Genomic DNA, 141,233 nt, shown 5'->3' with positions numbered 1-141,233 from the left:
GACCCCTTTACCCACCCCCCTTCCCTAAAACAGTATATATTCTGCCGCGGTGAGAATAAAGTTGGAGGCTTGATCAGGACTGACTTGTCTTGCCTCCATTCTTTCGTGTCCCTTGTTTGTCTCGTTCTCCTAGGGTGTCTCTTGGTTCCCCCGTTGTTGTCCCGCGGGTCGGGGCATGATCCTTTATAGCAATGTGAGGGGTGTGAGGAATAGTGTATAACACTTTCTTTATAAACTTGGTGCCCAGGTTGGTGAAGGTGAGGGTGAACCAGTGGAATCACCACTAAGATTTAAAAAAAGAACATTTCCAACTCCAAGCAGGCTCCTTCCGCCCCTCCCAGCCCACACTCGCCCTCCCCACTAAGAAATAAGCAATGTCTCCGCCTCCGTCATCACAGGGGAGTGTTGCTCGTGTGCCGTTTGGGGTCACATTGCACCTCTGAGATCCACCCCTTTCTTGTGTGTGGTAATGACCCACCCTTTCTCATGGCTGTGTGTCCCACTGTGCAGTGTACCGCAGCTCAGTCGTCTATCCCCCCCCTTTGGCACTGTTCGTTATTTTCTAAACTGTGATATGATTAACATGGGACATGATGTTAGTTTGAAGTGTACAGCATGATTGCATATTTGTGCATATTGTGAAATGATCACCACGGTAAGTGTAGTTTACACCCATTACCTCATATAGTCACAGTTTTGTGTGTTGCTGTTTTTTCTTGTGATGGAAACTTCAAGGTCCGCTCTCTTAGCAACTTCCAAATGTACAATACATCTGATTAGCGATAGTCACCGTGCTGTACATCACATCCCATGGCGTTTATTGTGCAACTAGAAGTTTGTACTTTCTGATCCCTTCACCCATTTCGCTCACCCTCCACCCCACGCATCTGGCAACCGCCAATCTGTTCTCTGTGTCTGTGGTTTGGCTGTTTTGGGTTGTTTTAAGATTCCGACTATAGTGAGAGCATACCGTATTGGTCTTTATCTGTTCTTCTCTTGGTACACAACGGGGTTAGAAGTATTGTGCACTCTATCCAGGAGACCGAGGACAGGATGAAGGCTCACAGTAACACTGTACAATCAGATGGACAGACAGCCTGACACCAGGACCTGGGAGGTCTGGCGACATGAATCAAGCCTCTGTGTCCCCTGACCCAGACCTCGGCACTAACTCCACGTGTGCTGGGGAGGGAGGCCAGCACCATGGCAGCCTCACAGGAGGCGCCAGGCCGGGAGGCCGGGCTAAGGCACACCCTGAGTCTGCCACCCATGTCCACCTGGGAATCAAAGCTGGACAGCAGGAGTGGACACACGGAGCCCTCACTCTGTCTGTCTGCGCTGACCGAGCCGTTCCCAGAGAGTCAGGAAAGAGCGGGAGCAAAACTCAGCAGTGTGGGCCCATAAAACACCACAGAACAAAGGAGGGCAGGGCGTTTGGGGGACTCAGAGCAGAAGACGGAACCTCTGAAAACGATCGACCACAGAATCCAGAATTACAAGTGTGTGCCTGAAGACACGGTGAGATTTCTGTTCCGGGCAATGCAGCAGACTGGACTTCATTTGTAAAAATACCTCGATATAAATTCTCCTGATATGATGTGCCGGATAAAATACACCGCACATGCTGTTAAGCATATGCTGAGCCTGCAGGAGCGTCCGGGAAATCCCCAACGGCTGAAAACCAGGGCTGGAAGCCAGAGGGGTAAGCTGATCCGTGCGCTGTGACTGCCCAGGCTGTTGCCCGTATCGGAAACCCAAAGGCTGGGGATTTTACAGCCACAAGGGGCGGAGAAGAATGGGCTTTGCAAAGTGGACAATTGGAACCAAGACTCTTGCGAAAGTCGAAACTACAGAGCTACCACCTCCTGACAAGTATGGACTAGAAAATCTTTGCCCTGGCAAAGGGAGGTGACAAGGACACTTGAGTGTCTTGGCCTCTCTCTGGGTGGGGGTGGGGGGGGGGAAATTCACAGACTTTCTAACAACCCAAGCCCCGTGAGAGATTGGAGTCTGCATATGCCATTGGGGTGACTCAGGAAGCAATAAGCAGGCAAGTGGCTTTCAAGTGGTCCTGGTGCAGAGCACCTGGCAGAAGCCAGTGCAACCCCCTCTGAGGGACTGTGCCGTCATCCCCGGCCCCCAGCATTCCCACTGAACATGGGCTCACAAGCCAAAACTTAATATGCAAAGCAAAAGCCAGGTGAAACAGTATTCAGTATTTCAGATGCTGGGATTATTTAATACAAAATACAAAATGCTTATCTTTCGGTTTTAAGGAAATAAGATTGAATTAAAAACAGGAACAAGGAAACATGATACTATTAAGAAAAGAAAGAAGACCAGACTGGCTTGAAAATATCTAATTAGAAATTCTAAAATGGAAAATCTCATTACTGAAATTAAAATTCAATAGATACTTAAAGCAAAAGATTAAACAAAGCTGATGGGAAATTGGAAAACTAGAGATAGCTCGGAAAAAATTACCTAGAGGTAAAAGATGGAAAAGACTGGTTAAGATCCACAAGGAACCCCTGGCCTAGTAGCTCAGTTGGTTAGAGCATCGTCCCCATCTGCCAAGATTGTGGGTTCAAGCCCCCATCAGGGCACATATAAGAATCAACCAATGAATACATAAATAAGTGGAACAACAAATCTTAAATCTTTCTCTCCCTCTCTCCTTCTCTCTCTCTCTCTCTCTCTCCAGTTTTAACAAAAGAAAAGGTCCACAAGAGAGCTTGGCATTGTGCTCAATAAATATTTGCTGAATAAATAGAAGACAGAGAGAATAAAAGAAAAGCTTATATGTGTGTAATTGGATTCCAAAAGAAAATAGAGAGATTGAACAGAATTGTTTAAAGAGGAAACACCTGAGAAATTACCAGAATAGACAAAAGGTATAAACGTGAAATACATAGAATCACGAGCATTATAAATGAAAAGAACCCCAGGCTCAGGCACGTCTCCTTGACATTTGCAGAACCTGAAAGATAAAGATCCAAGCAGAACTCACAGGATAGAACCATAACACAACTTTATTTTTGTCTCCAATTTGTCATGAAGCCTGTTCAAGTGGGGGTACTCCTGCCCCACCCCTGCCCCAGAGCTTGGGCAGACCCCTCCACCTCAGCAGGCACTCAAAGGTCAGAGTACCAAGGTCACTTGGATTGCAAGCATAGGCTCAATTCACGGCTTAAAATAGTGGACACCCGTCCACTGTGTCCCCCAACTTTGAGGAAAGCATAATGAGCGCTCCAAGGGGCTCTTAAAGCCCCACCTACGCGGCTTCAGTGGGGAGGTGGCAACCTCACACCCCCACGCTCTCCAAGCCAGGGCACCTTCCCCAACCTGCCTTTCCCCCAAGGGGACACTTGGCAATGTCTCCAGACACCTTGGGTGCTCACGAGGGGGGCGGAGGGGGGGGGGGGGCGGGGAGGCGTGGTACTGGCATCTGTGGGTAGAGACCAGGATGCAGCTTCGTGGCCTGCAGTCCACAGGACAGACCCCAGAACAATGACTCATCCAGCCTGAAGGCCAGCCGGGCCGAGGTTGAGAGATGCTGCTCCGAAGCAGCCCTCCTCTGATTCTTTCTCATCTGCGCCCCCTCTTATGCTCCTGATGGGGTGAGCCACCTGAGGGGGCCTTCGATGGCGGACAGGGCCTGCCTTCATCCTCAAGAGGCAGTGCTATGCAGCCGCTGAGGCCCAGGTTCCACCCTGACTCACTAGCCCACCTGTGGCCCCGGGCACGGCCTCGGTTTCCTCACCTGTAAAATGGAGCGCGATCCCCACTCCTCCTCCTCCGGGGATGGCGCAGGCAGGCCCCTCCTAGGGAAGACTAAGTAGACCTTGGAGCAGCCGTGTCGGGCGTGGGACTGAGTCCCCGGGACTGCAGTGAGGAGTGGGGTGTCCTCAGCACAGCTCTGCCCGATGCACATTGGCCCTTGGAGGGCGCCCCCTTGGGACGGTCGGAAAGGCACCTGATCAGGCTTGAGAATGAGACATCTTGGTTTGAACGCCAGCTCAGCCACTTACCTGGTTTATGACGTTCGCCAGACCCGTACCCTTCCCTGAGGCCCTGCTTCCCGCCTCCACTATGGTCAGGACCATGAAATGCATTGCACGGGGTCGTGGCCATCAAATGCCGCATTCCCTCCCCACGGCGCAGGCTCTAGCTCTGGAGGGCCGGCCGTCTCAGACCCGGGACCTCTCCTGTCCATTTCCCTTCTTTGCTCCGCCTGCCCTGGGAAGCCTCGGTTGGACCATCTAGGCCAGCGGTTCTCAACCTGTGGGTCGCGACCCCTTTGGGGGTCAAAAGACCCTTTCACAGGGGTCGCTTAAGACCATTGGAAAACACATATATAATTACATATTGTTTTTGTGATGAATCACTATGCTTTAATTATGTTCAATTTGTACCAATGAAAATACATCCTGCATATCAGATATTTACATTACGATTCATAACAGTAGCAAATTACAGTTATGAAGTAGCCACAAAAATAATGTTATGGTTGGGGGTCACCACAACATGAGGAACTGTATTAAAGGGTCGCGGCATTGGGAAGGTGGAGAACCACTGATCTAGGTCCACTGAGAGGCCTTGGCCTTCTCCTGAGGGAACTGGGGGTGAAGTGGAGGGTGGGACAGGCATGGGGACTCCATGGGGACTCATCAGCCAAGCCTCGCTTGTGGTGCTTTCAACCTACCACCAGGTGTCGCCCTCAGCCCTCCCACCGCTGTGTACCAAGCCGCCATCCATGGATGCGGCGCGGAGAGAGGCCCACAGCGCAGATGGCGAGTTCACAGGCCAGAGCCAGGCGGGGACCCAGGCATCCGAGCTGGTGGCCCTAGAGCTCACTGTCCCTGTGGCCTCCCAGGCTTGGTTCCCGCCTGTACATGCGTATGCACTGGGACAGAGGCCAAATAGGGGGCGGGTTTTCATTCCATCCCCAGGACCCCATGCAAACCAGGATTTGGCCCAGTATCCCTCCTCCCATCACGGTGGCCTCCCCTCCCTGCAGGACCTGGGGTCCTGGTGTGCCCCTCCTGACTCCAGGCTCTGCTCCCCTCCCTGGGCTGCCTCCTGGGCCTGGAACTCTGTCATAAACCCTATCTTTACTTCCCCCTGGGCAACCCCAACTCGGGGCACTCACCTGGCCCCTCTTCTACTCCCCAGAAGTGACCGAAAATGTCAAAAGGCAGAAGTTTGGGGTCTGGTGTAAATTCAGAAGGCAAATAACCTCCTGTAGGGGGTAAATAACCAAAAGACTTAATTCTAGCCTGGCTGGGGCGGCTCAGTTGGGTGAGTGTCATTCTGTGCATCGAAAGGCTTCTGGTTTGATTCCTAGTCAGGGCACATACTTGAGTTGCAGGTTCCATCCTCAGTGGGGGCATACAGGGAAGGCGACTGATTGATGTTTCTCTCTCTCTCTCTCATGTCCTTGGGTGAGGATTAAAAAAAATGAAAGACTTAGTTCTAGAATCTTCTCTGGAACCTTGGGCAAAGCTTTCTGCTCTTTCCCTCAAACATACCAATGAGGGAAGAACCTGCTATCTCACCAGCTGCCCCAATGTCCATCTAGAAGCCCCTTACAGCCCCTTACAGCCTCCCTTTCCCAGCTGCAGAGGCTGTCTTTCCCTCGGACCCACGCGGACCCCTTGGGATCTGGTTTCCCAGAAGCCTGGAGCCTGAAATTTATCAGTATCTTCATTTCCCCCTCAATAGGTGCACCCCTGGACTTCATTATATCCTTCACCACCACCCTCCTGCCTAGACCTCCCCAGCCCCCTTCTCTTGCCTCAGCCCTTGGATCCTGGCTCAAACCCCACATTCTCAGAGAAGCCTTTCCAAGTAAACACACACACACACACACACACACACACACACACACACACACATTTCCCTCCCCAGCACTCTTCCATCCCCTCATGGCGTGCATCACAGTCTGAAGAGACATTCTCTCTCCGAGACAGGCACTGTGTTTGGCTCACCTGTACCCCTAGCTTTTAGCTCAATTAACAGTTGTCAGATGGATCTATTCCCACACACACACACACACACACACACACACACACACACCTAAATCTTCTATCTTGTCCTCTTCTTTGCCATCTTCCCTAAGCTCCAAACATTCTCATATTGGCCACCATTCTAAAATCAATCAATCAATCAATCAATCAATAAATAAATAAATAAATAAATAAATACCTGACTGGCATGAGTCAGTGGTTGAGCGTTGACCTATGAACCAGGAGGTTACGGTTCAATTCCCAGTTAGGGCAAATGACTGGATTGCAGGCTCAATCCCAGTGTGGGGCATGCACGAGGCAGCCAATCAATGATTCTCTCTCATCATTGGTGTTTCTATCTCTCTTTCCCTCTCCCTTCCTCTCTGAAATCAATAAAAAAAAATTTTTTTAAATTTCCTTCTCCTATAGCCTTTTACAAGTCACTTAATTGTCCTCTTTTTTTTTTGTAATCTGTGTTTATTTGACCATCTGTATCTGTAATCTTCAAGTTTCTTGCTATTGTTTCCTTTAAAATAGGTTTTCTCTTAATTATCTTTAAAGTTTACTTCTTGTTTGGAAGATAAACATAATTGTCTTCATTCTTAATGTCAGTTTTTCATACACGGTCCTGTCCTCTTGAAAATCCCTCTTCATCTCGTGGGTGGTCGTCCAAAACTTCTTAAACTCTTACATCTTTAACTTTCCTTTGTTTAATCTTTAAATCTCAGCCTTTAGGCTTTGATCTTCTAACTTAAATTACATTCATTTTGTCACTTTATTTTATCAATATTTTAAGCCTCTTAACTTTGATCTCTTGTTAAGGGTAATTTTTAAGCCCAACTTCCTGGTTTTTCATTTTCATTTTGTATTTGCTAACTTTAACTTTGCATTACAGTTTACTTCTCCTCATCTTTATATTTTAAAGTTGTCATCTCATTGGTCCTAGTCTTTCATTTCTTTCATGTTAACATTTTTTCATTATTTAAAAAGAAAGTTCTTGATTTTAAGTCTTTTGCTGGCATTTGATTTTTCTCAGTTTAAAAATCCTTATTTTTCTCAGTCATTACTTCTTCTTAATCGTCTAGGTATTCAGTCCTTACACATGCAGCCCATGTTCCATATCATCAACCCTGTTTCAGAGACGAGCAAATGAGACCCAAGGAGGGTAAGTGTCACCTAAAGTCTCACGCTACCAGGCTTCCTCCAAACCCTGCGTGTTTTAGAGTCTGTGGTCTCTGACACCCATGGCCATGGGAGTCAAGGCAGACTATGCCAGGGGGGAACCAGGAACCTCCAGTAAGATACCCTGTCCCAGCACTTTCCTGCCAGGACCAACACTGGTCACCAAGACCCCCTGGAATGTCCATCTGTTACTCTTGTTTGGCTCTTTCCCCATCCCCACCCCTACTCCCACCCCCACCCCCACCCCCACCCCACCCCCACCCCCAGCTATAGACAGTTGGGAGCTGCCAGGATCCCACGTGTCTACAGAATATAACAGGCAATGGTATCTATGCTGTTGGAAGTCCAGGTACTTTTCCTCCAAGGCGATGCCCAGCAGAAGGTGTGAGGGGACTTCTGGGGGCCTGGCACATTCTATTTCCTGACCTGGGTGCCAGTTGCTCAGAACTGTTCAGTTTGTGAAATCCACACTGATGGTTTGTGTACATTTCTGTATGTAATACCTCAAAACAAGTTTTTTAACAAACCCAAGGAGGCATTCTCCTGCAGGCAGAGAGCGCTCTCCCGAGGCCTGGCCCCTATTGGGCCGGCCCGCTAGTCATGGCCATCAGAGGGCTCAGACCCACCATCCCAGCTCACGGCCGGGAAATGCTCAGATTGCACAGACTGTTAGGGGATGGCCCACTGAGCTCCAGGCCTGATTTAGAGCCAATACATCATGGAGGGCTTGCCAGGAAGTCTCATGCTCACACCCATGCACCGATGAAGCCTTCTTACGTGTTCCTCTTTGTCCCCCTTTTATTTTTTAACAGCTTTCGTGAGATATAACTCACACACCATACAATTCAAAGGTTTTTCGTGTAGTCCCAGAGTTGTGCAAACATCACAATTTTAGGCTATTTTCATCACCCCAGAAAGAAACCTTGTGCCCCTTAGCCACCACCCCCCCCCCCAATCCTTCCACCAATCCCAGGAGCAGCTCTTTATCTGGTAATGACATGTTTTTATCTTTTAAATAAAAACTCATCATGTTCCCCTCTGTGCATCAGTTGCCAAAAGTTTCAATGGAAAATGTGTGGCTCACCTCCGACAAATATACCAGCACTCACCTCTGACTTCATCTTATCTTCCTGCCCTTATTCTCCCTCTTTTCCTAACTTGTGTGTGTGTGTGTGCGCGCGCGCGCGCGTGTGTGTGCGTTTGTGTGTGTGTGCGTGTGTGTGTGCGTGTGTGTTTCTGTGTGCGTGTGTGTGTGCGTGTGTGTGTGTGTGTGCATGTGCGTGTGTGTGCGTGTGTGTGTGTGCGTGTGTGTGTGTGTGTTTTGTTTTGTTTTATCTTTGTATATATAATTTGAAAAACCCACAGCAGGATTTGATTGAGGTGGTATTGAATTTATAAATTGATTCAGGGAAGAATTATCTTCCCATCCGTGAGCATGGTAAGTCTTTCTATTTATCTAAACGTTTTAAAAAGTTGCATCCCTAAGTTAATTTTACAATGTTATCTATAAAGGTCTTGAACAAATTTTACTAAATTTATTCCAAAATACCTTCTATTTTGTTTTTGGACTATTCAATAAATGATGCTAAGACAATTAGCTGTACATATGGGGAAAGAATAAAATTAGATTCCCACCTCCCACATAAGCAAAAATCAACTCCAGAGGAGTTAAAGAGCTATGTGTAAAAAGTAAAGTTGTGAAACTTTTTAAAAAATATGTTTTTATTGATTTTTAGAGAGAGAGGAAAGGGGAGAGGAACACCAACATCGTTCAGCTGTCTCCTGCATGCCCTCTGCTGGGGGCTAAGCCTGCAAGCCAGGCACGTGCCCTGACTGGAAATCGAGCCAGCGACCTCTTGGTGCGTGGGTGAACACTCAGCCGCTGAGTGACACCGGCTGGGCAAAGCTGTGAAACTTTTAAAGAAAATGTAAAATAGGGAAGCGTATTAGGTTAGAAAACTCAAAGCAGTAGTGGCTTACGTAAGCCCTCTCTTACTTATGATCATTTCTATCTCAGGTGTAATCATTCTAGAGGTAGGCAACAACATCAACAAAACCAGAAAAACTATTATGACTGATTCACAGTGATATCAAGAAATAGGCTTCTAGCCCGACCAGTGGGGCTCAGTGTTTGAGCGTCAACCTATGAACCAGAAGGACACAGTTTGATTCCCCATCAGGGCACGTGCCCAGGTTATAGGCTCGATCCCCAGGAGGGCATGCAGGAGGCAGCCAATCAATATCTCTCTCTCTCTCTCATCAATATTTCTGTCTCTCTATCTCGCTCCTTTCTTTTCTCTCTAAAATAATAATAATAATAATAATAAAAAGAAATAGGCTTCTAACTTTCTGCCCTGCCATTACTCAGCATATTGCTTTCATACAGAAGTCACCTCCAAGCACAAGATGACTGCTGGAGCTCCAACCATCACATTTACCTTCCGGATGGCAGAGTGAGGAAGGTGAGGGAGGGAATGACACTTTTATTCACATCCCATTGGTCAGATGTCTGTCTAATGGCGCACCCAGCTGGAAGGGAGACTGGGAAATGTAGTCTTATAGCTCAGTGCAATATGTTCAGATAAAACCTGGAATTTTGTTATTAAGGAAGATGAGTAGAATGGATATTGGACACCACCAACAGAATTGACCATAGAAAGTTTTTCTGAAACAAGATATAAAGAGGCACAAATGTTAAAGGCAAATATTGACAATGTGACTAAATTAAAATCTAAAACTCCTAATTGTTGTAAATGCTTCCCTCCACGTCCCGCATGGTTCAGGGTTCGGGATTTGGAAGAAGAGCCGCACACAAATGAAAGAGAAAAGACACGAGATAATTTGGGAATATTGGGGGACCTAAATATAATATTCAAATTCTATTAATAAATAAGTAAATATTGAAAACCAAATGAAAGATAAATCTGAGTTTGGGAAAAGATTTGCAGCACATATAACTCACAAAGGATGGGGATCTATCACATATAAAGAACACTTACAAATCAATAAGAAAAGGATAAAAACCCAGCACATGAAACTTCCCCTCATACACCCAACAGAGACCAGAGAGGATGGCTTTGGTGTGGGCAGGGGTGCCAGACAAACCAGCAACGTTAACACTGAGCCTCTGTGTGCACAACGGGAGGCTGACGTGGTGACCTTAAACACTCTGCAAGGGGGCGATGTTGCTTCCTAATGCACAGAATGACACCTTGTGACATGAGTGTTAAATACATGTGGTTAGAAGTGGCTCTAAATCCTCTCTGGAACGAGGCGCAGTCCAGAGCACTGAATAAATGAGGGGGTGAAGATGCCACCATTTCCCACAGACCCTTACATCTGGGGCATCTCAACCTTATAGCAGCAGGCACCAGCCTGCCCCGCCCTCTCGGGCTGCTTCTCCCACCTTGTCTGCAACGCCTCTTCCCTTCCTGACCCAAGTCAACCCCAGAGAAAGAGGGGATCCTGGCTGACTTCACTTGGACTCCCCAAAGGTGTGGGTGCAAGTGATTGGGAAGAGACACTAGGGTGCGCGTGAGGGGTGGGCCAGGGAGGCAAGTCAGCGAAGAATGCGTCAGCGAGAGGGAGAGGGGGACCTTGGGGGCTCTGTCTCGTTAGGGACCCTCTGGAAGCTGGGATGCCTCAGGATTGTCCCCCCAACATGGGGGCAGCTGGGGGGTTAAGTCACCAGCTCCCACTCCTTAATGGTTGAGGGTCCCGCACGGCATTTAGGCCCTCACCTGGCGACAGACATCTCTCTCGGGCAGAGGCACAGAGTCAGGCAGGGGACTTCAGGTTGGGAACAGCCTCGGCCACGTGGGTAAAGTGCCACCGAGCCACGCCGGCCTGGCTACAGCCATCTTTCAAGCATTCGCTCAAAGGCACCTCCCCAGTGCCTGCAGGCCAAGCTGGCTGCTCTGGCTCTGTTCTTCCAGAGACTTCTCCTATGGCACCTGCTCTTGGTATCAATGTGTCTATGGGTCTGGCCACCCTGAGCTACTTGCTCCCTGAGTTCCCAGGCCACATCTGGACTCCACCCCCCCCACCCCCCCACCCCTGTCCTTGCCCCACTCAGAGCTGCCTCTTCCGATCTGCACAGGGAAGGTTTGGGGTATATGTAGGGGAATGACCAAGGCTCACCTTCTTGTGCCCTGCCATGCACCCCTCCCTCCAGAGGTAGTAGAACAGGCCTGGCAACTCGGCCCCCACCCCAGCCTGTCCTCAAGGGCAACGGGGAGAGGAGAGGGGAGTGGGGCGGAGACTGGTTATTAATTAAAAAGCAAGTCATGTGCAGGTCCCGCTTCGTTCCAGTAAAAGCGTCCAGGGGATTAATTACCAGATCTGGCGATAGACGCAGGGTAGGTTTACTCAGGCTGCGTACAGATCCGGGCGGTCAGAATGTCAATGAGTACCGGCCTCTACGGCTCAGTCTGGGCTGAGGAGGGCTGGCCGGTGAGGGGCACCTTTCGCGGATGACCGGTAATACATACAACATCACTGCCCACGTCACCTCCTACCGAGCAGTTCCCGGGCCACCAGGCAGGGGCCACGTGAGCACCGACACAGCCTCTGTCATCTCCCCATAGCCTCTTGAGATCGGTCCTATTTTTATCCCCACTTTGCAGCTGGGGACATTGGGACGCAGAGAGGTTTTGTAGCTTTACAGGGTCACCCAGCTGGCAAATGACAGTACCAGGACACCAGCCTGTGCTCTCAATCACAAGGACACAAGGACCTAGACATGCTGGCTGACGTCGTCAACGCAGTCCTTCATGACACAGGGGAGGAAGCTGAGGCAGGAGAGGGCGTCACCTGCCACAGTCATCCTGCACATTGGTGGACAGAAGCCGTGTCCCCTCCCCTGCAGCCCAGTGTGTGTGTCAGGGTCTCCACCAGGCAGGGACAGGGGGAAGGGGACTCAGAGGGGCCAGAGTTTGGGGGCTGAAGCCACCTCTCCCTTCCTGCCTTTTCCCTTCCTCCCTCTACCATCGGCCCAAGCTCTCAGCAGCCCAGCTGGGCTGAGCCAGCCCAGTGCTTCTGTGTCAGCCCCGGAAGGCGGTCGCAGCCCAGCACCAGTCCCCGCGGAGTTAAAATAGGCCTGACCCAAATACAAACACAGTGCAGCGCTGGAAATGCGGCGGCGCCAGCGAAACTCCCACTGGGAAGGGCACCAATGCACCGGGGGATGAACACCCCACCTGGAAGGGGGCGAGGCTGCCCCAGGCCCAGGGACTGAATCTGCGTGACCGCACACACTGACAGTTCCCTAAAGTGTCCCCACGTGTGGCAAAGAGGTGGCTGCGAGAGGACAGCTGCTCCCCGGCCTGGCTGATGGTCAGGGAGCCCATGGCACCCCCTCTGTCTGAGCCTCAGAGAGCGGAGGTACCCACCCAGGGGCGCACAGATCGGGAGCAGCAGGGGAGGGGAGGCAGGTTTCTGGCTTCTGGGTGGGAGGAGGTTGGGGAGGGGAGGCAGGAGAGCAGATGGGCTCTGGAAGCAGAAGCCTGGGCCCATGAGCCAGGGAGGCCAGGCTGGGGTAATGACTTTGACCGGCCTCAGGTGGGGGCCCCTGGCAGGCCTGCGCTGGGCCCCTAGGGCTCTGGCAGAAAAATGCAGTCCTGTGGCTGGGTGTGTAATCGGGCGGATGAGCAAATTTGCTCCCTTTGGCAGGGCTGGCTTCTCGGGCCACACAGGGCCGCGTGCTCCGAAGGCCTCCACGCTTGGTTAAGGCTCTGCTGTTGCCGTCTTGGAAAATCTTAATCATTTCATCTCCTAATGTGTGTTCTGTGAGTGAAGGCCAGAGGACAGTGAGCAGGAATGGGAACGGAGGGGCGACTCAGGACATGCGTGTCCCTGTTCCATGCGTCATGTTCGCATCCAGTGTTGGTGATGCCCAGGGCACGGAACTCCAGTGGACCCCTGATGTCACATCAAGGTTCCCCCGAGAGCCTGGAGAAGGCCCGCTTTCTGTTCAAACCAGACCTTCTCCGCATGCAGAAAGGCAATGGCTTTCTAGGAAACACGAAGGACTGAGAAACCCTATCATATCCTTACTTGTTCCTTCTCCATAGTAGCCAAAAGGATAACAGAGACGGGAAAGGAAAGACGGGGCAACTCACAGTTTCTTTTTCCTTTCAGTCTGTACACATCCTAAGCCAAAGGGAGAGGGAGTTGGGGAAACGTGTGACAAAAAGTGAAGTCGTCCCGGCCGGTGTGGCTCAGTGGGTTGGGCATCATCCCACGCGCTGAAAGGGGGCAGGTTTGGTCAATGATTCTCTCTCATCATTGATGTCTCTGTCCCCCTCTCCCTTCCTCTCTGAAATCCATATGTATATTTCCCCTGTGCAGGTCGGAAGAGGCAGCTCTGAATGGCAAAGAATGAGATGTCAAGATGTGAATAAACCGTCTCATTTTCCTTTACTTAGAATGACACCAAATACCAAATCAAAACAACAAAATCACCATGATACGTCGGAAGAAAGGAGAATGTTTTATGTGTTAGTACTTTTAAGGACACACGTTTCCTGCTTGTTGAACAACGTGCCCACGTTCTCATCCTGCAGCTATATAGCTGGCCCCCGCCCTGGGTCTGAACCATTCAGGGGCCAGGCAGGAGGAGAGGTGTGCCGTAAGTTTTCATCCAGTTCTCTGCAAAGCAGACCGAGCAGGGCAGGGTACTGTGGGCCTGCAAGGACCCAGACAGGCGGCTGCCCAGCCCGAGATTGGGGACTCCTTCCTGGAGGCAGTGACAGGAGAGCTGGGTCTGGAGAGGCGAACAGAATGTTGGGGGTAGACAGGGGACTTTTGAGGACGCCTGGTGGTCATTGGTCCAGGAGCCCCGGGGTTTTCTGAGCGCCTGGTTGGCCCCGGCACCTGTGTCCAGCTGAGCAGCAGCTCCAGAAGGCCTTCAGCACCGGCCCCAGAGGACCCATCACGAGGCACGGATGGAGGTCATGCCCACGCTCAGCTCACTGGTGCGGGGCGGGCCCCGGGGTGGGACCTGTGGTTATGGAGATTCGGAGGAGATTCAGCGGGTGGGCCCCAGCTTCCTCCATCTGCAGGCTGCTCCCCTGTGGCCTGCGGAACTAGGGCTCACTGCTGTCTTCTCAAGGGCTGGAGCTGATGAGTGAGCTGAATACACTCTTCCACATTCCCTACCTACGTTCCCTTCCCCTCCCCTCCCTTATCTGAGCAGCCCGGCTGTGAAGGAGCAGGCCCCACCCCCCCATCCTGGCCAACCCACACCCCCTCTAGAACTTCACGTGGGCAGTTCTCAGTTTGCCCTCTTGCTGCTGAATTCAAGGCCACTTTCTGTGACCTTGATCCAGAGCACTGACCTCCTTTTTAAAATCAATGTTGAACCTTACCTGCTTTGGCTCAATGGATGGAGCATTGGCCTACAGACTGAAGGGTCCTGGGTTCGATTCTGGTCAAGGGCACATGCTCAGGTTGCGGGCTCGATCTCCAGTGGGGGATGTGCAGGAGGCAGCCGATCAATGATTCTCTCTCATCATTGATGTTTCTGTCTCTCTCTCTCCCTCGCCCTTCCTGTCTGAAATCAATAAAAATTTAAAAATAAGATCAGTGTTGATATGGGTGTAACTAAATCAACATTTCCATCTTTTTAAAAAATATATATTTTATTGATTTTTTTTACAGAGAGGAAGGGAGAGGGATAGAGAGTCAGAAACATCAATGAGAGAGAAACATTGATCAGCTGCCTCCTGCACACTCCCCACTGGGCATGTGCCCGCAACCAAGGCACATGCCCTTGACAGGAATCGAACCCAGGACCCTTGAGTCCGCAGGCCGACGCTCTATCCACTGAGCCAAACCGGTTAAGGCAACATTTCCATCTTTGATGCACCGTCTGGGAAAGGCCCCCCGGAGTTCCGGGCGGTCCGGGGCTGAGGGCCTCCTGCATAAAGAGCTCCATGGGAGGCGATGGTGAGGCGCCGCGGCAGCTCAGGGAGCGGGGGCTCCGGGCATCTTCCCGGTGATGGAGACAGCAGCGTGGTGCCTCTATTCTTAATTTTTTTAGGCCACAAAAGCACCAGTTAAGTGTGTATCCGCCTGATCTGGCAAGGAGCCAAGGCACCCTCTGTGCCTAGCCAGCTCCTAGTTCCTGGAGGGCCCCAGGCTGTACCAACTGCAGGGAACCAACAGGTCCCAAGAGTCACGGTCACCTGGGATGTTGGGGGCTGCGCTGTGCCCAGTCCGGGACAGGAGAAGTGGGCAGAGAGGGGCGCCTGGCTTCAGGTCCTTCTCTAGGCTCGGCCCAGCTTGCCAAGCTCATGGGTCTCGGCCCCACCATTCAGGGGCCCCGGGTGAGGGGACAGCTAGGCCATCCGTGAGCTTTCCGAGGGCGAGGAGTCGGCCCACCACCTCCATGTGCGCCGGCATTCTCTGCTCATTTATTTTCAGAGCAGGCGAGTGGATTTGAAACGCTCCTTCTGAATGTCTGCCCCGGGGAGAATGTGAGGCTTATGAATAATGCAGCACATCGGGCTGGGCCTTGCTGGCTCGTCCGTCCGGAGGCTCCAAGTCACCACAAACGGGCCCTGGGCAAATCCCACCCTGCCACTTGCTGCTCTGCGTAATTGGGCAGGCCCCTCTGAGCCTTAGCGCCCCCAGATATTCCACAGGGGCCCTGAGCTTCCCCTCGCCACCCACCGGCCATGTGGAGCGCGGGTCCTGTCCTCGGTGCCACTGTGGCCCGCCCCTTGGGCATCGCAGTCCTTGCTCACGGCCTCACCGACTCTGAGCCCACCAACCTTTTCCTTCTTTCTTTTTTTTAAAATATATTTTTATTGGTTTCAGGGAAGAAGGGAGAGGGAGAGAGAGAGAAATATCAATGATGAGAGAGAATCATTGATTGACTGCCTCCTGTACGCCCGGGCCCCACACTGGAGATCAGGATCGAGCCCGCAACCCTGACCGGGAATTGAACCATGACCTCCTGGTCCATAGGTCACTACTCAACCACTGAGCCACGCTGACCAGGCCCCCACCAGCCTTTTCTAAACACGGACTTCATAGCAGCGGAGACTGATGGCAATTCCAGGCTGCTGGGAGCACAGTGAGTGAGGGCCCAGTTCCACTGACATCAAGGGGGCCTCAGTTTAGAGTGGGCCGTTGGGTGGCAGCAGTGGGCACCTCTCCCCCTGTCCTTGGGTTATCTGGGCAGGCTCTCTAAAAGGGGCTATTTTTATGTCTGAGGCAGGTTGCAACCTTTGCTGCTACCCTTGGCCTCCAGCCTCACTTCTCTCAGTGCTCGGCAAACTCATTAGTCAACAGAGCCAAATATCAACAGTACAACGATTGAAATTTCTTTTGAGAGCCAAATTTTTTAAACTTAAACTATATAGGTAGGTACATTGCTATTAACTTAATTAGGGTACTCCTAAGGCTTAGGAAGAGCCACACTCAAGGGGCCAAAGAGCCGCATGTGACTCGCGAGCCACAGTTTTCCGACCACGGTCCTAGACCTGTGGTTCTCAACCTTGGCTGCACATTAGAATCACCTGGGAATCTTTTCAAAATCCTGATTTCTGGGCCTCATCCTCCGGAAATTCTGTTTCTTTGTTACTCATGTTGTAGCCCCACCCCATAACAACGAAACAGAATTTCCGGAGGATGAGGCCCAGGAATCAGGATTTTAAAAAGATTCCCAGGTGATTCTAACGTGCAGTCAAGGTTGAGAACCACTGTCCTAGACAGAAAGCAGGTCTCTGGATGCCAGAAATGCCCCTCTCCCGGGACCTGTGCCTACAGCAGTGGCGCTATCCACTTCCTTAGCTCTCTGCCAAGCCCCCTCACACCACCTCCTAGGGGACTGAGCCACCAAACCTAACTCAGATTGGAGGGATCATCCTCTCTGAACCGCCTCCCCGCCCAGGTGAAAGTCACACCACAGCTCTGGAGTGCCTTCTGGTGGCGGGGCAGCAGATGACGTGCCGCCACACCCCACAGCCTTCTAACTGGCTACTGCCAAGCCAGCAGGAATGATTTAAGTTAGACACAGGGAGGATTGCTGGCGTTAAATAGATGAGCAAAGGATGGAGCAGAGGGGTGGGGGAGCCTGGCTGGGAGCGGGGGAGGGACTTACATGGTCCCTTGTGGCACTGCCATCCCCCATGCCATCTCTCAAGCTCTGGGAGGCAGTGACCTCATGCTACTCTCTATCATAATATTTACCAACAGCACTGCAATTGAGCCAGGCAGCTCAGCAATTATAATCATGTTATCATTATTGCTGATCATTCTGATCATAAGCATAAATTATAAACAGGAGTGGGCACAGCGGGTAGGAGCAGAGAGGCAGGAACACCTCTGGGAGGGTATAGGGGGCTGAGACTGGCCCTCTTCCCCTTCGCCCACTTCCACCCCCTCCTGTTTCTGGCCAAGGCCAAGTGTCCCCTCCAGAGCCTGGCCCAGGGACCCTGGGGGCTCCAGGTGGCCTTCTCCTGCCAGGGTTCCGGAAGGTCCTGGCCACCTCAGACAGAGCCCCACTACGCCTCCCAGACACTACTAAGGCACAATTATTCCAGAGAGTCGTTCCAAATTGATCTTTCAGTTACTCTGCAGCTGCAACCATGGAGACGGCTCCAGCTCAATTACATGCCTCTCGTGCTCTTGAAAGATTCCAGAGGACGGAATCGGAGGAGGCAGAGAGCGGAGACAACGGACACAGAGGTTCGAGGAGAAAAAGACACAGAGAGCAATGGACACAGAGACCCCCAGCGACAGAGACAGAGAGAAATGACAAACCTGGGAGAGCTGAAGGCTCAGAGAGAGAGAGAGATGACAGCAAACATCACAGGAAAGACGGAGCTGACTTAGAGAGACAAAGGCAGAGACAATTGAGAGACAGTTAAGATCAAACACGGAGAGAACACGGGAGGAGAGACAGAGGCCACGGCAGACACAAGACATAGGATCGGACCCACACACACATTCTGCTGGAGAGAGCTACGTAAAAGGACAGCAGCAAACAGATGGAGAGAAGCAGAGAGACAATCGGGTCCAACAAGTCACCTGAGGGCAGGCACCTGGATCCCGTTTTCCTTCATTCAGTCACTCAGCAAATGTTTGTAGAGCCCTACTGTGCGCCAGGCTGGACACCAAGATGCACGAGGACCACCCCCCCACCTCTGTCCTCACATGAGCTTGGTGTTTAATGGGTGAGTCAGACAGGGAGTGTTCACACAATGTAAAATTTTGACCAGACCAAGTGCTGAGAGCTCCTAAGGGTCCCTGAGAGACTTGGTGGGGTGGGTGGCCCTGTCCGTGCAGCCAGGAAGGCTGAGATCTGGAAGGCTGAGAGCTGGAGCTGACTTGGCGGAGCAGGCAGGGCCCTGGGTTTAGAAAGACACTGTGCAAAGACACCATGCAAAGGCCTGCTTTCACTCACCGATGCAAAAGCAAGAACTTGGGCCAGCGTTGCAGGGTGCGGGGTATGGGAGGCAGGTGGGGGAGAAAGAGAGACCAGCGTGATAAGTCTTCTCCTGGGGTGAGGTGGGTGCAGTAGGGCCCTGCATTCCTGGAAAATCCTGGGGTGGAGAGAACTTTCTAGCCTGTGCTGGGGCCCTGAACTGGTGGGTCTTTGGCATGGAGGCTGGAGTCCAGCTGGTTCACCATTCCTCATGGGCCTCAGCAACTCCCATGCCCTCCTCAGGCTGAGCTGAGTGCCCCCTCTGGCTCCAGCACCAAGGGCCCCTTCTGCTGGCCCAGAGCCCCCAGGTGCAGGGATGGGTGATGCTGGGTGCAGAGGGCGCTTTGGTGTGGAATCGGGGCCCTACCATCTCAGGGCCAGTCGGGCAGCCTGTGACAGAGGAGCCAGCATCCAGTGCCCCATGGCACAAGGGGTAAGCCGAGGGCCGGACTGCATGGCTGTGTGTTAGACCACACATGCCAGAGCTTGAATGGCTCTCCAAGAGCGCGAAGGCCAATACTCTCCAAACTTGAAGAGAGCTGGGGACGCTGTTCTAAGACATGCAAAGTCCGAGCCTCCCCCCTACCCCTTGTGTCTGAGCCAACACATCTCTTGGAAGGGACTGGACCTGTGCTCTTAACAAGCACACGAAATGAGACTAGTGAGGCCCGGGTCCCTCCAAGTCAGAGCTGAGATGCAAGATGCTCCCACATGGCGCCCAGTTCTGGCTCGTCCACCTGCCACATCTGTCCCTGCTGCCCGAGACCACTCACCAGGGCTGGAGCTGAACTCACTGTAGGCCTCGGGCTGCGAGAGAAACCCGCTCTGCAGATGAGAAAACTGAGGCTCAGAGGAGAAACCACCCCAAACGACGTTGCTAAGTTTCAGCATCTAGCAGGGAGAAGGTGCCTGGCTGCTCTGAGTCCCCCCTACCTGACCCTCCACAGAGGCACACACCAAAGCAGAAGTCCCCCCGGAACTTTCTGGCAGGCCTTGGTTTTTCCAACAGTGTCTGGGCAAGTGGCTTCGAAGCGCATCCCCTTGTTTTTCCTCTTCTGGCCCTGAAGTTGCTCTAAGTCGTCACGAATTTATAACCAAATTTGCTTAGCAGAGCAGCTGCTAGAAAACCAAGCCTGCTGGTTCCTGCCAGGCTTGGGGGTTGGTCCCAGGTGAGAGGCTGGAGGTGCTGGGGCCTGGGAAGCAGGGAGCCCTCGTGGGGGTGATGTGAGGGGCAATGCCTTGCTCCCCACTTGTCCCAGCTCCTCCCAGCCAGGGCCTGTGAAGGCCTCACAGGCAGCCTCAGTGAGTCCCACTGCTGGGTGGGATGTTGGCCCTGTGACGCTGACTAACCTGAGGCACCAACCCGAGCCTATTCGTCCATAGAATGGGCATAATGTAGATGTGTAGCACCATGCCTGGCTTAGAGTAAGCATTCAATAAATGTCAGTTATCATTATTTTTTTTAATATATTTTATTGATTTTTTTACAGAGAGAAAGGGAGAGAGATAGAGAGTTAGAAACATCGATGAGAGAGAAACATCAATCAGCTGCCTCCTACACATCTCCTCCTGGGGATGTGCCCGCAACCCAGGTACATGCCCTTGACTGGAATCGAACCTGGGACCTTTCAGTCCGCAGGCCGACGCTCTATCCACTGAGCCAAACCGGTTTCAGCAGTTATCATTATTATTAGTATTTTTAATGTCTGCTCTGAGGAGTTCTCAGAGGAACTAGCAGATGAAGGGGTTTGAGAGGGCAGCTCCGGGACCCACTCCTGCACCCACCCCAGCAGCACCACAATGATCTCTTGAAAGGACCGAGTTTCTACGTGAGAACCTATTGGAAAATTACCTGCGGCATAAAAAAGGTTGGAAATTGATCCCCCCGACCCGCATTGTCCAATACATAGCTGCTGGTCACACATTAAAGCCTGTCTCATCCAAAGTGAGATGTTGTGAGTGTAAAATCGACACTGGATTCCAAAGACTCAGTCCAAGGAAAGAAATGTAAAATACCTCCATTTAAAAAAGATTACATGTTGAAATGAGCATATAATTTATATAGTGGGTTAAATAAAATATATTATTAGAATTCATTTCACCTGCTTCTTTTTACCTTTTTAACATGGCTACGAGGAAATTTCACATTTCCTCTGTGGCAGGCGTTTGTGGCTTGCGTCCTATTTCTTTTGGCCAGCGCTGGTCTAGACTGCTCACCAGGGCCAGCCCCAGGGCTGCGAGGCTGGACTGCAGTTCTGAGGCTGGACTGCAGTTCCGTGCCCGAATGGAAGACCTCCCTTTGTCCGAGTTGTCCCCGCCCCAGCGTGTCAGAGCGCCCGAAATCCCAACACTAGGGCGTTATTTTTAGGATTCCAGAAAGAATCCACTGGAGCACTCTAAGAGGTTACTCTGCTTATCAAAACCCCAGTGAGGGAAATGATTTCTGTCCTCAGAAGCCTTGGAAACAAAGATTCGAAAAACGAAAAACCAACGAAGCTCAGGCAGGAGATGAAAGGTGACAACAGGAGGCCTGTGGCGGGAGGGGGTCGGAGATGGGGGTCACAGACTCTGTGGCCCCCACATCACTTGAGTGCCCTGGCTCAGCGCGTTTAACATCTAGGCTACTGAGCCTATGGCCACCTGGTCTGCCCTTGTTTCGTGGATCCTGCACGCTGCCTTGAAAGCATATTTCCAAACATCGAATTTTATTTTCCCTTTGGTTTCCAAGATGGAATAGGAGATACGCTGCTCTAAAAATAGTTGTTGATCCCAGAAGCCATTTGTCTCATTTTTAAAGGATAAATAGCAATTACCAGATAAAAATCATATTCCTGAAAACGTAAGGAAAGCCATAGTGATAATAAAAAGGAATGGCAGGTGGGGGTGGGGAGTCCACCCCGGGCTTGGTACTGCAGTCTGTTTACCCAAAAGATGAGGGTGTTGGGCTCCTTGTTCTCACCTTTGGTCCCTTGTGGTCACATACAGGGCAACTCAGTCCAAGGCTCCCTCTGGGTTTGCCCCCGTGTTCAGAGAAGGTATACCTTGCTGGGATGGCTGGGTACAAGGAGCAAGGAACAAGGAGCCAGAACTGGTCTAGGGTTGTGGGAAAGGCAAGTATGCATGGAGGAGGTCAGGCACCCAGGACTGGGCCCAAACCCCAGGGGAGCAGGGGTTTGAGTCCATAGGGGCAGTTCTCCCTGGTGGCCAGTCTGCTGGCCAGAGAACCTGGCCCAGGAGGAAGAGACCAGCTCCTGCTTTAGGCATTCCTGGGCTGATGGGGAAACAGGACACCCAGGTACACATTCACTTCTGCAAATGATCCGGCGTCCTACATTCCCCTCTGAGAAATGGGGACTGTCAGGCCCACCCGGTTAAGGGAAAGAGGGCATGGAAAAGGCTTTGCCGAGGGAGCAGTCCTGTGGCTTCAAGGCTGTTGAGAGGAGCCTCCGTTTCCACACCTGCATAGTTGGGGTGACCTGACCAGGCCTGGGGGAGGATGTGGCAGGGCCTGTGCAAATGTGCACCATAAGGCTGGCAAGGTACGTTCCTGAAGGTGGGGAGTAGCCACTGGCAAGGACTTCTCATTCAAACTCTCCTCGCAACTGAGGGAGCCGCTGCTGCTCTTTGTAGGGAAGGAGCTGAACTTAACAAAAATGTCCACGTCCATGATCTTGTCCTTAACATTTCTATCTCCCCAGGAAGAGCCGTTCAAGCAAAGACTGTGACTATGATTGTGTCCCTAGATGAAGCCAACACATTTTTTTAAAAGTGAAAATTACCCTTTATCAAGGGTAATTGCTAAACATTTTCCCTGTGTTGTATGTCATGTAATTCTCATAGCAATCTTATGAAGGACTGTCTTAGCTCCATTTTACAGATGAGGAAGCTGAGGTCCAGAGAAGCCTAGGACACACAGCCAGTGAACATGAAGCCAGTCTTCATACCCGGTCACAGGTGGCTGAATGGGGCTTAGACATGCCAGGCCAGGGCCTCCTGCTGTACCACACTGGCCCTAGTCTCTGCCTGGACAAGGTTAGGGTCAGGCTGGCTGTTCCCAGCGCTAAGAGAAACCAGAGCCAGAAGGGTGGCATTCACCCACAACAGCCCACTTGTCTTACTGCTGCTCTGGATTCTGCCTGCAGAGGGCAGTACTGAGCACACACCAGGTCTCAGATCCTCCAGGTCCCTGAGCCTAAGGCTTCTGGATCTCTCCCCCAGGACTTAGGGTCCAGGAAGCCTTTTTCCCAGAAACCAGCAGCCTAGCCAGCCAGTCCTTCCTGGGATCAACTTCTCCTAGCCCTTACTCCCAGAATCTCAGGTGTGGGTATAGATGTGATGCAGGTTAACCGGCAGAATGAGGAGCCAGTCCCAGCAGTGCCACCCACACACTATATGTCCCTAAGCACGTCACTTCACTTCGATGTAAAATGAGGCCAATAGGACACCTCTTGCAGGCTTAGTGTAAGGAACAGAGATCTTATATGCAATATGCCCAGCCCCTGGTAGACGCTTAACAAGCATGGCCGTTATCACTTTATCCGCTCTGGGGCCACACTATGGCGACTGAGAGGCTTCAGGAAGGGGGATATGGAGATTGAGAAAAGTGACCTGCCTTGCCCAAGGTCACACAGTGGTAAGAGGAAAAGCCAGGATTTGAACCTGACAATCAGGCTCCTGACCTTGGCTCTTCCCCTCAGCCAGGTTGCCATGCCAGGGACAGCACAGGGCAAGTGGGGATGTGGGTCTGAGAGGGACTACACCACAGGGGTACCTCCAAGTGTCCCCAGGCCTTCTGGTGATGCGGGAGAGGAGGCGGTACCCCAAAAGGGCAGGGGACAGCATGGGATGGAGGGAGTGTCTGTGGCCTCGTTCCCAATCCCCACTTCTCGGCCAACACCCTCTGTGAGCAAGGCATCCAGTGGGCACTTGGCTCTGCCCTGGCCTGGGCATTGGCGACATGGCCTGCCTGGGAGGAGCTCTCAGGCTGGTGGGTTTGTAGGCTTGCCAGCGAGAGCTCTGCCAGCCCAAGTTAGCCTTTACCAAGTGCTCACTGTGTCCAGCGGGGCCCCGGGGGCTGGGCGTAGACCCCTTGGGCTTCGGTAGGCCCTAGTAGGTTCTCAGTCTACATGTGGCTCTCTCCATCCAGGCCAGGAGCTCCCACCCACGTGGTTTGTGTCCCCCCTGCAGTGCCCAGCATGGCAAGGACCTAACACAGGGCATTCCTTGTGCTGCGTGAACATGCATGGCTTTGGCGAGGATGGAGGTGTGCTCCCTGATTCGGCAGGACACCGGGTATGGGCGGGGGGGGGGGGGGGGGGGGGGGGAAGGGTGGCTAAAACCTGGTCAGAGGATCAGGAGGAGGGCTGCCCAGACAAGATGAGACCTGGTGCGTCCAACTGGATCTGCTGCCACCTTGGGCATGTCACGGCCTTCCTCCACATCCCAGGGGACAAAGGCTGAAAGAGGCACCTGGGCCAAACCACCAGCCGATAACCGGGGCCAGGCGCAGGTGGCCAGCTGCGCCGAATCCAGTCTCCCCAGACGAGGTGCAGGGCCTTGGGTCTCTCCAGGCCCTGGCCTCTCCTCCTGAGCTCTCCCCGCGCCCGCTGAGTGACCTTGACCCTCCGGGTCCCTGCGCCCCTGCTTTCTAATCTGCCCTAGCCAGCGCTAGGGCGATGGAGGGACCTCGCCGGGCAGCCAGGGGGCGCCGAGGCCGCGGGCGCCCCTCCCGCAGGCCCCCCTGGCGGCGAGCGCTGGGGCGGCACGCGCGTGGGGCACGGAGCGCCGGGCGGGGTAGCGGCGCTCCCCCCGCGGTGCCCAGGCCGGGGCGCGGGGCGGGCCGGGCGGGCTAATCCCGTATGTAAATGACAGCCAATGGAGGGTGGTGTTGCGCGGGGCTGGGATTAGGGCCGGGGCGAATGACTGGCAATCTTACTGGGATTACAGAACAAAGAGCCTCCCCGCGCTCCCGCTCTCGGCTCCGCTCCCCGCGCCGCGCCCCGCCCTCCGCCGCAGCCCGCGCCGGGGGTGGGGGCCGCCGAGCGCCAGCCCCCCGGCCGGCCGAGAGCCCCCGCCGCGGCCCCCTCCCCGGCCCGCGCCCCGCGCCCGCCCCCGCCGCGCGCGCCGCCCCCCATTCTCCCGGATTAATTAAGGAGGCAGCGGCAGGAGGCTGCGTCCTGGCCGCGGGCCGGGGCCGGGGCGCCGCTGGCAGGAGCGCTTGGGGATCCTCCAAGGTAGGAGAAACTTTTGCGGGGGGCGGGCGCCCCGGCCCTTCTCCCCTCTCCTCCCACCCCGGTGGCCCCCGCCCCTCCCCCTCCAGGTGTTACCGAATCTGGGTCCGGCTTTTAGGTGCATTGGGAGGCACGTGACTGGGATTATAATTCGGGCCGGGGGAGGGGAGGGATGGCCTCCCCCACCTGCCGGGCGGGGTTGGGAGCCCGGAGCTGTCACCCCTGGCCCTCCCGGAGGTCGGGGGCTCCCCTGGCGGGCAGCGGGCGCCCGCAGGCTGCTGCAGTTGGCGAATGAGGTCAGTTGTGCTGCCCGCGGAGGCAGGCGCCTGTGTGGGAGCTGAGGGGGCTGGGAAGGCCGCGGGCCCCTTCCCCCCACCTCTGCCTTGCTTGGGCTGGGCCATCCCCTGGCCGGTGCCCCCCACTCGCAGACAGAGTCCAACACAGCGAATACAGTGGCTCCTGTTGGAGTCTCGGGGAGGGGCCTGGCCTGAGGGTGGCAGCTGAACCCCTGGTTGGGGGACACGCAGTGGGAGGGGGGGTTCAAAGGGTTCAGAGGAGCAGTTGAGATGCCCCATCTGTGGGCAGTTGCTGAGTTCCTGCAGATGGGCCGGGAGGCCAGGCCGAGGAGGGGCCACAGGGTGCTGACCCCCACCCAATCCGGAGTCTCTGGGAATGATGGACTTGATGTCTCTCCTGGGCTCTCCAGGCTCGCCTGGGGCCAGGGAAAGGGACGATGCCCTGGCTTGGGCCCAGGGCAAAGGGGGACCACGGAGCTGAGAGCTCTGCCCTCCTGACAGTGCTGGAGAGGGCTCAAGCTCTGGACATCTGGCCCTGTGTCCCACCTCCCAGGACCAGACATGGGGTGGGATGGACACAGGAGCCTACCTTATAGGGGGTAGGGAGCATACCTTATAGGGGGTTTCCCTGCCTGGATGTGGGAGAAGCGCTGGCCTAGGATGGAATGTGGTAAGGATGATGTGGGGTTTGGGCTGCCCAGGGATTGGCCTGGGCCTGGCGGCAAGGAGCGAGGTGGGCCCGGATAGCTTCTGGAGGAGTGGGCATTTGCAGGGGCCTCTTATTGCTCACTACAGAAGGGAGTGGTGGCCAGAAGTTGCTCTCACTGACCATCATCTTCCTCCGTGTATTTGGTGACCCCATGGCTAGGACTGGCTGCTCCTTGGCCATGGCCGTGGGCCTCAGGGCTTGGGAGGTGCCTCAGAGTAGCCCGTTTGTTTCAGCAGCGTCATTCCCACTGGGAAAGGGCACTGGCATTGATTATCTATTCGGAGCAGGAGGCGGTGGCTAGGAGGCTGCTGGCTGCTGGCTGCTGGCTGAGAGGGGCTGGGCACAGGGCAGCAAGGAGGGGGTCAGCCAGGTGGCCATCATGAGCCACCCACTGCAGGGTCCAGCAGGGTGCAAGGTGGATTCTGACCTCTTCTGAACAGGGACTGGGGACCAAGGCACAGACCCTGCACCAAGGCAGTAGGATGCCAGAACCCCCAACCTGTTTGGGGGATGTGGGAGGCTTAAGACCACACCCGGTTCTGGAGCCTGCTCTGAGGATGACCTAGAAAGTCTCAGCTCTGATTCAAGGGTCCCAGAGGGCCCCAGTGGAGGAAATGAGGAAGAGTTGGAACTCTACAGCCATCCATTCAATGTGGGAGACCTTGGGGCTGAAGGTTGCAAAACTGGGTCTTAAAGACAGCGTTGTAGACGTGCACTTAACCTACTTAAGTTGACTGTTCTTTAGATGCTGGAGGAGAGGACATTTATTGCAATGTGCTAATCACACATACTTTTTATGTGTTCATTTAAGGCAGTCTCCCAGAGCTGGGCTAGCCCCTGGCACGGTGGCAGTTAGTGCTTGGTGCTTGGATATAGTTGGGAAGGCAGACTTGAATATAGGGGTCTTGGAGGCAGCTGTTCTGACCACTCGCCTGTCTCTAGCATCCAGCGTGGCCACAGTTTGGTAGAGGACCGGTTGTCAGAGACTCCAGGTGAGAATCTCAGGGTGACAGTTTGGGGCATTCAAGTCCTAAGTGTGACCTTGGAACCACAGAACACATCTCCCGTTCCATCTTCATTCTCAGTTCTGGCTCATCTCCTCTGTCCACCCTCAGCCTCTTTGGCCCATTCATTGGAACCTGCAGTTTTCCTGAATGGCCTTTGCACATGCTGTTCCTCTTACCTGGAAGGTTCTTCCCCTGGGGGGGATAGGAGGATTTCTTTATGGCTCTGCCTGACTAGGTTTGGGGGAGGGCAGGAGTTGTAGAAGATATATTTTTCCTCTCCTTGGTCAGGACATAGCTAGCTGTCACGTCCCTAGGGCTGGCCAAAGTGCTACCTACTTCTCTGTTCCCATGACATCCTGTCCTTTGTCCCACATGGCTGTCTCCTCAGTTGCCCTAGGAACAGGGCAGGGACTGAGGCTTGCTTTTGATTCCTTGGTGTCCCAGGGTTTTGTTGGGGTCCAACCCCAGCAGGTCCAGGGATTCCCAAAGGTGTGGAAGGAGTCGGCGAAGAAGGAATGACACGGAGACTGCGTTCAGTTGATCAGCATAGCCAGGTTCTTTTTTTATTGTTACATCTGTATTTATACCATTTGATTCTATAAGCATGCCTCTGTAATCACATCATGGTATGTTTTGGGTTACCTTCTACAGTTCCTTGTTTCATTTCCATAGTTTCTTATCTGACCTTTACCAAAAATCCTGTCTCTATCTAGTTCTGTTGATTTTAATTTTGTCTAGGTTAATCTCTGTGTTCCATTATAAGGGCTATTCCAAGGTCGCTGCTCTACTGATAAGCTACAAGGAAGTGACTGAAGGAAATTATCCTACCCAGTAAAGGTTATGTCCTCCCAGCCTCGCTGCTTGCCTTCCCTGGGACTGCCCTGTGTTGGTGGATCTCCAGGGGTATAGGCTTTGGTGCTTTCCCTGGTGGGCAGACCCCTGGGGATGTGGGCCCAACAAGTCCCAAATTTATTGCCAACAATCTTAGTCCAAGTTCTTCATAAGTCTCTTCCTTAGTCCTGTTAATCCCTAACTCCAGGGAAAAATCCTCACCTGGGGAAAACAACCTTTCTCGGGGAGGTGGTCCTGTTTAAAACACGTAGCGCTAAGAGGGGGAGCAAACATATGCCATATACGCCAGGTCCCTTGAAACATAAGCTGTGCAGATGTTTCTTCCCTGCAGCGACTGTGTCAAGCAGCAAGGGTGGACCGGCTTCCAGCAGGGTTGGTACCCAAGTACCTGTTGAATGGCTACTTGAGTGAGTGAATGCATGAATGAAGGCCTACTCCAGAGCCTTGGCCCACATTGCTAAGCAACTCTCTCCTACATTTTTATCTCGGGGACAGGTCTCCCACAGTGGTAGGAATCCCAGGTTCTTTCCCTGAACTTCCTGCTCCCCGTCCTCCCAGGGGCTCCCTCTTTCCCCATTACCCTGGTCTGTGTCTCCCCCTGAACCTGTGTCTGGGGCTTCGTTCCCCAAGTGTCTTCCATCCTGCTTCTCTCAGTCCTCCCACTCAGCCATTCGTGGGCATCTCTCTGATGCTCGGCAGCCTGGGACACGGGCTCTTTGAGACAAGCTAGGAGTGTGGGTCACTAGCACCATGGGGCCTGCAGAGGCCTCGGAGGATGGGGTCCCAGGAACAAGACCTGCAGGGTTAATCCACAAGCACTGGGAAGAGAGCAGGACCCAGGGCCAAGGGCTCAGGATGGGAGATGGGGGGTGGGGGACTTGGGACCCAGGAGCCGTGGACCTTGGGGAGGTTGGAAGGGAACTCCCAGCAGGAATTCATAAGTTGGGGGGGAGTGGTGGGAAGGGTTGGTCTGCGTGGGGGAAGGAGGTGGTGAACCTAGTCAGAAGACAGTGAGATGTCACCCCGTTGGTGGTGTGGAGACTTCTGAGGGTCTCAAGGGGAGCCAGTCCCTTCGCTGGCTGGGCACCAAGGTTCCTCTTTTGCAGGGATGTCTGGCTGGGACGCTCTGTGATCCTAATGCTCACCGGGCCAGTCCTTGGTCATTTCAAACTTGGTGCTGTGGGTTACAGTGATGACAGCAAAGAGGCTCAGAGCCCGGGGGGAGGGTGGTGCCAGGGGCTGAGCACTTGTGCTGTGAGTTAGATTTCCTGAATGAGCTAGTGAGGCTGTATTTTGTCCGTACCAGGCTTGGGGCGACTGGTGGGGGTGTCTCGGGCAAAGAGCAGAACTCCCCTTTCAGACACCCTTCCTCTTGGGTCAGAGCTTGGCCTGGCTGACCCAGAGTTATTTGTGTGCCCACCTGTCTCCCTCCTTCAGGACCACCTGCTTTGGGTTGCCAGATTTAGCTAATAAAAATAGGGGTGCCGCCTGGCCGGTGTAGCTCAGTTGGCTGGGGTGTCATCCTGAATACTGAAAGGTTGCGGGTTCGATCCCTAGTCGGGGTGCGTGCAGGAGGCAACGGATCGATATTTCTTTCTCACATAGATGTTTCTTTCTCTCCCTCTCTCTAAAATCAATAAGCATGTCCTACAGAGAGGATTAAAAAAAAATTGGGATGCCCAATTAAATTTGCATTTCAGATAAGCAATGAATAATACCGTATTGGGAACATAACTTACACTAAAAACTCATTGTTTATCCAAAGTTCAGACTGAACTAGGGTCTTGTGTTATCTGGCAACCCTACAGCTTCAGCCTTTGGGCACCGAGGCTGTTGGGGGCCAGGGAGGAGCTCAGGGTGTGGCTAAGGCCTGGAGTTGGGGCCAAGACTTTGGGGATGGTCTGGAGTAGGTTTGAATTGAGCAGCTTTGATTCTAATTTCCTAGGTCAGGCATTCTCGGGCCTGTGGCCCAGATCTCCTGTTAGGCCTAAAGGTGTGGGTGCTCAGGGTCCCCAGCCTGGGCAGCCCTGGTTTTGTCTTCTGCGCCATTGTGGTCCATACGGCGCATAAAGAGATGTTGGGAGGAGAGAAGTTGCCAGGATCACCCTATCAGACACCAAGTTGGGATTTACAGACAAGATTTGCAGAGCGAGGCCTGAGTACTGGGAGGTGGTTTCTCCGATGCCCACCTTCAAGGTTTGGAGATCCTGACTCTGGAGCCCCTGGTAGGGGAAGGTTTGAGGAGCTGCCCCTTTGGATGCTGGGAATTGCTGCTCACCGCCCCTTCCCCCTTCCCCTGCCATGCTGCCATCGAGGCAGGACCCCCATCCCTCAGCACCTGTGCTACGCTGAGAACCCTAGAATGTGTTGGGGAGCGTGGTCAGGAAGTGAGGCAGGGCGGGGTGTCGCGGCCATGTCCCCCCCTCTCTAGTACAGGCGTATGCTCATATGTAACATGGAAATGATTCTCCCCCCCCCCCCCCCCGTTCTGCCTGAGCCCCACAGTGGTGCTGTCTTTGGTGAACTTGGTGTCCCATGGTGTGGACTTCACAGCCGCTGGTGGGTATGTGGGTCACCCCTGTGCAGATCTGGAGTAGAAACAAGCTAGGAAGTCAGAGGTGAGTGATCCCAGCTTGAGGGCTGGAGTCCTGGGCCTCTTACAGGCGCACAGCCAGGCTGTGGTTGAGGGGTGGGGGGACGGTGAGCTGTGAGCTAGAGCAGCTGGGCCCTTGTCCTTCCTGGGCCCATCGCTGGAGGAGACCCTTCGGGCTGCTGCTCTTCTGGAGGCTGGGACAGGGCCAGGCCTGTTTGCTGGCTGAGGTCTAGTGGAGACTCAAGGTACATTTTTGGCTACTTTCAGAACCACCATAAAGGGTTGGGAGGTCTTTGTCCATCTATCCACTTGCCTGTTAATGCACCAGCCAGTGAGAAACTTGCACAGGCGCCAGATCTTCGGGGTGCCAGGTTCTGGCATCCCGCTGCAGACCAGCAGGTAGGAGGGGCTCACCTACAAAATATATATGTTGTTGAGGGACAATGGACAGCCAGTGAAATGCCCACATCTTAAGTAGTCCATCCAAGGAGTTTGACCAGTGCACACACTCACATAGTCCAGCCCCTGTCAAGACCTAGAACATTCCTGCTCCCCAAACCTTCAGGCCCATTTGTAGCCAACCCTCTCTGTTGTTCCCAGTCCCCGACAACCACTGGTCTGTGTTCTGTCTGTACAGCATCTTCCAGGGTGTCACATAGTCATATACCAGTCAATGCGATCACACAGTCCGCAGCCTGTCTGGCTTTGTTCACTGGGCATATTGCATCTCTCCCTTTATATCAGGAGCTGCTTCCTTTTGGTTGCTGAGTAGTATTCCATTGTGTGGGTCCCCCACGCAGTGTGGGTGCAGCACACCTGGCTTGCCAAAGCCCTGTTCTGCTCAGGACCACCCAGAGGAAGGGTGCCTTTTTCTCACTTTCACAAAGTTGCTGCCTGCACCCCATCCCCACCCGCTCTGAGAGCTGACCCGAGCCAGGAGAGCTGCATGCCTCGGTCCGCAGAGCTGGAATTTCATCCTCCGGTTCTGGTGACTCACACATACAGCGAGCCCCGGATGAAATTACACCTGCCTGCGCTGCCCTCGGGGCTGGGTCCTCCGCCAGGCAGGTGGGCTCCTGAGACAGTCGATGCTCTGGGGCGGGCCTGTGGGAGGGGAGCCGTCTGAGCCCCGGGGTGTCTCACCCACCTCTGCACCCCACTCCTCGAGGAGGCTGGGGGTCCCTAGCCATGTGTCTCTGGTCTCTACTCCTGTAGCTTGTTAGCTTGGGGTAGAAATTCTGTGTTTTCCTGAAACCAGGGAAGGGCTTCTGGGGGTCGGGAAGAACAGTTGTGAGCATGATGTAGGGTCAAACAGCAGGGCTGCGTGACCTCGGGGGAGCGACTTCCCGTCTCTGTGCTTCGGTTTGGTCATCTGTAAATGGGAGGACCAGAGCATCTGGTGTGCAGGAGCAGCGTGCGGCTCAGCGGGGGTAACTCAAGCTGGTGGAATTCCTAGAGCCCTGGAGGGCCCGGGGGACCGCCAAGGGGGAGAGGAGGCGGGGCATGTGTGCCTCCGGCTCCCTGTGCCCCCCTTTGAGGCAGAGGAGGGCCAGTTTTATCCGAGCTATCTGTTAGGACTCTAAATAAAATGTTACTGACAAAAATGTTTGGTGGGCCCTCGCTCCTCAAAGTTTGAGCAGCACTGAGATTTCAGTTGGTCACAGAAGCTTCTAGGCCAGTGGATTCCCGCTCTGCCGCCTGCCCGCTGCGTGTGACTTGTATGGCTGCCCAATCGGCTGAGCCTCAGTTTGACCATCTAGAAAACGGAGGCCACAGTACCCTGTGGGGCTCCTGGGTGGGTGGACGCCCTGAACAGCAGTGCCTGCGCGAAGGAAGGGCCCAAGAGAGGTTGTTGGTCTTCTAGGGCCCGTGGCTTCCTAAGAAAAGGAAGCTCCCTGGTGATAACCAGGCCTGCGTGGGTGTCTTAAGAGATTTCGGGTGTTTTAACTCTTTGTGTGTGTGTGTGTGTGTGTGTGTGTGTGTGTGTGTGTGTGTGTGTGAGAGTGAGTGTGAGTCAGTGGCTTTTCCTGATGGGCTGGGCTGCTCCCAGCACCTCCCCCCTGCTCCCCATCCCCCACCCGTGTCCTCGAAGACCGGCACCTCAGTCCGGTCCGTGGCTGTGCTCGGTGGGGAGTCTAGGAAGATTGTGGCAGGCGAGCCCTATGCAGAAGGGCCCTCGGGTGCTCCTGGGTGGTGCCCTGAGCAGGCAGGACCCCTGCTCCAACACCCACCAGCTCCAGGGTGGTCCTGGCGGGCTCCAAGGGGGTCTTGTGACTGGGCCAGTCTGGTGTCTTATGTTTATCCGGGAGCTGGTTTTTCAGGTGTGGCCGCTTTCAGCAGAGAGGCCCAGGCTGGGAGAGATAGGGCGTTTGGGAAGGAGGTGGTTGCCCTGTTCCCTGGCTCAGGGCAGGTGGGCTAACCACATCCTCCCTCTGATCCTGGGCCATCCCCGCCCAGGGCCAGCTGCTCCCCGAGACACCGCTCTCAGCACGTGGTAGATAGAGAGATGCTCTTGGTTGCCCTGGGTAGGAAGCCAGTGCCCTTCCTTGGGGGTTCCTTTGGCTGCCTCAGGGCTTCCCCTCTTCGCAGTAGGGTGACATGGAACCACCAGAACCCCTTTGAAGCCAGACAGACAAGGGTTCAAGTCTCAGTTCTACCAGCGACCTGCTGTATGGCCTCAGGCAAGTGACTTCACCCTTTTGAGCTTCATTTGGACAAATGAGGATGGTTATTCCAACGTAGCAGGGTTCCTGGGAGGATCAGCACATTCAGTTGGGGGGATGCGGGGGAAGCCGGTCGACATTTCAGTTAAGAGGATGTCAACGTAAGGAACCGCCAAACCTGTAAAGAATTTTTATAAGCATTTATTTGAGCCAAACTGGTAACATATGCCAGGGAGCAAGATCTCAAATGCTCTGGAGAATAACAGTTTGCAGTTTCTTTTATGCATTTGATATTAAGGAGGGAACATACGGAAGATTACAGGAGGGTGGGAGAAAGAAAGTCAGATGGGGATTGGATTCCAGGATAGTTAATGAGATTATGTGTTTGCTTGAGGGTGGTCCCCTTTAGAAGGCGGGCAGAAAGGGGGCATTTCAGAGATGTGTTAACCTAGATGCACAGAAACAATGGCCAGGGCTTGCTTAAGGCAGAGATAAGCCTTTTACTAAAGAAGTTAAGTGCCATCAGCCACCATGACCTGCCCAGTGAGGAATGTATGGTCAGATCACCTGTGAGGTTACTTTCCATGGGACCCCTTTTTCGTCCACGAGTGTTTTCCTCAACTTGTCACATGATGACCCCAGAGGGGAACTGGACACTGTCATTTCCCATGCTCTCCTAGCGCCTGCCCCTGTGGGGAGCACCATCTGCCCAGAGAGCATGGTAGGCTGTGCCTCCGTTTCTGCTTCTGCAAGCTGGGGCAGCCCCAAGGGTAGAACTGGTTAGCGCCCTTGGCCTGTCCACCCCTCAGCCCCCTGGAGTGTAATCAATCAGGCATCATTATGAGAGGCTGGGGCTATCCAGAGGTGTGGACCCTGCGCCTGGTTTTTGGAGAGCCTGCCCTCCGTGTAGGTGAGACAAACCCACTCTCAGGGCAGCCTGCAGGAGGTGACTTTTTGCTTGGCCCTGGAAGACGGTGGGATTTGGACCCAGGAGTAGGCAGGGGTGGGCATTCTGGGGGTTGGGGGGATGGCCATGTAGCAGGGTGAGCTTTCCACTCTGGAGGTGGCAAGGCGTCCCCCAGGCACCAGCTTGGGGTGTTGTGTCGGGTCCAGGTGAGGACCTTCGTCTGGTTGCCACTCTCCCAGGCTGGGCGTGACCAGGCCCTGCCTGTTTCTGTGCCAGCCGTGATGAGTTTCCCTTGGTTTCTAGAACATGCTGTGCTCTCCAAAGTACTGTTGTTTCTCCCTACAACACGTTTAAATGCTCCCTGTTCTTTTCACTAATTCCCATGTGCAGGTCTCATCTTGGATGTCACTTCTTCCCAGAAGTCTTCCCTGATGCCCCTTCTAATTCTGTGTTGGGGCCCCTCTTCTGTGGCCCTACAACCCCCTGAACGTCTCTGACGTAGCCCTCATCGCATACTTATCTGTCACCTTCCAGTGGGTCGGGGCTGCGCTTGTCCCTCCACATTGCCGGCCCCTAGCACCCAGCCTGGCACAAAAGGCGTCTGGTACAAACTTTATGGCATGAATTAGAAGTGAGCCAAGTGTTGGGGATTTGGGTGGGGCTTTGGGGGGAGTGAGGGGCTTCTCCATCCTTCTATACCAGCTCCTGCTGACTCGCCCCGGTCGTCCCCAGGGGCTGCCTCTGCTGGCCTGGCTGTGGCTCATGCATCCAGAGATGGGGGTGGGGGTGATGGTGGGGGAGTGTCATGTTTACTGAGCTGGGTGCAGCCCAGTTTTGGGGGGTTTCCGCTCTGAGGGGCAGCTGGTGTGCCTGGAAAGAACACAAGTGTGGAGCCTCAAAATAGTCCTGTGAGCTATTTGGACACACATGTGTGTGTGTACTCATGTATGTGTGGCATTTTGGAGGCCACCAGCCATGTCCATGCTGGATAACTTGACGTTTCACTGAGTCCTGACCACCAGCCTGGGACGAGTATTGCCTGGTATACAGAGCCCCCTCTAGTTTCCTTGGGTGGCAGAGGGGCCGAGCCCCTCGGTCAGGAGTGTGTGTGGCTCCCGGTAATAGAAAATCTGACTGCAGAAGCTTAAACAAAGAGGTTTATTTATTCCTCAAGAAAAAGCTCGTGGGTAGGTGGTCGGAGGCTGGATGGGGCGCAGTGGTGCCTTCAGGGGTTCTTTTCCTCCCTGGCATGTTGGCGTCTGTTTTGTTTTTAGTTTATTTTAAAATTAATTTCTTTAAAGTATTCTTCGTTGTGTCTTTATATATTCACAAAGTTGTGCAATATTCACCACTACGTAATATCAGGGCATTCTCATCACCCCAAGAAGAGCTCCAGACTCATGGGGCCACCCCCAGCCCCTCGCCTCTTCCCCCAGCAACCACTGATGTACTTTCTGTCCCTACAGACCTGCCTGTGCTGGATATTTCATATAAATGGAATCATAACGTGGTCATTGTGTCTGGCTTCTTTCACTTAACTTAATGTTTTTGAAGTTCATCCATGGGGTAGCATATGTCAGAATTTCATTCTTTTTTATGGCAGAAGGATTTTCTGCTTAATGGAAATGGCACATTTTTTTTATCCACTTCTCAGTTGATAAACATTTGGGTTGTTTCTACCTTTTGGCCATTGTGCATAATGCTTCTGTAAATACGTGTGTAAAAGGTCTTGTGTGAACTGTGTTGTCAGTTCTCTTGGAGTAAAATGGATGGGTCATGATGACAATTTAACATTTTGAGGAAATGCTAGATTACTTTATAAAATGGCTGCACCATTTTACATTCCCACCAGCAGTGCAATGAGGATTCCCGTTTTTCCATATCTTTGACAACGCTGGGTATTATCCGTCTTTTTGATTAGAGCAGTCCTAATAGGTGTGAAGTGCTATCACATGGTTTTGATTTAGCATTTTGGATTTCGTCTTCATGCTTGTGCCTCATGCTTCTGAGATGGCTACCTCCCCTCCAGCCCTCACGCCCATGATTCCGATGGAGAGCAGGAGTTAGGGCGGCATTCTCCTCCTCTCACAGGTTTGCCTTTATGCACGCCCTCCTCAGGGACTTCTCCAATCTGGCACAGGTTCGGCCCAGCTCTCTTAACTGCTAGGGAGCCGGAAGGACATAGAGACATCAGCTTCTTGGCCTCCTGGGAGAGGAACGGGGTCAGGGATGCTTGTGGGCGAGCAGATCTCTAGTCTTGGCCCCTTGTAGCCTAGAGCAGTGGGACTGCTTTCATTTCTCCAGGAGCAAGAAGAGGGATGAGGAACCCCTCCCTGCCAATGGGCATCTGGCTCTGCTGCAGCTCAGACTGACCATTGCCCATCAGACGCCCCTGCCCAGGGGCCCCGGGGCCACACCTTGTGGAGGGCAGTGTCAGTCCCTTCCCCAGCCACCCTGGCTTCCCTCCCCACCCAGAGACCTTTCTGCTCAGGCCGGGAAGGCTGTGGCCCTGCCTCAGGGCCTTTGCTCCTTCCTGCTTCCCAACCCAGAATGAGCTGGGACTTCTCACCTTTAACGCTGGCCTGGCCCGTGGCTCTCCTACACTGCGGGTGAAGTGTGAAGTGGTATGGCCATTTTGGGAGAGGAGTTTGGAAATTATTTAATTTATTTATTTCATTGACATATAATCACACCACAACATTCACCATTTTAACGTATTCACTGGTTTTAGTGTATTCACAAGGTTGTACAATCATCACCACTGTCTAATTCCAGAAAGTTCTTTTATCACCGCAGAAGAAACCCCATACCCATTAACAGGCATCCCCATTCTCCCCCCACGCCCAGCCCCCTGGCAACCACTAATGGTGTCTCTATGTTGGCATCTTTTTATAAGGTAAAATGTGCCCTGGCTGGTTGGCTCAGGGATGGAGCGTCGGCCTGCAGACTTTAGGGTCCCTGGTTCAATTCCGGTCAAGGGCACATGCCTGTGGTTGCAGGCTCCATCCCTAGTCGGGGGCGGGCAGGAGGCAGCCAATCAGTGATTCTCTCTCATTGATGTTTCTGTCTCTCTCCCTCTCCCTTGCTTTCTGAAATCAGTAATATATATATCAAAATATATTTAACATATATGTATGTTAAATGTGCACTTACCATATCACCCAGTTATTCCCTTTCTAGATATTTACCCAAGAGAAATGAAAACTTATATTCCAATCAAAACCTGAATAGAAGTCTCTATAGTGGCTTTATTCATAATTTTCCAAACTGGAAACAGTCTAAATGTGCCTGGATAAACACACCCTGGTACGTCCACGCCCTGGGATGCTAGTCGGCAGTGACAGTGAGCGAACTCGATACAAACAGCACGGGGGAATCACAGAAGCATTAAACTGAGTGGAAGGCACAGACCCGAAGGCTGCATCCTGTACGGTTGCATTTATGTGACATTTTGGAAAATGTGGAACTGTAGGAGCAGAGCAGATCAGGGCTTGCTTAGGGGTAGGGGTGGGTTGGTTGACTAGGGTCACAGTGGCGTTTGGGGTGCTGATGGGTCGCATCCTTCTCCTTTCACAGTTTTGCCTTCTCTGTAAAACTGAGAGAACTGTACACCAGTAAGTGAATTGCGTGGATGAGCAGGACACCTGGTTTGGGGACCAGCCTTCCCAAATTAACCCCATGTAGGGCTAACTGTTCCACTTGTTCTAGTTCAGTGGTTCTTAACCGTGGCTGCACATTAGAATCAGCTGGGAATCTTTTTAAAATCCGGATTTTTGGACCTCATGATTTTAAAAAGCTTCCCAGCTGATTCTAACGTGCGGCCAAGGTGGAGAACCGCTGTTCTCGTTGGTGCCACCTTCCCTTTTAAACGTAACCGTTGAGTTTGGGTCTGTCTTTGGCGATGGCTGACGTGGCCTGTGCCTAGGGCTGGGGCCTCCCGCCACCTTCCTCGGACCCCCTCTCCCTCCCCTGTGCCTGAGCCTCCTGGGGGGGGTGGCGTGCCATGTGATTTGAGGCCATGAACTATTCGATCTGGAAGGAGCCTCAGAATGGGCTGACCTCTTCCTTCTCAAATGGGGAAACTGAGGCCCGGGGCTGGGAAGACACCTGACTAAGGTTCCGGAGTTAAAAGAATCGAGATCCAAAAGCCACACCGCCTGATTCTTGATCCACGTCTCCTTGCCCTCCTGCAGGTGCCACTGAGCCTCCCCTGCCTGCCCCCTCAGGAGACAGAGCATCGTGACAGTCAGCTGGTAGATGGGAAAAGCAGGGAAGTGAGCGTGGCGGGGCCTCCAAAACCCCGAATGAGCTGAGCGTTCACAGTGGGACGGGGTGCTCAGATGCTGCCTGGAGGCAGGAGGGGGCAGGTGCTGAGTCTGGAATGGCCGATGGCCCCCTGGGGAGAGAAGGGGCACGGATGTCGGCCCTGGGGAACCCATGCTGTAACCTTGGGTATCCCTACCACCTCATTACTGTCCGGCTACATCCCAGCAGGCACAGTCCTCAGGGTCTGCCAGGGACTGATGCCCTCACTGTAGGAAGTACCTAAGACCAGGATGGGGCCGATGGGTATCTTGGGTGGTGACCCCCAGGAGGGGTGAACCCAGGCTCGGTGATGCAGGCCCCAGGTTTATTCTGGTGTTGGTGTTGAGTCACTGCCCGTGTGGGCTGCATCCACAGTCCTGCTGCTGCCAAGAGCTCTTGAGACTTCAGTGAGAATGGGTGTGGGAGGGGGCAGGCCTGGTGTTGGAGCTGGCTTGTGTCCAAGTGCCCACTGCTGCCCACCACCTCGGGGAGCCGGTTTGGAGCTACGGCAGCCCCGTGCGGAGGGTTCTCACTCTGTAAGCTGGTCCTCAGAGCCCATGGCGGGGGGGAGGGGGGGACATGAGGATGCCAGGGGCAGGGCCTGCGACCCCTCCCCACTTCCCTGTACCTCTGAGGGACGGAACTCTGGAAGAGCAGTGTCTTTCTTTCCCCAGGCTTCAAAGGGGGGTCCTTTGGGGCATGAAAACTTGTTCCAGTTTCTTGGCTCCATGTCCGCTGATGCACATGAGGAGGACAGACGGCAGCCTGGACCTGGGGTCTGCTCGGAGGGCTAGCAGCTCCTGGAATTCCCCCTGCTGTCTCCATAACCCACCCCAACATCCCTGAGGGCCCATGATCTTGGCAGCATAGCCCCACTTTTGGCTCAGAATGACAGCTCCATACCTTTAGGGTCCCTTCTGGCTGTCAGGGCCCACGATGCCTCTAGGAAGCCCACCTTGGACCGCACTGTGCCCCCGGAGAGGAAGCCTGGCCCCTGTGTGACGCCCCTCACCCTCTGGCAAGGGGAACACCCTCACAGAACTTCTAGCCCAGGTTCTGGTGTACAGAGTGGGAAACAGGCCCAGAGAGGGACGTTGCCCAGACGGTGGAGTGGTACCTGGAGTTAGAAGCCAGGTCTCCTGACCCCTCGCTCACAGCAGGGCACAGCTGTCCCTGGGGCCCCCGCTCCCCACCCCTACCTGCCCAGAGATGGGCACTGGGTTGCGTAGAAGCCCGCAGGAGGAGAGGGAGCAGGCCAGCTCAGGAGTGTGGAGGGCCCGGTTGCCAGGATTAGATCACCCACGAGGGACGAGCCCTGCTCTGCCCAGCCTCTTCCTGACAAGAAAGGGCCTGATGCTACCTCATCTACATTGCTCATTCTTCTGAGGCCTGTTTCCGCCTGGCAAGGGGGCTCTCTGGGGACACGATCACCCCAGGGCCTGGCACCACCCCAGCGCTGGCTGCTTCCTACCATCTCCTGACACCCAGCCCCCAAGCACTGCAGATGCTTAAGAATCAGCACATATTTACACTGTGCTGGTGAGCTGCTGAGGATCACCCAGAACTGGGGGGCGGAGGGGGTGCCAGGGTCCCCTGCGCCCAGCTGAATGCCAGGCCTGCATTTCCCACCCAGGTCCCCCGCGTGTGGGCGAACAGCAGGGTCATTGTGCTGCCAGTCAGGACGCTGGAGTTGAGGAGACGCAGTGAGCTCACTGGGGAGGACGGAAGCTCAGCAGGTGATGTCAGCGCCAAGCAGTCATCGCTGCCGTTGCTTTAAAGGGCGCTCATGACCTCCAGGCCCCGTGCCAGACGCTTCACGCGTGAGCCCCAGGGCTCTTCACAGCCCAGCAGCAGAGTTGGTGACACCATTTTGCCCATGAGGAAACTGAGGCACGGAGAGTTCATGTGCCTCCGTGGGAGCCACCAGCTGCTGACAGCCAGGTGGGGACACGACCCAGCTTTGGTTGACCCCGACACCCAGGTGCTTCCCCCTCCTCAGGCTGGCCAGATGTGGGTGTGGTGGACTTGGAAGTGCCAGGGAGGGCCTTGATGCCAAGGACGTCATGGTTGGCTACGCGTTTTGCACCTCCCCCGCTTCAGACCTCCAGTTCCCTTTAGCTATTCGCTCATCCGCCCAGCAAGTGTGTGTGGACTGCTTGACCTGGTGCTGGGCACAGCCGTGCAAATCCCTGCCCCCAGGTGCGCACATCTCTATGGAGGCTGGTGGACCACTGCCTCCCTCACCTGCCCAGGGTGGCCTCTGGCTCCAGCCTCTGCCGTCCCACACACACCTCACCGGTGGAATGAGCTATCCGTGGGGACCCTTCGTTGTCCTGGCAGAGGGCCTGGGCGCAGGGGCTCTTGGCTCAGCTCTTGGGCCTGTCCTGAATCCAGAGGCCTTGGGTCCCATCTGGGAGCCGGCCTCCCGCTGAGAGGCTGTCTCCCCATCCACCCCATTGGTTCGTGTTTCCTCCTCATAAAGAATGAAGCCTTTGTGAGCCCTCTATACCCCACTTCCTTCTCTACCTCCTTTCTCCCCAGATCCCATAGCCTCCACCCCCTCCCACTCCTCAGCCTCTGCACAGCTCCCCTGCTCACTCGTCTGTCTCCCCAGCCTTGGGTTCCTCTAGGTTCCTTGACCTCTGGACTCCCATCTCCAGGACTCATACTTCTCCCCTCCCCTGACTCTTCAACTCTCCCTAGTCCTCAGCTGCCCAGAGTCGTCCCCGACCACACACACACCTCCAGCCTCTGACACCCACAGGTTACAGATGGCCCTAGGGATCTGACAGCCTCCTCCCTTCTGTTCCCTGCTGAACTGGGGACACCATCATCCACTCCATCATTGGAGCCAGAAACCCCTCCTTAGGACTCCCCTCTCCACTCCATCATAACGCTCTGCTCTTCTCCAGTCCGCTCCCAGCATCGCCTCAGACCTGACCATCGCCGGCCCAGACTATTGCAGAAGCTTGATAAGGACCAGTTCCCCGCTCCCGTAGTTTGTCATATCCTGCCAGAACCCCTTAAAGTGACCCTGTCTTGCCCCCGCTCCAACCCTTTTGGTCGTTCTTGTCCCCTAAAGGATAATCTTCCGAGGTCCCTGGCGTAGCCCTGGTGACAGCCCGTCTCTTTGCCCACCACTTCCTGCCCTGCCCTGAACATTTGAGCCATGCCTAGCCAGACCCGGTGACCCACCCCATTCACCAACCTGCCTGAGCCCACGGGGCAGCCAGTCATTTGGTACTCCTTCAAACGGACGCATTTGCTCAGCATTTACTTCTAGGGAGGTGGGCCCTGCAGGGGGCGGGGCAGTCATCCCATTATAGATGAGCAATGTTTGGGCACAGTTCCCTGGCCCTGCTCCTCCCCTGCAAACTTCTCCCCCATGACATCACAGTCCACTCAGCCTGGGTGTCACCTCCTCCACGGAGCCTCCCCTGACCTTCCCACCTGTCCTCCTGTGCTTTTTGCGTGTCACTTATTTTTTTTATGTCTTTGACAGACGTATAATTTACTTACAGTAAAATCCATTAGCCTGGAGTGTCCAGCATGATGATTTTTTTAACCTGTGTATACACCCATGTAACCACCACTCCAACATGTGTCACCCTGTGCTTTAACCTTTTTTTCCTCGTAACCTAATTGCCCTATCTCCCCCCAGCCTGGGACTCTGTCAAGGGCAGGAGCACCTGCTGTCTGTCCCCGTGCTGTGTAGGATGACGTGTGATGGTGTTGCGGTGTGTGTCTGTGTGGCCATGTCTCCACATGTGTGACCGTGAGGTGGGAGGGAGGGCGGCTGGGCTGTGCTGTGGGAACGTGTGTGTTTTGAGCCTGGCCAGGAGCCCCGTCTTCAGTGGGGAGAGGAGGTGGTCCCGTTCCCCAGCCCAGGGCCTCGGCTGGGAGCATCACCCTCCCGGAGAGGCCCCTGCTGGCTGGCCGCCTGGAGATTCGTCTCCAAGGCCACGCCGCCAGTTGCCATAGGCACGCAGGCCCGAGTCAGGATTGCAATTCCTCATCCTGGTCACGCAGGCGGCGGCTGCCCCTGCCCGTCCACCAGGAGCCAGAGTGGGGCTTTAAATAAAGGGCTGGAAACCTGACCCCGGAGAGCTGTCTGCCCACCAGAGCCAGGACACTCCATACTGCCAGTAGCACCCCGCCCATCTCCTTTGGGGGGGGGGGGGGCAGAGATATGGCAGAACTTGAATTAGAGGGTTCCCTTCATTGTCTCAGCGCTCAGAGCATAGGCATGGCCCTGGCCTGGTCCAGGGGAGCCCGATCTGAGAGGAGACAGCCCACCTTCCTGAACCCCTTCTCCACCGGAGGGGGATAAAACCCTGCCTTCAGGGATCCTGAGCTAAGTAAAAGGAGGGGGCTTCCCACTGCCCGGCCCCAGACCTGCCCGGCCCCCAGCTCCGCCCAGGAGAGGGCAGGAGGCCGCCCTCCTTTTCCCCAGGAAGCAGCAGCAGCATGTGCCTCCCTGGGTCTGCCCGGTGCCCAGCCTGGGGCCGATTTCCTGCCCGGGGCTGGGGGTGGGGGTGGGGGGCAGCTATGCGGGTTAGTTGGTTATTTTTAAATTTTTTCCTCAGAATGAGGTTTCTGTTATTTCTTTCCAAATTGCAAAAGTGAAGTCTCCTTATCTCAGATAACTTACACAATATGGAAAGGAAAGGAAAGAAAAGGCCCTGGTGATCTAGCCCGCTGAGACGAGCAGCCTGGAGTTGGCATCCCAGGCTCTCCCGTGTGTACCTGAGGTCGGTCTGCACAGCGCTGGTTTCAGCACCCCCCCCCCCGCCCCCAGGGTACTTGGAGTGTCTGCTGTTCCTTTTGTGTGTGTGTGCAGTTGTATTTACACGTGTGTGACCCGCTTTGATGAAATGCCTTCACAAGTTCATGTTTGTTTCGGAGGATTTTCTCAGGATAAATTGAAAGAAGTGCTGGGTCACAGGGACTCAGTTAAAACTCTAGAGACGTGTCAAAGCAACTTGCCTGTTTGTTGCCTAACTGGGGAATCCCGATCCCTGCTGTCTTCTTAACACTTTATTGAGGGGAAAATGCTGTTTATTGTAAGTCAACAGCTCAATAAATTTTAGAAGCCAAATCACCCAGGTGATTAACCAGCACCCAGATTAAGAGCAGAATATTCCTGCCCTGGCCGGGTGGCTCTGTTGTTTCGAGTGTCGTCTCATACCCCACAAGGTTAGGCTGTGGGTTCCATTCCCGGTCAAGCCACATATCTAGGTTGTGGGTTCCATTCCCGGTCAGAACATGTGTGGGAGGCAACAGATTGGTGTTTCTCTCTCACACTGATGTTTTCTCTCTCTCTCTCTTTCTCTCTCTCTCTACCTTCCTCTCTTAAACCAATAAACATATCCTTGGATAAGGATTTTTTAAAAAAAGAATATTCCCAGCCCCCCAGAGCCCCTTTCATGCCTCGTGCTAATCTGCCCTTTGCCTCCCAACATGACCACCGTCCTGACCTCTAACGTCCGAGGTCAGCCTGTTTCGGACCATATACCGTGCAGACTGAGTCCTACAGCGTGACCTCTTGTGCTGTGATTCTCTCATCAGACTGAGAGATTCCACCGGGTGTTGCACACACGAGGTGTGGTTTGTTTACGTGTCTGATGTCTTTTTCAACACATCAGGCACCAGGGATTCAGAATGCAGTGAAAGCAAACACGTGGGCACAGAATGCCATCAGAGTAATTGCCCGTTTTTAAAGAAATGAAAGTGTGTTCCCTCAAAGGACCTGCTCTGGAGAATAGGAAAGCACCTGTGCCCAGCACAGCAGTGAAGCACACGGAGGAGCACGCTGTGCTGTGGCGTGAACCTGCGCTGGGTGTGCCGGCCTGGGCTGCAGCCCTCCCCCCTCCGGGCCTCGGTTTTCCCAGATGCACATGGAGGTGGGGCCCATGCAGCTCTGAATCCCATGTCGCTAAGTGTATAACTAAAGAGCACTAAGGGTTTATTTTCTAAAGTGGCGGGAGCTTGCTCTTGCAATGCTATTTATCAACTTGCCTCCCTTTCTCCATAAAGCAAACCGCACTGTCCTTGACCTCTGTCCATGCTACCCCCAGGCCATATGACAGGTGGAAGGATCCTTGCAGGTAGTCAGTCTCCTTGAAAAGCATGGGCTTAATACGGGGCCTACTTCCACTTTGAAAACCGCTAGGGACAGAGGACCCAGTGCCTGTGGGCAGCCCCTGCCCGTCCACCAGGAGCCAGAGTTGGGGCTTTACATAAAGGACCGGGGACAGCCCTCCATGGGAAGAGTTTCCCTGGGTGGAGCTAAAGCCTGCATCCCTGTAACCTCTACCAGCTCGGTGTGAATGCACCTGGACTCCGTGTGGGATTTCAGAAGCCAGTCATGGAGCCGGGGATGGGCGAGGTGACATGCATCACCAGGCCCGGTGTAACAGCTGCCACTTGATAGCGCTCAGTAAATGGTAGCAGCTGCTGCTGTTATTATTTTTAAATTTACCGTCTTCATCATCTTTAAGCAGACAGTTCGGTAGTGTTAGGTATATGCACGTTGTTGTGAAACCAGTCCCCAGAAGGGTTTTCATTTTCCCAAACTGAAACCGCGAATTACACACTGTCTCCGTATTCTCCCCTTTTTGCAGCCCCTGGCAACCCCTGTTCTGCTTTCTGTCTCTGGGAATTTGACTACTCTGTGTACCTCACATGAAGGGAGTCATACAGTGTCTGCCCTCTTGTGACTGGCTTATTTCACTTAGCATGATGTTCTCAAGGTTCATTCCAGTTGCAGCATATTACAGAATTTTCTTCCTTTTTAAAGCTGAAATAATATTCCATTGTGTATGTATACAACATTTTCTTTATCCACTCATCTGTGGATTGACATGAGTCGCTCCCACCTTTTGGCTCTTAACAAATAATGCTTCTATGAACATGGGTGTACAATATCATTTTGGGGTTTATTATTTTATTATCAACATCACTTTAATATCAGATCTCAAACCTGCCCGGCTGGTGTAGCTCAGTGGTTGAGCATCGACCTATGAACCAGGAGGTCATGGTGCGATTCCCAGGTCAGGGCACATTCCCGGGTTGCAGGCTTGATCCTGATCCTCAGTAGGGGGTGTGCAGGAGGGAGCCCATCAATGATTCTCTCTCATCATTGATGTTTCTCTCTCTCACTCCCTCTTCCTTCCTCTCTGAAATCAATAAAAAAATATATATTTTTAAAAATATCAAACCTAGAGTGGATCTGAGAAGTCACCTCTTTTAACCCCTTATCCAGTGCTTGGGTCTATCCATCCCAATTCCTGCTGAGATTTCTGACCTGGGATTCGTGCCAGGGGCAGGATGGGAGTCCACCGCCTTCTAATGCCTCTGATTGTCTGCGGGCCAGGAACTGGGTGGGGGGTTGGGGGGTGGGGGGTGGGGCTTAGGATAGAGGAAAGAGTGGGAGCATGGCAGAGGGAATTTCAAGCGCATGTCCTCTGTACCTCCAGATGCACCGCCAGGAGGAAGCAGGTGGGGGCTTGGACAAACTTTCCTCAATGGTGAGAATTGAGGGACAGTGATATTCATCAGGAGAGTCTTGGAGACTGAGGTCTTTAAGTATAGATTCCACTTCAGCTAACATTTAATCCCCCCAGCAGTGCAGTGAGGTGGGTCTGATTTGCCCCATTTTACAGATGAGGAAAGCAGAGTTCGGGGAGATTCAGTAACCTACTCATCAAACTGGTTCCTGGGGAGGCGGGCTTTTCTCTCCTTGAATGGTGCCCAGCACCAGGCCTTTTAAAAGGTTGGTGGATTGATTTGTTTTCATTTATTTATGCCCCACCTTATTTCAGAAGGGATTTGAAAGACATAAACTGTAGTAAAGTGAACCTGAATGGAACATGCCTGCTGTGGAATCTGTTGCCATTAGGAAAGTGTTTGCTTGTAAGTAACCTGTTAAGCAGAAACTGAAAAAGTGAGGCGTTTGTTTTCTGTAAAGAGAAGCCTGGAGGCGGGCAGTCCAGCCCTGGGGCAGCTGCTCAGGGACATCACAGGGGCTGGCATCTCTGTTCCCTGGCTCTTCCCTCCTAGGCAGTGGCTTTGGTCATCCAGATCTAAAGGGGTGGGAGGGATTGCTCAGTGGATAGGGGAGGAGAGGGTCGAATGGGGGTTGAGTGAACCAGTGACGGCATCTGCTACCAACTCCTAGGTTCTTGCTGTGGGTAGATCACCAAATGGCGTGTAATGGGGTGTGGACACCTTTCCTAGAAGCCCCTTGTGTCCCAGTGGCCAGAACAGCGTTACCTGCTTCTCCTTAATCCAGCGCTTCTCAACCTGTGGGTCACGACCCCTTTGGGGGTCAAACGACCCTTTCACAGGGGTCGCCTAAGACCATTGGAAAACACATATATAATTACATATTGTTTTTGTGATTAATCACTATGCTTTCATTATGTTCAATTTGTAACAATGAAAATACATCCTGCATATCAGATATTTACATTACGATTCATAACAGTAGCAAAATTACAGTTACGAAGTAGCAACGAAAATAATGTTATGGTTGGTGGTCACCACAACATGAGGAGCTGTATTAAAGGGTCGCGGCATGAGGAAGGTTGAGAACCACTGCCTTAGAGAGCCAAGCTGCCCCACGCACCTGGATTTAAATGAGGCCACAGGGGGCTCTGTGAGCAGGGAGTGGGGAAGGACTTGGGGTCAGAATGGGGATTGGGACTCACGTGTCTTGACCACAAGTCTAGATCGCCATCCATTGCATGTGGCTCAGGTAAGACCCCCTCAAGCTGCCCTGCGGAGCCTGCCTGAGCAGACAGGAGAGCAAGTCGGGGCTGTGGTCTGCTTCGTTCTCTGCCAGCTGCAACGATGGGTGGACAGTGAGGAGGGGGCAAGGATTAAGGGCCCAGGCAATTCCATCCCCACTGAGGGGCCTTAGGACAGAGATGGGGTGTCCGGTGGGGGTGGGGCTCCTGGGGAGGAGGGATGCCCCTGCCCTGCCCCCAAGAGGAGCGATTTCTTTTTGTTTGTTCTCTCAAGCTTCTTTTTCAAGAAACACAAGCATATGGCAGCGGATGGTGCGGGGGCTGTGTTTGGGTGGTGTGTACGCTTGCCTTTTGCATGGTTGAGTGTATTTTTTCACCAGCTCCAGCACCCAGCTGGTACATAGGGCAGTGAGACTTGAGTCAGAGGTGTTCCCCTGGCATCCGGAAAATTCCAGCTCTTTCCAGTGGTCTGGGGTTCCCAATGAGAAAGGGATTGGAGAACTTTCCGGCAAACCCAGGCCTGGGCTTTGCAGAGGTCTGAGCTGAGGACTGTGTGCCCAGGAGTTGAGGGTGTGGACCCAGCTTTGTGAGTGGGGAGTGAAGGGGTCCTGGACTCATTTCCTGGGGCTGCTGTGACAGATTGCCTTAAAGCATCCAAAACTTATTCTCTCACGGTTCTGGAGACCAGAACAAAGTACCGCTCAGTCAAAGTCACGGTGTCGGCAGGGCCGTGCTCCCATGAGAGGCTCCGGGAGAATCAGTCCCTCGCCTCTTCCAGTGTCTGGTGCCTGCCAGCGTTCTCTGGCTGGTGGCTGCATTACCCCAGTTTTCCAGGTCGGCATCTTCAGATCTCTCTCTGCTCCGTCTTCACGTGGCCTCCTCTTTTGTATGCCTCCTGTAAGGACGTATGTGGTGGCGCTTAGGGCCCCCCTGGATAATAGGTAATCTTCCAGTCGCAAGGCCATTATGTAATCACATCTGCAGAAGTGATTTTTTTCCTACAAGGTGAAATTTCAGGCTCTAGGGATTAGGGCATGCATTTCTTTTGGGGACTATTTCTGAGCCTGTCGTGAATCCCTACGGGCAAATTTGAGTGGCCATTCTTGTAGGCGGGCTCTCCCATAGCATATGCCAACTAGGAGGAGGAGGGCAAGTGGAGATTCCCAGCTGACTCACCCCTTCCCTTCCCATCTCAGCTCTTCCCCACACTGTGCATATGCCTGTGGATACCTCAAATGTATCCAAGCTCTATCCGTGCTCCTAAGCAGCTGCCCCTTGGGGGTGTACCTGCATCTGCGTGGCCTATCCTTGGGGTATATCAGTTAACTATCACTGTGTAACAAGTAGCCCCAAACTTAGCAAGGTCATTTCCCATTTAATCTCCCACAGTTGGGGCTTGACTGGACTTAGCCTCGTGGTTCTTTTTCAAGGTTTCTCCAACAATTGTAGTCAAAAGCTAGCTGGGGCTAGGGTCATCTCAGAGACTTCCTTACTGGTCTGCTACCCCGTCTGGGGAAGAGCTGGGTCTGCTCAGGCATGGCCAGATCCCCTCGGCCTCTTCAGCATGGTCCTGTCATGCTGAAGCCGTGTTGGCTCAGAGTTCCAGTGCGGTGTGTCTCAGACAGAGGTAGGAGCCGAGTGCCTTTCGGGACCTGGCCTTGGAGGTCACGTGGTGGCACTTCGGAGCGCTCTGTTGGTTAGAAGTGAGTTATTGAAGGCCCATGTTCAAGAGGAGGGGAATTGCCGTAGACCAATTCCAGCATGTCATAATTTTAAGAGTTTCATCAAAAGGTTGATGAAACTTGGGGACTCAACAGGGTTGAGTCACACATGTAGTCACCTGTTGGGAATGGCTAAAGCATTTCCCCAAACCTGAATAGGAAACTGATTGTAGCTGCCAGACAGTTAAAGGGCATCTTAATCTACTTGTTATTGCCTCCTACTGGCCAAACACCTGAACAGCCTTAGGCTATCCCCACATTCTGACAATGGACTCTGTACCCTTTGAAACCTTACCCTCTGAAGTGTATTATCTCCACCTTGCCTTGGGACAAATTGTGTTAATAAAAGCAAAGGTCCTAGACAAGGAGGGAGTCTTCAGTTCCTTTAGCTGAAGGTCCTCTGACCCCCAATGCCTTTCAAAATTATATCTTGTCTCCGGACTCTTTTATTAGTCTCTGGATTCCTATGTCATCTATGCACAGCGCCTTTTCCAGATTCCTGAACCCTTCTTGATGCTGGGACATGAACCCCGGCAGGGAATTGCGCTCACCTTCCTCAGGGAATTGATGGGAGAAGAGTCAAAGAGTTTGCTGTCATATTTAAAGCCACTAAGGAAGACACACCAGCAAACAGGCCTCCAGGGCCCGAAACGGAGGTGCTTGCCCAGATGATTCTGGGGGCCTGAGTTGCCAGAAGATGGCCTGGGGAAGATGTGGGCTCCCATGGGGCATGTCCTCTCAGGCTTATAGGCTGCCTGCCCCGCAGAGGAAGGCTGGGCAGGACCTTCTGAAGTGCGGGCCCAAACTCTGGAGCCACAGGTGGGACAGTGCAGGTGTCAGACCCGGAATTGGACCGTGGTCTGTGTCTAAAGTGCTTCAGGAGTCTGCACCAGCTCCCCTCCAGCCTCAGTGAGGACCCCACGCCACATGCTTGCTCATGCCTCGGCCTGTGCTACCCCCTCTGTTCAGAGTGCCCCCTTCCTCCCTCCCTACCTTCTTTGTGTCTCCTGATTCTTCCAAACCTGCCCCTCCCTGAGACACCCTTCCAGGCCTCGTTCTGTATTCCAGGCTGGTCCTGGGCAGACCCAGGGGTCCCAGAGGAGCAGGTGGCGTCTGGAAGAGGAAGAGATGCAGGGGAGGAGGGAAGAAGGAGCTGTGGGTGCCCAGCCAAGGGGCAGCGGGCCAGCCTGGAGAGTCAGGATAGGAGGCACCTCCATGCCTGACAGTAGCTAAGAGTGAGCCAGGCAAAGGGGAGGTGTGTCTCTCACAAAGGTCCCAGAGGTGCCAGGGCCCAGCAGCCAGAGGACAGGCGTGTCCAGGGGCCTAGAGACGTGAGGGTGGGGTCTGGGTTCCCAGTTGGACCACTGGCTAGGGAAGGCATCTGCCCAAGGCATCTCTGGGCTCCGGGGACAAGCCCTCTTCCTACAGGCCTAGGGAGGAGAAAGACCCTTCTGGGTGTCTCCTTGCCTTCACCTGCTATGGGGTCCCCTCTCACTCCAGCTGGCCACGCCCATTGATCTGGGATATTTCAGAGGAAAGTGGGCTGAAGGCTTTGTCGTAGGGTGAAAGGAGCCCAGGTTTAGTCGGCAAGATCTGGGTTCAGGTCTCAGCTTCGCCACATCCTGGCTCTGAGGCCTTTGGTCGGGGTGCCTGAGCCTCCAAATTTTCTCTGTAACATGAGAGTGGTTTGAGAGTTAACTGTACCCCAGTCCTGGGAGCTTAGGAAACAGCCCTGCTGCTCCTTCCCTGCCTCCCCGCGGCAGAGCCCCCCTCAGAGAGGGTGGTAGCTGTGCCCACTTCCACGGCGCTTGCTTTTTGGCTCTCCGGCCCTTTGAGTGTTCCTGTGTGCGTCTCTGAATCCCTGGGCTCATGGTGTGAGGGTCCGGCACCCGGGCCATGGGCCATCAAATGTGCAAACCCTGCCTCAGGTCCCGTCTGAGCTGGCCTGTCACTGCACCTGGGGTCCCACCATCAGCCGCACTCCTCTGAATTAGGAGTGGGTCCTACGTCCCAAGTCCGTCCTGACTTTGTCACTCACTTTGAGCAGGAATGTCCTGCCTCTGGAACTTGGTTTCTGTGCCCTCGGTTTCTTCATTCCCCCTCACCAGCCGCGCTCCCTGGTTGGAGGGCATGGATGTCAGATTGCTCATAAACAGGATGGCAGCCTCCAAGCGGGAGGGCGAGGCCCCTCTCCAGGGGCCCCTGGTGGGCAGCCGTGGTCGGCTGGCGTGAGTGAGGGTGGCTCTCCAGCCTGGGAGAGGAGGAAGGAGCTGGCAGTGGAAGCAGGGCAGGGAGGGGAGGGTGGGGGCTGTCGAATCCCTGGATGAAGGGAGCATCCAGGATGGTGGGTGGGGAAAGGGAGTTGTAAATGGGCACAGCTGAGAGGTTCATCTGCAACCTCTTGCACCCCTTCTGACCTCTAACCCCATCAGCCCCATTCACTTCTGCTGGGGCCCTGGGGCAGCTCAGGTACTCACCAGGAGGCAGCCACTCTCTTGATGTGCCTGAGGGTCTGGCAGGGGTGTGTGTGGGAGTGGGGGTGGGGGGTGGGGACAGAAGCCCCATAAGGCAGAGCTGGAGCGTGTGGAGAGCAGACCTGGGGTCTGGTCTGCAGGAACACTGCTGTGTTAAACCTGCCCCAAGCGCCTTTCCCATAGGCGTCTAGGCCATGGGCAGCGGAAAGGGCAGGCTCAGGGTCACCTCCCCGCTGGCCTGGGAGTGCAGGGTGTTTGGGATTGGGTGTCCACCCCCCCTGGCCCCAGGGCCGGCTGCAGTGGGCTTGGTGAGCCTGACCTCTGTGGATGCCTCCCACCCGGAGGCAGGCCTGCCTGGGTCATAGCAGCAGCGACTCAGACATGGACACTAGCGCTTGGCTGACTGTTGGCTCAGGGACCGGGCTGGCCTCCAGCTCTCAGCGGCCAGGAAGCTGCCACTGTGTAGGCAGGGAATCCCGGCGAGGGAGGGAGGCGGCAGCAGGAAAAGCCGAGGAAACTGGAGTCGGATGTTGGAGCTAGAAATGTCCCCAGAGACCAACCTGTACCTGGCTGCCTGTCGGGATCCCCTGGGAACTTCAAAATACACTGTCCTGGGCCCGGCTGGGGACCTGTCACCTGAGAGCTTCTGGGGCCTGGGAATCTCGGGGCTGGGCTGGCAGATGTTGGCAGCAGCTGTGCTACCTGCCTGCCTCCCTCACAGATGGGCAGGGGAGGCCGGAAAGCTGAGTGATAGGGCAGTGTTCCCACAGACCAGGATCCCAGGTCTGCTCTCCACACGCTCCAGCTCTGCCTTTTGGGGCTTCTGTCCCCCTCCCTGCCCCCCCTCACATACCCCTGCCAGGCCCTCAGGCACATCAGGAGGGTCGCTGCCTCCTGTAAGCTCCCTGGATGAAGTGGCTCTGCCCTCCTTGGGAGGCTCCTTCTCTGTCCCAGCCTGCCTATCACCATCCTAAGTGAGATGGAATATTTTGGACCTGAAGATAGGACCTAACGTCCATGACTTTGTCTTCCTTGTTGGTGTCTGTCCTTGTTCTCAGAGGCCCTGAAGGGCGTTTGGGCCCCGGGTCCTGCTGGTCCCTGTCTGTGTGGTGGACTGACCAACCGCCTGCTTTGCCTGGGACTAACAGGTTTCTGGGCTAAACCCAGGAAAGTCCCAGGTGAATCGGGGTGAGTTGGTCAACCTGGTTGAGTGTTAGCTGTGGATTTGATCACCTGGTCTTCCTGTTCCCCATGTCCGGGCGAGTGGGAGGAGGAGTCCTCCCAACAGGAAAGACCAAGCTTAGGGACAGACAGACAAGGACAGACCTCATCCCACTACCCAGTGGCTGGGGGTCTTAGGCAAGTCCTTTCCTACTCACACACAGTGATGCTTCACCCCAGACATTCTGATGGCTGTCTGGGTGTTGCAGTGCTGCAGGCCTGGGACCATCTTGGAAGAGCACCTGTCCAGGACACCTGTCTGACCCGGAAGCCTCCCTCCCTTTCCATCCCAGGACTGCTCCTCCATGATCTAACTGTGGCCAGAGTTGCAATCTCTCAGACTGCCTCTTGGTATTTTTTTGGCGGGGGTGGGGGTGGGGCAGTTTAAATGTTTTTTATTGAGTTCAGAGAGAGGAGGGGAGAGAGAAAGAGAGAGAGAGAGAGAGACATCAATGATGAGAGGGAAACATTGATCAGCTGCCTCCTGCATGCCCCCTACTAGGGATCAAGCCTGCAACCCAGGCATGTGCCCTGACTAGGAATCAAACCATTGACCTCCTGGTTCATAGGTCGACCCTCAACCACTGAGCCACAGCAGCTGGGCACCTTTTGTTTTTTGAGAGCCAGACATGCCAAAGTTGTCAGACACTCTGCTCATAGCTTGCAGATGTCCTGGCTCCCACCTGAAGTGGCCGACTGTCATACTTGTTAGTTCTTGAGTACTTGTTGAGTGCCCATGAAACCCCAAGCAGCGTTCGAGACAGTGGGGATACGGTAAATTCGAGAGCCCTGGCCACCCAGAGCTCACATTCTAGTTGGGGAAATCGGGCGAGAAGCTCCTGAACAAGTCATTCAGATCCATGAAGACAATAAGGAAAGACATGAGGAGTGAGTGTACGGGGTGGGGACTGCCGCTGTGGCTTCATGGTCAAGGGAGGTTCCAAGGAGCTGGTGATGGGGCGGAGGCGTGGTGGGCAAAGGAGGCAGCGGGAGGAGATGGAGACCTGGAACGGCATTCCGCCGGGAGGAAGTGCATAGGAGACCCTAGGTGGGCCCAGGACACGCAGGGCCTGCAGCGAAAGGAGGTTGCTTTCCCTTCTGTGGACAGTGGGAAAACAAGAAGCTTCTAAGCAGGAGAGCGGCATGGGATTGATGTGGCTGCTGTTTACAGGAGGGACTGGGGGGGCACAGAAGGGCAGGGGGGCCAGTGAGAAGGCCATTGCCGGGTGTGGGTAAGCGAGGATGGTGGCCTGGGTGGCAGGTGAGGAGTGGACAGACAGGGGTGGGTTCTGGAGCCGAGCAGCGAGACTTCCCCCCGGCTGTTTTAGAAGTGACGGAGAAGGGACTCCGGGATGAGGCCTCGGTTCCAGCCTGGGTGGATGACCAGAGGGAAGCAGATCTGAGCGAGAAACACGCACTGTGCTCCCTGTGAGTTGCTCGTTGGATGGTGAAGAGTGAAGAGTAGTGGAGGAGGCAGGCTGGAGGCGGCATCTCAGGAGACGTGAGAGAGAAATCGAGAGTCACCAGCACGTATGTGACATTTAAAGCCAAGAGATTGCCCAGCAGTGAGGGAGGGTGTTGGACAGGGAAGGGGAGAGGGCCCCGGACCCACTAGCACTTCGCAGTCAGTGCCAGGAGGGGAGTGCCCAGGAGGTGGGAGGAAAACCAGGTGTGTGGCGCCCTGGCAGCCGCGGGAGGTGTTTGAGGATGGAGCGGGTGCTCACGGTCTCCCTGCCTGCCTCTTGACCCTTACGGTCCTTGCCCACCCAGGAACCCAGCGGGGCTGGAAGTGCCTTGTCACTGAGGGCTTCCTGGCCACTTGTGCCCAGGTCAGGGCCAGCTGCCCATGCTCTGGTGTCCTCTCCAGGTACCACAGAGCGGCACTCGGGCATCTCCAGCCTGGCCCCTCACCTGGCCCCGTCCTCTGTTTGCCGGTGTGTGATGGCTCAAGCCGCCGCCTCCGTTCTCACTGTCCCCTCCCCCGGGGACGTTGCTCCTGTGTAGGCTTGGGCACGAGCCTCCTGTGAACTGCCTGTCGTGCTTTGTGTTCTGTTTCGTATAGTGTTTTGGATTTATTGGGTGATTTTTTTACCCCCTTCTCTCATTTTCAGTTTAGAACTACCCCCCGTTTACGTGGTTGATCTGATGTGGTCCCAGCAGACCTGCGTCTGGGTCTCCTGTGTGCAGGGGTCATGGCTCATGGCTCCCAGCCCAGCGCTCTTGCCCCAGCCCCAGCCGCAGCAGCTCCAGCCCCATGGACCCGCCCCTCTCAGAGGTCCGGGAGTTTGCAGGAGGATCTTCTCTCTCCTTCGTCCCGAACACAAGGCTGGGCCTCCTTGGCTTAGGACAGAGGCTCCAAGGAGCCGAAATAGCCAAGACAAGGAGTCAGGGGATGGCCCCCAGCCCAGCGTCCCTTCACTCCCTTCATCACCCCTCCCTCTCTGACTCCCTGGATCCTTCCTAAATGGATTAGGAGCCGCAGCCGGCTGGGTCAACCTGGAGGCCAGGGCTGGAGCGCTGTCTGGTGCCTCCTCCTTTGCCCTGATTTGATTTGGACTCAGCAGCTGGGAGGCTGGCAGCCAGAGGCCTTTCTGGGAATGGCTCAAGGGACTGGCAAGCGGGGGTAGCCGAGGGAAGGGACAAGCAGCCCAGACAGGCGAACCTCTCAGCGGGTCGTGCCCCAGAAGGCCCCTGGCCCTGGTGCTTGCTGCCTCTTGGTCCATTAGCACGCCTTATTCATGGCCTGTTCTACCCTCGGCATCCTTAACACTGTGGATTTTGAACGTCTATCAGATTGCAACCTAGGGGAAGAAATACATTTAATAAACATTTAGAAGTGAACCCAATATACATTTTGGCCAACTGCTGACTGGCCAGTTGTTAAAATCAATATTTATCCGCAGCCAACAGCAGACTCGGGCCAAGACTGAGGCCAGAGCCAAGCTCTGATGCAGCCCTAATTCCTTTGAATGTTTCTGTAACTGAAGTCTGACACCTCTCACCTTGTTGTATGTGACACACTCCGACATTTGCTCTTCTATGTCATCGACGTTATGAGCCACTTAAAGGCCACAGTCCTTGGTTTGGACCACAGTGCCTTGGTCCATCGTGTATGTCCGGCCCTGAGCTGTGCCCTGGAAGTGCAGCGGTGACAGGCAGACTGGTCCCTGTCCTCACAGAGCTTAAGGTCCAGGAGTAGCTGCACTGATAGAAGATACTCCAGGCTTGGCACCCTTTAAGGTGCCAGACCCAGTGCTGGTTCCCACCCCCGCCCACCCCATCCCTAGTCATGTACACAGACTCCTTCACCCCGTTCTGCTGGAGTAAGGAGGCCGGATCTACAAACTCCCTCCAAGGCCGCAGCCTGTGGGTGGGCCCCCTGGATGTGTTTCCTGGGGTCTGGAAGGGGAAGGGCAGGATGGGACGGGGACTGAGGGAGGCTGACCTTTGCATCTAGTGGGTGCCCAGACCAGGCTGGGTGGTACAGGGGCGGCAGGCCAGTTTCCTGCCTAGGGAATTCCTGATAGGGGAGCCCTGGTCTGAGGGTGCCCCAGAGACGGGGAGAATGCAGCTCTGTTCTCCAGGAGCCTTATGACGAGGGGACAAAGTCCTGTGTGTGAGAAACCCAGGTCTGAGATGAAGCAACCTCTGTATCTCTGAGACTGAGTCCCGACAGCCAGGAAGTAGACTGTGGCTCAGAGGCCTCGGAGCAGTGGCCTTCTCCAGGGGAGCTTGTGGCTTGATGCAGAGCTGTGATGGAGGAGCTCGGGGACATGTGGGAGGACAGCAAGGGTAGCTGGGGCAGGAGAGGGCAGGAAGTGGGGTGAGAGGGGGTACCTTCACAGCAGAGGCAACAATTAAAAGCTGAGCAGGCAGTCAATAGATGACGAAGGGGCCAGGAAAGGCAGTCGGGGCAGGGAGAGTGGAACCTGTGACCGCTGGGGAGCCACAAGAATGTGGGTACATTGCCCAGACAGCATGGTGCAATGGTTGAGCATTAACCTATGAACCAGGAGGTCACGGTTCAGTTCCCAGTCAGGGCACATGCCCGGGTTGTGGGCTCGATCCCCAGTGTGGGGCATGCAGGAGGCAGCCAGTCAATGATTCTCTCTCATCATTGATGTTCCTATCTCTCTCCCTTTCCCTTCCTCTCTGAAATCAATAAAGAAAAAAATTTTTTTGAAAGAATGTGGGTATATTTGGGGGATGATGACACCTAAAATACCTGGAACACCTAAAATGTCTGGACCAGGAACCTTGAATACCAAGCTGAGTCCAGAACTGTGGGCAGTAGGGAGCCACATAGGGTGTGTGAGCAAGAGAGAACTATAGCCAGAGCAGTGTGTATGGGGAGAGTTGATGGTTGGGTTGCTGGACAGACTGGTCATAGTCCTGGGCTCAGCTCTGAGGCTGCAGACTTGGGGGATGTATCTGGGGCACATGTCTCCTTATCCTGCCACCTGTGCCATGCCTGTACAGGCCACACGCCAGCCGCTGCGTGTCCAGGTCTGTCAAGGCTCTGATTCCATCTTCATATAAGACCCTTAGGAGAAGAGAAGGCCAGCTCTTGACTTGTCCCACGTGGGAAGTAGAAACAGCCCTGAGGTCTGGGCCAAGCCAGTCGGGGTGGGTCCCTACCACGTGTTCCACTTCCCGTGGTGCACACCCACCTCGGTCTGCTCCCTCTCTCTACCCAGGTGACCATGGCCTTGCTGGGGAAGCGCTGTGACGTCCCCACCAATGGCTGTGGGCCTGACCGCTGGAACTCCGCCTTCGCCCGCAAAGACGAGATCATCACCAGCCTTGTGTCTGCCTTAGATTCCATGGTGAGTACCCGGCCCACCCCAGGGAGTGGGACACCCAGCTTCATAACCAGACGTTGGAGCTCGAGTCCCACCTCTGCCTACGTCAGGGGACGAGAGGCTCAAGTGAGGTTAAGTACATAAACATCCAGTCCTGGGAATAGAGGCTGGCCCCAGTCCTCATCCCCTGCTCCTCGTTTCATTAACTCTTGTTCAAGGCCCGTCCCTGGCATGGTCACAAGCCTCCCTCCCAGCACCTGGAAGATAATGTGTGGGCAGTGATTCGTTAGAGAGCTGCCGCTGCATCTTGGGGCTGGGAGAGAGAAACGGGACTTCATAAATTACTACTCTGCTGGCACCGTTGCCTACATATGTAAGCCTGTAGCAGTTTACCTCAAATGAGAAAATAATAATATAATTTCCCTCTATCCTTTTCCGGGGAAAGTTCTATGATGGAGGGTAGGCAGGTGTGTTTTTTAATCTGCATTTTAGGATGGTGAAGTTGAAATTCAGAGAGAGCACCCCCTTACCTGAAGCCACACAGTATGACCAGTTTTTGAAGTGGATTCAGGTGCAAAGTCTTCAGTTCCCTACGACAAAGGGGCTGTTCTGCTGTAGGTGGTCCTAGAGCCGCGTAAATGGTGTTGGGCCAGAGGCAGCAGCACCCCGGGGAAGGCGGCGGGGTGCAACCCCTGCCCTGTGCAGAGCTGCCTTCATGAGGAGGGAGCCGCCCGTGCCCTGCAGCAGCATTAGCCTGGCGGTGGTGGAAGCGCAGCTGACACAGGCACTGATGGCCATCACCACAGCCACTTGCCACAGGAGGCCATTGCCATTTAAATTGTAACTAGCTAAAATTAAATACAGTAAACACTTCAGTTGCTCAGTCACACTAGCCTCATTTCAAGTGCTCAGTGGCCACATGAGGCGAGTGGCCACGGTATTGGACAGGGCAGAAACAGAATATCTCTGTCACGGCAGAAAATCCTATGGGACAGCACTGGTCCAGAGGGTTTTCCGAGGCTCCGTGGGGCTTGGAGGAGCCGATGGCTCTAGCTAGCCTGGTGACATGTCGAAGACAAGCTCCCCCAGCCCCTAGGCCAGCCGTGGGCAAACTACGGCCCACAGGCCGGATCCGGCCAGTTTGAAATGAATAAAACAAACAAAAAAAAATAAGACCGTACCCTTTTATGTAATGATGTTTACTTTGAATTTATATTAGTTCACAGAAACACTCCATCCGTGCTTTTGTTCCGGCCCTCCGGTCCAGTTTAAGAACCCATTGTGGCCCTCGAGTCAAAAAGTCCCCCCCCCCCCCCCCCCCCGCCCTAGGCCCTTAACGGGTTTCCGAGGGACCTTCTTGGGTGACAAGGCACTTGCTTGGAAGTGACTGAACTCTGGCATCCTCAGGGCTCGGAGCCAGGGTCCTCAGGGTCCGCAGGGGTGTGGGCAAGTGCTATCTATCACCACCACCCGCCCCACCCCTGTTTCAGACCCTCCCCCAGGCATTTCCTCACGGCGCCCATTCTTGGTGCCTTTGGGTGAGTCGATTCCCTGCCGGGGCCTCAGCTCCTTCAGCTAAGAAGTGACCACACCACAGGGATCTCCTCCAACTCTGGCAGCCACTCCTTTGTTAGAGACAACCAGATCTGTTTGTCTTGTTTGTTAATATCCTGCAGTGTTGCTGTGGGGAAAGGGAGTGGCAGGTTTTGCTTTAATCTTAGCAGAAAACAAAACCCCCTCAATAGGGCATCAGTGGGGACAGGCCTGCTGGCCCTGCAATGTCCCAGCTTCTCACCAGAGCAACTCCAGGATGGAGCTGGACAAGAGGCATGGTTATGGCCCAGAGAGGGTGAGGAACATGTCTAGGTCACACAGCAGCAGAACTGAGATGAGAAGCCAGATTTCCTGACTGTCAGAAAAGCACTACCTAACTCAGAAAAACCAGCGTTTATCAGGCACCAACTGCATGCTGAAAGTTACAGGCAGGGTTTTCCTGGTGAGATAGGTCAGAGGCCTGAGACGTTAGTGGTCTTGGTTGAGGGTCCCCTGTGTTAGGGCGCCCCTTGCAGTGAGCCCACCAACCTCAACGCTAAGGCTGCAAAATACCTCTTTGCCCGGATGTCCACATGGATGCCCGGTTTAGAAATTCTTTCCCGCCAACAAGGCCTCCTTGAATCCCCACAACCAAACCCACTGAAACCCTTCGAGCTGGGCCGCTTGTCTCCATTCTACAGATTTGGAAACGGGCCCGTAAGGGGTGTGACTGCCCCAGTCCCACAACAGGAAGTGGCTGAAGTGGGATTGAAGCCTAGGTCTGTCTGAGCCTTGGTTCTCCTGGGGCCCGTCCTACCTTTTCCTCACCCAGGCCGTGGAGAGTCCAGGACAGGATTGTCCCTGGGGCCGGGGCCGGGCCTAACAGAGGAAGCCCACCCCAGAGCAGGGAGGACCTGGGAAGAAGGAAGGGCAGCGGCCTTGTGCCTTTGGTCCTCCTCCAGCCTCCGTAAACGTATCTTCTCCCCCTGACCGTGGCCAAGCTCGGAAGGGGGTGGGTGGGATAGGGGGGATGGGGGCGGACGGCCAGGTCATTCATTGATTCCCCTGCAGATTCTAAGACTGAGAATGTTGGAGGAGTGACTGCTCCCTGGAGCTGCTGGTGGGAACTCACATCCCACCCCCAAAGCTGCATGAAGGTGTGCGGGGCTGGGGGACCTTCCCCCGGCTCACGTACCCTGCTCCCCCTGTAGTGCTCGGCGCTCTCCAAGCTGAACGCAGAGGTGGCCTGTGTCGCTGTGCATGATGAGAGCGCCTTCGTGGTGGGCACCGAGAAGGGGAGAATGTTTCTGACCGCGCGGAAGGAGCTGCAATCAGACTTCCTCAGGTTCTGCCGTGAGTACCCCGGGACTCTGCAGGGCCAGGGTATTGGGTCCCCAGAAAAACACTGGCTGTCTTTGTTGGGGGGACGCCCTGGACAGGAGGGGGTTGTGCAGGATTCCCGACTTGGCATTATCAGGGGCAGCCCCCGTTTTAGTTGGAATCATACAGCAGCCCCTCGGTTGGTAGAGCGTGGGTGACTGAACCCCAGGGCCAGCCAGCCCCATCGGCTCATTGACAGAAGGGGACACTGAGGCCCAGTGTTCTCCAGTTCTTGTGCGTCCCTGACACAGAGGCTGAGCACACTTGTTTAATACTTGCTGAGGGCCTGCTGTATGCAACACCCTTCACAATGCCAACACATTTATCTTGACGTCAACCTTATGAGGTAGGCACTGTCATTGTCATAGTAACATAATCTTGGAGCCACCTCCTGGTGGCTCGGGGATGGAGTGACAGTTAGTACTGCTCTGATAAATTGTGCTCTGGCCCTGCACGTACTGCTACTGTTTACTTTTCCCAGCAGGCTTAGGGCACAGTTACAGTTACCCCTGGTTCACAAGCGAGAAACTGAGACTCCGTGAGCATAAGCCACTTCCCCAGGGACATAGCCGACGAGTGAGTGAGGCAGGATCTGAGGCCAGGCCTGAAACCCATGCTCTTTCTGCTACACTCTGTTGGGGTCCAGCCCCTGCAGGTCCAGGGGTTCCCGTAGGTGTGGACAGAGTCGGCGAAGAATGAAGGACACGGAGGCAGCGTTCAGTTGATCATCATAGCAAGGTTCTCTAGCCAGGTTCTGCGTTTATTGTCCTATTACATCTGTATTTATACCAGTTGATTTTAATCCTATCCATTCTATTCCAAAAGTTAGGGTGTTTGTTAATCTAGTTCTGTTGAGTTTAATCCTGTCTAGGTTAATCTCTGTGTTCCATTACAAGGGCTATTCCAAGGTCGCTGCTCTACTGATAAGCTACAAGGAAGTGACTGAAGGAAATTATCCTACCCAGTAAAGGTTATGTCCTCCCAGCCTCGCTGCTTGCCTTCCCTGGGACTGCCCTGTGTTGGTGGGTCTCCAGGGGTATAGGCTTTGGTGCTTTCCCTGGTGGGCAGACCCCTGGGGATGTGGGCCCAACAAGTTCCGAATTTATTGCCAACAGTCTTAGTCCAACTTCTTCATAAGTAGTACATGGTATTTCTGTAACACTAGGGGGATTTACTGATTTATTCTATTCCTTAGTCCTGTTAATCCCTAACCTGGGGAAACAACCTTTCTTGGAGAGGTGGTCCTGTTTAAAACACATAGCGCTAAGAGGGGGAGCAAACATATGCCATATACGCCAGGTCCCTTGAAACATAAGCTGTGCAGATGTTTCTTCCCTGCAGTGACTGTGTCAAGCAGCAAGGGTGGACTGGCTTCTGGCAAATTCCCCCATTTTTATTTTTTAAATGACAGCGCGTGTAAATCAGCGGCCACCTCTCGGATTGGTTTGTTTAAGACTCAGAAGAAGACTTGTTTGTGATTTTGCTAACAGGTCAGTCCGAGGCTTAACCCTGTATCGGCTCCCCACAACACTCCTTCAGAATCGGGAGATGCAGCACGGGCACCCCAAGAGCCTTGCCATGGGGTTCGGGTCGCTCTCAACAGAGACCGATATTCAGGGCTGTGAGCCGGAAGCCCCTGAGCCAGAGGAGTCGTTCTGAGGCCCCCAACCCTTCCATGCTACTTGAGCCTTAGGCCCCTCCTAACCCAGGCCCTGCCTCTGCATCTCACCTCCCAGCGTTTCTTGTGCTTACCCCGGCTGCGCTGCACTGCCTGCTAGTTCACCAGCCCTGTGTCCCTTCCCATCTCTGCCTCTGCCCCACCTGGAAGGTCCTCATCCTCTCCTCTCCCTGGCAGGTGTCTGCCCAGCCTCCTGCCCCCAGGCCGCATTTAGGCCCCTCCATCCCTTGAACCTTTGCTATGGTTGCTCCCCACACCATGCCAGCCCCCTCTGCCCTAAATTTCCATCTGCGCCTGGTGCCTCAGCTTGGCAGTAAGCTGGGGGAGGTCACCTTCACCTTTCTGATGGATTCTTGGGTCCTATGGGGTTAGGGCCTGGTCCCAGCACTGAAGGCTAGCACTCAATCGAGCATTCGCGCCCACAGTTTGGGACTCAGAGCTCTTGAATTAAGGGCTGGCCCTGGAGTCAGATGCCAGGGGCCACATTCTGGCCCTGCCACCTGCTTGCTGGGCCTCAACCTCCTCATCTGTGAAAGGGGAGAACAGTGCTCCCCTCCTCACAGGTCCATCTGAGGATTAGATGAATTAATACATGGCAAGCACTTAGAGCAATGCCTGGCACTTAGTTTACACTCAGTGAATGCCTACGGTTGTCTGACCAGTATAGCGTTTTCCTTACACCCCAGGTCTGGACCTGGGATCAGCCATTTCAGGGAAAGCCGTCCCTTAGCATTGGACCTATCACTCCTGGGGCCCAGCCGCTTCCCCAGCCTCCCCATCCCACTCAGCCCTCAGAGCCTGCACCCTCTCCAAGGGAGGGCGGGGGGCTGGGGCCGGGTCGGGTGGGCAGTAGCAGGGTCTGTGGTCCCCAGTTGGCCAGGCTGGAAGCCAGACTGGGGCCTGATGAAGGTGCACCTGGCTTCGTGGAGCCGGGCAGAGCCACTATTTATAGCACCGGGAACTCAGGCTGGTTTATTTCAAGCGTCACAGCTCCTCAGAGGAGAGCAGGCTGCAAGCTGGGAGGGGGCCTCTGGACTCTCCTCTCGTCTCCTTTCCTGCATGTTTCCTGCAGCTTCCCCACCCAGGGACCCACTGACACGCCGGAGCCTCCGCCCTAGCCCAGCCTTGCACGAACCTGCCTCTTCCAATCCTCTCAGCCCCCTGGTGGGGTCATCATCTCCCCACTTGGCAGAGCAGAAAACGGGGCCTCGATTGTTTAAAATGGAGCGTTAGTGTCAGAGCACAGAGACAGATGGAATAGACATTCGTTGGACCCCAGTTCTGAGCCAGGCCAGCTGGTCTCCAGGGAGAGCTCACCAACTGAGGCCCAGAGAGGAAAGAGACTTGCGTACGGTCACACAGCAGGTTAGGGGTGGCCAGGGACGAGACCCAGGCCCCATGACTAGCCTGGCCCTACGCAGGGCGGGCTTGCTCACCCATTAATTCTTCATTCATTCATTCACTCATTCATTTGCACTTTGTGTTGGGCGCCCCGCTGCGGAGCTCAGCACAGGGCAGGGACAGTCCAGCTCCCTGGGCAGGTGGTGAGATGGGTGCTCACCACCCCTCCGTATGCTCTGTGTCCCATAGGAGGACCCCCGTGGAAGGAGCCGGAGGCGGAGCACCACAAGAGGGTGCCTCGGGGTGAGGCTGGCGGCCGGAACATCGCTCGGTCCACCCTGGAGCATGGCTCAGATGTGTACCTTCTGCGGAAGATGGTAGAGGAGGTGTTTGATGTTCTTTATAGTAAGATCCTTCCTCATTCCATTCAGGGGCCCCAGGCGGGTGGGAGCCCTGGTCCCCACTCAGACGAGGAGGCTCCCTTCTGCCCCACTGTGGACTCTAGGCAGCACTTCAGTGCAGCTCTCCTTCCTCCCGCATCTCTAGGCATGAATCTTCCACCCAGCCGTGTCCTCACCCACCACCCCCCCTGCCCCTGCCCAGGCCCTGGTGGTCACCGCCCCCTCTCACCCAGAAATGGCCCCAGGCCTCCTCACCTGTGACCAAGGGCATCTTCCTAAAGCACACGTCTGACCATGCTCTTTCCTGCACTTCCTTTGGGGGTGCCCTGTCAGGGGGAAGGGCTAGGCTGTACCTTCAGTGTGGCTGGAGCACCCACCACAGCCCCTCCCCGCCCACTTCTCCAGCTGGGCCGGCCGGGCTGACCCACCTCCTGAGCCACTTCCTGTTCTCCAGCACACCCTGGCTCCATTTCACCCCCCCTCGCCTTTGCACCACTGTGCCCTTGGGGGCTGCCTTCTCCTCTGTATGGTGGAGACCATGTTACTCTAAGGCTCAGCTCCAGGAAGCCCCCACAGACTGGTTGGGGCCCCCTCTGGATACCCACTGTGCCCTCTCCCCTCACCAGGCAGCTGCTCTCAGCTGGGTCAGGGATGTACCTGCTGTTCCTGTGGTCCCAGCCTGCAGGTCAGGGCCCAGCAGCAGCAGGGTTCAGAGGGCATTTGTTGAATGACTGAGGGAAGGCCACCTGGCAGCCAAGTCTTTCCTCCGGGGCTGGGGAGGAAAGGGTCAGGCTGCAGAGTCAGGGCCAGTGGCAGCCTTCACACTCCCAGGTGACCTTGGGCAGGCCCTACCTCGTTTATCTCTGACCCACTTTGTGCCTTTCCCCATTCCTCTTGGGTTCTGTGGAGCAAAGGTCTGTGAGGGAGCGCCTGCTGTCGTTTAAATGTCAGGAGGAGGAGGCCAGGCAGGGAGATGGGGCCCGGGGGTCCTACGTAAGCACACTGGCCACCTTGGGACACGAGGACTTGTCACTCGTGCTGGGCTACGCCACTGCAGACACTTTGGCCAGCTGCAGGGTTCGTGCCCAGAGTCCCCTCTGCCCCTGCCCACTCTGCCCTGGCCCCCTCCCCCACCCTAAGCAGAATCAGAGGTGGCACTGAGGTGAGGGCTGTCGCATAGAGGCAACAACAGATGTTTCTGAGCCCAGGCCTCTAGGCCCTCCCACCCCCTCGGTTCCCAGCCAGGCGCCCCTCTCCTCACCCCTCCCTTCATCCTTTCCATCTTCTCAGCCTGTCTCTCCTCTCTTTCTGAATCCCCTCTTTCTGTTTCCTCTCTATTTCCCGTCTTCCTTACTTTCTCTCCCTCTCATTCTCCTCTCCCTTCCTCCCTATGGCTTTTTCCTTGCAATCTCTCTCATGCCCTCTTTTCTCTCATCTCTCTCACCCCTCCTTACCTCGTGCCCACAGCCCCACGCCTGCTTTTCCCTCCACCCAGATGCCTCAATGGGTAGCCCTGGCCCTCAGACAATGGGTCCTGACCCACAGCCCCCACTCACCAGCCTCTGGGGTTATTCTGTGTGAAATCTGCATTTAAGGAACTGATGGAGTCCTGGGAACCCAGCACCAAGGAAAGTCACTCAGCATGGCCCCAGCTCTGGAGCATGCCTGGCCCCCATCCATCCTGGCTGCCCTCTCACACTAGACCTTCTCCTCGATCCCTCCTCCCACAGGCGAGGCCCTGGGAAGGGCCAGCGTGGTGCCGCTGCCCTATGAGAGGCTACTCAGGGAGCCTGGGCTGCTTGCCGTGCAGGGGCTGCCCGAGGGCCTGGCCTTCCGGAGGCCGGCTGAGTATGACCCCAAGGCCCTCATGGCCATCCTGGAGCACAGCCACCGTATCCGCTTCAAGCTCAAGAGGTGAGTGAGGCCGCCTGCCTGGGAGGGGGCCAGGGTCTGGTGGCTGGGCCATAAGGGCTGGGCCAGGAAAGGCTAGGAGGGTGACCTGCTTCCATGCTGGCTCAGCCCCGTGTGGTCACTTCAGACCCCCACAGGGGAAGGGGACCCTGGTTGTAAAAGCTGCCAGTCTGATGGTGGAGGTGAGGTGGAAGTACCATCATGGAGTGTTACCTGAGCCAGGTGTTGAGTCCCAGAAGGCCTCCCAGGGGATCCCTGTGTTGCAAAGAGGCTGGAAGAGACTTGGTTGGGGGAAGTAGCACCGGCAGCACTGCAGACTCCAGGGACGGCCGGGCAGAGTGGAGGTGGCAAGGCAGACCACTGTCAGCACACGGGCCAGGAAGAGAGGGGTGCGATGGGAGGTGGAGTGATTAACTGCACTGAAAGGACACCATTGGTAGACTGGGACAGGGCGGAGGGCCGGGCCTGGCTTCTCCGGTCACCCAGCCATGTGGCCCTGGGGACATCACGCCCCACCCCAGGCCTGCACCCCCACCCGTAGAATGGGGGATGGCTCCTGTCCTGCGTACCTCACAGGCTGTCGTGTTCTGCGGAGGGAGGGCTGCGGGGCTGCAGAAGAGATGTAGCCAGCGGACAGGTGCACAAAGCTGTTGTGTGTCCTTGTCTCCTTTACCCAGGCCACTCGAGGATGGCGGTCGGGATTCAAAGGCCCTGGTGGAGCTGAACGGTGTCTCCCTGATAACCAAGGGGTCTCGGGACTGTGGCCTGCATGGCCAGGCCCCCAAGGGGCCACCCCAGGACCTGCCCCCCAGCGCCACTTCCTCCTCCATGGCCAGCTTCCTGTACAGCACTGCACTCCCCAACCACGCTGTGAGAGAGCTCAAGCAAGAGGTGCCCACCTACCCACTTGCCCCCAGCGACCTGGGCCTCAGCCGGCCTGGGCCTGAGTCCAAGACTCCCACTGCCCAAGACTTCTCTGACTGCTGTGGTAAGCTTCTGCTGGGGGCCCTCATGTCTGGGGGTGGGACAGAGGTTGCTCACATAGGGCACCTTCTAGGGCATGTCAGGGTGTTCAGGCCCTCCCAAAACTGAAGGAGGAATGTCAGGGCACAGGGCTGGGGCAGGACAAATGGCATTCTGGGTTAGACCCAGTCAGACACCAGGCCTTCACTCAGCCTTCTGTGGACAGTGTCCATGGCCTGGGACCAAGAGACAGCCGAGAGGACTCCCAGAGGAATCTATGGAAAACATGCTTGGTCACATGCATTTAATAAGCACCCACTGGATTAGGGATACTGGAAGCATCAGAGAAGCAACAGCTGGATATGAGAAAGACTTTGTTCATGTCCTGGCTTCTCTACTTAGTGGCTAAGTGTCCTGTGGCAAATATTTATCTCTGTGAGCCTCAGTTTTCTCATCTGTACTCGAGCTGTTGTGATCATGATTAAATGACAGAGCTTGTTAGAAATGCACATGCTCAGGCCTCACCGAAGCCTGGCTGAGTCTGACGCTTTGGGGGCGAGGCCCAGCTGTCTACAAATTGACAAATCCACTAAGTGGTTCCAATGTAAGCTCAAGTTTGAGAACTGCTGGCACATAGTAGATGCTCATAAGTTATGTTTACTGTCTATCTTCTATAATAATAAAAGGGTAATATGCTAATTAGACTGGACATCCTTCCTGACAAAGCCGGGGCTGGAGGGAAGCCAGCCCAGGTCCTGGGTGCCTGCCGGCAGCCGGGGAGGGAAGCCGGTACCGGCAGCCGGGGGAAGGAAGGCCTGCTCTTGCATGAATTGTTGTGCATCGGGCCTCTAGTTATAAGGAAACAAAAGGACGCCCACACACATGCAAATGTGTTGGCTGAGCAGGGGGCTGGGATTCACATGGCTGTTTTGTCCCCACCTGTAAAAGGTGACCTCAGACGTCCTGCCCTCCCTGATCTGCCTTTTGGGTAGCAGAATGTCTCAGGCCTCTGGTTAGAGAACTTGCCTAGAGTTCGTGAATACAGGACTCAGTTCTGGGGTGTTTGTGTTGGGTGACATTGTTACCCCAGAGCCAATGCCTGTGCTCCACAGCCAGATCTGGGGACCCCTCTTGGGGCCCACCTCGAACCTGTACCTTTCCTTTTCCTTGTCCAGGACAGAAGCCCACCGGGCCTGGTGGGCCTCTCATTCAGAACGTCCATGCCTCTAAGCGCATTCTCTTCTCCATTGTCCACGACAAGTCAGGTAGGACAGCGCCCATGGCGGCACCCTGACCAGAGTGGGGAGCGGGGGCTGAGGGTGGTGCTTGATAAAATGGAAATGCATCTGCCGTCTCTTTGTGAGAGAAAGGACAGCTCTGCACAAGGGACTTGTGAGTAAAACCAGAGTGTAATCGTTACATGTTGCTGCGTAACAAATTGCCCCCGAAGTTAGCTTAAACCCGCAAGCATTTGTATCTTAAAGTTTCTGTAGGATGGAAATGTAGGAGCAGCTCATCTGGGTGTCCTGGCTCAGGATCTCTCATGAGTCATTGCCATGTCAGCTGTGGCCATGATCATCCGAAAGCCTGACTGGGGCTGGAGTCATCGCTTCCAAGCTCAGTGGTGTGGCTCTTGGCAGGAGGCCTGTTCTCACTCTTTGGGCCTCTGCAGGGCGGCTTGAGCATCCTCACAATATGGCAGCTGGTTTCCCGGCGTTAGTGACCCCAGAGACAGTGAGGAGGAAGCCACATGCCTTTTATGACCGGGCCTCAGAAATCACTGTCACTTCTGCCACATTCTACCCATTGGAAGCCCGAGCTTGATCTAATCCGCACTCAAAGGGAGAGAGAGGAACTCAGCGCCACCTCTTGGAACGAGGAGTATGGAAAAATGTGGGCAGATTGGAAAGTAGCTCACAGAGAGCCGAGAATTGGGGATTCGTTTATACCAAAGCGGGATGAAGACTTCCCAGCAGTTTTGCCTCGTGGAGGCTCCGCCGCACCTTCAGTGAGAGGCTCTTTTTAGAAAGCCTAGTCCCCTTTGATGAGATTGGGAACCCCACTGCCCCAAACAAGGTTCATCCCTGGCAAGGAGAGGATGTGGGTATCCAGCTGGAGCGGCCATGGTGGGCAAGGGGTCCAAGCTGGGATAGAATCTCGCTGGGTACTGGTTGGGTGCTCTCAGGCAAAATACTGAGCATCTCTGAGCCTGTTTTCCCATCTGAAAAGGAGAAGTAATATCTATGTTTAAAGGTTGTCATGAGGGATTAAATGGGATATTACATATATATATATATATATATATATATATATATATATATATACACACACACATATATATATAGTGCTTAGCACAGATAAGCACTTAATAAAGTAAAGATGTTGCTTTATAATTATAATGACAAACGATCACTCTTGTTATTCAAGTTAAATTGAGGCAGAGGCTTTGGTTTCATGTAAGGCCAGTAGGGTGAAGGGTTTAGGGCAAGCCAACAACTCCAAGGCTAGGTGAGACCCCAGATGGATGAGGCATGAGGGCTGGGTCTTTGAGGTCAGGACTCAGCCTCTCTGTTCTCCAAGGGAGCGTTCTCCCAACTGCCTACCTGTCTGGGCAGGAGGAGCCCAGGAGGGACCTGCTGAGCCTGCGCCATATCCTCTGCCCGTGGGGTAGACAGAGGCCAGAGGCGGGGGCGGGTGGGGAGACTGTCAGAGCATCCTGGATCTGTGCGGGGCCGCTTCCTGGAGGAGGCTGGGGCGTCAGGTCCGAGGTGGGAACGGGTGGAAGGGCTGTGGGGGAAAAGCCCAGGGCCCAGGGCGGTGGAGAGAGAGTGGCTGTCTCTGGGCACAGCCCCAGCCGGGAGTGGGGGCAGCAGGGGCGTCTCTTCACGAGGCAGCCGGGCCACGGGTCACGTCTCTGACTGGGCCTCACTCGTACCTCCTGTGTTTTGATAGAGAAGTGGGACGCCTTCATCAAGGAAACCGAGGACATCAACACGCTCCGGGAGTGCGTGCAGATCCTGTTCAACAGCAGATATGGTGAGTGGGCGGCGGCCCGCGGTGTGTCCCTGGTGGCGTGTGAGCATCTCAGTACGTGGCAGTCACTTGTGTTCCCTAACATGACAGCCAGAGCCATATGCTGGCACCCGCATGCCATCAGCGCGAATGTCATCTCCTGTCTGAGGAGGGGGTGGTTGTGTCAATATTTCTCTTCTAGATTCTCCGGGGGGTGGGGCTGATGGCAGAGGCCCAGACCTTGACTCACCTGTGGGAGGCAGGCAGATCGGGGGGCAGGCAGTGAAAAATGGCTGCGTGCAAATTCCCCACAGCACCGTGCCCCTGCCTGCCTCCTTGCCTTTGCCTGTGCGGTGCCCTCTGCCTGGCATGCCCTGTGCATCTTTTGGAGGCAAAGTCCCACTTGTTCTGTGAGACTTAGCCTGGGCTAGGTGGGCCTCCGAAGCGAAGCCCTGTCAGGTATGGTTGACAGGGGCTTCTTATGAATAACAAAGGCTGCCCTTCACACACACACACACACACACACACACCGGTCACTCAGGAGATTACAAGGGTTTTGTGAGTCCTTGCGCCAAGAACCAGAGTTGAAGACCACAGACATACATATTACATCACGTATCGGTCTTGCTTTCTCCCTTCTCTTCACGCACATTTATTGATCCGCACACTTACCAGTCGTGCATCGCGAGCGCCCCTCCTTGTGCCAGGCTCCCAGGCCAGCTCTGGTCTCTGTTGTTGCAGCAGTTGCTGAAGCTGTGTCTTTGGTAGCAGGCAGTGCTGCACAGCCACACACTCCAGTGTAGGGTGGCACACAGGGACGGGAGCCCTCAGAGGCAGCTCAGAGGAAGGTGAGTTCTCAGCAGGCTCAGGGTGTCATGAATGGCTTCACTGAGGAGGTGCCCTTTGATGCAGGCTGGAGCTGAGGAGGCCTGGGCACATGGGCTTGACAGTTCCAGGTTGGGTGGGGTTGAGCAAGGCCCTTGGGGCCTTAGTGAGAAGTCTGGGAGAGGCTGGGTGCCTTTGATGTGGCCACACTGGCCCACCCACTCCGCCCGCCCGGAGGGCTGTCTGTCTGCACCTGAGTCCTCCAGGCCCCAGGCAGGTGTGAACTGGATGGGAGGCAGGGGGAGGGAGCTGGGGAGGGCTCTGCCCCAGCCCCACTGGCACGCAGCCACCAGTTTTCAGGCCTGTTGTGGGCTCTTGATGTTTCCGGAATGTGGAACCTTCTCTAGACATCAGCACCTGGGCCCACCACAGCCAGATCCAAGCAGGAAGGTTGGACTTAGAGTGGCCCAGGTCTTGCCCTTTCTCAGCCTTCCCGTCGGCTGCCCAGGGGAGGAGGAGGCTCCCCGCGAATATTGGGGAGAACATTGGGCGACCTGAGGCGTCCTGCAGACCCCGGATGAATAGATTCTGCCTCTGGTTCTGTCCTTCCAGCTACCAATTCTGGGGGAGGTGATGTGGCTGGGGCGCAGAGGGGAAAATAACGAAGGAAGGGGGGGCAGCCTTTAGGGAGCCTCAAGGACATTGTCACCTGGGAAACGTAGAGACTAGACGAAGGATGTCGGATGGTGCCTGGCGGCTTGGTTCTCCCTTCCCAGCCCTGCTGCAGCTGGGGGCCGGGCAGGGTCGTGCCTCCGTCCACCGGAGCCCCTTGCTGCTGAAAGGCAGGCCCAGCACATCTGATGAACCCCGGTGGAGATGGATTTACGTAGACTCGAGGAACCTATTGCTCAAGTGCTGGGGCTGGGGCGTGGCTGGCGATGTTGGAGGTGGGGAGTCGGGGGAAGAAATGGTTTGACAGCTGTTGAGATTTCGAGGGTTTAATTTGACAGTGAGTTAAGTGTGACTTCACAGTGGGATCTGGCTGCCAAAGCCGCCAACGCAGACCTAGGCTGCATCAACAGGAAAACAGTGTCGGCAGTGTCCCAGGAAGGGCCCCAGACAGTGCTGCCCTGCCCTGGTCAGGGCACGGCTGGAGGGAGGTCCAGCTCAGGGCTGATTGTTGTCAGGACAAAGACAAAACCTGGTGGGGACACAGACAAGGCCAGGATAGGGAAGGGCCTAGGGAGCAGTGAGAGATGTGGGACCCTTGGGAGAGAACAGAGTAGCAAGGCCAGAGTGGACACCGGCCCTGGCTGGTTTGGCTCAATGGATAGAGCATCGGCCTGTGGACTGAAGGGTCCCAGGTTCGATTCTGGGCAAGGGCACATGACCCAGTAGGGGGTTTGCAGGAGGCAGCCAATCGATGATTCTCTCTCATCATTGATTTTTCTATCTTTCTCTCCCTCTCCCTTCCTCTCTGAAATCAATAAAAATATTTTTTTTAAAAAAAAGAGTGGACACCCAGCCCAGCTCATCTCCTGAGACCTCCCAGGCCTTGGGGAGAACAGGGGGCGCATGAAAGCACCATCCAGCTCTGGCCAGGTGGCTCCGTTGGTCGGAGTGCCATCCGTACTCCAAAAGGTTTCGGGTTCAATTCCCAGTCAGGGCACATACTTAGGTTTTGGGTTTGATCCCCGATCCAGGACCAGATGGGAGGCAAGCTATTGATGTTCCTCTTCCTTTCTCTCTAAAAATCAATTTTTTTAAGTGCCATCAAGCACACCGTGGGTGCTCAAGTAGTGTTTGGTGAGTGAATGAATAAGCACATAGAGAGCTGGGGTGTGAGTGAATGTCTGAAATGCCAAGACCAAACCTAATAGTCCAGAGGAAGAGAACAAGTGACCACTCATGAGCCCGGGTTCTGTCGGCAATGCTGTCAGCTTCCGGCCCGAATCTCATTGATGTCACTGAAGGGTGAGAGGAGTGCCAGGCCCTCGCTGGAGGAAAAGGCTCACCGGTGTGGCCAGCGGCATCCGGCCAGAGCCACCTGGAGCCTGGGGGCTTCCTGCAGCCGTTCACTCACTCAGTGCAAATGCAAGGAGCACTGTGGCTTGCCAGCCCCATCTGGATCCCAGACGTGGGGCAGCGAGGACACCCTGCTCCCGTGGAGCTTAGGTCCCAGACAGCACACCAGTGACTAGACGAGCATGTCCGCAATGGCAGGTCCTGATCAACTTGGGGTGAAAAACAAAGCGGGGTGGGCTTGGGAGGGGTGGAGGGGCGGTTTTAGGCTGATGAGAGGGCATTTGACAGACACTTGGAGAAAAGGAGAGAGGGGAGCATCTGGTTACGTGGGAGGAAAGTATCTGAATAAACAGGAGAGCAGGAGCAAAGGCCCTGGGGTGGGTGTGTGCCTGGCCTGTTAGGAAAGCAACAAAAAGGCCCGGAGACTGGAATGAGCAAGCAGCGGGGTGAAAGGGGTGGGGGAGATAAGGTCCCAGGCGATGGGGTCCTGGTCCCATCGAGCCTCAGAGGCCCGCCCAGGTAGGACTTTGACCATCCCTGAGTGAGATGGGAGCCTGTGGGCATTTCCAAGAGAGAGGACGTGATTTGACATTTCAGCATGGCCACTGGGTGGCCAGAGGTGCCGGGCGGTGGGAGGTGATGATGGCCACAGCCCTGGGGCGCTGGGGTCCTGTGGCCTTCATGTTGCACTCAGCCTTGCCATTGCCTTTCCAGCGGAAGCCTTGGGACTGGACCACATGGTCCCCGTCCCCTACAGGAAGATTGCCTGCGACCCGGAGGCTGTGGAGATCGTGGGCATCCCGGACAAGATCCCCTTCAAGCGTCCCTGCACCTACGGGGTTCCCAAGCTGAAGCGGATCCTGGAGGAGCGGCACAGCATCCACTTCATCATTAAGAGGTGCTGGGTGGGTTGCAGGGGGCATGACCTTTGTTCCACGCTAGGCCTGGGTTGGTTCAAGGTATTAGGGTGTGAAGGCTGGGCGAGGGCAACAGCAGGCATGAGGCAGGGCCCTGGGGAGGCGCCGATGGGGCGGGGATGGAATGAAGTGGTTCTCTGACTTAAAGAAAGAATCAGGCAGACCTGGGAGAGAATTCTGACCCTTTAACCTAACAGCGGTGTGGTCTCCTCTTGCCTAGGGAGAGGTTGGCCCTCCTAGCTGGCAGGAGAATTGCCCCCACAGGTACTGGACTCACCACCAAGCTTGTACCAGCAGTTCCAGGCAATGCCCAGACTTCCCGGATGATCCCTCCTAAATGGTTAGAGATGGAGGGGTGGCCAGAGGCCGAGCTCGCCAGCCCCCTGCCTCCAGGCAGCACTGCATGGTCCCTCCCCAGGCATCTGTTCCGGATGTTTCCTCTTGGCGGTGTGAGCTGGTGCATTCATTTCCTCATGTGCCTGCTCGCTTATTTGTTGCCACTAGACTATAAAGTAAGCAGGGACCGTGGACAGGGCTGTGTTTGGCTCATTACTGAGTCCCCAGTGACCACGACAGTCCCTGGTAGGTAGTAGATGCCTAATACAGATCTATGGAATGCGTGAGCAAATGCACGCACGCATGCATGCTTGGCCAAGTTGGGCTCATACCTTCTGACTTCTTAGAGCTTAGGAAGTAACCTGGGTAATGGGAGAAAGAGAAATGGGTTGAGGGCGCCGACTTAGGGTGGTCAGGGGCCTCTGAGAGAAGGCCCCATCTGTTAAGCCAGAGCTGGGAGTTTGAGAAGGGTGGGCCCATGTAGAGCTGGGCAGTGTTTTGGCGGAAGGGATGGCCTCAGCGAGCAGCCTAGATTGCCCGGGGCTGCAAGGAGGCTGGGCGTGAGCAAAGGTTGAGAATTGCTGTAGGGTGGTGGGTAGGACTTCAGCAGGGCGGGTAGAGGCCGGAGGCGGGGTCTCACAGGCCCTCTGGCTGCGGGGAGACTTGAGCAGAGGTGGGGAGACTGAGGAGGCTGAGCAGTGAGCCAGGCCAGCGTGGCTGGAGGAGGGAGAGAAGTGGCGGGATTTGGGACAGATGCTCAGCTGTGATGGGGTTTGCTGGTGGATGGAATGTGGGAGCCGGGAGGGGAGCAGGGAGACCCCCATGTTTCCGAGTGAGTTCACGTTGGATATGTGAACTCAGGGAAGATCAGGAGATGACATTCTCAGAGGCCAAGTTGAGATGTCAGGAGCTCTGGAGAGAGGCCTGGGTTAGAGATAAAAATCTGAACATTGTCAGCCTGGGCCAGGAAGGGATCTCAGGGAAGAGGGGGGTGGAGATAAGAAGAGAAGAGGGCTGATGTGAGAGGCCTGGGCGAGGACAGAAGGCTGAGGCAGCTGGCCAGGACTGTGGGTGGGCCTCCCAGGAGATGATTCTGGAAGTCAGGGCTGATAGTGTGGGTCTCCCACCCAGAAGCCTTCACCGCCTCTGGCCCTCAGGGTGCAGGGCACACTCTGGCCTGTTGGCAGCTACCGAGCCAGCCTTCTTGCTGCCCTGCCTTCCCACATCCCCAGGAACTCCTGCCACCTCCCCTGCCTGTGGGCCTTTGCTGAAGCTCTTCCTCCACCTGGACCAGCTTCCCACCTGTCTCTGCCTTTCAAGGCTTGCTTTTGTTTTTCTCAGCGTCTGGAAGACCACGCCCCCTTCCTTCATTAGCACACTCCTTGCTTGCATCTGCATTGGAGCCATTTCATGCGCTTTTACAACCCTCCTGTGGAGCCCACTTGATGAATGATTCTGGAGGTGCATTGTGGTCAGTCATCAGGCAGTGTTACTGCTGTCTAGCTTAAATCCCTCTTGCTGTTCCTAAGCCATTTTCTTCCGTTGACTCTTAGTAGGGGGGTAGGGGAGAAGAAAACAACAAGGACATCCCAGTGTCCCCTTATGTGCTTGACCGTGTGTTTCATCTCCCTCAATCCAAACTATAGCTCATTTAATGCTTCACTAGCATGTCCCTCCTACACGCTCAGCCCTTCACTGGTTCCCCTGAAGATTTTATGAAAGAGCAGGCATAGTCCCCACCTGCTCCCAGAGGCCACTGCCCATCATGAGGGGTGGTCACTTCGAAACGTTCCCAGTGTAGACTCAATGGCATTTGAGCAGCAAACCCATGGGGCTTCCTGGAGGAGGCAGCTTTGGCATCAGATGACTGGGCTTGAAGCCACTCACATCTTTTTTCTTTTTTAATGTATTTTTATTGCTTTCAGAGAGGAAGAGATAGAAACATCAATGATGAGAGAGAATCATCTATCGGCTGCCTCCTGCACACCCCCAACTGGGGATCGAGCCCATAATTCCAGCATGTGCCCTGACTGGGAATCGAACCATGACTTTTTGGTTCATAGGCCGATGCTCAACCACTGAGCCACACTGACTGGGTGACCACTCACATCTTGATAACGTTGAATAGCAACTTCTCTTCTGAGCCTCAGTTTCCTCCTCTCTAAAAACAGGAACAATGGTTTCCTTCAACATAAACTGAGGAAGTGGACATAACACACCTGACATGCTCCATAAACACCGGTTCTTTTTCTTGACCTCACTTCCCTGATATATAAAGTAGTAGCTAAGCACATCAGCCCTGATGGCCTAGGTTCCAATTCTGGCCCCACCATTTCCCAGCTATTGAGCATCGACCTATGAACCAAAAGGTCACATGCTTGGGCAAGTTACTTGACTGCCCTGTGCCTCACTTGCCTCATCTGTAAAATGGGGCTATAGTGATTGTCCATGCACTAAATGACTAGAACAGTTGCTGCTCCGTTCTGAGCCCCGTGTACATTTCCCACTACTACACATCTCAGCCTCATCAATGGAGCATCTGGGATCATTCTAGCGACATGGGTCAGAAAAAAGGGGGCTTAGGAAGCAGCCAGAAGGTGGAGTCTCTGCCCCAGCCTAGGTGTCTGCCCAGGGTGGGGAGAGGGCAGGGTGCTCTCCTACAAAGGGAGAGGCCCCTTCTCAAGGCCTGTGCTTGTTGGTGGCAGGGGGCTCCCTGGCCCCCAGGTTCACACTTGTGCCGAGCCCTGGCCTCCAAATCCCCTGTCCCTCCAGCACATGAGCCCCTGGTGAGGGCATCTGAATTCACACCGGAGGGGCCGACATGTCAGTTCCACCTGAGGCAGCACTTAAGAGGGAAAGTGAGTGGCCTGTGCGGTGGAAGATTACAGTTACGTGGTCAACGCCCATCCAACGGCCCTCACGCTAGGCAGCCTGTGAGAACGCCCGTCACAGTCTTGGAGCCACCATCAGACCTTCTCCCTGTCATCTGCCCCCCAACTCCACCGGGGAACTGTGTGAGCCCCCATCCTGTGCTCCCCATAAATAACTAAAACCATAAATAATAAAGCCACAGGGACACTGGCAGCCTCCGGTCCCTGGGAGAGGCTGAGGAAGCCACTTTCCTCCAGAATTCCTCCCTGGCTGCTTCTGGGCCACGTGGGACCCCGTGCCTGGGCCTCCGGGAGCAGCAGGGGAGCCGGGCCGCTCGGAATGAGAACGGGAAGCCATGCCTGAGGTCAGGTCGTGCTGTGGCCTCACCGCCCCAGTGACGGCCCCGCATCCTGTCGCTGACTCTTTTGCATGTGTTTGACTTTTCCACTAGGCCAGCCTTGGGCATTGCCCCTTGGTTTTGGACTCAGACCTCCCCTTCATCGGTCCCATGCCGCCACTGTAGCCTGGGTTCAACGACTGAGGCCTGGTCCCCTTGTCCAGCCATTCCCTGGCACACAGGCTTGACTGCAGGCCCCAGACCCACTGCCCAGGACTCCCCAACCCACTGGGTGCCACCCTGGTTGGGTCTAAGGACAGACCACCTTGCCCACCTTTCCTCCATCTCATTTTCCTGGCCAAATTTCTAGGTCTCTCGCCAGCATGACTCAGGGGTCTCTGACTGGCCCAGCCTCCCAGCCATCCCCCTTCCAGTCCATTCTCTGGGTGAGGATGGAGTGATCTGATGGTGCTGTGCCCCTCGGGGCTCCCCATTGCCCACAGGGTGGAGACCATGTGCCTGAGCATCAGCCAGGTGGAGCTCCCCTGCACCCCCGCCCTTCACCGCCCACCCCACCCCCCACCCCCTGCGCACCCCGTGCCTTTATCTAGAGAACCTCTCAGCCATCTCACCTGAGTTTGCCATCCCTCCCCTGAAGTCTTTCCCGACTCCCTTTCTGCTTGGGCCCCCTGGGCTTATGAGACACATGAGGGGTCCCAGGTGTCATCTTGCATGTCTGTGACCTGATGACAGGCCTGGCTTATGCAGTCAACAGATAGCTTCTTGGGAGCAGGGTCTCTCCATGACTGTCCCTGAGACACAGGCATGATTGGGCAAAGGCCTGCGGGCCCTGGTGGGAAAGGCGTGAGTCATCCACCAGCTGTGGCCAGGGAGAGCTCAGGGCTGGAGGAGGCCCCTGAGGCATCGTGCTGAGCATGTTGGACCATCCAGAACCCCCCGGGGGCCTGCCCATGCCTTCCCTGGCTGAGGAGAAATGGTTTCGGGTATCTGGCTGTTCCAGACCACACCCTCTCCTGTCCTCATGCGGCCACAGCCCTGGGCCCAGGTCTGCAGCTATAGCCGTGCATGTAGGACTCAAGTGACCGTCACTGAAGGGACCCCGAGCCTGCGGGAGCCCTGCGGCTACACCACTCTCATGCCCGTCTCTCCTCTCTCTCCAGGATGTTTGATGAGCGAATTTTCACAGGTATGTGTGGGTACCATCTTATCTTTCTGAAGCACCAAGCTGATGCCCCCAAGAGTGCTTGAGCTGCCATTACACTAGGCCTGGGACGCAGAGGATCCTGGGTGTGGCTTCTGCAACCTGGGCAGGCACGGGCCCCCAGCTCCCGGGAGCAGACACCCCCCGAGACCTGGGATGCTCTGAATAGCAAACAATAAAGCTAATGTTTTCTGAATACTAACACGTGCCAGGTACTCTTCTAAGCTGTTCGAATACTTCATTTTAATTAAATTGCATTTTCAACAGCCCTATGAAGTGTTCTCTTTTTCTTTTCCCTGAAGCCCAGCTAGTGAGCAGTGGGGCCTGGCATGTGGCCCCAGAGCCCGGGCCATAGCCGGTAGAAAGCAGGCCTCTGAGGGGGAGGCCCCCTCTGCCTGGTTCAACAAAGGGAGCTCGGATGTTGGGGTGCAGTGTACCTGGGTCCCAGTCCCGGCCCTACCTCCCACTAGCTTTGTGACTGTCGGCAGGGTTTTATGGTCCTCAGTTTCCACATCTGTGAAGTGGGTGTGATAAGAGCACCTTCCTCTGGGTCCCTGGGGTAACTACATGAGAGAATGGTCCCGTGGCATGGCCTTCGGGGAGACTCAGCCCCTTTCCCGAGGGCTCCTCAGCCCCAGCAACCTGTGGGTGGTCGGGACCGTCATTGCTGGCAGCTCCTTCCTCCTTCCTCCTTCCCAGTCCTCGCAGATCCCTGGCCCCCCTGGCACTGTGGCCCTTATTCCTTCTCCCAGGGGAGGCCTCTTTCCCTAGGACCCACCCTGGCCCAGCCAGACATGGAGCCTGCAAGATGGAGGGTCCGAGACCAGACCACACCCAAGGGTGCTCCCAAGAGCTTCACGCAGAGTCCCCTGCCCAGGCAGGAGGAGGCTGGAGAGCCTTCACCCTGACCTCCCCGCCCCTCCCCAACTCTCCACCCAGGGAACAAGTTTACCAAAGACCCCACGAAACTGGAGCCAGCCAGCCCGCCAGAGGACACCTCTGCAGAAGTCTCCCGTGCCACCGTTCTTGACCTGGCAGGGACTGCTCGGTAAGGCCACACCCCAGCTCCGAGCCCATGAGCACCCCCACTCTGGATGAGGTGGCGGCACCTGCAGGGAGGAACAAGGCCTAGGGCTGGCCCGGGATGCTGTGCCCAGTGTCTCCCAACCCCCTGATCCCTTTCACAGGCACAGGGTCATCCCGCGTAGACACCCTGACACACAGTGTGTCCTCACCCCACTGGGGCAGGGAGATAAAGGGACAAAGAAGGACAGACCGCCGATTTTCCTCCACCTGGAGAACTCGTCCTCCCTTGGGAACTAGCTGCATGTCACCTGGTCTCAGAAGCCTTCCTTGGCAACCAGGCATCTGCCCTGTGTGTCCACAAGGCCCTGCACTCAGATGTTGGCCCAGTCACCATCTACCAGTGCCACCCACACCGGGGTGGGCCATTTATCCCAAGTCCCCATGTCCAGCCCAGCTTCCCCTCCAGGCTCCGTGAATTAACTGAATCATCCATCCAGGGACCCTGCCCAGCTTTGCTTCCCAACCCCCCTCTAGGCTGTAGCTCTCAGTCCTCCCAGAAAGCACTGGTCAACCCCCCACTGTGCTAAATTGAGCCCCCAGCGTGGCCAGAGCGAGGCCTCAGGAGCTCCCAGCTGGGGGGGAAGGTGGACACCCAGACAGTTCACCCCAGGAGAGCAAGCAGGCTCTTGTCCCGACACTGGGAACCGTGCTGTTCAGAGGGCCATCCTGTGGGGCTGGAGTGAGCGTGGTCTGGGGTGCATTCTGATTGGCAGCCTGGAGGACAGAGCTGGGCTGGTGCCATGTCGTTTCTCGGCTTCCTTCCCACAGGTCAGACAGGAGCGGGATCTCTGAAGACTGTGGGCCAGGTGAGGAGGGGCAGGACCCCGCAGGGTGCAGCACCCTACCATGAGCCTGGAGTCCTAGTTAATATCCTCTGCCCTCCCCTGCCCCTCACCCTCCAGGCCTCAGAGCATCTGGGAGTTGCAGCGCAGCTGGGAGCTCACGGGGTGGGGGCAGGGAGTGGCAGGTGGGATTTGGTAGCACGGAGGGAGTTGGGAGACCTGGATTCTGGCATCACCACTATCTCCTAGTATGTCTGTGGCGAGTGGCTTTCTCTCTGTGGGCTCAGCTGCCAGGTCTGTAAATTAGAGCCACCAGGCCTGGCCTGCCGTCCTGCGTGCCCTCTGTTCCTGGTCTGCGCAGGAGCTTAGGGGCCGATACTTTTCCTGGGTGCTACCAGCAAGTCCCAGACGATAGGATGTTTTGGAATGGCTCGCCTTGCCCAGCCACGCTCACGTCCGCATTTGACTGGATCTCTTGTCTCCTCCCAGGAACCTCCGGGGAGCTGGGGGTGCTGAGGCCCATCAAAATGGAGCCAGAGGATCTGGATATCATTCAGGTCACCATCCCAGGTAAGGGACAAGCATCTAAGGGCTGCCCCTGCGGCCCCAACCTGACCCTGCAGGAATCGAGCAACCCCCACAACAGGGCTCCTACGGGAACCACCCTATGCCCTCCCCGCTAGACTGGGGTGACCCCTGTTGGTTCTCTAGTTCGGTCCTGAGGGTGGTGGGGTATCGCATATGCCTTCTGCAGCCGCATCTGCCCTGTGTGCCAGGAGTCAGGCCCCAGCCCCAGGCTTCCTAAAGGCTCCCTCGCCCCACCTTTACCGCTCTGGCCTGGCTCCCCTGGGATTGGGGAGGCAGGAGGGAGGAGAAGAAAAGTCATTGGCGTAAGAGGATCTGAGTTTGACTCCACACTTGGAACCTCCAAGCCTCAGTTTCCACGTCTGTGAGGAGGGTGAACCTGGCCTCTGGAGGGTCAGCATGGGGTAACCACTGAGCCCATAGTTGCAGGCCCCTGGCTCTGCCTGGCCTCCGACCATTAAGGCTGCCCTCCCAGAGTCCCAGGGCACGGCTTCCTACAGGGTCCTGCTCTGGTGACATGCTGGACTCGGGTCCCTGAGGGACCGTGACGGGGTGGGACAGGCAGGAGATTCTCTTATTATTTGGAGTTTTACCTCCAGACCCGTCGCCAACCTCTGAGGAAATGACAGATTCGATGCCCGGGCATCTACCCTCGGAAGATTCTGGTTATGGGATGGAGATGATGACTGGTAAGAAATGGGCTGGGGACAAAACGAGTGACTGGGAAAATAAATAAAAAGGCTTCCTGCAGGCGCCGGTGGGTGGTGCCGTGTGAATCGGTGATGGAATAAAGGCACAACATCTCCGCCCCCCGTTTGCTCCATCCCAGTTAGGGAGGATGGTCTGGAAATGGGGGAGAGAGGGGAGGACCTGAGAGTCCCATTCGTTAAGGAGTTGCGTGGGTCTGCGGAGCTGCTGTGGATGAGTGCACATCTCTAGCTGCCAACAGTTAGATCCCAGGCAGCTAATCCCCGAGATCCACCGTCCATAGCACTTGAGAAGTGATGGTGGTTGGAAGCAGAGCTGTTAAAAGAAAATGCACTTCACGATGAGGTTTTGCCCAAATTGCAGTTAGGCAGACCGGGCATCAGTCCCAGGCACAGTTCTGGAAAAGATTTCCACAGAAATGACTGGGAGTCATCAGAAGGGACCGTGTGGGCCATGCATGAGGGGTGAGTCGGGGAAGCAGGGCTGCAGGGGTACCTAGCCTTCACCTGGGGGAGGTTTCCTGTGCTGGACTGAAGGGCTCGGTCCTTCCAGGAACATTAGTCCGGCGGATAAAGGGACCTCGGGCAGCAGGACCATGCAATATGCAGATGCCTCGGGAAGGAATGGGGAGTCCACCCAAGACTGATGTTCTCTGTGGCTTTGACAGGCCAGAGCACTGGGCTGAAATGCACAAGAACTCACAGCCCAAGGACATGCGTCATGGGTTGTGTTCCCCAGGGGACAGAGATGGAGTTTAATGTGTGGGATGTTTATTGGGGGCCGCCCTTGGGATCAACACCTATGTAAACAAAGGGATGGAAACACAGGGGGCAGAAGGAAAGGTTGAGCCATGATGCAACCCCAGTAACAGTCTCCACCAACCACACGGGGGGCTCTGGAGCCAGAACAGCCCCCCAGAGCTCTGAGTTGAACTGGGGTGTCCTGGTCTTTATTCCTCAATTGGTTATGGGATGTAGGCTGGCCCTGAAGGGTGGTCCTTGAAGGGGCAACCTCCCTGGGCTGCCAGCTCACCACAGTCTCTGCTGTTGGGGCAACAGGCTGAGGATCTTGGTGGTACATGCCAGTGTCCACCACGACATGCATGGGTGATCTGGTTGCGCCAGTAAACAGACAGCGAGTAGATGGGCGCAGAGGAATGAGGGCTTGCACAGGGCCATGTCTTTTGCACCTTTTAATCGGATATAACTTTTGTTGAGTGTATTGGGAAATGGGTACTCACTCGGTGCAAATGCAAATGTACAAATTGCTTTTTAAAGAAATTTGAAAATCCTATCTAATGAAAAAGTAATATGCAAATTAACCATCACTCGGCAACAAAGATGGTGGCTGCGTGGAGGGAGGGTAGGGGCTTCTGGCTAGAGGCCTGGGCGCGGGACACTGGGCTCACCTTGCCCCCAGTGACACGAGCCCAGCGTCCACGTCCCAGCCGCATCGAGGGAGGGGAGGGGCCTCTGGCCAGAGGCCAGGGCAAGGGGCGCTGGCGTCGTTGCAGGCCAGGCTGAGGGACCCCCCCCCCCCCCCGCATGAATTTCGTGCACTGGGCCTCCAGTAATAATAATAATAATAATAGAAGTTTGTCAGCTTGAAGAGCCATGAAAATGAGCTCCCTGTGGTCATCCCAGAAATACAGTCCTAGGAAAATATCTGCAATATGGACAGTATTTCCTGCACAGTGTTCGTAGCCGTGTTACTGATGACAATGAAAATTGGAAAGAACCAGGGCGCCGTTAATGGTCTCCTCCTGACACAGCCACTAAAAATAGGCAACGAAGGAGAATGCAAAAGACAAAAAGTCGAGTGTGCTCTGTTGACAACTATGTTGAAAACATAATCACTAGTTAAAAAAAAGAAACATCAAAACAGAAGCTGTGTTAGGTTCAGTGCTTTATCTTTCTCGTCTCCTAAATCAGCTGTGATGTGTTTTCCATCCCTTGGTGATGAAGAAGGAAGAGTATTTGTCAGGCACGGGCTGGGCGCGACCAGACTTGACAGCCGTGTGTGGAGACAGTGGGGAGCTTAGCTGGCCAGAGGCTCAGGGTGAGCTGCCAGTGTGTCCTGGCCACTAGGAGGTCCCCTGGTGCCTGGCTGTGCTCACAGCAGTATTCGAGGATACCATCGGGGTCCCAATTTGGCGACCTAGGGGGTGGTGGCACGAGGGGGTGGGGGGCATGGACCAGCACGGTGCCCCTTCTGCTGGAAAGGTTCTCCCTCCTGGTTTGACAGCAAGAAACTGCACACAGGCTGATGCACGGGCTACTGTTTTGTACACTCTGTCCCTCGTGTCCTCACCGTGGACAGCTGTGCAGCAGCGTGGTATCGCTGTGCGGCCCGCCCGTGGTCACTGATTGAGGTTGTTTCCGGTTTCCCACTGTTGAATGGGGAGCAGTCAGCTTGTGGACAGGAATGTTCAGAGTCAATGGCAAGTTCCCCTTATTTAGAATGTGGGCCCCCAAAGCACCTGCCCTGTGTGCCAGGAAGAATAAATCATTTTTTTTATTTGTCTCCCCCGCCCTTTGAAAGATTCCCCAGCAGAGGACCTAGTCCAATTTGGGGGGGCCCAATGAGACTGGCATAAGCCACTCCCAGTTTGGGGCCCTGTGAATGGCTGGGTCAGGGCCTGGTGCTCTAGACTGTTGCTACTGCCGGGGGAAGGAAGGGGGTGTTGGCACTGCAACATGGACAGTTCATGACAGGGGCAGACTCCAGGGCCCGGTCTCCCCTCTCCTGTGCCTCACAGGCCACCTGGTGAACTAAACAGGTGTTCCAGGTGTGGCATCATCGCCATCTGGCAGCTTTCTGCATCCTAGGATAGACACAGTTCCTGCCTCCTTGTCACGGGCACCTGCCCAGGAACCCCTCCCTGGTGGCCCTGCTTGTCCCTCTCTCCCCACCAGACTCCTGCCTTCCTGTCTGCCCTGCTCTCCAGCGTATTAGTGGGTCCCCCAGAAGCTGGCCGAGAGCAGTGCATTGATTCATCTGGGAGGAGGTCGGGGACACCAGGTGGGAAGTGGGGCTGAGGCAGGACAGTCGTGTTATCAGGTGTGGCCACTGCAGGCAGCTGAGCGGAGGGCCCATGAGACCCACTAGTCATGCGCTGAGATGACGCAGCCGGGTGAAGAGGGAGCTGGGGTAGTGATCTGCCAGATCACCCCCCATCATTGGCTGAGAGCTGTTTCCAGGGCATTAACCACAAAGCTGTTGGCTGGTTCTTCTCCCACAGCCAGCTCTTCGGTCACGTGGACCCAGCACGCACTGCCTGCAGGGTGTCCATTTCCCTGAGGAAAGGTTAGGCCTAAACCTCAGGGCTGGCCCTCCACCTTTTCAAGTCAGCTGCATAGATGAGTCCTTCCAGAACCTTCCAGCTCCTTCCAGGCTGAGCCCCAAGGCCAGGCTTATCTGATGACCCCAGATGTGTGGGCTCCCCTTCCTCAATCAGTGATCGGGCCTTGACCATTGACAGCTCTCCCAGGATTAGCCCCTTTCCTTCACCTCTGGGCAGGGGGACGGCGCCCTGCACCCCTCATCACTGCACGCTCTCCAGAGCTGGGAGAGCAGACCTGGGGTCCACCTGCTCCACCATCCCCAGCTCAGCTGCATGTCATGGGCTGAAAGGAGCTGTTGAAGGGCTTAGTACTGCGTGTGAAGGCACCAGTGAGCTTCCTACGTCACAGCTCCCGTCTAATTGTCACAAATGGTGAAAATCCCCGTACCTTCCTCAGCCCCAGCAATAAAGGCCGCTGCCGAGGGCCTGTACCCATCAGGGACCTGGCCCATTCACCCCACTCCCACTGTCACAATTCCCATGTCATCCCCAGCCCAAACCCATCACCTCAGAGTTCGCCTCCTCCCCATGTTGTGCCTCCCTCCTTGCCTGTGTCCCTCCCATCCACTGCTTTGCCTGGACACCGGGGTCCAGCCCAGGCATCCCCTCCTGCAGAAAGCCTCCCGCCTCAGACTCCCCAGGCCAGCAGGGACCCCCTCTACCTCCACGCAGCCTCAGCAGCCACCTCCCATTTGCTGCCCTGCGTCCTTGCTACCTGTGGACAATAAGCATCTGGAAACAAGGTTGTACTCATTGCTGGCAGCCTGGGCTGGTGCCAGTGCCACCTCACCAGCCCCACCCCCTGACCACCAGACCTGGGATGGCTCCATGCCCTACACCTGCCCCTCCCTCTGTGCCCTTATCTGATTCTTTTTCTCTTGATGGCATCAGTACCATCTGCCAATGTGTGTTATGTCTGCATCATTCCAGGAGGACAGGGCTTTGTCTTGCTCCTGTGTGTCCTTGGTGCCTGGAACGGAACGTAGTGCATAGTAGGAAGGACGGACAGGCACGGGGCTGGCCCTCGGGGGTGATTGCCAAATGTGATGGGATGCCTGGTCTCTGAACCTGCCCTCCTCACGTGGGGCTGAGGGCGGGGTGCCTGTGCTCAGTCAAGATCCCTGATCCCGTCTGGGGGTCACTATGCCATGCTCCCGCGTCAGAGCCCCCCGGCCTGCCGCTCCTCACCTGTCTGACATGACTGGCACCACAGGGTGCAGGAGGTGATGAACGTGGCTTCCCAGCATCCTCTCCTCTCTTTCAGACAAAGGCCCCAGCGAGGACCTGCGGCCAGAGGAGCGGCCTGTGGAGGGTAAGGCAGTGACCACCTCCCCATCTCTGCGGCCTCCCCTGCCCCTCATCTCTCCTTTCTCTCTCTTCAACACCTCGTCTGGGGATGGAGTCCAGTGGGCGGCCTGAGGTGGGAGGTTTGCTGACCTGCTTCCTAGGAGGCACCTGGTCAGAGGTACCGCAGGGCTTTCTGGGAAGGGAAACTGTAAGGCTTTCGATTTTTGCTTTTATACACACTTCTTCTTTCCACGAAGATTTTTTTCCCTTTCTTTATTTCTTAATTGTTTGCCCCGTCACCCACAAAGATCTTAAGGATGAGGGCTGAGTCGGTCTTCCTGAGCAAGTGCAGTGTAGGCCTGAAAGCCCAGAATGGGCTTGGTGTCCGTCAGGCATGCTCAGTCTTAGGAACACGCTCACTCCCTTCTTCTGGGAATGAGAATAGGCGAGGAAGGGGGGTCAGCGTGAGGATGGGCCCGTTTCATCTCAGGAGTGTCTGCTCCTGCAGTGGAATGAGTGGGTGTCAGAGGAAAGGAGAGAAGGGTCACTTCCCCAAACCAGGCCAGGCAGCTGGAACCACGAAGCGTTAACCAGAGTCCACTGCCACCTGGTGGCAGCATCCTCAATTTGCAGGCTCAGTGTTTACTGGTTAACCATTTGAGCCGAAACCGGTTTGGCTCAGTGGATAGAGCGTCGGCCTGCGGACTGAAAGGTCCCAGGTTCGATTCCGGTCAAGGGCATGTGCCTGGGTTGTGGGCACATCCCCGGTGGGAGATGTGCAGGAGGCAGCTGATTGATGTTTCTCTCTCATCGATGTTTCTAACTCTCTATCTCTCTCCCTTCCTCTCTGTAAAAAATCAATAAAATATATATTAAAAAAAAAAAAACCATTTGTACGCCATAAGTGGCCGTAGAGGCAGGCGGACCTTTTTTAATTAAATTCAAAATATCGTGGCAGTTACCTGGTTAAGTAACCCGCTGAGCTGGTCTGGAGTGACACTTTACCTAGAAAGGCCCGTTATCATTCTTGGGCCACAAAACCTTCCAGACCTCCGCTCGGCCTGGGGATGCCCTAGACTGGGTTTCACAAGCAGGATTGGAGCCCCGGAGCTGCAGGCCTGTCTGGGGTGCCATTTCTGAAGGACTGGGTTACCTGGCCTGCCCCATCCCAAGGTCCCACCACGGGGTCCCTCTTGGTGCCAGCAGAGCTGGGACCTGCGCTGAGAAGCAGGGTGCTGCTGCCACTGAGGGGGCTCCACGCTGCTTTTGCCTTTCAGACGGCCACGGCGATGTGATCCGGCCCCTGCGGAAGCAAGTGGAGCTGCTCTTCAACACGAGATACGGTGAGCAAGGAACAGCAGGGTCGGCAGCCTGGCCTGGCCCCCCCTCCCAGCTGCTCCCTGCCTGGGCACAAGGTGGGGAGGGCAGCGAGGGCAGGGACCCACTGGGAAAGGGATGGGGCAGCCAGGGAGACTGGCACTGCCAGAGAACCCCACCTCTGCATGCTGCACCTTGTCCCGCTCGGCCAGCAGGCTCACGCGCACCCATCCGCCTCAGCCTCCGGTGGGAGAGGTCCTTACTCCACTGTAAGAACGGCCCCTCTGTCCTCGTGGGCACTGTCATTCAGGGTCCTCAGGAGGACTCGTTACATAGCAAGGACTTTCCTACTAGAGAGACCAGGAGAGGATGGGGAGGCAGGATAGAAAGCTTTTCTTTATTAAGCGCCTGTGGTTTGCCAGGTGCTGGCTAAGTGCTTCTCACAGGTTCTCTCGTCCCATCTCACAAAATCCTTGTGTCCTAAAACCCATTTCACAGATGAGGAGAATGAGGCTTGGTGAAGTGACATGGTTTCTCTGAGGCCCCACAACTAGGCAGAGGCAGCACCTGGCCTGGACCTCAGCTCTGTCCTCTCCCCAAAGCATGGTGTTAGGCCACACAGAGTTCTGGGGTTCTTTATGGTGGCAGAGGACCCTCTGGAGGGCTTTTCTGGCAGCAGAGGGACACATGGTCTCACCAACCGGCAGTGGTTTCTCCCGCACTGCCTGGGTGTGAGGGCATGGAGCAAGCACGAGTGTGGGATTCACATACCTCCCCTCTGGGGCTCTGGGACCCGAGATGAGGCACCTCCGCCTGGGCTCCAGGTCTCTTGCCTGGGGACTGGGTAGCAGTACTCACCTCTCCGGAAGGTTAGAAAGGCTCAACTACGTGCTGACTCTAAAAGGGCTCTGGCACCTGTGGCCCCCCGTGCAGACGGGGGAGGCGGGAGTTGAGGCCGGTGGCCCCATAGCTCTGGTGGCCCTACAGCAGCTGTGTCTCTGCAGCCAAGGCCATTGGCATCTCGGAGCCCGTCAAGGTGCCCTACTCCAAGTTCCTGATGTACCCAGAGGAGCTGTTTGTGGTGGGGCTGCCTGAAGGCATCTCCCTCCGCAGGCCCAACTGCTTCGGGATTGCCAAGCTCCGGAAGATCCTGGAGGCCAGCAACAGCATCCAGTTCGTCATTAAGAGGTAAGGCCTTGCCCGGCCAGCTGGCTCCGTGGTTGAGCGTTGACCTATGAACCAGGAGGCCACGGTTTGATTCCCGGTCAGGGCACATGCTCAGGTTGCAGGCTTGATCCCCAGTGTGGGGCGTGCAGGAGGCAGCCGATCAATGATTCTCTCTCATCATTGATGTCTCTCTCTCTGTCCCTCTCCCTTCCTCTCTGAAATCAATAAAAATATATTTTTTAAAAAAAGGAGGTAAGGCCTGGCCAGGTCTGCGGGCCCTCCGGGCTTGCCCAGCATCCACGAGCAGCACATCCAATTGCCATCTCCCTCTTTAGACTTTTGTTTTATTTTAAAGAGTGGGGTGTTCAGCCCTGGCCGGCTTAGCTCAGTGGATAGAGCGTCAGCCTGTGGATTGAAGGGTCCCAGGTTCGATTCCAGCCAAGGGCACATGCCAGGGTTGCGGGCTTGATCCCCAGTGGGGGGCATGCAGGAGGCAGCCAATCAATGATTCTCTCTCATCATTGATGTTTCTATCTCTCTCTCCTTCTCCCTTCCTCTCTGAAATCAATAAAGAAATATATTTAAAAAATAAATAAACATAAAGAGTGGGGTGTTCATTGGGGTTTGGGCCCAGTTGGGCAGGCACAAGATTATCCAGGCCCAGCCCAGGCCTGCCAGTCCCTCTGTCTCCAGTTTGCCAGCATGTGGAATGGGAATGTGCCCGCCGGCTGGCTCTCCTGGACCATTCTGAGCATCCTGTGGGAAGGGGTGATGGTGACCTGGGTCAGGGGCATCAGGGCACTGCTGAGGGCAGCGCCCATTATACGAGGATTGGAAGAGATGGCTGCGGCATTGCCAGGTCCTTCTTGTTTCCTCGGGCATTTCAGCGTTGTCAGCGAGAGCCCAGGGGAGCTGTGTGGCATGAAGTCTCTCTGGAGGAGGTGGAGGAGCTATTAATTTCTGAAAGGAGGGGGAGGACTTTGGGGAGGACCTGTTCTGTGTTTGTTGCTTCTCCATGTTACTGTCATGTCTTGTAAATTTAGGTTTGGTTCGGTTGAAAGTGGCAAGTAAGAGAAGACTTTTTTTTTAATCTTTATTGTTGAAAGTATTACAGAGGTCCCCTCCCACCCCCCCCCACCCCCATTGACCCTCGCTACCCTGCACCCACTCTGAAGGGTGTATTCCCCTTAGAGGAGTTGGGAAGCTCGAGGTGGTCTTCACACCTAGAGTGGCAGCTGGTGACGGAGCACGGGAAGGGGAGCTCTCCCATGGAACCTGGTTTGCATCAGGAGAGGCAGGGAAGGTGGAGCTTCAGGAGGCGAACATAGAGGATACCTGGTTCCTTCCTTCAACAAATACAGCTTGAGAGCCAAGCATGTGCCCGGCTATGCTATGGCAGCAAATGCCAAGTGCTGCCCTTGAGTTGGACCATCTCCCTGAATAAAATGACAGTATGATGATTACACCGGGTCTTGGGCTGGCTTAAAGAGTTCGGATTTTATTTCACACTTAGTGAGAACTCACTGGGAGGTTTTGAGGAGTGTGACATGTTTGGGCCTATTTTTATTTTCCAGCTGTGAGGCAGAGGGGACTCTGGGGGTATGGGCAGGGGCAGAAGCAGGGACCAGCGAGGAGGCTTCACTCTGGCCAGGGGACAGGGCAGCAGCTTGAACTGGGTAAAGGTGGGGCGGGAGTACTGAAAGTTGTCAGAGTCGGGGAGTGTTTTGAAGAATTCGCTGATACGTTAGGTGTGGTATGTGAGAGGAATAGAGTCCTGACTGACTCAAAGGTTGCAGGCTGAGCACCCGGGCTGGCCCTGATGCCATTTTCTGAGATGGAGATGATGTGGGTGGAGGCCGTAGTCAAGAGCTGGGTCCGGCCCGGCTGGTGTGGTTCAGTGATTGAGCGACCTATCAGCCAGGAGGTCACGGTTCGATTCCGGTCAGGGCACATGCCTGGGTTGCAGGCTCAGTCCCCAGTGTGGGGCGTGTAGGAGGCAGTCAATCAATGATTGTCTCTCATCATTGATGTTTCTATCTCTCTCTCCTTCTCCCTTCCTCTCTGAAATCAATGAAAATATATTTTAAATTAAAAAAATAAAGAGCTGGGTCTGACATGTGTTAGGTTTGAGATTCATTGGGCCTTTCAGGGAGGGACATACAGCAGGTGGATAACGGGACAGACAGTCCTGATGCTCAGAGGAGAGGTCAGGGTGGGGACAGAAAGTTGGAGCTATCAGCATTTAGGAGGCTACGTGCACCTGGAGACAGCTTGCCACATCCATCGCCTTAAACCCAGAACTGAAGCCCTTGAGCGGCTCAGAGGTAGGAACCAAATCAACAGCAAATCCACGTGAATCGACTTTTCTTGCTGTTCACCTGCAGAAGCAGTCTCTCCCCTGTGCTCCTAAGCAGTTGGGTTTTCTAATTTATTGATTTTAGAGAGAGGAAGGAAGGGAAAGAGAGAGTGGGAGACACAGAAAGAGAGAGAGAGAGAGAGAGAGAGAGAGAGAGAGAGAGAGAGAGAGAGAGAAATATTTCTTTGTTGTTCCACTTATCTGTGCATTCATTGGTTGGTTCTTGTATGTGCCCTGACCCAGAGATAGAACCCACAATCTTGGCATATTGGGACAATACTCTAACCAACCAAGCTACCCAACCAGGGCACCTGAGCATTGTTTAGTGCTGTTTTATATTGAGAAATACGTGAGGCTGGTGGCTCTGTGGCAGAGGGAGAGGTGGTCTCCTGGATCTTAGTCGTTACTCCCAGTGACCTTCAGCAGGGTCCTTGGGGTGTTACATGGGGTGCACTGTGCCACTTCATGGAATAGCAGTAGAGAGCAAAGCTTAGCAAAGAACCGGGCACTCTAAGAACTCAGTCTGTGTGGGTTTGGTGTTGTTTTTTTTAAATGTCAGGCTGATTGAGGTTTAATTTACATTCAATAACATTCGCCTTTTTTAAATGTACAACTCTTTGAACTTAGACAAACTAAGTCTCATAAACCACTACCACAATCAAGATACAAAGCAGTTTCCAAAAACTTTCTATGCCCCCTTTGTTGGCAGCCCTGACCCCCTGGCAGCCACTGGTCAGCGTTCCACTATCATTTTGCCTTTTCGAGAATGTCGTGTAAACGGAGTGAGACAGTGTGCAGCCTTTGGCGTCGGCCTCCTTCACTTAGCTTCTGAGATTTATCTATGGGGTTACCTGTATGAGGAGTCCGTTTCTTCAACAATATAGCCATTTTATTTATTATTTATTTATTTTTAATCCTCACCTGAGGGTATGTATTTTATTGATTTTTAGAGAGAGAGAAAAGGGGGGAGAGAGAGAAACATCCATGTGAGAGAGACACATTGATCGGTTGCCTCCTGCACCCGCCCCAACCAGGATCAAATCTGCAACCTAGGAATCGAACACGCAACCTTTTGGCGTACAGGATGAGGCTCTAAGTGACTGAGCCACCTGGCCAGGGCAAAAATGTAGCAGTTTTAAAAAGTAACTTTAATTCCAGTTTCCTGACAGGCAAGTGAAGAAAGTGATTCCAGTGGGAGAGTGATTAACCTCATCCAGTGCAACAGGTGGGGTGAGGGGATGAAAGACTGTTGGGATGGTTTTAAGAGATGATTGGAGGAGAGAGATTGAGCACTCAAGTATCTTTATTATAGCATTCCTCATTTTAAAAATTAGCACAAATACTATTGGGACAATTAAGTGAAAAATAGCCACTTCTCATTAATCTTACTTATAAAAAGGATACATTTGGGAGGTGAGATTCTAGAATTAGATAGAAGTGTGGCTACATAAATAACTTTGTGAATATAGTAAAAACCACTGATTGGCACGATTTAAAAGTGAATTTTATGTTATGTGAAATACATCTCAATAGATATACATATATGCGCATATATGTGTGTATGTATATATGAATATTAGTTTGAATATATGAATGTTAGTTTGCTGGGGCTGCCATAATAAAGTATTACAGTCTAGGTCAGGGGTGGGCAAACTTTTTGACTCGAGGGCCACAATGGGTTCTTAAACTGGACCGGAGGGCCGGAACAAAAGCATGGATGGAGTGTTTGTGTGAACTAATATAAATTCAAAGTAAACATCATTACATAAAAGGGTACTGTCTTTTTTTTTTTTTTTTTAGTTTTATTCATTTCAAACGGGCCGGATCCAGCCCGCGGGCCGTAGTTTGCCCACGGCTGGTCTAGGTGGCTTAAACAACATCAATTTATTTCTCTCGATTCTGGAGGCTAGAAGTTCAAGGTCAGGCTGTTGGCAGGGTTAGTTTGTCCTGAGGCCTCTCTCCTTGGCTCGCAGATAGATGGCCACCTCCTTGCTGGGTCTTCAGATGGTCTTTTCTCTGTACACACGCGTCCCTGGTACCTCTCTCTGCATGATCTAATCTCCTCTCCTTTCAAGGGCACCGGTCAGAATGTCCTCATTTAAATTTAATCACCTCTTTAAAGACACTGTTTTCCAATAGTCACATTCTGAAGTACTGAGAGTTAGGGCTTCAACATATGAAGTTTGGGGAGACACAATTCAGCCCATATGTGTGTGTGTGTGTGTGTGTGTGTGTGTGTGTATACATATATATGTATACACATACATATACATACTAGAAGCCCAGCCTGCGAAATCGCATGGCCCCGCCCACCCATGCGCCTTGCTGTGCTCACAGCCCCGCCCACCTGCGCCAGTCTTTGGTCATTATGGGGTTAGGGCCACAGGACTTTTATAATATAGATATGTTTATATAAGTGAGAAATTATCACTAATCACACCAGGAGACATCACTAATTGATTGACACTTTCTGACACTTCCTGAACCTGACCTCCACAGCCTTCTAAGCAATACTCCATGCAACCACTACCTAGTAATTAGAGTTGGCACAAAAATCAAATTAAACTTTCTAAACCTTTTGTCAAAAAACATTATTAACCCAGATCCTTGAACTTGTATGCAAATTTCTGTATTCTTCTGTGCATTTTTCTGGAGAGATGGTCCCTTGCTTTTATCAAATTCTCCAAAGTTTACACACCCTTTAGACATTTAAAGCTATGGGTGGAGTCTCTCGGTGGGAGACTGAGGCCCAGGGAGCGGTGGGGGAGGTTCTGTCTGAATGTGGTGCTGCGGTGCAGGGTGCAGTTCTGATGCTGACCACCGAGTTAGCAGGTCCCACAGGGTCAGGGCACAGACCCCAGCAAGACAAGAGCATCCCCACTCAGACACCAGCCACCTACAGGGGCCCTGGGCCACATACACTTCTGAGTAACTGGCTTCCCATGACTCCCCCAAGTTCAATAATTAGCTAGAACAACTCACAGAATTCAGGGGAAGGAGGCTGTAGTATGATTGCAGTTTTAAATAGAGGATACAAGTCAGGACCAGCCAATTGAAGAGACACAAAGGGTGAGGTCTGGGAGGGCACTGGGCACAGAGCTTCCTCCACACCCTCTACCATGAAATCAGGGCATGGCACGCTCTCAGCACACCGATTTATTAACCAGGCCTCTGCACCGAGCTTCAGTGCCCACAGTGTGTACTGGGATGCATTAGGCTTGGCTGTCTCCAGCCTCCCCCACCCCCACGAGAAGTCAGGAGGTTGAGCTGATGTCAGGTGGCTGGTAGCCCCAGTCCTCTAATCACATGCTTGCTCTTCCTGAATCCTGAGTCAGCTTATTAGCATAAACATAGGTGTGATCCCAGAGGCTCACCATGAATAACAGACACTCCTGTCATTCCAGAAATTCCAAAGATTTAGAGGTTCTCTCCCGGGAACTTGGGACAAGGACCAGACTAACTCTCACACAGCACTGACTCTAAATGCCCCATTTTCAGTGCAGCCTGTCCAGCTAGCGCGGGCCTGCCTGGGTGGTGGGGGTGTGGGGTCTGGCAGCCTGAGGGTGCTGGGGAGGCCGGCCGGCCAGAGGAGAGCTGACGGCCTGGAGGAGTGGGACAGGTAACAGCCACTTCAAACCTCCCGAAGGGAAGGAAGGGATGCAGACTAGGGTCTAGTGTGAGGAGGGGTCCTTGGGGAGGCTGCCCACAAAGGTGATGAGCTCTCCGTCGCAAAAATGGCTGAGCAGTGACACAGAGACCCTGCCTGGGAGCGAGGCCAGAGGCCAGATTCCCAGAGCACTCTGCCCCCAGGTCAGGCGGCCAGCGGATGAGGACTTGATGCCTGTCCTGGCAGCAGGCATCGGCGTTAGCTCAGTCCCTGGCCCAGGGCTGGGCTCCTGGGGCCCGGAAGGGAGGAGGCACAGCCTGCCTTGGCCCACAGTCTCGGGAGCTGGGAAAGGCCTCAGATTGTATTCAGATCCCCCACCACCACCTCGTCCCTTCTCCTCATGGGGAGACTGGGGCTCGGAAGGTAGAATGCTGTCCCCACAGTCACCTAGGGGGTCAGGAGCAGGACCCCCGACGCCCAGGCCAAAGTCACTTCCACAGTCCGGCGTTGTCTCCCAGACTTGGATTTGTAAGGCCTGCTCCCCTCTGTCTGAGCCAGGACAGGGTTACTCTCTCGTTTCATATGAGAAAACAGAGGTCCGCGTGGGGAGGGGGTGTCCCTCAGCTGGAGAGGCTGCGATGGGGAGAGAGGGGCACTTCGTTTGCACTCTGCCCCTGGAGCTGTGGGGTCTTGGGCATGTTACTAACCTTCCCGATGCCTCAGTCTCTTGGCCCTGAGAATGGGATGAGGGAAGCAGTGCCTGCTTCAAGGACGTGGGGCGGTTACCTCATGTCTGGGAAGGGCTTTGTGGAGTCTGTGGAGATGCAGACATTAGTGGAAAACTGGGCCTGGTCCCCGAGGCCCCTGACTCCAAAGTGAAATGGCAGCTCTCAGGTTTCAGCCAGAAACTTGGGCCTTCCTTATGCCTCTGAGAACTTGCCACATAGTCATCCCCAGAGGCTCCTGCACTTACAGCCGGTTCTCTGGGGACTCCCCAGACCATGTGCTCTGACCCCGGATAGTGGCGGTCAGGCAGCGTCCTGGAACTGAGAGGAAGGGTGTCAGCCCCACCAGGCCAGGACCAGGCTGGTCTCACTCCCGCCTGAATCCTCAGAGCCCAGCGCAGACGCACTTGCACACGCACACGCACACGCACACACACACCCAGCCCAGATCTCACACATGGATCAGCAGGACAGCTGCAAGGAGAAGGGCAGGGACCCCAGACCTGGACTGTCCAAAGGCAGAAGAGCCCATTGCACAGATGTGTAGACTGAGGCTCAGAGGGGCGGTCTGTGCAGGATGAAGGAGGCTTGGAGGGACCTTGGTGATAGCCCCACTTGTATTTTCCAGGCCTGAGCTGCTCACCGAAGGAGTCAAAGAGCCCATCACGGACAGCCAAGGTACCCTGCACAGGGTCATGGGCTAAGGTGCGGGCTGGGCGTGGGAGGGGTCCCAGGTTTCTGCCACCACCCCTCCTGCTTCCTCTGTCCTCCCCTGACATTCCCCAACTGCCCTCCCCATCGGGTTTGCTCCACCTTTGTCCCTGGGTCTCAGGAGCTAGCTGCCTGCTCACCCTGGCTTCTTCCCCCCCCCCCCCCAACCTGCCTCCAGAGAGGGATTCAGGGGACCTTTTTGTGGACAGGAACCTGAAGAGACAGGGCTTTCAAGGTAAGGTTGCAGCTCAGGATGGGGTCCACTGTCCCAGCACCATGACCTTGGCCTGGCTTGGGTGTGGAGGCCCACTCTAGGGTTGGGGCTGATACAACCTCAGGGCCTGGGGGCCTGGGTAAGGTGAGCTGGCAGTGGGGATGGGCTGTAGCCTGCCAGCTTTGAGTGAGAGACTCCACGGGGGGTGTGGGGGTGGGGGAGGGATTCCATAGGATGCAGGAGCCGCCCACTATCCACCTGGGAAGCCAGCTGCCCTGCCCACTCTGTATTAGGCAGTCAGCCTTGCTCTTACGCTTGGAAGTCAGAGGAGGGGGTATCGCAAGGGCAAGGAGGGCTCCACTCTCTAGAGAAGGGGAGCTGTAGCTGAGCCAAGAAGGGATGGGAGGAGGTGAGTGTGGAGGGAGAGGAAGCATGAAGAGTGGACCATACCTGAGAAACAGAAACCGACTGGCCAGGCTCTGAGGGGAGGCTCTGCCCCTCCCATCTGTGGGGGTGTGGTATCACTTCTCAGCTTTCGGTTGAGATCAAGTGTAGCGTCAGTGGGGGGACAGGGAACCACGTCGGAGTGCCTATTGGGGAGCCCTAGGGGTGGCTGTGAGCGAGTGGGCATTTCCTGGATAGGCCCTAGGTGGTCGCTGTGGCTCTGAGGAGAAAACAGGTCAGTGAGACCAGTGGCAGGAGGGCCAGCCCCGGAGGTGGGGGAGCCCTAGAGATAGGACCCAGGTCCCAGAGGAGTGGCTGCTCACTGCTGTCTCTCACTCCTTCCCGGGCAGCGGGAACTTTCTGTGATGAGGGGAGTGGAGCCTCTCACTGCACCCCAAGGCTCCTCCTACCCAGTCCCCCTAGTGGGCTGGGGTCCAGATCCACTCCCTCACTTTCCCTTCTCATGAGGCAGTGCCAGGCTACAGTCTCCCCATGGGCAGGGGCCCATCAGGGGTCCCCCTGGCACGTGCTGGCATACAGGCTCCTTAACACACCCTTGGGATGAGTGAATGATCACTGAGAGCTGCTAGGCTGGCTCCCTGCCCCTCGGGGGGCCGCCCAGTCACCTGAGCTCGCGTGTCCCGGCTTCGAGCCCACTGTGGCGCAGGTGGTGCAGGAACCAGTCCTCTGGCTTCATGGTGTCTCTCCCTCCAGGCTTGTTGATCACTGTGGTGGTTTTCAAATGTCAACAATTAACTCAATTTCCGACTCATTGCTGTTGTTGTAACAGTGTGCGTCCTTCTGGAAAAACACACATCTCTGTTGAGATGTTAGCTCTGAAGGACCCGGGGGGCCCGCTCCAAGGATCTGGTAATTGCCAGAGAAGGAGGTCCCCATAATTAGAAAATCATATTCCTTAAAATTCACTAAGTGCCTTTTAACAGCCCCAATCCATAATCGTTTTTCACTTTGCAGAAAATTATGATGCCAGACTCTCCCGGATCGACATTGCCAACACGCTGAGGGAGCAAGTCCAGGATCTGTTCAATAAGAAATACGGTGAGCCCGGGCGCCGGGTGGAGGGAAGCGGGCAGGGTGGGAAGAGGCCGGCGTTCCCCAGGCCCATCGTGGTCACCTCTGGGAAAACCATTCATCCGCTTATAAATGTTGCTGGAGCAGTTACCGTGTACCAGGAGATGCAGCAGTGAAGGAAACGCACAGTCCCTGCCCTCACGGGCCCCATAGATCAGGGCAAAGAGAGACATTCAGCAACTACACAGAACCTAATAGCAAGGAGGAATTCACAGGAAACGAGCAGGCTGTTCCAGAGAGAATAGCTTGGGTGCTTACCTTAAGTCGGGGGCCAAGGAGAGCCTCTTTGAAGAAAGAACTGAAGGACAGTTAAGGAGTTAAGCAAAGTGTGAAGGAAGGACATTCCAGCTGAGATAATGGCGTGTGCAAAGGCCCTGAGGCTTGTCCTCAGAAGGGGAGGGTGCTGGGAGGTGGAGGTGGAGGTGGAGGTGGACGGAGGAGAGACCCCATGGAGCTGCCCAAGAAGCAGAGCTGACCATGGTGTCGGCTTTGTATTTTGTTGGGAAGAGTGAAGAGCGAGCCACTTTGCGCTTTTGAAGTATCTTCCTGGTCTCTGTGAAGAAAGTGAATGGGTGCAGGAGGGCAAGGGGCGGGTGGTAGTTCAGAGGTGGAGTGGGAGTCCAGGCCAGAGTGACTGATGCTCTTGGGCAGGGCCCTGGCCTTGGTACTAGAGGAAAGTGGGTGGAGCTAAGATGCGCTCAGAGAGAGAATCGCTGGTGCGGAATTGGCAGGGAGAGGGGAGGCCTCCAGTTGAGTCCTGGCTTGAGGAATCAGTGAAGATGCTCAAGTAACAAAAACAAACTAAAACTGGCTTGAACAATAAAGGGGGTTAAACAACAATGACTATTTATTATCTCTCATTGGCGTCAGTGAGTCAGCTCACTCAGGGTCTCTCCCAAGGTTGCAGGCTGGGACTGGGATCACCTGGACAGCTAGCTTCCCGCTCACATGTCTGCTCCCCGGGCTGGGGAAACTGCTGGTGCTGGGACAACTGGGCCCCTTGGCATCTCTCTCTCTCGATTTCTATGAGATCCCTTCACGGGGACTTTCCAGCATAGTGACTCCAGGGTAGCTAGAGTCCTACTTGTCAGCCAGGGCTGCTGAGGCACCATCCTGAGAGAGAGCCAGGGGAAGCTGTGTTGCCTTTTATGACCCAGCCTCAGAGGTCGTGCAGCGTCACCTCTGTTGTCCTGTACAGGTTGAGGCAGTTACAAAGCCCCATCCCCAGTTCTCTGGGGGGGGAGTGTAGCGGTTACACTGTAAGAGGAGCATGTGGGGTGGGAGGAAAATCGGTGCAGCTATCTTTGGACAGTGCAGTCAGCCAAAACTCATAACATGGGAGGTCCAGCAGAGGGATGGCCTTCAGGGTCAGCTGGATCCAGCAGCCCAGGAATACCCTTGGTGTCTTTCCACAGTGTCAGCAGCATCGCAGGCCGGCTTCCCACTTGTTGGCAGAATGGCCGCAGCGGGTTCAGACATCCCATCTGCACAGCCTGGAAGGAAGGAGAGGGCTGGCTCTTCCATAGGCTTTCCCAAGAGAGCCAGGTTGTTTCTTTCCCAGAATTCCCTGAGCTCTCCTCTTGTTTCTCATTGGTCTCTACTGAGTCCTATGTCCATTCCTTACCCAGTCTCTGTGGCAGGGAGACGCCACATGCTCATTGGGTACCTGGATCTGTCACCATGATGGGTGAGGGGGAGTGGATAGAGCACGTGGCTCACCAGAGACAGGTGGATACCCACCTGTCAGGGAGAAGGGGCAGTGCCATCACTGAGGGGAGGAGTTAGGGAGGAAGTAATGGGTTCCATTTGGGACGCTGAGTTTGAGGAGTGAGTGGAGAGGAAGTCTGCTATTCAGAAGGGTATCTGGATTGGAACCAGAAATTAGGTCATGGGCCCTGGCTGATGTGGCTCAGTGGGTTGAGCATCATCCCATACACCAAGAGATCACTAGTTCGATTCCCAGTCAGGGCACATGCCTAGGTTGTAGTCTCCATCCCCAGTAGGGGGTGTGCAGAATGCAGCCAATTATTGTTTCTTTCTCCCTCTCCCTCTCTAAAATCAATAAAAGCATATTTTTAAAAAGAAGAAAGAAAAAAGTGTTTAAAGACACTTATGTCGCCCTAGCCGGTTTGGCTCAGTGGATAGAGCATTGGCCTGCGGATTGAAGGGTCCCAGATTTGATTCCGGCCAAGGGCACATGCTCAGGTTGTGGGCTCGATTCCCAGTGGGGAGCATGCAGGAGGCAGCCGATCAATGATCTCTCTGAACATTGATGTTTCTATCTCTCTCTCCCTCTCCCTTCCTCTCTGAAATCAATAAAAATATATTTTAAAAAATAAATGAAGACACTTGTGTCTTAAAAAAGTAAAAACTAGGGCATGGGATTAGAGGAGACATGACAGGGGGTGCAAAAGGGACAAAAGAGGACCCAGATTGAAGGCCAAGAGGGCTGTGTTTAGAAGTCAGGTCCAGGAGGAGGGGGAGTGGCCAGAACGAGGGGAGACCGGGAAGTGCGGGGTCATGGGCACCCAGGAGAAGGCCTCAAGGAGGAAGCGGGCATCTGTGTTGGATTTTGCCAACAGAGTGCAAGTGTCTACAGGGTTTGCAGCATGGCGGCCATCGGTCATTGTGGCAAGAGCCGTTTTGGAGGCGAGAAGAGAAGTGGAGATGGCAGTGTTCCCACTCGTGGGTTATGGGTATAAATTTTCCTCTCTGTCTGAATTTTTCTATTTGAAAAAGGATCTCTTTGTGATAGCCTATAAACTAGTGAGCAACAAAATCAAGATGAAGGAGTAAAAGTAGACTGGACATCCCTAGAGAGAGAAAGTAGATTAGTGGCTGCCAGGGCCTGGGGAGAGGGGGCGAGGGGGTGACTGCTAATGGGCACGGGACTTCTTTCTGGAGCGATGGAAATGTTCTGGAATTCGATAGTAGAGATAATTTCACAACCTCATGAGTATATGAAAAACCACTGGATGGCACACTTCAAAAGGGTACATTTCATGGTGTGTGAATTCCGCCTCCATTGAATAAAACTAAACAGGCTGAAGCCGTGGCCCGAGTCCAGGGATGACATGAAGACTTGCTAGCGGCGGGACACACATCAGGCTCTGAGTCTCCTAGGCGTCCGAGCAGAAAGGGGAATGAGGCAAGTTCTGGCGTCCTCAGTGTCCGTGAGATAAGAACTAGTTTATTGCACACAGACAGCTCAGCTGTTCTTTCTAGTGTCTTCATGGGCCTCCCGTGGCAGAGGATGGTGCTCTCAGCCAGCCCCTCAGGAGGGCCGCCGTGAGCTCAGACCACCCGCCTGGGTCTCCAGCTGGACCCCATCTAAGGCTGGGAGAGCCATGAACGTTCACGGCAGCCTCGCAGCATCCGGGGCTACGGCGCCTGCACCTGGTCCGTGGTCCCCGTGGGCAAGAACCACGGGAGGGCCAGCCGGCAGTTCCACCTCCTCACCCCAGGACTGCCCTAGGCCTGCTGTCTGACCAGCACCGTCCCGGGACGGGAATGCCACAGCCCTGCACAGAGGCCTGCTCACAGGAAGGACACTAATGCTCAGATGTGGGAAGAGGGCCCCGAGGTCAGCTGCGCCCTGGCTGGCCTCAAGCGGCTCTCCTTGCTCCCAAATGCCATCTGCCCTCTCGGGCCAGGCCAGTCCTGAACCAGGGGCAGGCAGAGCCCTGGAGCTGATGCAGGGTCAGGCATTGTGGGAAGGGCAGCTGTGCCCACAGGGTACATCCTCTAGGTGGGCCTTCACATTCGCAGGGGAGGATGCTGAGAAACATTAGCCACTGCCCTCTCCCCCAGCAGCCGTAGCTACACGTCCCCTTCCCCCTCCTCAGCCCAGACACCTGACCCCCGAGGCCTCCTGCACAACACAGCCCCTCACTCCCAGTCCCCCACTGGTGGTGCCTTTCCTTGGTACTAAATGACAGGTTTCTTTCGCGCTCGTGCACGAAGCCCCCACACACACCTCCCGTCCTCACACCAGCGGTGCCTCTGGCTCCTAATGACGCTTCCTCCGTCCGTCATCCACAGGGGAAGCCTTGGGCATCAAGTACCCGGTCCAGGTCCCCTACAAGCGCATCAAGAGTAACCCCGGCTCGGTGATCATTGAGGGGCTGCCCCCCGGAATCCCGTTCCGAAAGCCCTGCACCTTCGGTTCCCAAAACCTGGAGAGAATCCTCGCGGTGGCTGACAAGATCAAGTTCACGGTCACCAGGTACTGGGGGAAGAGGCCGGGTGAGGAGGCAGTGGTAGCGTGGGTGGGGGCTTGCACAGGGGACCCTTGGCCTTTCCTCCGGTTCGTCCTGCCCTCCCTGCAGGACGGTGCCGCTGTCCCAGTGTCAACCTGGGTCCTGGGGGCTGGGGGGAGGACTGCAGGCCAGCCGGGGTGCAGAGGGCCCCCAGAGGTGAGACCAGCCACCACATCATTACCACTGTAGCAGGCACGGCCTTCACGGGCACCTTCTACCTCCCCACACACCTGCCCACTGCACTCCTAGCCCCTGGGAGAGCCATCAGGCCCACTTCAGAGGGGAGGAAAAGGGACAACTTGTTTGCCCAAGGTCACAGCCATCCAGGGCAGAGCCCGCAGGAGACCCCGGTCACCGTCTTCTGCGCAGTGTCCCGTGCACACGAATCACTGCCCATCTTGTTAAAGTGGCAGATTCTGATGCAGTAGGTCTTGGATGTGCCCCAAACATTTCTAATGAGCTCCCAGCCCCTCCCCCTGACACTCCCCTCTCTGCTTCTCTTCCAGGCCTTTCCAAGGACTCATCCCAAAGCCTGGTAAGAGGCATCGACTCGCGGGGGAGCTTCTTGGCATGGGGGGCTGGCCATGGTGCTGGGGGCCAGAGGCTGGAGCCAAGCCAACTGTGGGACACAGGGTGTGGGGCCCTGAAGCAGGAGCCAGGTCGCTGCCCTTCTGTTCTCCCACCTCCCCTGGCACCATCCCAGGAGGCAGGAGGAAGGCCAAGCTGGAGCCTGAGGCAGAGGAAGGGGCCGTGGATGGCACCTGTGACTTTTAAGCTTTGCCCAGCCAGGGTTCCGGAGGAAGGGCTGGGTCCGTGCCCCTCACTCCTCTGGTTGAAGGGCCCTGGGTGCCTTTGGTGAGTAGCTGAGGTTGGTGGCGGGTGGGTTTCTCACCTTGGAGGGCTTGGCAGTAAGATGTAAGGGCGCCCACCCAGCCTCAGATGGTAAAATGCTCTCCTGACCCCTTTCAAGGCATCCAGCCCCTCCACCTCCCCCGTGGCCGTGTCCTGCACCTCCCAAACGCTTAATGAGCAGAGGCTGTCCCTGTGGGGGCAACATGGCCGCCCGGAGAGCACTCTGGGCTGGCCAGGGCCTGTGCATGGAGAGACGGGGAGCCCTGCCATCTCGCCCCACACCGTGCCCGCCCCAGAAGCCACTGCGGGTGTGAACACCAGCCGGCCTGTGTCCCTGGGGAGGCTGGCCGGCTGTGCTGGGAATGGGTGAGCCGCCACAGCAGACACACGTCAGAGGGAGCCTGCCGCCCGGGAGTCTGGTCCACAGTCCTGGACACAGTGCCTGGCTCCCACCTGCGTGGCATTGGCCCTGCTCCCGGGAGCTGTTCACTCCCTGCGCCCAGGCCTGGCCTGGCGGGCTTCTGGGGAAGGGTCAAGGGGCCGTCGAACTGGAGGGGGCAAGACTTCCTGAGGGTGTAGTGATGTGGCAGCCGCTGTCAGGCTGCAGGGACCCCCCAGGAAGGGAAGCGGGGGCGGGGGTGACTGGGGAAGGTTTCCTGGAAAGGAAGGCTCCAGTTGGGCCTCGGAGAAGCCAGGACTCGGAGAGGGGAGGGAAAGGAGGCGTTCGGTCGGTAAGCAGCAGGGGTCCGAGGCCCACCCTGTCCCTGGGCTCTCGGAGATGGGAAAACGGCAAGATGATGTTACTAAGATGGAAGTGGTGGAAGTAGTAGTAAAATGCAGCCGCGGTGGCCCTGACCAAAGATGACTAGACCCGCCTCATGTGGGCTCCTCTTACACGTTTCCAAGGCCCTCCTAAGGCCAGCTGTGTTCTAGGCTCTAAGGTTTCAGCGAAGAACACGGAGGTATCACGTTGACTCCTCGGGCCTATGAGTTAGGTGCGAGAGCCGGACTCAGGAAGCAGAGCTCAGGGTTTCAGCGATGTGCCGCCTCACACGCCGAGCGGGGGCCTTAAGGCCCATCCTCTTGGAGAGGTGAACCCGGGGCCCCCGATTCAGACGCCCACAGGGGAACGGTTCCCCTGGAAGCAGGCTGGGGACGGCAGGGCAGGCACATGAATGCTCCAGTGCTCATGAGAACATCACAGGCCTGTGCACTTGCACAGCTCCCTTCTCTTTTAAGCTTTTTAAAAATATATATATAGATATATATATATATATATTTTTTTTTTTTTATTGATTTCAGAGAGGAAGGGAGAAGGAGAGAGATAGAAACATCAATGCTGAGAGAATCATTGATCAGCTGCCTCCTGTACACTCCCTACTAGGGATCAAGCCCGTAACCTGGGCATGTGCCCTGACTGGGAATCGAACCCTGGCCTCCTGGTTCTTAGATTGACACTCAACCACTGACCCACACTGGCTGGGCCCACAGCTCTCTTCTCATTGGCCCTGGGAACCAGAACACACCTTCCCTGGCATCACCAGCCCATCCCCACCCCCCCAGCTGCCTGGCCCTCTGTGGACCTGCCTTGCTCCGGGACATGGTTGGCAGCCTGGGGTTCACTTGTCTGGCTCCAGGGCTGATAGACATCAGTGCTGGTGCCCCTGAGCCAGCTTCCTGCCACTGCCTGCCCCGGCTTGGGTTTCAGCCCAAGCCGGTGTCAGTGCTGGGCCTGATCCCGTAAGCAGCAGCCGGAAGCATGGCCGAGCCTCCCTCTGCTGATGAAGACTAGAAATGTAGTGAGGCACCCCTCGGCCTCCCCTCTGCTCCCAGCCCCTCCTCCCCAGAAGAAAGGGTCCCCTTGGAGGACTAAAAGGGGCGTGTACATTTTAAATGAGTTTGGAAAGCAGCAAAGAAAAGTCAAGACGCCTGATGTGTGCTGGGCTGTGAGGTCAGCGCTTTGCACTGGCACCTTTTTCTGTTCCCTGCTTACGGGTGTTGGGAACTTCAGTGACTTGCCTGGGATGGCCCACCTGGAGTGAGGGAACCTGGCTCCCTGCGTTCTGTCAGGAGACCATGGTCACAGGCAGGCGGTATGTAATTCAGAGCAGTCGTCGCACAGTGGAGTGTCAGGCTTTAGAGAGAAACGCTTGTGGCAGAGGGTCAGCCAGCAGCCTTCACTCAGACCACAGCGCTCCTGGGCCCTTCCGGGGGTGACCGCTTTCACCGCTCGGGGCTTACCCTCCAACTAGGAAAACTTGCAGCTCATCTTGCTGTTTGAGCAGCTTCTTGAATCTCAGCCATCAACCCCCAGTCTCCTTGCCTGCCCACCTACCCATTGGCCTTCCCTTTGCCTCCTCTGTGTACAGAGAAAGGCCTTGGAAACACTTGATCACCCACATGGTGTGGGAGAAGATGGCAGGCTGCCTGGAAGAGGAGGTGGAAAAGTGGCCCTGGCCCCAGCCCTCGGGGATGGAACTGCCAGCACCTTTCCAGGCATTGGCACGCCAGCTCCAAGCCTACTCATGCCACTTGTCATGCTGGGCTGGGAAGCTCTCCAGGCTCACAGGAGACCGAGGGCTCCCTGGAGGTCATCGAGTGCTGGTCCTGCCCCAGAGAGGCATGAGGCATGATTCCCATGAGGAAATCACTGAAGCCTGATACAGGCCAGCATCAGGGGTGATGTTGGAGCAGGACCTCAGGTCTCGGGGGGAGGCAAACGTTAGCAGGTGCCCTGGGCATGTGGAGGAATAGCTGGGCAGCATGTCAGCCATGGGAAAGCACAGGCTGGTGTTCAGAGAGACCCAGTTCAAATCCCTGCACCCTTTTACTAGCCATGTGACTGGGCTCATTCCTTCACATCCTGAGCCGGATGTAAGACGGAGATAGTCGTACCCGCTTCCCCAGGTGATCTGAATTGGACAGATGGTGGGCAGTGGTGGGTGAGCTCTGGAGGCCAGTTGTACCCTGCTGCCCCGGGGAGCTTTGTCCTGACACTCAAATGAGTATTTGTAAAGCCTTCAGCCCTGGACCTGCTGTGGGAAAGCGCTCAGCCAGTGGCGGTGGCAGTGACTGTTATTCCAGAGGCTCTGGAAGGCTTCCTGGAGGGGGTAACATTGACCTGGGCCTTGGAGGTGAGCAGAACAGTGTGTGGTGCTGGCACAGGGTTCAGCGGTGCCCAGGGGACATGGCCAGGGCACCAGTAAGGGGTGGAGCCCATTCCGCTGGAGGGTATGGCGTGTCCTGACCAAGAGGCAGTCCTTATCTCGGCACAGTGGAGGCTTTGAGACTTTCCTTTCTCTTTCCTCCTCTTCTAAAAATACGGAGTGAACCTTAGTCGGCTAATTCAGACGTGTATGATAGAACTTTCTCTTTTATTCTTCTAAAATTGAACTAGATTTCTACCAAAACCCACCGTTACATAGTGGCAGAAACTTGACCTGAGTCTCTTTAGGATCCCCTTTTCCCTGGACTTGTGTCCACGTTCCAGAGGATTTCATAGTGCCAAGCAGTGAGGAGCAGGGGGCCCGTCAAGTCTTGAATGTCATGTGTCAACACTAACACAGGTACCCAGAAGATATCCAGGGACAACTGTCCACCAGGTGATTGGAGAGACACCCTTGTTCCTACCCATTGAGCACTGCCCCCACCCCAGGGGCCTGGAACCTTCTATGAAGCCCACCTCTGCAGCCACTACCACACTGCAGAGGGTTGGACGTGACTCATGCTTGGGGAGGGCGGAAATGGGGTGCTGGGGGTGAGCCTTGGGAAGGAGGGGAGCTTCCCTAGGTAGGGAGGGACCCCTTGAAGGATGGCTCTCAGGTTTTCCACGTCATTTGTTGAAGGCTCCCATAGGGGCCGTTCCTAACAGAAACATCCTGAGAAGATGAGTCGTAAAGAAGGAAACTGTGCTTTGAAAATAAGTTGGTCATTAAATCTGGGGCTTGGACAGTGTGGCCTGGAACGGTGGGCTGGCCCAGAGTGGGGCGAGGGTATGGCCCTTCCTGGGCCAGTTTTGTTCCGAGTCCAAAGAGATGACCCCACAAGGCCATTAGCGTTGTCCCAACTGGGTACACATCTGCCCTCAGGGCCTGTTTCCCCACCGGTGTCTGGTAGCCTTTCCCGCTCGTGCTGCGTGGTGGTAGGCACCTGGCTAGAGAGAAAGACAGGCTTGGACTGAGCATGGGAGGGCTTTCAGGCCTCCAGTCCGGGGAGCTGGGGGCCAGCGGCTCCATGGGGCCCCTGGGGAGCGGGCATTCAGGCTGGAGGAGCTGGGACGGCAGAGGGATGGATGGTAGGGCCAGGCCCCCCACTTATACTAGCGTGAGCTCTCGCCTAACCTCAGGGAGCCGAGGTAACGCAGGCCTGACCCCAGGAGCCCAAGCCAGTGAGGCCTGGAGAGGTACACAACAGTGGAAGCCCACCTGCCTGCAGTAACACGGAGTTGAAGGAGGGAGACTGGGCCAGGGGCCAGAGGGGTGGGTGGCTAGGGACACGAATGGGTCGTCTCTGTCCTCCCAGGCATCCAGCTCCCAGGAACAGATGTGCGCCAGGGGCCACAGATCACTGGGCCCCCGGCAGGCACACGCACAGAGCACGGCAGGGTTGTTCGCTGGGGAAGGGGCTCGAGCTGAATCTGGCATCACCCTCTGTACTCAAGTCCCGGTGACCTCTCTGAAACCCAGAGGGGCTGGGACAGCAGGAAGCTGTCCGGGATGTGTTGGGCAGAAGCAGGGACTAAGGACGGAGGGGCCTCTGCCCAGGTAGCAGGGGTAGTAATAGCCACAGCACATTCTCCTAGCCGGTCATAAAACCCTAAAGGGAATAGCAAATACACGCCCATGCTAAATCTGAAAATACGAACATCTAACTGGCCATGGCTGTTCATTGTCATGATGATACGTTTCTTCCAGATTTTTCCACAAGCTTATTAATTTTACATCTCCCTGTTCTTTCTCTGAAATTTACATACACACAAACTTAAAACATAAGTATTTTCCCATGTCTTTTTTTTTGTTTTTCTTTGTTGTTGTTGTTAATCCTCACAGGAAGATATTTTCCCTGTTGATTTTTAGAGAGGGAGAAAGCGGAAGAGGGAGAGAGAGACATCGAGACATCGATTGATTGCCTCCTGCATGTGCCCTTGACCGGGAATCAAACCTGCAACCCTTTTGTGCGCAGGCTGATGCTCTAACACTGGCTAGGGCCCCATGTCTTTATTTTTATTTTTAAAAATATTTTTTTATTGATTTCAGACAGGAAGGGAGAGGGAGAGAGAAACATCAATGATGGGAATCACTGATTGGCTGCCTCCTGCACACCCCCAGTGAGGATTCAGCCTGCAACCCAGGCATATGCCCTCACCGGGAATCGAACCCTGACCTCCTGGTTCATAGGTTGATGTCAACCACTGAGCCACACCCAGCTGGGCTGGCCTCAGGTCTTTAAAACTCTTTATAATATTCCCTCATTAAGCTGCATCATAGTTAACTACCCTGTCCGCCAACTGTGGACATTTAGGCACCCCTCACACTATCCACATCATGCTCATGGTCTGTCAATTGCAGGGACTTCCCATACCAGCACAAGTGATCCATCCCCACAACTTGTCTTAAAGGAAGAAACTGAGACTCAGAGATAAAGGAACCTGCTCGTGGGCACTCAGCACGCGCTCCCCCCCTTCATCTTTCATCTACACTGGGTGGCTCTTTGCTGCCCCCTTCTGGCTGCCAGTATCTATAACATCTATAACATTGGTCCTACCTATCTAACCCTCAGGCTCACAGTCCTTTGGGTTCATCTATTTATACAACAGAAATTTACTGAGTATCTGCTCTGTGTCAAGCAAGATATAGAAATACAAAATATACAGAAATCTCCTTGTGGTGCTTATATTCTAGTGAGGGAGACAGGTAAATAAGGAGAGACAGTACTATTCAATAGTGACTAGTGCCATGGAGACAAATACCACAGAGCTAGGACTGTGTTGAGAAGACAACAGATAAGAGTTAAGGCCTAAAAGAGGTGAGGGTATAAGCCAGCGGTTCTCAACCTGTGGGTCGTGACCCCTTTGGGGGTTGAACGACCCTTTCACAGGGGTCGCCTAAGACCATCGGAAAACACATATATAATTACATATTGTTTGTGTGATTCATCACTATGCTTTAATTATGTTCAATTTGTAACAATGAAAATACATCCTGCATATCAGATATTTACATTACGATTCATAACAGTAGCAAAATTACAGTTATGAAGTAGTAATGAAAATAATGTTATGGTTGGGGGTCACCACAACATGAGGAGCTGTATTAAAGGGTCACGGCGTTAGGAAGGTTGAGAACCACTGGTCTAAGCCAAGTAGAAATCCAGGTCAAAACTTCCAGGGGATGGGGCCAGTCAATGGAAGGACCTGGGGCCCTGGACATATTTTGAAAGTAGAGCCGACAAGATTGCCGATACTGTGGGTGTGAGTGTGCGGAAAAGAGAGAGGACAAAGTTGACATTGTGGGGGAGGAACAAACTTTCCTCTGCCCTCAATGTTCTTCCGGCTGGTCTAGTAATTAGAGGTGAGACATATTAGCATGAGAATGAAACCACGTTTAATACATGCGTATGTGTGGGAGCCCTGCCTACAGGAGAGGGTCAGAGGCCCCACGTGCAGGGGAGGTTCGGCATAGAGAGGGGGACTGAGGTGTGTGAGACATCCTGAGCCAGGGATGACGTAATGCACCTTGGGGGCTTCAACAGGTCACTGCGGGAGGTAAGAGCCGACGTTTAGTCTGCACAGGTTTGCGCTGTCCTGTAGATGGGTCAGAAGAAGTAATTGCCTTTATCTTTTTTTAATACACGTTTATTTATTTCAGAGAGGAAAGGAGAGGGGGAGAGAGAGAAACATCAATGATGAGAGAGAACCATTGATCGGTTGCCTCCTGCATGCTCCCTACTAGGGATAGAGCCCACAACCTGGGCATGTACCAGAATCAAACCTGGACCCTTCAGTCCCCAGGATGGCGCTCTATCCACTGAGCCAAACTGACTAGGGCAGAAGTAGTTGCCTTTGGCTCAAAACAATCTGCATACCACAGAAGCACATCGAGGGGGGACTCATTTTGAACCCTCAAAACATCAAGATTTTGTCCTGAACACCTGGAAAAGGAGAGGGGGCAGAGTAGTGGGCAAGTTTAACCCCCCAGTAGACAGGTCAGGCAGTTGGAGCCACAAATCCGGGAGGGTCCCACTAGACACGTGCAGTCGGGAGCCCTTCTGTGTTTCAGTTATGGGACCGGATCACAGTGAGGATGAGGACCGTCCAGTCGAAGGGGTGCAAGGAGAGCCCTGGGCCCTCCAGCATTTAAGTGGAGAGAGATGGGTCACCTGGAAGCCAAGTGAAAAATGGTTGAAGGCGAGTGATCGCCTGGGCCCAATGCTGCTGAGAGGTCGAGAGCGTGAGATCTGGAACGGAACTGTGGGATCGAGCCACCCAGAGTCCCTGAGGCCTGGTTCAGGCTGGGCGGGAACCTTTGTGGAGTAGTGGGCTCAGGAAAGGGGAGAAGAGCAACGGAACTCACCAGGGACAGGTGACCTTTTAGAGGCAGAAGAGAGCTGGAGAGGGAGCTGCAGGGTGAAATGGGAGGAGAGGGTTTTAGAGGTGGGAATAGCATCAGCATGACTTTATTTTCTGATATGTTTTTATTGAGTTTAGAGAGGAAGGGAGAGAGAGAAACATCGCTGGGCTGCCTCCTGCATGTCCCCTCCTGGGAATCCAGCCCTCGCCCCAGGCATGTGTCCTGACCAGGAATCAAATTGGCGACCTTTTGGAACCTGGAACGACGCTTAACCAACTGAGCCACACCAGCCAGGGCAACAGCATGATTTTAATGAAAGAAATGAGTGATGTCGCAGAGAAGGTGGGAGGAATGGTGAGAGGAGGCTTCTCCCCCCAAGAAGCAGATGGGCAGGAGAGCGAGTGCTGAGAACTTGTGCAAGAGCCCCCCTGCTGACTCTTCAGAGGCGGACAGGGGAAGGGTGGCCACCGGAGCAAGGGGCTGTAGGTTCCAATGGGGGTAAAAGACCATTGGAGTCAGGGCCCTGGAGGTGAGGGCTAGAAGGATGGGGGGGGAGGGAGGGAGGAGGTTGAGGCACAGAGTGCCAGGGGCATGGAATGCTAGTCTGCATGCAGGTTCATTTCCAGGAAATATGAGGGGAGCCATGCTGGTTTCCTGAGCCCATGCCGCAGCTGTGTGAGTTCAGTACCAACCCTTCTCCCACCCCCGAGAACCAGCTGCATCTGGGGGTCAGGGCCGGGGAGCTGGGGAATTCCAGGCTGGAACAGCACCACAAAGGTAGGGAGCCATGAAAGGACCGCATCCAGCCTTTCTGAGCCTCTGGCACGCCAGGCTCTATGCCTTTCACACCAGCCTGTGAGGTAGCTGAGCACATTGAGGCAGAAAGAGGCAAAGTCATACCCAGGTCTGTGCTGTTGTGGGGCCTGAGCAGGGGGTGGTGGGCATTGGAGGAGGAGGGTTGCAAAAGAATGAGGCCCTGGCTGGTGTTGCTCGGTGGTTAGAGCATCAGCCCACGGGCCAGGGGGCTCAAGTTCAATTCTCTGTCAAGGGCATGTACCTGGATTGCAGGTTCCATCCCAGGGTACGTGAGGGAGGCAACCATCGATGCTATTCTCGAATCAATGTTTCTCTCCTCCTGCCCTCCCTCCCACTCTCTCTAAAAATCAATAAAAAATATCCCCAGGTGAGGATTAACAACAAAATAGAAGAATGAAGCGGGATTATAAAAGGCCCTGACCCAAACCCTGGTGATTCAAGCTTTATTTTGTAACATTGGAGGCCTTTTCCGTCTGACATGATTGGAGCTGCTTTGCATTATCCTGCGGTTAACCTGGTAACTGCACATCCACCCACCTTAGGCCGATTACGGAAGGCTAAACTCTGCAGTGAGGTCGGCCGTGGCGGCAGGACCCGGAGATGGTGGAGCTGGGTCTAGATGTAGCAGTAGGGTGTGAGAAGGGAGGGGGGAAGGTTCTGGAAGGGTGATCGTGGTACTCAAGGCTTGGTCTGCAGGCCTATGGGACACGCAGGGACAGATGTGAAGTTGGCGGGTCCTGAGTGGTGCTTAGAGCCGGCAGGGTGGCGATGGGGCTGGGCACAGTCGGGTGTGAAGGTGGCAGAGGAGGGCCCAGGGTCGAGCCCAGAGTGCCGCGACCTCCAAGAGACCTTGGAGGAAAAGAGCCTTTGAAGGAGCAGGAGAAGGTGGAGCCCAAGGAAAGGAAGTGGAGGGGTTTGCGGGTAAGAAGACCTGAGTCCTGGGCAACACCAGAGGGATCAAAGAAGTAAAGACCGTTCTAGAACTATCCTCAAATAATGGTGGCTTTTTAAAAAGCCTTGGAAGGGAATTCCCTGTGGCTGGAGGGAAGCATAGAGGCCGCTTCCCACAGGGCGCACTGCGGGAGAGGAGGGGAGAGGAGGGGCCGGCTCCAGTTGGTGCAGCTCCCACCGCCTGGTGAGGAAGGGAGGCGGAGCTCATACCCTCAGGACCAGGGAGGGTGCAGAGCGAGGGGCCGCCCCCACCCACCGCATTCCTTCCCTTGGCTGCTCAGCTCCTCTCTGGTCTGGGAACCAAATGGTAACCAGTTACAGGCCCAGCTGCCCTGCCCCAGCTTCCTCTCCTTTCGTCCCCTCAACCCTGCCCACCCTGCCAGCGTGAGGGAACCCCCGGCTGAGCAGCCAGGCCCCCGCCCCCTGGGCACCCAGAGCAGGCGGCCAACTTCCCGTCTGACTCCAGCAAGTCAGGTTTGCCTGCCTGGGCTTCAGCTTTCCTGCGTGTAAAATGGAAAGAGTCCCACAGCAGGGCCACCCTGGAGCACACGGCCAAGGCCAGGAGGGGGATGAATAGCCCGTCCGGAGCAGGAGGTGGCGAAGCGGGCAGGCCGGCCGGGCCAGAGCGTGGAGGGCCTGGAAGGCCTGGCTTTGCAGGGTGGACTGGACCCTGCAGACCCGGCCTTGGCAAGCTCTTGCGCTGATGTCCCCGAAGCCGGAGCGGAGCACCTCTGTGAGCCAGGGCCGGAGTTCTTGGCAGCCCCAGCTTTTCTGGCCCTTTAAATACAGTTCCTCATGTTGTGACCCAACCATAAAATTATTTTCGTTGCTACTTCATAACTGTAATGTTGCTACTGTTATGAATTGTCATTCAAATATCTGATATGCAGGATGGTCTTAGGCGACCCCTGTGAAAGGGTCGTTCGACTGCCAAAGGGGTTGTGACCCACAGGTTGAGAACCGCCGCTCTAGGAAGTCCTCACAGAGTCTATTATTTCATAAACTCAACTTGAGTTTTAGTTTAAGGAACTACAGTGTAAAATTGCGTTCGGCTGAGGAAATGAGATAATTCTACTTCACTCACTTCACTGCCACCCCAGCACATCCTGAGGCCCAGTTCCCAGGGGAAGGGCCACGGCCCCCATGGGCGCCCCTTCTGGGTCCCCCTCCTCTATGGGGTCTGTCCTTCATCAGGTGCTGTGTGGAGTGGGCTCCCGGGAAGAGGCCCTGAGCTGGGCCTGGCTGCCAGCGAGGTGTTGCCATCAGCTGAGGGCGTTTGGTGGAGGCGGGAACAGGTCCCCTTCGGCCCCTTCAGAAACCGGTCCCACCACTCTGAGTCGTGTGACCTTAGACAAGTTAACTGTCTGTAACCTTGGATGAGCTCACTAACTATCTGATCTCGGGTAAGTTAACTTGCTGCCCGTGATCTCAGATAAATAGCCTCTTGCCTCTGGGCCTTGAGGCTACACAGAGCAGAAATGCCCTCGGTGGCGACCTGCCCCCACTCCCTGCACCGCGCTCTGCCCGCCCCCAGTCACACGCTCACTCCTCCGGCTTCTCCTTCCCCACCTTCTCTCCACCCCATATCTCTGTCGGGCTCTTGAGGACTCAAAATAAAACCTTCCTTTCTCAAGTTTCTAAAGATAGCACAATTCCAGCGCCAGCCACATGTTTTTCCACTTAATTATCTCTGCTTTTCTTTGTTAATTAGGCTCCAGTAACAATCTTCCTCCGCCTTCCCCGGAGGAGCTGGCATCTGCTGGGCGGGGCCTGGAGGCCTTTGTGGGCAGACAGACGCCTGGCTGCCAGGCCCAGAATTGGCCGGCTGCCTCCTTTCTTCCCGGGGAGGCTGCGCAGTGGGCGATGGAAGGATGTGATGTCAGGAGGCCCCACCCTTTTCCTGGCCTGTGTGGGCTCAGCTGGGTCATTGCAGCCCCGTCCTGCCCTTGGGTTGGTCGGTGGCCCCAGCCCTGCCAGGTGGGGGAGGGGAACCTCAGAGTTCCCCATAGGTGGTTAAACCGGGGCCTCCACGGGCCCCAGAAGGGGGCTTCTGACTCTTGTGCAACATTCCAGAAACCTCACTGAAACCATGTCCCCAACTGGACCACCCAAGACGACAGGAACAGCCAGCGCCTTTATTTGGGCTGGAAGGCGATCAGCTGGAGGGGTCACCAGGCACTGCCTGCTGAACAGAAGCTCCTGCTGCCGGATAAATGCCTCTTTGAGCCACAGCAGCGGGGGCGGGGCACTAAGTGTGGCTCAGCACCGGGCATTTGCTGGGTGGATGGGATCTTTCCAGCCTCGGGAGGGGTCTTGTGACAAAAGAGGCCACAAGAGGCCACGGGGACCTGGGAGGTGGGGGCTCCCAGGCATGGGGACCAGGACAGCACAGCCCGCAGAGGGGCCCTTCAAGGCTTTGGGAGCTCAGGTGCAGTTATTTCGTCCATGAACAGTTCCCAGGTGTCTGTGGTCAGGCACTGGGCTGGGTGCTGGACATTTCATCAACACTGACTTTAAGAGTCAACAGCCTGCCTTTCGGAGCTTACGTTCTGGTGTGGATGCAGAGAATAACCAGTGTGTGAAGTATAAAGCGAGTGAGATGTGAGTGCTAAGGCGAAGCAGGGAAGCCATGAGAGGGGTTGTGTTTATTTTTAGGGAGTTGCAACAGATGGGTAGTCGTCCAGGAAAGGCCTTCGAGTAAAGGCCTGAAGGGGGCGGTAGTGAGCTGGGGGAGGACAAGACTATCACTGCCGGCAAAAAAGACCTGCAAAGGCCCTGCGATCACCCACCAGGGTGTTGGAGGAAGGAGATGCGGGACTGGGCGGGACGTGGTAGGAAATGGGAGGGAAGGCAGGGGCTGGGTAAGAATGCTGCCTTTTGTTCCGAGTGAGCTGGGAGCCAGTGCAGGCTTCTGAGCAGAAGAAAGAATCCAATTTAGACTTTAACAGGATCGCTCTGACGGCGGGGGGAGGACAGATGGGATCAGGGAGAAAGTAAGGCGGGAGGCCCAGGGGTGAGTCGTTGGCTCCAGGTGTACTTGTAGCTAAAGCCAATAGACCTTGCTGGTGACGCTGTGAGAGAGAGGAGTTGGACCTCGGGGATTTGGGCTGAGCTGGAAGAAAAGGAGGAGCCAGTTGGGAGACTGCGATGTCAGGGCTCCTCCTGTAGCTGTGAACTCTGGGGTGTCACCAGTAGCAGGTCCATGCACAAGTCGGGGGCTCAGGGAGCAGACTGGGCTTGATGTATAATTTGGGGAGTCATGAGCACATTGCTAGTTTTTAAAGCCCTAAAACAGAATGAGATCATTGGAAGTGAGTCAAGTCAGAACCGGAGTCCTGGTGCCTTCAGTGTTCGTGGGTTGGGAAGATGAGGAGGGGCTGGTCAGATGGTCAGGGAGGAGTGGGCAGTGTCCTGAAGCGCAATGGAAAAACCGCATTTCTCCCCAGCGGGGAGCCTTCTCCCCTTGTGGCCATGAAGACCCCACAGCCCGGAGACCTGGCTGAGCATCTTGCAGGGATATTGGGATCAGGCCCTGAGCAGTGATGGCTTCTTAGCAGGACCCAGTCTTGGGCCCGAGAGGAAAAATTGTCCTTTATAGGAACCCCCCCCCCCGCCCCCATACATGATCATAGATGCCACACAGGATGGGGCAGGAATAGAAAGTCCCCCCTTCATGGTCCGTTATCTATTCCATGAAACTGCACAGATTTCCCGTGACCTCTCAGGTGGGGACCTGGGGAACGGCAGGCAGAACATACTACCTGGGTGACAGGCAGGAAGAGGGGTACCAGCAGAGGGTCTTGTGTGCCAGGGGGAGGAGGATGGATTTGTCAGGTGGACAGCAGCCCTCAGCAGGTTTTAAGCAAGGGAATGACATGGTCAGGTAGACTGTTTAGAAAGATCAGTGTGGCTTGCAGAGCAGAGAATGGATTTGGGGAGGCCAGGTGAGAAGTTCTTGCCACTGTGAGATGAGAGTCCACTGATACATGGGCTGGACCCGTGGGAAGTTTCTCTGAGAAAGTGGCTTGTCGCCCTCGCCGGTTTGGCTCCGTGGATAGAGCGTCAGCCTGCAGACTGACGGGTGCCAGGTTCCATTGCAGTCAAAGGCTCTTACCTCAGGCTCCATCCTGGCCCAGTTTAGGGCGCGTGCAGGAGAAACATCACACCCATGTTTCTCTTTGTCTCTCCTCCTTCCTTCAACGGAAAAATTTCCTCCGGTGAGGATTAACAAAACAAGAAAAAAAGTGGCTGGTCATGGAGACCACCTGGATTTGTGGATGGAGGCAAGGGGCTACAGGGTTCCTGTGGCTGCTGTAATGAATTACTCAAACTTAGTGGCTTAAAGCAGGTTTATTGCCGTGCTGTTGTAGAGGTGAGAAGCCTGAACTTAGCCTTACAGCAGGGCCCCAGCCGGGGCGTCGGCAGGCAGGTTCCTTCCGGAGGCTCTAAGCAGGAACTGTTTTCTCGACTTCCAGCTTCGGGGGCCACTCGAACTCATGGCCCCTCCTCCATCTTCAAAGCACCACTCCTCCCTCTGCTTCCGTTGTCCCAGCTCCTGCTTTGGACCTAGTGACTATACAGGGTGGGGCAAAAGTGAGTGAGCACTGGAAACGGAGTTTATCCTTGTATTATTTATGCGTTGCTGTCTTCTTTTCCTTATGAACAACTGTAAGCCTACTTTTGCCTCACCCTCTATTTAGGGCCCACTGGAATCGTCCAGGATCATCTCCCCACCCCAAGATCCTCAGCTTAGTCACAGCAGCACAGTCCTTTCTGCTATATAAAGAAACCTAGTCACAGGCCCCGGGATTAGGACAGCTAATGGGGGGCCACGTGCTCGGCTGTGGGGCCACGACAGCCTACCAAGGGTTGGAGGCAGCCAGCCAAGGTTTCTCCCTCGAGCGGCCGTGTGGGAGAGCGGGGTCTGGGACACAGGGAGAGGCTATTTGGGGAAGGGCAGAACCCAGGGTGCTCAAGGAGGCAGTTGGAAGTGTGGGTTCGGGGTCGCAAGGGCAGAAGAGTGAGGGGCTGCAGCATGGGTGGGGTGGAAGGAAGATCTCTTCCCTCCTCAGGTGTGGAGACAAGGTCCTGATAGGCCAGTGATGGCGAGCCTATGACACGCGAACTCATTTTTTTGGTTGATTTTTCTTTGTTAAATGGCACTTAAATATATAAAATAAATATCAAAAATATAAGTCTTTGTTTTACTGTGGTTGCAAATATCAAAAAATTTCTATATGTGACACGGCACCAGAGTTAAGTTAGGGTTTTTCAAAATGCTGACACGCCGAGCTCAAAAGGTTCGCCATCACTGTGATAGGCACTCAGCATGATAATGAGCCTGGGTTTTAGACATTCCTCTGCCAGCCTTGCAGCCCGGACAGAGAGAGGCTGTATATACTACGAGGTGGTTAGGTCTCTAGGGTAAATCCTGGCTCCCCCACTCACTCCCTGTGTAACCTACAGCAGCGTTTTTCTTCTTTGTGCCTCAGCTTTCTCCTCTGTAAAGTGCAGATACTCATAGAGCCTCATAGGGTTGTTGGAAGGATTAAGTGAATGAATCCATACAAAGATCTAAGAATAGTGTCTGGCACTTAAGAGCTTGGTTTCTCGCCCAAGCCTGTTTGGCTCAGTGGATAGAGTGTCGGCCTGCAGACTGAAGAGTCTCGGGTTCGATTCCGGTCAAGGGCACATGCCTGGGTTGTGGGCTCGATCCTCGTAGGGGGTGTGCAGGAGGCAGCCAATCAATGATTCTCTCTCATCTATGATGTTTCAGTCTCCCTCTCCCTTCCTCTCTGAAATCAATAAAGATTTAAAAAAAAAAAAAAGAGCTTGATTTCTCTATTTATTGAGCACCTATGATGGGTCAGGCATTATTGTAGGTGCTCAATAAATAAACAGGTCACTGAAAAACAACCATCCCAGCCCGCAGGGAATGTCCATTCGTGGTAGTTAGCTGTAGCGTTGGCTGCTGCTGCTGCACAGCATGAGGATGTGTCCTCAGAATCAGCCAGGTGACGCAGGAGCGTGCATTCCTTCTGCCCCAGCCTGTGCGGCCAACAGCCCCCGTTTGTCCACCTTTCCCAAGAGAGGGGCAGGTGCCTTGCTCATCATGCGGAGGGCATGGCATTCCGTGTCTGGCCAGTGTGGCTACAGTTCCGCCTGGTCCTTGGCCAGCCTTGGGTGAGTGCCGTCCCTGTCTGTGTGTAGCTGGGACCTAGGAGGAAGGGAGAAGAGAGGAAAGGAGGCAAAGCAGAGAGAGGGGGGAGAGAGAGAGAGAGAGAGAGAGAGAGAGAGAGAGAGAGAGAGAGAGGTGGGGGGAGGAAAGAAGGCATTTCCCCTTGGGAAAGGCCATGAGTATGGTTGGCCCAAGGATTGTCTGTCTGGGATGGACCCATGACAAAGCTGGGTGCCTGCCCTGCCCACCCTGGCTCGGAGGTGAAGCCATAGGGCTGCAGGAGTGTTTGTGAGACAGCCCTTCCTGTAGGTGCTGGGCTGACCTCAGACAGGAAAGCCGAACCTAGGCGTCAGAGAAACGTGGATTTGAGTCCAGTGCCACCGATGGCTGACCATGATCCTTGGTGGCTTTGGGCAGGCACCTTGACTCCTCTGAGCCTCAGTTTACTTACTTATAAAACGGGGATATCAACACCTAGAGGTCAGCCTCATGATGAGGACCAAAGGGCATCCCTAAGTTTGCAGGCAGTCTCTGGTGGGTGTGTGGTCAGCAGATGTGGGATTTGCATCCCCATGTTGGCAGCTGAGGGGATAGTGGAAGGGCCTGGTAGCCCCAACAGGGAGGCCCCAGCCAGAGAGCCCCCTGTTGGCCACTGTTTCAGCCCCTTGTGTGCAGTTGGAGGTCAGACAGCTGGGCTCTAGGGAGGGAGGAGCACAGAGCACCTGCCCCAGCAGGTTGTGGCCCACCATCCACCCAGGGAAGAGAGGCGGATTGATGGGAACACAGAGCCAGGCCTGAGGGAGCTGTCAGGGAGCACACTTGCTCTCTTCCCTCCTCCCTTCCCCTCCCCAGTGGACCTCATGCACTAATCACATCAATCGCTCTGTCATCGATCTCTGCATGTAACAATCGATGGATTGCTATAACCTTTTATTTTGAAATAATTTTTAATTTACAAAGAATTGCAAAGATTCAGAGTTCCCAAATACCGTTTGACCCATGTTAGGACGTGAACATCTTACGTAACCTTGGCACATCTGTCAAAGCTAAGAACTTAACATGGATTGACACGATGTGATGAGCTAAACTACAGACATTAAATTTCATCAGCTTTTCCACTAACGTCCTTTTGACGTTTCAGTGTTCAGTCGCGGCTACCACATTGCCCTTAGCGTTCATTAATTTTATTCTTTCGTTGGTCTTCCCTCCTGATGGCCTGCTAACTGGTTAATACAGACGACGACGAACACCATGGAGCCAGCACCCACATGAGAATTAGAACAGTACCAGCAACGCGCACCGCCCACGTGCCCTCCGTCATCCTGCCCACCTTTCTCCCCAGCACAGATACCCTCAATTTTATGTGTACCATCCTCTTGGTTGTTGCCTCCAAATTTTCAAAACTGCAGGGGAAAAAAATGAAAGAATAGTGTTGTAACGGCCTATACATCCTTTCTCTGATTCATTCATTCTTAACGTTTTGCCAGGTTTCCCTTCCTCTTCCCTCCATCCTTCTCCCCCCGACACAGACACCCCCCCCCATTTATTTCCACTTGAAGTAAGTTGCAGACATCTTGACTCTTCACACATCTTTCAACACACATCTCCCACATCTCCTCAGAACGATGCCATTCTTTTACATATCCACAACATTATTATAACACTTATGAAACCTAACATCTCCCTCTTGTCTAATATACAGTCTATATTCATATTCCTCAGTGTCTTTTATGGCGGTTGTTCCCCCCACCACCACCACCACATTATATAATCATTGTTCAATAGCTGATATTCTAAATTGTTCTATGGCATATAATATTTCCCTAAACCAAATTTGTTTCATTTGCTTTTTTTTCCCCTACTTTCATAACCACGGTACCCTACTGTAACGAGTCCGGGACTTGCTTTTGTCACTTAACGTTACGTAACATATTGTGGAAACCTGCAGCTGTAGCTTGTTTGTTTTCACTGCCCCATAATGTTCCATGGAGCGGCCATACCACCCTGAATTCCTCTGTCTTCCTGCCCCAGGCCGCTTGGGTTGCTCCCAAGGCCTTGCAGTTAGCACCCTTGCACATGTTTCCTTTTGCGCATGTACAGACGTTTCTCTCGGTACATGAGGTCACAGGCCTGGGCGAGGGCCTCCACCGCTGCAGCACAGCCACCCCCTCTCTGAGCCTCAGTTTCTCCATCTGTAAAACAGATGACGGAATTCCTGGTGCCCCTACGTGCAGGCCCAACAGGAGTTAAAAGATGAACCCAAGTGCACCTTCTTCTGGCAAAGGCTTGGTGCCAGGAAAGGGAGGTGTCTTCAGCTGCAGGCCTGAGGGAGGAACATGGCTGCTCTCCCACCTGTGGCCCCAGGGGGGAGCGCCCTCACGTCCACCATGTTCTCTGCAGGTCCAGACCCGCCCAGGCCCGGCAGAGAGAGGGGAGAGGAGGAATATTTATTCCACCTTCTGGACCAAGCTCTCCCTCTAAGCAGCCCTTCCCTCGCTGTGGGCTGCCTCTGTGCTTCTGTTTATGATCATGCTTATCAGCATGGTCATCAATCCCAGCTGCAGGCCTCACACCAGGCAGGGAAAGTCCAGGCTATTCACGGCTCTGGTACTTTGCCCCAGGAGAAGGCTGTGGGGCCACCCCAGGCATCACCCCGAAGCTGATTGGCTCAAAATTGTGGATCTACTATGGCTGTGATTTAATAAGCTTGGTTGCTTTCTTTCCCCAGGCAAAATTTCATTAATCCTCGGCTAACGGACAGCGGATTAGAAAGGACAAGATGAGAGCTTCTGGGGCAGACAATAGGGAAAGAGAGACCAGGAAACTGGAATGAGCAGGATGCGGCAGGGGCAGTGGGGTACAGATCACTTCTGTGGGGGGTGAAGGGGGCACTTTCTGGAAGGCACTAGGGGGTAGATCATGAGGGTGACTTCTCTCACTCCCTCCACTGTGTGCTTAATAAGAAAAGGGCACTGGATACATTTTAGAAACTGTTCTACCTAAAATGGGAGAATCAAACCCAGAGGATTAAGAGAATAAACTTCCATTATCTGGAAGAGTCTCCTGTAAAATTTCATTTCCTGAGACCACAGGATAATTGAGGCATTGGTCTAGTAATACCATCAACAACAATTTGATTTTGATGGCTTGAGACCTTAAAGTTTTTTTATGTGACATGATTAGATCCTCCCAACAGGCAAGAATTCCTATTTGCAGGATGTGGAAATGAAGGCCCAGAGAGGTTGAGTGATTTTCCAAATGTCACACAGCATTAGGGTTACAATCAAGATTGCTTTGTAATCTACGGAACCAGGGACCTTTCCTGTCATTATGCCTTCTTCCCCACTGTATATAGCATTCAAGCAGATACTTTAAGGCCACACACACACACACACACACTCACACACACACACTCACACTCACACTCCACATTGAGCCCCTTAATTATGTTTCCAAATGGAGAACATTCTGCAGTGTTGCAGCTGTTGGTGTCTTTTACAGCCGACCTAGGTTCAGAGGCGCACAGGAGGCGGGATTTATTCTAAATCCCCAGAGTTGGTTTGCTGACTCAGGGTTCAGAATAGTAATAACTAGCCTTTAGACCAGCGGTTCTCAACCTGTGCGTCGCGACCCCTTTGGGGGTTGAACGACCCTTTCACAGGGGTTGCCTAAGACCATCGGAAAACACATATATAATTACATATTGTCTTTGTGATTCATCACTATGCTTTAATTATGTTCAATTTGTAACAATGAAAATACATCCTGCATATCAGATATTTACATTACGATTCATCACAGTAGCAAAATTACAGTTATGAAGTAGCAACGAAACTAATTTTATGGTTGGGGGTCACCACAACATGAGGAACTGGATTAAAGGGCCGCGGCATTCGGAGGGTTGGGAACCGCTGCTTTAGACCATGGCGTGTAGCTCCCGTCCCCCTGCCCCCATTCTTTACCCAGGGCTAACCAGATGCCAGGCCAAGCTGCATCAGCCAGGAACTTTGACCACGATTCATGTCAGGGAGACCAGCTCTGTCCTTGGCACCTCCAAGCCCCAACACCAGTGTGTTCTGAGGGTCACGTTGCCCTCTCCCCAACACAGAGCTGGGCAGGTTGGGGCTGGGGCAGGAACACAGAGGGGCCCCTTCCCCTCTGGTTCGGGTTTCCTCCCAGAAAGGGGGTCACTCCTTTGCCCCCACAGCCCGAGGACCTGCCTCCTGTTTCCTCTGAGCGCCCAGAGGGGCAGGGGCACCCTCCCCTCCAGCCCTCCCACCCCCAGAACCTACCTGGCCCATTTATTCAACTGATCCTTTATGAAAAAAAAGGGCCATCTTTCCTCCAAATTAAATAAAAACAAAGAGGTGGGGAGAAGCTGAGGCTGGATGCTGAGGCGGGAGAACCCAGTGGTAACTGTTGTGGGCCTGGCTCGGTCCTCACATAGCGGTGTTCAAGCCGGCGGGCCACCCCCGTTCCTCACCCTCTCCTGCCTCGGACGAGGGCTGTTCTCTGTGCTCTGCTGAGTGCCCAGGAACAGCACTGCGTCCAAGTGGGACCGCGCTCCTGAAATATTTGTTCAGGAGAGAAATGAGCAGTGAGCAGAAGTGCTGAGAGCTGGCGTCACATGACTCAGGTTTCTGACTCCCAAGTTCTGTGCCCTCTGGGGGCTGGCATCGCCTCTCCCAAGGTGAGGAGGCTGTCTTGTCTTGGTCTCTCTCCACCCACGGGGCAGCAGGAGCCTCCAGGGGAGACAGGGTGGGTGCTTGCGACAGGCACTCTCACACTCCACAGAGACGGCCTCGTCAGACAGCCACAGCGACCTCAGCTGATGGGCTCACCTTTGACTGCTGTCCACTCCCTTTCAATCCAGCAGGCTTTGTCGAGAACCTGCTATAAATCCAGCCTTTCCCAGGGCTCAAGAGGAGACAGACCTGGAACTATGAGCTGATACAGCAAAAAATTAAGAGGAAACACCTTAAAGATCAGCTCTTTGTGTAGATGTGGAGACAGAGACCTGAGGAAACCCGGGGTTTGTGGGGGAGTGAAAGAGCAGGGTTCCGGGGTCAGACACTATTCCTGGCGCTTACCAGCTGTGTGCCGTCGGGCACGTTACGTAACCTCTCTGAACCTCTGTATCCTGGGCTGTGGTGAGGAGTGGCCATGGTGGTGTCTGGGAAAGGTGTCAGCTAAGCGTCTGGCACACAGTGGTGTGAACCCAGGCGCCCTTCCCCGGTTTGCGGTGCTGTCATGCCTGTGCAGAGTCCCTTCCCCGGTTTGCGGTGCTGTCATGCCTGTGCAGAGTCCCTTCCCCAGTTTGCAGTGCTGTCATGCCTGTGCAGAGTCCCTTCCCCGGTTTGCGGTGCTGTCATGCCTGTGCAGAGTCCCTTCCCCGGTTTGCGGTGCTGTCATGCCTGTGCAGAGTCCTGCCCACCAGAGGAATCCCTGTTGCAAGGGGGCGAGTGGAAAGTCTGCCACTTCCCTGAAGGCTCTCGGTGGTCCTTGGGCCCAGGACGCTGTCAGTTGTCTTCCCGGGACCTGGAGAAGGACCAAGTCCATTGTAGCCGTGTCTAGGGTCCTGGAGACCATGTGGAGGGGCCGTGTTGGGGCTTGTGGGAGGGAGGGTTCTGGAGGGGCTGAGTTTTGGGTCTTGGTGCAGCAGGGTAGAACCATCGCTCCCTGAGATGGGGACACAGGAGGAGGTTAACTGGGCTGCCTGGTGTTTTGGGTGTCTCAGGCACCCCGATAGCTGAAAAGAGATAGGCAGGAACTTGTAGATCCGACAGATCCAGACTCCATAGTCAGGAGGGCGGCCATGAGCAGGGCCAGACAAGGGGCAGCAGGGGAAGGAGCGCGGGGAGGGGGGGCATCGGCAGGCAGTTTGGAAAGCTCCCTGGCCTGTGGGCGGCCCCCAGACTGGGGGAGAGAGATGTGCAGGCAGGGGCAGCAGATGCTGAGAGATACAGGGCCTGGGAAACGCCGTTCCCGTCGGCCTTCTAAATGGCACTGAGTTCTGTGAGGTTTTCCAGATTAAAGCAGGCGTTGTTTTTCTCCACAGACCCATTCTGTCTGTCCTGCCCCTTATCTCCCAGACCCTGGCTCCCTGCCAGTGTCCAGCTCCGCCCCCAGCCCGGGCCCGGGGCCCAGCCAGTGTGGTTACTGTGTGATGGTACAAAGTCCCCTTCCTGGAACTCCAGCTCTCCCCCCAGCTCAGGCCACAAGCCAGCAGGCTGCTGTCCCGGGACCCTCTTCATGCCGTCCACTCCCCTGGCCTCTCCTACACTCGACATCCCCCAGCCCAGGCCCTATCTCTGGGGCTCCCCTGACCCAGCTGCTTTTCTAAACCAAGGAGAGGGGTGAGGGGAACACAAGGTCCAAGCCCCATGAAGAGCTGCCCTGGTGCATTCTGTCTCCCTGACACGGGCCTGGGGCTGGTGGACTGTGAGGCAGGCAGGGTGAGTGCCTGTGAGTCCAGTTCCGTCACACTGGCACCCGCTGCTGGACCCCTCACAGCCGCTTCCCCTAGCACCAGCCTGTGCTTCAGCCACATCCAGTATGCTGTGACCTTGCACCCTTGGGTGCCATGCATGGGACAGTCCTTGTGCCTGAGTGCCTTTCCCCAACCCCGATCCACCCTCATCAGCCTTCTAACAGAAGGAGAGACACCCCCTGAACAGCTCGCTCTCCCAGGGAGCCTCTCCGGACTTGCACGATGCATGCCCCATGTCTCCTTGTAGGTGTGTCTTCTGGGTGGGCGCTGTGACTGTGTGCCACCCCCCTAAGCTGTGAGTGCCTCAGTGGAGGGGCCCTGCCTCCCTCTCCTCAGGCTGTTCCGTGCTTCACATGAGGCCTGTGCTGGAGGAGCTGTTCAGAGAAAGTGGGATAGATGGGTGGATGGATGGATGGATGGATGGATGGATGGATGGATGGGTGGATGGATGGGTGGATGGATGGATGGGGACCGAAGCAGGCTGCAGGGGAGTGGGTGGGGCCTGGAGAGACTGCTCCAGCCGGTGAGGGTCAGGGGTGCCACATGGGAGAGGGAGCAGGTGCAGTGGCCAAGCCCATGCCAACCCTCATGCCCGCATGTCTTCCTCTTGTAGATGAAGATGATGCCAACAGGCTCGGGGAGAAGGTGATCCTTCGGGAGCAGGTGAAGGAGCTCTTCAATGAGAAATACGGTCAGTTTCCCGGGGCGGGGTCCCCGGGGCAGGATCTGTGGGGCCAGTCTTCCTGGGAGGCCCCTCCTCCCTCTGCAGCCAGCCTGGCCTCCAGTTGCCCCCAGCTGGCCTGCCAGCTCTGCCTGAGGACATAGTTGCTCTGCCCGTGACTGATGGGAACTGATCCTTCAGTGCCCCTCTCCGAGAAGGGGAAAGAACCCAGTCTGTGGTATGCAGGGCAGCGACAGCAGTCAGCATTTCTGCTCCTCCGGGCCTGGGCTGTGTGGCAGAGGCCATGGCCCACGGCCAAGGACTTATTTTTGCACATACCCATCCGCCCAACCAGTGCTCAGCCCTGAGGACTCCAGAGGAAGGAATCTGCTCCAGCCATCAGGGGCTCAGGCCCCAGAGGGAGATGGGCATGGGAAGATGAGAGCCAGGAGGTGCGAGGCTCTGTGCTGAAGGCAGAGCCCAGGGTGGGACCGTTAATATAGTTACAATTGATACAGCACTTTCTAGATTATGGAGTGTCAGGCTGTACCAAGTGCTCTACGTGCATTTACACTTTATTTGTGATGAATATTGTACTGTCTCCATTTTGCCTTGTAGCAGAGGAGACATACAGTAAATGTTTTACAAAGAAGAATTTCAGAGAGAGAAGAAAATGCAGAAGTGTGGCCGAGAATGAGGGGGAGGGTTAGGAGTGATCAGGAAAGCCTCTCGAAGAGGGGGCGTTTTAGCTGAGACTTTAATGTCAAGCGGGGACAAACATTGGAGGACAAGCTTGCCGGCAGAGGGACCAGCGGGAGGGCGGAGGGCCGGAGCGGAGCACGCAGGTGGGCGAGGTTCCGGGTGCGGCGGGGACGTGGGCAGGCCTGAGGTGAGTCAGGGTTTCATTTTGAGTAAATGGGAAGCCACTCTGCTGGGGGTTGGTGCTGTTGTGTTTTTCACTTTTTATTTTGGAACCAGTTTTCAAACATACACAAAAGCAGAAAGAATGACATGGCGGCCCACCCCGTAACCCAAACCCGGCTTCTGTGATTACCAGCATTTTGCCAGTCTTATTTTATCTTTTTCTGCAAACTCGCTTTGATACTTTTAAAACTTTAAAGTGAATCCAAGACATCACATCATTTCATCCCTGATACATAAGGACTTAATCTTTTCTGAATAAAAGCAGTGGGTTCTCAGCAGCTATCAAGTCCTCATACGTCAGTTCCAGGTGTGCACATTTGACAAATCATTGCACCCAGCATGTGTGACAGTACCTATTTCATTATCAGCATTGGGTGTTAGATGTGTAGTTTTGCTAATTGGATTTTTAAATGGTGTGTTTGTGTTGACTTTTAAACTCTCGGGGGTGTGATGGCTGCTGCGCTGGGCCCTGCCAGGTTCCAGCCCAGTGGTCCTCAAACTTTTTAAACAGGGGGCCAGTTCACTGTCCCTCAGATCATTGGAGGGCCAGACTATAGTTTTAAAAAAAACTGTGAACAAATTCCTATGAACACTGCACATATCTTACTTTGAAGTAAAAAAACAAAACGGGAACAAATACAATATTTGTATTTGCATGTGGCCCGCGGGCCGTAGTTTGAGGACCCCTGTTCCAGCCCTTTCCCAGAGAGCTTGGCCTCAACAAGGCACATCTTCTCCTTACCCTGACCCCCTGTATCCCCTAGGTGAGGCCCTAGGCCTGAACCGGCCTGTGCTGGTCCCTTACAAACTGATCCGGGACAGCCCAGACGCCGTTGAGGTCACAGGCCTGCCTGATGACATCCCTTTCCGGAACCCCAACACATATGACATCCATCGGCTGGAGAAGATCCTGAAGGCTCGGGAGCATGTCCGAATGGTCATCATCAACCAGCTCCAGTGAGTGCCCCAGCCCTGGGGCAGGGTGGGAAGAGTGGCCGAGGGAGAGGGTGCTGCCTGGATCCGGGAGGGGAATCCCCAAGCAGGCCCAGCCAAGACTGGGGAAGGGGAGAGGGAGATTGAGAGACCCATCATGCACTTGCACAGAATCCAGAATGCGGCTAGCTTAACACTCGAATCTTAAAGCTGAGAAAACCAGTACCCTGATCAGGAAAGGGATGGTGAAAGTCAGTATGAGTCAGCTTGGCTCCAGACACAGGTATCTTAGCCTGTCCAGGCTGCTGTAACAATACCATAGACCGGGTGGCTTAACAGAAATGTATTTCTCGTAGTTCTGGGGCTGGGAAGGTGCCCGCAGACTCAGTGTCTGGTGAGGGCCCACTTTCTGGTTTATGGATGACCAACTTCTCCCTGTGTCCTCACATGGTGGAAGGGACAAGGAAGCTCTCTGGGACCTCTTTTATAAGGTATCCATCCCATTCACCAGGGCACCACCTTCATGACCTATCACCTTCTAATACCGTCACCTTGGGGACTAGGTTTCAACAATGAATTTGGGGACACAGATATTTAGTCTATATCACCAGGTGTCCTGATTACAACCCCTTTCTGCTAAAACACAGCCGCAACAGTCATGGGTGTTTGTTTATTTTTAAATTTTTAATTAAATTTGACTTTCTGACTCTATCATTAATTTTTACCCATTTTAATGGTATTTATACAATAACAGTCTTTTCATTACCCAGAGAGATTTTATTTTTATTTTTGTCCATATTTTACCATATCCTATATAACAAATAGGGAATATGCAAATTGACCATCACTGCGCCAAAAATATGGCGGTGCCCACAGCGGAGGGGGCGGTTTTCGTAACACAAGATGGCTGCACCCACAGGGGAGGCCAAGTTCTTGTAACGAGCCTTAACGAGCAATCAGCAGGGACCTGAGGCTTTGACCCCACCCCACCCGCCCCCGTGGGGCTTGACAGGGGACCTCAGGTCATACCCCCCCACCCGGCAGGGCTTGACAGGGGACCTCAGGTCATACCCCCCCACCCGGCAGGGCTTGACAGGGGACCTCAGGTCATACCCCCCCACCCGGCAGGGCTTGACAGGGGACTTCAGGCCACGCCCCCTGCCCCGGTGCCAGGCTGGGGGACCTCAGGCCACGCCCCCCGCCCAGTGGAGCTTGACGGGGGACCTGAGACTGTGCCCCCCTCCCGGTGGGGCTTGATGGGGGACCTCAGGCCATGCCCCCTGCCCTGTGGGGCTTGACAGGGGATCTCAAGGCATGCCCCCCAACCCGGCCTGGGCTGTGGGACCTCAGGCCACATTCCCCACCCTGGCACCAGGCCAGGGGACCTAAGGCTGTGACCCCTGCCCAGCGGGACTTGACAAGGGTGGGACCGGCAGGGTCTGGATCTAGCCCAATTGGGGGGAGCCAGCCGTGTCTGGGTCTCGGGATTTTGAGGTGCACATGGGTAGGCAGGGACTTGACTCTGCATCCCGTGGTGCACCCCAGACTCTGACAGGAGGAAGAGATTTTCATATACATTTTACTAATTTTCTTTCATCTCTGACACTTCTATTATAGAGAAAGGGCAAATAGCAATATTAAAATATTTCCTCTAATTAATCCCCTTTTAATGTGCACGAGTTTTATGCACCAGGCCACTAGTATCCTTATAATATTTTAAATAGAATAGTTATTTGATTATTTTCAGATTTAAAAACAAATTAGGGAAATCTATAAAGGTAGAAGTAAAGAAGATACTCCATAACTCTCCTCTTCAGAGTTCACATTGTGGTGTGTTCCATATTTTTCCCCTACGCATATTTCCTTTTCAGTTTTAAAAACAAAATAATATTTGAATGTGTACAAAAAAATCAAATCATTCAGAAAGGTCTCCAGTGAAGAATAGTGGTTTCCATTCTCCCCCACACCCTGACGTAACCACTGGAAAATACAGGCGATCATAGGAGAAAATGCCCATCACCCCAGCCCCGCCCCCACAGGCTGACCTCCCTGAGAAAACCACCACAGACATGCAGGGGCTTTCCAGCCATGTTTCCCCTTTTTTTTAAAATACCTCTCAGACATGCTTTTGGAGAAAATGAAACTGAGGTCACACAGTATTTATCTATAACCTAAATAAAACTTGATGTCTCCTGTCTGGCTGTCGTGGTTGCACTTGAGCGTTATTTGTGTCCATGATAATTCCCTTTAATGACTGTACGATGGGCCATACTGTCTCTACTGATGGACATTTGAGTGGCGTCTAAATTTTTTTTTTTGGTTTATATAAATAATGCTGCAAGTAAAATAATCAAATAAAAAATAAAAGATTTATGCCCTAGCTGGTTTGGCTCAGTGGATAGAGCGTCGACCTGCAGACTCAAAAATAAAAGATTTGTAAAATAAATAAATAAATAATGCTGTAATGAATATCTAATTACATAAACCGAGGCACACATTTCTGATCACTGGGTCAGACCACACCCTCGCTTTGTAGACGAGGGAACCAGGCCCCCAGGGGCCATTTGCCTGACACGGCACTTTAAATAGAGACCAGACTGGCCATCCTGCCTGCTCTGTGGGGTGGGGAGGTCTGACCATTTTCATCTGGGTCTTACCTGGCTACACTCCAGCAGCAGTGGTGGCATCTCATCTCACATTATTTATATAAGAGATTCGGGGCGTATCAGGTGAGAAGGAAAAGAAAAAAACCTCATTTCCTAACTGCCACCTCATTTCTTTTTCAGACCTTTTGCAGAAATCTGCAATGACGCCAAGGTGCCAGGTAAGTCAGAGGCTGAAGAAGGCACCCTTCTACCTCGCAAGGACCGATCTGTGGACATAGAGCAGGTGGCATGCAACAGGTGGCTGGCCATGGAGAGAAAAGTCTATCCCTCCCACTAAGTACTTCTCCAGGGAACCTGAGATCTCCATCTGCAGGGCCAACATTCCCAAAAGGCCCCAGGAAGCCCGCAGGTGCCCTTGGAGGGGGTCCCTGCCACAGCACAGCTGAGGGTGTCAGATCAACTGGAGAGAGAGGATGAGGGGCAGGCTGGAGCCAGGAGGGGGGACGTCAGATAGGGTCATGAAAGTCACCCAGGGAAAGAAGGAGTGGCATGACCAGCAGGGGTAAGGTAGCCAGGTACTTCCGAGACTGGCTGGACCCCCTCGATCCCACTTGCATTTGCAGGGCACGTGCCTGCACCAGCCCCCGGGCTTTTCGAACCTTTCAGTTCGCAGGAACCTGGAAGGCTGTCTTGTACGAGGGTTCTGACTGAGAAGGTGTGCGAGAGGACTCAAGATGACTGGGAGGGGTGGCCTCATTGTACAGCTGGGAAACTGAGGCCCAGAAAGGAGGAAGGACTTGCCAAGGCCATGTAGTGATTGGTGGCTGCCTAGAGCCCTGTGTGCAGATGATCCATCTGAACCGCAGGCCACTGTGGTCTATGGCTGTTCAGTGGGGAGAGTAGTGGGATTCAGCAAGGCCACCCCACCCCAGCCTGAACCCTGAGGCCCCAACTGCTGATAGGTTAGGGTTCACCTGACACTCCACTGCCTGAGGTGGCACAGCCCACCAGAGACCACCTCCTCCTATCATGTGCCCGTTAAAAAAGCCCAGCAGGGCACCAGGCACTCAGGGTAGGGGGGTGATTGGGTTTGAGAGCTGCTCCCAGGTCAACGACAGAGACACAGAAGGCCCTGAGGAGGCCTCAAAGAGGAGAGTTTGGGACAGATGATCAGAGGTAGATGCAGTCACTTACATCCCCCACGCCCTGACCCCAGCCGGGCAGACTGCAAACCGAAAGTTTCTAAAGCCCAGGGCCGGGTGTAGGCACGTGGCCTGCAAATGCAGGCAGCATCCAGGGGGCCCAGCCAGTCTCCAGCAGCGCCCGCCTGCCTCCCACAAAATTCCCTCCTCCTGGCTCACAGCCTGGGCCAGTCCTGTCTCCAGAGTCTTCTGTTTCCTGGGGTCTCTATTTATATCACATCACAGACCCCCAGGCTCTTGGTTTTTCTTCACCAGCTGGACAAGCAGTTGCCCTGGGCCCAGCCTCCCCTCACACTGTGTCATTAAGACCCTTCTGGTGGCTGTAATGGATGGGGTTCTACTCAGTAGCCTGTGACTCAGTCAAGCCTCAAGCCCCACTTACGTAGCACACAGTTGCAGATCTTTTTTTATAAGACCTACATCCTCACATCAGTTTAATTCAGCAGCAGCAGAACCTGCTGGGGCCTGCTCTGTGCCGGGCTTGGTCCTGGGCCCTTCACACACCGTCTCCTGGAGTCTCGCAGCACACTGCTGTCCCCTTCAGCTCAGAGAGCTTGGTCAGATTCCCAGGGTCACACGGGTGGTAAGTGGCAGCCGTGAGATTTGAACTTGGGACTTCTGGCTCGAAACCGGAGCTCTTTTTACACTGGAGCACTGCCTTGTCTCCTGGGACCTGTGAACAGTCATCTGTCAGGTTCGGGTCGTCCTGCAGGAACAGTAGCAATGATATCGATACCAATTCTCCGTTTCTGAGTATTTACTAGAGGCCAAGCACCTCATCTCACGGGACCATCCAAGCAGCCCTGAAGAGTCTTATTTACATTTTACTGGCAAGGAAAGGGAGGTGCAGGGACATTGACTAGGTGTACCAGTTACTAATGCGGATTTTTTTCAATAGATGGAGTTACACATATGTTGATATATATGCGATTTGATAGGTATGCTATTTTGTTGTACTGACAACAAGCTTCAAAACTTCATATGTCAAATTTACTGAAGGTGTTGACATTATAGATATTTTTATGCTTAAAAATGTTGAATTTCGTGCCAAAAAAAGAGCAATTGTGGGAAGTTTTAATTCATTATTTTGAAGAAAAGTGCTGCTGAAAGTTATCATATACTTCCGGAAGCTTATGGTGCACATGCTCCATCTCAAGATAGTTGTGAACGCTGGTTTAAATGCTTTGAAAGTGATGATTTCAATGTGAAAGACAACATCTAGGTCAACCGAAAAAGTTTGAAGACCAACAATTACAAGCATTATTGGATGAAGATGCGTGTCAAACTCAAAAACAACTTGCAGAGAGATTAAATGTTGCTCAGCAAACAATTTCTGATCGTTTACAAGCAATGGGAAAGATTTTAAAGGAAGGAAAATGGGTGCCACATCAACTGAACGAAAGACAAATGGAAAACCGAAAAGTCATCAATAAAATGTTGCTTCAACAGCACGAAAGAAAGTCTTTTTTTTTGCATTGAATTGTGACTGGCGATGAAAAGTGGATTTATTCTGAGAATCCCAAATGCACAAAATCATTGGTTGGTCCAGGTCAACCATCAACATCGACTGCAAGGCCAAATCGCTTCGGAAAGAAGACAATGCCCTGTGTTTGGTGGGATCAGGAAGGTGTGGTGTATTATGAGCTTCTAAAACCAGGTGAAACCATTAATACTGATCGCTACCGACAACATGTGATGGTGCGTCATCATGAAGCAAAACGATCAAAACGTGGTTCAAATTGATTTGTTGTCGGTAGTGATTTGTTGTCGCTTTCTTTCCGAAGCGATTTGGCCTTGCAGTCAATGTTGATGGTTGACCTGGACCAACCAATGATTTTGTGCATTTGGGATTCTCAGAATAAATCCACTTTTCATCGCCAGTCACAATTCAATGCAAAAAAAAAGACTTTCTTTCGTGCTGTTGAAGCAACATTTTATTGATGACTTTTCGGTTTTCCATTTGTCTTTCGTTCAGTTGATGTGGCACCCATTTTCCTTCCTTTAAAATCTTTCCCATTGCTTGTAAACGATCAGAAATTGTTTGCAGAGCAACATTTAATCTCTCTGCAAGTTGTTTTTGAGTTTGACACGCATCTTCATCCAATAATGCTTGTAATTGTTGGTCTTCAAACTTTTTCGGTTGACCTGGATGTTGTCTTTCACATTAAAATCATCACTTTCAAAGCATTTAAACCAGCGTTCACAACTATCTTGAGATGGAGCATGTGCACCATAAGCTTCCGGAAGTATATAACTTTCAGCAGCGCTTTTCTTCAAAATAAAGTAATGAATTAAAACTTCCCGCAAATGCTTTTTTGGCACAAAATTCGACATTTTTAAGTGTAAAAAATATCTATGATGTTAACACCTTCAGAAAATTTGACATATGAAGTTTTGAAGCTTGTTGTCACAACAAAATAGCATGCATATCAAATCGCATATGTATCAATATATGTGTAACCCCATCTTTTGAAAAAAATCCGCATTAGTAACCGGTACACCTAGTAATGACTCTCCCCAATGCCCACGGGAGGCTGTGCTCTTCACCATGGGATTCTGGGCCCCAGGGGAATTCTGGGAGTTCTGGGGAGGCCTGCCTGGGGGTGAGGACATAGTGTTAGCAAAGGCAGACAGGTAAGCAGGAGCAGGAGGTGGACGAATGGGCTGCGGGGCCTAGTTAGGGAAGGAGGCTGGAGAGATGGGCCTCCGGTGGGTTGGGAGCTTTGAATGCTGAGAAGGGGACTTTAAACCTGAAACAAAGGCCCCCTCCAGAGGGGATGGTAAAGCCAAGACACAGTCTTGGCATCCAGCGTCAGCAACCTTTCCTCCCACAGCCAAAGAGAGCAGCATCCCCAAGCGCAAGAGGAAGCGGGTCTCCGAAGGGAACTCGGTCTCCTCTTCCTCCTCGTCTTCCTCTTCCTCGTCCTCCAACCCGGAGTCCGTGGCATCCACCAACCAGATCTCACTCGTGGTAAAGTTGCACAGATCTGGACCTGACCACTCTACTTTCTGGCCTTCGCCCTGCACGCGGGCAGGGCCGTCCACTGTGGGGTGTGGGTTTGGGGTGCGGGGAGGCACTGGACTCTGAGTGGGCTCCACAGCCCGGGGTTGCAGACACAACTGCCTGATCTACCCACAAGGTAGTCCACCCCTCTCATCGGGACCTCACAGTTGCCCGGCAGACAATCACTTTCCCACTGACAAGCCAAGGCTGAGAGAGGAAAAGAACCCGTCCACTCCGCTGGGCAGTTCCCTAGCAGGATCCCCAGCAGAGGCCCAGTTTTTTGGGCCAGTCAGATACTAAGCTAATCTCTGTGCTCACATCTCGAGCTCCAGGCCCAGCACAGCCCTGGGAGATGAGGGTGCTATCCAGTGTGGCCTCACTGCCGCCAGTGGTGGGTGGAGAACCTCCTGCAAAGCTGCGCCTGCTCTGCGGTGTGCCTGGCTTTGGCTTTCTCCCACCCAAGAGGAAAACCTCGTTAGGGGCATACGCTGGAGAGTTCTTCCTGATTTCAAAGTATTACCTTTGAAATCCTGAGTCCGAATGGGAAGAATAAGAATATTGGAACACATTTAGAAAAGATTTTTGTTTTAGGTGCAATGGACATACGTTATATTAGTTTTCAGGTGTACAACATAATGATCCAATATTTGTATATAGTGTGAAATGATCACCACAATAAGTAGTTAACAGACATAGTTATGGAATTTTTTTCCTATAGATTTCAGGATTTCTTTACCCTTTGACCATGTTTCCCTTCATTCCGTTCCTGGAAAACCCCAAAGTTCAGGCTTTACCTTTCTCACTGCCTGGGTATATGAGTGCCCACAGGGGGTTACTAGCTCCCCCAGGACAGCTTCTTGGGAGCGTGAGGCCCAGAGGGGGCTGTTTATGGGAGTTCTGAGCCAATCCCTAGCTCCCTCTGGCCCTCATGCCTGGTCCACACGATCAGTCCCTGAGACACAAGTGGGAACAGGTCAGAAGGCTCCAGCCCAGGTTCCATGGCTACTGATGAACTGTGTGACCTTGGACGGGTCATGTCTCCTCTCTGGGCCTTCAGCAGCCTCAAAATAAGAGCATCGAGGAAGCCCTTCAGAAAGCGGAGCTAAGGGCTCTGGTGTTCTTTCTACGTCACCGGGAATCCTAACCGGGACCGTTTGTCCCCCTCTCTCTAGCAATGGCCAATGTACATGGTGGACTATGCCGGCCTGAACGTGCAGCTGCCGGGACCTCTGAATTACTAGACCTCAGTGCTGAATCAGGACCTCACTCAGAAAGACTAAAGGAAATGTAATTTATGTACAAAGTGTATATTCGGATATGTATCAATGCCTTTTAGTTTTTCCAATGATTTTTACACTATATTCCTGCCACCAAGGCCTTTTTAAATAAGTAAAAAAAAAAAAAAAAAAAATTGCCTTTGCGTCTTCTCTTTTGGAATCGCGGCTGCAGCCGTCCCTAGAACGAGGTCAGGAAACCCTGCTCAGATGGCCTGCCAACACCCTCCTTCCTTGCCAAAGTAGTAGTGGTGCCCCTGACCACTGGGCTCTGGTGTCTGGGTACAGACTCCATTTTCCTGCTGCTGTGCCCACCTGACCTCAGGAAGAGGGGCCTTGGAAGGCCAAGTGCCCAGACCAGCCCCCAAGCGCACAGTGTGCTAGGGGGCTGTTTTGGCCCCAATAACTCGGGTGAAGAGAAACTTGCCAAGTACGATCATGAAGTGTGGGCTCTTCGTGGCTGGAGGGAAGGCATCTTGGAGAAGGGGCTTGGGTTGGGCCTGGAGGGTAGGGTGGGTTTTCTATAGAGTTCAGGGTATTTGAACAGCAGAATGATGGGTCATATTCGCGTCTCAGGAAGACTGCTTTGATGGCAGATAGAAAGGTGGGAGACGGGGTCAGACTAGAGGCAGAAACACCAGTCATAGGGCCTGGCACGCTGGGGCTGCTCATTCACTCCTGGTGGGGAAGGTGGGCGTGTGAACGGAGGGTCCTGATGAGGAAGGGCAGGGCACCTGGGAGCACAGGCAGGGCGACCTCCCTAGTGCAGAATCAGGAAGCAGTCCCTGAAGCTGAGGCTTGAGCACATCAGGAGTTGGCGGGACAACACGGGGAGAGGAGGGCAGATGGTGTTCCAGGAGAGCGCCCATGTGCAAAGGCAGGGAGGACAGACTGAGAACCCCGGCTTTCCAGGAACAGGAAGTCACTGAAGCAGGGGGCTGGAGGAGAGTGGCAGGAGGTGAGATAGAGGTGGGGGCAGGCAGCAGGCTGTGAACACGGTGCTGCACGGAGGGGTGGCCCAGCAGTGCACTCTGGGGCCAGGATTCAACCTTTTTCTCCCAGGCTTATGGGGGAAGGGCAGGGAGGCAGAGCTGGGAGTACCAGGGGAGCAGGGGGAGAGCCATGACCAGAACCACATTTTTTAAGGGTCCGCCTTCCTGCAGAGAGGAAAGGTCAGAGGTGAGAGGAGTGGGAAGACCTCATGGGAGGCTCTTCAGTTTTTCCAGCGAGAGCTGGCAGTGGCTTGGCCAGGTGGGAGAATAACCAGGTCAGCCAACAGAACTTGAAGGTCAACTGGTCTGGAGCGCTGGGGTGTGGAGGGGTCAGGGTGACCATAGATCCAGCCAAGATCCAGCAAGAGGCCTAGGACTTGGAGGAACTGGGTTGGAGGCAGCTGAGTACATGATCCAAACAGCCCAGGAGCTTCTGCCAGCCCTCTGGGTCAGCCCAGCCCCGAGCTGGGAGGGACGGCTTCCCAGCCTTCCGGGCTCCGCTTCCTCCCGGAAAGACGATGGAAGAAGCCAGAGACCACAGGCTTGGCACAGCCCACCCAAACTATTCCTCCTTCCGCCGGGGTCTCCACCTCCCTCCCACATCCCAGTGGCTCCGGGCTCGCAGGGCCCCCCCCCCCCCCCCCCCCCGCTCCATCCTCAAGCCCAGGTCTTCTCTCTCCAGGGTCAGGGGGAGGTCGACCCCCGACACCGACCACCACCCTCAAGGCAGAAACTGCCCATGAAATAAAGGCAGCCCAGCAGCTGACACCTTGCCTTCAACCCGTCCAACCCTGGCGGTCCCTGAATTAAAACCTCCCTGCTTCTCCGACCCCACCGCACCGAGTGCAAACTTCTCACCCCGGCGTTCCAGGCGCCCCCCTGGTCTGCCCGCTCCCCTGCCCCGCATCCCAAGGCCTGTCCCCCGTCTTGCCCACGGCAGTCACCACTCAGTGAGCGGCTGCGGCCTGGGCACCCGCCTCCCGCGGCGTCCTGGGGCTCCCCCCCCCCCCCCGCCCCCAACCCTCCCGGCCGCCTGGCGCCTCTCCGTCGTCGTCTAGAGTCTACCGACCCTGGCCGCCTCCGCCCGACGCTCAGATCCGCGGCCAGAGCCGGAAGTGGGTCCCCGCGGGCGGGGAGGGCGGGGAGCTCGGGGGAAGAGCCTTGGACACCGATCCAGGGACGTGGAGTGCAGAGCCCCCCACACACACACACACACATTGGTCTCTTTTCACTATGGACGCGTGCAATTAAGCGGGTTGGTGCAGCAAACCTCCTCGCCTTGGGGCCCGGCCTCATTCCATTCACTTAGAAGGGGATCCCCCCACCCCGGTCAGAGCTCTTGAACTGCGTCGGCGTCCCCTCCTGTCCCGGGAGCTCTGGGCTTTGGGGGCGGGGGTGGCCGGGCTTAGGGCAGAGGATAGAGGACGACTTGGCCGCCGGCCCGCCCGCTTGTTTTGCTCAGCCCCGATCCGATGGGGTCGGCTTCCCGAGTGTTCTCCTCGCAAGCACCCCCTGCTTCCAGCAGAACAGCCAGATGCTGTTTATGCAGCCTCCCCAGAATCTCAGTGTACTGTACTTTTTAAAGGGATTTGATTCAAAGCACTCATTCTTTAATTAAACTTCATTTAGCTGCCATCTGTCTGGGTTCAAAATGGCTTCGTGTTTTGCAACTCTAAATGCGAATTGTTATTGGATTTGTAAACACATCCACACACAAAAATCACAAAACACTTTCAAAAAAGTACTAAATGAGGCATGTGCGGAAGGAGTGTGAGGAGCTGCATCTTAAACATTCTAATTGCTGGGGGAATGTATTCTGGTGGGTACATAATCATTTTATATACAAATCTTTGTATAAAAATCTGGTATCAATGAAAAGATCGAGATTATAGAAAATGCCAGAATTATATCTGTCTGAAAACAGTAATAAAGCAATAATCAGCACAGGGACAAAGCCAGGGGGAGGCTCCTGGGGAGGGGGAGGCGGGAGGGAGGGGAGACGATGAAGGGCTGGCAGCTCTCGCTGCACCTGCTCCCATCCCAAAGCCTCCCTCCTGCCCAGGTGCCTCCCTTCTGCAAAAAAGAGGTGGGTAGTGAAGCGGCAGTGGCTGGAGCTTCTTAACAACCCTGTGAGACACCTTTTTATTATTTTAAAGAGGTCAACGTTTTATTCATGATGGTCTGCTGCCCCCAATGTGGAGGGCTCCCTTGCTCTCACCTGACCCAGGCAAAGGAGAAAGAAGAGACAAGATGGAGAGGGATGATAGCCCCTCTTTTAAGCCTCAGGTTGTGGTTCAATGAAAGGCGCATGCTTTGGGGAAAATGACATTAAGGATTTTTCCGTGGAGAAACGGAGACATGAAGACAGTGAAGGAACAGGACTGGAGGCTGTGGTCTCCGGGCAGACAGCTCTTAGGGTGCAAGCCTGGCTCTTGCTGGCAACGTGCTGGGTGACTGAGGTCTGAGGATACAGACGTGGGAATGCGAAGAAGCGAGGTGTGGAGTGAAGCAGGACTCCAACCACCCCAGACTCTGCATGATTTGGCCCCTGCCCCACGCTTCTCTGGTCTCCTTGTGGGCCGTCTCCACAGCACTGCCTTCCTGTCACTCGGGGTTGGGGGTCCTTCTTCCATTGCCTAAAAACGGCCTTCTCTCCAACTCACATGGCTGCTCCTTCCTCTTTTACTTTCACTGAATGTCACTGAATGCCCACTCCTCCCAGAGACCTTTCCAGAGCACCTAGTCCAAAGTGGGTGCTCCGCCTCATGGTTTTCCAATCTCATGTCCTCTTTAAAATATGTTATCACTACCCTGTGTGATACTGTCTTCTGGGCAGTTGTTTTCTGGCTGTCGGCCTTGCTTTATTTAGCTTTATGAGGGCAGGCATGGTGTCTCTGCTCACTGTTACAGCCTAACACCTACCACAGACAGGGGATTCGGGAGTCACTCGCTAAATGTGAGCCAGCCACACAGGTGCCTGAATCTGCTACACCTGTGTCCACAGAGAACAGAAAATCAGTACAGTAGGGCCTTGACTTACGAGTGTCCCGACTAATGAGTTTTTTGAGATACCAGCTGTCTCTCGGCAGATTTTTTGCATTGAGTGGACAGAGTAATTTGAGTTAACGAGCTCCTTAGCGAGCTCGGTCTCGGAGCAAATTAAACTCGTAAGTCAAGGCCCCACTGTACTCCCTTAACTGTACATCCTCCTTCCGATGTCTTCCTCTTTCCAGATCTTGCGTTCGCTCTATCCCATCCCCACGAACTGCTTTCAAGGCAGAAGCAAATGCAGTCCAGCAGGACGAGACCTTTTACCTAAAACTCACCTCATAGATATGAGGTGATAGAAATGGCAGTGGGAATGTCATGGGCAGAAATAGGATAGTGGGGACTAACGTTATTATGAGAAATATTAATCATGCTCTGTTCATTGTGATTGCTCTGTTCTCGTTAGAGAAAGCATATTCGAACCTGGCTGAGCGTTATAGGCCCCGGACCTGGGAGCTAACCTCAGAATGAAGTCCATCCTCCTCTTCTGAGAACTGCCCATCACCTGGAACGATTAACAACCGTGTTGCTGAAACTATCTTGTCCCTGATGTTCCTGCCCTTTGTGAGCCCCAGCCCGCATGGCCTGTGACCTGTAGCCATTGTACCTTGCCCACTTCCCCATGCCTGTAAGTCCTACTTTCCCATGTAATCTTTGTCCTTCTACCCAATATAATCAGCTAGTTTATGGAGTGGGAGGGGGAGGTAAGAGCAGATTTCTGTGGATGACCTGCTGCTCTCCCATGCTGCCGGCATTATTAGAATAAACACTCGTACATGATTCAACCTTGTCTCTGCTTAATTGGCTCAAGTAGTGACAGGCAGCCCAGGCCCATTCACTGTCCGGTTTCACAATGATTCCAGACACCTTGCCCCCACCCAGGATCCATGTATAAGGAAACCATGACTGGTGCCTCTGCCTATATTTCCACCATTAAACTTGCTTTCTTTATTTCTGGTTAAGTGTTTGGATTCCAGAAGCTCTAGATTTCAACATCAATGTCCCAGAGACAGCCCACGTAAGATGCAGGAAATGGGACCCAGGATACATTCTAGGTGCCGGAAGAGGCAGAGTAGGCCACTACTGGAGGTACCAAAAACATTCTGTCTTGCTTACACGTTTGCAGTTAATAGTAAAAACAACTGCTGTATACTTAATGTCTACAATGTCACAGCCATTAGGCAAGACTTTTGTGTGCAATATTAATCCTCAAGCCCTGCAAAGTAAATATTATTTCTTCCATTAACAGATGAAGAATCTGAGGTTCAGAAAGATCAAGGGCCATATCCAAGGTTACACAGCCAGGAAAAATGAAGCGTCAAGCCAGGATTCAAGGCTAGGGCCCCTGACTCAGAGATTCAAGTCACCAAGTCCCTCCCAGAATGGATTCTGCCTGCAACTTCCCTTCCCAGAAGAGATGGAAAAGCAGTGGCAACTTCAGTATGGGGGAGAGTTTCTCTTCTGGTTTCCCCCTTGTTTAAAGAAGAGAGGTACATTTAAAAAGAAGAAGAAGAAGGAGGAGGAGGAGGAGGAGGAGGAGGAGGAGGAGGAGGAGGAGGAGGAGGAGAAGGAGAAGGAGAAGGAGAAGGAGAAGGAGAAGGAGAAGGAGAAGGAGAAGGAGAAGGAGAAGGAGAAGGAGAAGGAGAAGGAGAAGGAGAAGGAGAAGGAGAAGGAGAAGGAGAAGGAGAAGGAGAAGGAGAAGGAGAAGGAGAAGGAGAAGGAGAAGGAGAAGGAGAAGGAGAAGGAGAAGGAGAAGGAGAAGGAGAAGGAGAAGAAAAAACCCTGGCCAGGTAGCTCAGTTGGTTAGAACATCATCCCAATACACCAAGGTTATGGGTTCTATCCCCAGTCAAGGCACATACAAGAATCAGCCAATGTCGGGGTGGGGGGTGCGGGAAGAGATTAACCAAATACCTTACCTCAGGACACGACAGTAGGGTGGTGAAGGTCTGAGGCAGGGTGGGAACGAGGTGGAGAGGGGCCATGGGGGGAAAAGGGGGAACCAAGAGGAGGGGGGACAGCTGTAGTACTCTCAACAATAAAGATTTAAAAAAAAAGAATCAGCCAATGAATTCATAAGTAGATGGATAAATGGAACAACAAATCTCTCTCTCTCTCTCTCTCTCTCTCTCTCTCTCTCTCTCT

The 141,233-nt window shown here is 54.4% G+C and overlaps 1 protein-coding gene across 4 annotated transcripts; it reads left to right on the top strand.

The window, feature by feature from the left end:
* The first annotated feature begins 24,600 nt into the window (after positions 1-24,600).
* Positions 24,601-135,183, top strand: GTF2IRD1 (GTF2I repeat domain containing 1). Of its 4 annotated transcripts, XM_059693433.1 has the most exons (26): positions 24,608-24,857; positions 57,050-57,178; positions 59,899-60,040; positions 63,336-63,491; positions 65,218-65,401; positions 66,076-66,386; positions 67,537-67,626; positions 69,314-69,397; positions 72,938-73,121; positions 77,866-77,891; positions 78,846-78,954; positions 79,761-79,798; positions 80,264-80,344; positions 80,959-81,048; positions 85,675-85,722; positions 86,975-87,040; positions 88,019-88,202; positions 95,498-95,547; positions 97,214-97,297; positions 101,372-101,555; positions 102,096-102,124; positions 125,058-125,135; positions 126,794-126,986; positions 129,749-129,786; positions 133,605-133,741; positions 134,947-135,182. In XM_059693433.1, exons 2-26 carry the CDS (start codon positions 57,056-57,058, stop codon positions 135,013-135,015), a joined length of 2,778 nt encoding a protein of 925 aa, XP_059549416.1. In that variant the 5' UTR covers positions 24,608-24,857; positions 57,050-57,055; the 3' UTR covers positions 135,016-135,182. The 4 variants fall into 4 exon arrangements, with proteins under 4 accessions (XP_059549417.1, XP_059549419.1, XP_059549415.1 ...); XM_059693432.1 differs by having other exon boundaries at positions 24,604-24,857; positions 133,605-135,183; XM_059693434.1 differs by lacking the exon at positions 63,336-63,491 and having other exon boundaries at positions 24,601-24,857; positions 133,605-135,183.
* The last annotated feature ends 6,050 nt before the right edge of the window (positions 135,184-141,233 follow it).

This window comes from Myotis daubentonii, chromosome 4 (assembly GCF_963259705.1).
Source record: "Myotis daubentonii chromosome 4, mMyoDau2.1, whole genome shotgun sequence".
Taxonomy (NCBI): domain Eukaryota; kingdom Metazoa; phylum Chordata; class Mammalia; order Chiroptera; family Vespertilionidae; genus Myotis; species Myotis daubentonii.
This window is presented reverse-complemented; position numbering and strand designations above follow the sequence as displayed.

Bases quoted from the DNA above. Each gene is read 5' to 3' on its own strand.
- GTF2IRD1 (XM_059693432.1), top strand. From the start codon at position 57,056: ATGGCCTTGCTGGGGAAGCGCTGTGACGTCCCCACCAATGGCTGTGGG. The intron at 78,955-79,760 runs GTAAGGCCACAC...TCCTTCCCACAG, and splicing joins GACCTGGCAGGGACTGCTCG to GTCAGACAGGAGCGGGATCT. The intron at 95,548-97,213 runs GTACCCTGCACA...TTCACTTTGCAG, and splicing joins GCCCATCACGGACAGCCAAG to AAAATTATGATGCCAGACTC.